Source organism: Aythya marila, assembly GCF_965140915.1.
Source record: "Aythya marila genome assembly, chromosome: 17".
NCBI lineage: Eukaryota > Metazoa > Chordata > Aves > Anseriformes > Anatidae > Aythya > Aythya marila.
This window is the reverse complement of record NC_139058.1, coordinates 2028391-2149513: the sequence shown is the minus strand read 5'-3', so window position 1 is coordinate 2149513 and position 121123 is coordinate 2028391. Positions and strand designations below refer to the sequence as shown.

At 48.6% G+C, this 121123-nt stretch overlaps 9 protein-coding genes across 11 annotated transcripts; 5 read left to right on the top strand and 4 right to left on the bottom strand.

Moving 5' to 3' along the window:
• Positions 1-6612: 6612 nt before the first annotated feature.
• Positions 6613-19896, bottom strand: BRAP (BRCA1 associated protein). The gene is made up of 12 exons (XM_082774526.1): positions 19762-19896; positions 19534-19680; positions 18769-18970; positions 17838-18027; positions 16547-16660; positions 15915-16063; positions 13802-13877; positions 13053-13191; positions 12444-12553; positions 10658-10747; positions 8664-8767; positions 6613-7420 (listed from the first exon to the last, which is right to left on the bottom strand). Exons 1-12 carry the CDS (start codon positions 19841-19843, stop codon positions 7060-7062), a joined length of 1764 nt encoding a protein of 587 aa, XP_082630652.1. The 5' UTR covers positions 19844-19896; the 3' UTR covers positions 6613-7059.
• ACAD10 (acyl-CoA dehydrogenase family member 10) lies at positions 19842-32235 on the top strand (the record flags this gene model as incomplete). The annotated part of the gene is given in 16 exon segments (XM_082774525.1): positions 19842-20081; positions 21137-21308; positions 21843-21991; positions 22772-22966; positions 23407-23565; positions 24146-24305; positions 24744-24885; positions 25235-25303; positions 25888-26069; positions 26644-26794; positions 27604-27749; positions 28254-28427; positions 29020-29327; positions 29329-29376; positions 31195-31261; positions 31540-32235. Coding segments are annotated over 15 exon segments (2358 nt in total). The 3' UTR covers positions 31258-31261; positions 31540-32235.
• A 774-nt stretch (positions 32236-33009) lies between these two features.
• Positions 33010-41845, top strand: ALDH2 (aldehyde dehydrogenase 2 family member). The gene is made up of 13 exons (XM_082773716.1): positions 33010-33168; positions 33888-33992; positions 34962-35102; positions 35305-35384; positions 35896-36007; positions 36855-36983; positions 37518-37631; positions 37998-38100; positions 38775-38959; positions 39311-39475; positions 39802-39959; positions 40495-40609; positions 41453-41845. The coding sequence occupies exons 1-13, from the start codon at positions 33037-33039 to the stop codon at positions 41483-41485; spliced, it is 1572 nt and encodes a 523-aa protein (XP_082629842.1). The 5' UTR covers positions 33010-33036; the 3' UTR covers positions 41486-41845.
• A 362-nt stretch (positions 41846-42207) lies between these two features.
• On the top strand, positions 42208-64883 carry MAPKAPK5 (MAPK activated protein kinase 5). Of its 3 annotated transcripts, XR_014318684.1 has the most exons (16): positions 42208-42663; positions 45376-45449; positions 46611-46686; positions 47756-47853; positions 49313-49421; positions 52044-52133; positions 52758-52853; positions 54070-54150; positions 55609-55796; positions 58018-58138; positions 58809-58939; positions 59591-59712; positions 60091-60195; positions 60921-61389; positions 64427-64588; positions 64727-64883. XR_014318684.1 is itself a non-coding variant. In XM_082774044.1 (14 exons), exons 1-14 carry the CDS (start codon positions 42628-42630, stop codon positions 61013-61015), a joined length of 1416 nt encoding a protein of 471 aa, XP_082630170.1. In that variant the 5' UTR covers positions 42208-42627; the 3' UTR covers positions 61016-62113. The 3 variants fall into 3 exon arrangements, 2 of the variants coding, with proteins under 2 accessions (XP_082630170.1, XP_082630169.1); XM_082774044.1 differs by lacking the exons at positions 64427-64588; positions 64727-64883 and having other exon boundaries at positions 59591-59706; positions 60921-62113; XM_082774043.1 differs by lacking the exons at positions 64427-64588; positions 64727-64883 and having other exon boundaries at positions 60921-62113.
• Positions 64884-65516: 633 nt separating this feature from the next.
• LOC309884764 (disintegrin and metalloproteinase domain-containing protein 9-like) lies at positions 65517-68474 on the top strand. The gene has a single exon (XM_082774041.1). It carries the CDS (start codon positions 65576-65578, stop codon positions 67784-67786), a length of 2211 nt encoding a protein of 736 aa, XP_082630167.1. The 5' UTR covers positions 65517-65575; the 3' UTR covers positions 67787-68474.
• Positions 68475-68580: 106 nt separating this feature from the next.
• On the top strand, positions 68581-71227 carry LOC309884765 (disintegrin and metalloproteinase domain-containing protein 20-like). The gene has a single exon (XM_082774042.1). It carries the CDS (start codon positions 68698-68700, stop codon positions 70801-70803), a length of 2106 nt encoding a protein of 701 aa, XP_082630168.1. The 5' UTR covers positions 68581-68697; the 3' UTR covers positions 70804-71227.
• Positions 71228-71414: 187 nt separating this feature from the next.
• On the bottom strand, positions 71415-83295 carry TMEM116 (transmembrane protein 116). The gene is made up of 11 exons (XM_082774045.1): positions 82874-83295; positions 82678-82724; positions 82486-82549; positions 79321-79452; positions 75678-75782; positions 74152-74201; positions 73657-73740; positions 73435-73573; positions 72749-72893; positions 72561-72634; positions 71415-72016 (listed from the first exon to the last, which is right to left on the bottom strand). Exons 1-11 carry the CDS (start codon positions 82919-82921, stop codon positions 71816-71818), a joined length of 1089 nt encoding a protein of 362 aa, XP_082630171.1. The 5' UTR covers positions 82922-83295; the 3' UTR covers positions 71415-71815.
• Positions 83296-83304: 9 nt separating this feature from the next.
• Positions 83305-88442, bottom strand: ERP29 (endoplasmic reticulum protein 29). Its single transcript, XM_082774046.1, has 3 exons — positions 88285-88442; positions 86373-86511; positions 83305-85210 (listed from the first exon to the last, which is right to left on the bottom strand). The coding sequence occupies exons 1-3, from the start codon at positions 88405-88407 to the stop codon at positions 84708-84710; spliced, it is 765 nt and encodes a 254-aa protein (XP_082630172.1). The 5' UTR covers positions 88408-88442; the 3' UTR covers positions 83305-84707.
• Positions 88443-88632: 190 nt separating this feature from the next.
• NAA25 (N-alpha-acetyltransferase 25, NatB auxiliary subunit) lies at positions 88633-118152 on the bottom strand. The gene is made up of 24 exons (XM_082774040.1): positions 118010-118152; positions 115182-115267; positions 114137-114275; positions 112627-112745; positions 110313-110387; positions 109436-109543; positions 108928-109006; positions 108377-108488; positions 107651-107740; positions 107124-107293; positions 106243-106355; positions 104287-104494; positions 103390-103479; positions 102437-102617; positions 101717-101816; positions 97269-97420; positions 96859-96984; positions 96326-96569; positions 95980-96103; positions 95547-95612; positions 94978-95075; positions 94644-94754; positions 94051-94197; positions 88633-92185 (listed from the first exon to the last, which is right to left on the bottom strand). The coding sequence occupies exons 1-24, from the start codon at positions 118065-118067 to the stop codon at positions 92063-92065; spliced, it is 2919 nt and encodes a 972-aa protein (XP_082630166.1). The 5' UTR covers positions 118068-118152; the 3' UTR covers positions 88633-92062.
• Positions 118153-121123: the final 2971 nt, after the last annotated feature.

Genomic DNA, 121123 nt, shown 5'->3' with positions numbered 1-121123 from the left:
CAAGATCTGGTGCTCGTGGAGCATAAACAACCTTCGCCTCGCAGCCTCGTCGAGCTGTGCCTCCACATTTCCCGAGCGCTGCTGCGCAGACCCTTCAGTACCCGTCCTCTCCCTATCCCTTTGCTGAGACAGGCATGCCAACAAGAAAGCCAGTTGCCATGGCATTTTTTCCCCCTACAGACAGATGTCCATTAAAAACCAAGTCAGCCTCAGGTTTGCTTCACAGAGCAGCTTTCCGTTGTTATTACCAGCGTGCGAGGAATTTCCTCCGTGCCCCCTCACCTCAGATGTTTCGGTGCACTTTGCTTTTAATCCCCAGTGATTAGAAGGAAACCACTCCAGAGCAGGCACAGGTACGTTTGAAGGACAAACCTCGGCTTAGGATCTTGGTTGTCATTTTTTGGCACACGAGCGGCTTTGGAAAGGGCTGGATTCGCTACCTCTGGCGTTCCCCCTCCTGACCTCCAGAACTCCCTGCTAAAACCATCAGAAATATCCAAGCTGTGCAACTTTTCCCCTCGCACCTGAGGCTCAGATCGGTGATTTTGGCTCGGGATGAACCCTGGGAGCATCGGCAGCAGCTCCACCGGTGGAGAAAAACCTCCCACCCCTCTGTGCAGCAACCCCCGGGGCCCAGCCTCCGCCGGCAGCGCCGAGCGCTTCCAGCGAGTGTGCGCGTGTCGAGGAGGGGTGTCTTCTTGGTTCCGAGGCCACATTTTTGTTTAAGGTTGGAAAAAAGCTTAATGGATTCCATACTCCCCCTCAGCCCAGCCTGCCTGCGGTCGCGGCCAAGGGCTCGGCAGCGGTGGCCCCAGGGGAGAGCAGGGGGCGTCCTGCCGAGCCCCAGCACCGCCCCAGCAGCATCTCAGCAGGGCCAAGCCGCAGAGGGAACCTCCAGGTGGTTTTTTCTTGGGGTGGCGAAGCCCTGAGCGCACGGGAACCTGAGGCCGAAGCTTGGCCGTGTGTAGGAATGCAGGGAAATCAGTTTTCCCCGCTGAAGCGCCGAGACAACGTGGACGACGGCAGCGGGACTGCTGAGGAAATCCTCGTGCTGACAGCCGGGGAGGGTCTCCCTTCTCGTTGCAACCCAGCGCGCTTCCCAAGGCGTTCTCCGTTTCATTTGGGGCACTCGGGAGCCGTCGACCTTTCTGCGTGGGAGCTGACATTTTGGAGGCAGGACTGCAGCTCGGAGCCCTGCATCCGGGCTGGCTCGCACCACGTTTTCCACAAGAGCCTGGGCTTTCTAAGGCGGCCAGACGGCACAATTTCAGCCACGGCCCCGCAGGAACCGCGAATACGCGCGGCTCCGTGCGAGAGCCGGGGCTGAGAACATACCCAGATGCGGGGTCCCGGGGGAGAATTCCCTTCCAGCCCCACGGAGTCACTTCCCAAGATGAAGCGCTTGGATTTCTCCTCTCGGTTACAGCTAGCGCAGCTGCGAACACGATCAGGAATACCTAATCCTCTTAAACCGCTTCTGCAGCACGACCGAGCGCTGCGGAGGAAAGCGCCTGCGGTGCCACCCGGCTGCAACAAACCTCGGCAGCCCCGCAGCGGCTCCATCCCCCCGCGGACCCCTGGGGACCCCGAGCTGGGTCTCCCTTGCCGTGAAGCCGCAGGGGCAGGATGGTGAGGGGGAGGCCGGGAGCTCCTGGGCTTTCCGCTTCTCCCTTGTGAAGCTGGAGAAAAATGGGAAGTATTTGGCAAGGAGAATTGGCTGGGGAAGGCTCCCTCTGCTCCTGGCGCGTTCCCTGTGCTTGTGGAGCGAAGCAGGCAGGATGGGAGCAGCCAGGTCCTCACCATCGGGGTCCCCATCTCCCTCTCGGCCCTCAAGGGTGGTTTTCCAGCTGGGGCTCCAGGCAGGCCGTGGATGTGCGCCAACAGCACTGGGATTCCTCCCAGCGTTAATTCTGCTTGGACCGAGCTTAGCGGTGGAGCAGAGGAATTGTTCCCAAAGACCTGAGCACGTTTTACACCCCAAGCAGATCCGCTGTGGTTTTAGGTGTAGAGCTCGGAGGCGAGCGCCGTGAGTTTTCTTGGAACCTCAGCCACTCCTGCGGGGGTCTCCCCTGTCCCCAGAGAGAGGGGGAGCACCGAGGTGGGTTTGTTTCGTGTGCCCCTGTGCTCACAGGGCATTTCTTCACCTAACGGAGAGACCCAGCAACAGATGCCAAGAATGATCACATAAAGCCACCTGTAAGCAGAGGGGAGAAGGAAGAGAGAGGCAGAGAGGTGCAGACAGCTGGCAGGAACATCACCAGCTTCACACCCCAAAAACCAAGCCACGTCCCACACTGACTTTGCCCCCCAGGAGCATGGGGACGCTGAAAACAGGAAAGGAAAGCAGCCGAGTTGTAAACTACCTCCAGGAAAGCACTCCCCAAGCACATAAAGGAGCTGACTGCTCGGCCTGGGGCAGCCAGGTGGCTTTTGCAGATTTTTGCACCCTCTCCACCTGCTCTAGGGGCAGCTCAGCCAGGTGCCACCTTCGGCACCAGCACCCGCGGGGATCTCAGGCTGGGAGCAAGGCGCAGAGAGCAGGAGCCAGCAGACGGCTCCTCCTCGCCTCTCTCCCCCTGCCCTGGAGCCCACAAACCCCGTTAACATCCACGACCACAAAACCATCGCGTGGCTACACCTGCACAAAGGCCCACATCCCCACCTCCTGGCGTGCTGGCACCAGGGAGCCCCAAAACCTTCACCTGCTGCCCAAACCCTGAGCCAGCTCCAGCGAGGCTGCAGAGCTCCCCAGGAGCTTTATAGGAGCTGCCGGCCCCAAAATAGGCTCAAGTGGGACCGATTTCCTGGCGGGGAAGGAAACATTGGTTTCTCTTGATGTTTCTAACATATTTAGGAGGAGCGCGACCCCCCCCTCCCGCTCGCTGCTCGAAGGTGGCAGGAAAGCACGTGAGCGTCTCGAGGTTTTGTTGTCTCACGCAATTAACCAATTACTTCCAGGTCAAGAGGGGGCAAAGTGATAAACGCTGCCTGCTGCCCTAAAAGCGTTTGTTCAGGGGTGGTGCAGGAGTAGGAAGGGTTTGGCGCAGGGCCGTGACTCGGACCTTAAAGAAAGCGAACGTCCAGAAACGCCTCCTGCTCCTCGGGGAGCTGTGGCAGCGTGGACCCGGACCCTGGGTGCTGCCGGAGGGGTCACGGAGCAGGGAAGGCTGGGAGCAGCAGATAGTTTTACTAAAAAAGCTGGGATCTGCACGGATTGCTGCGTCCCAAAAGGGCCCAGGCTCACGAGTTTCCCCAGAGTTTTGTAGCTCAGGTTTTCCTGATTCTCATAACCCGTGCAGGGCTTAACCTGGAGGAGACACAAATGGCCTCAAGCGCAGCAGACAGGAGCGGGGCCCCTTTGGAGAGCGCCGTGGGCTGGGTGGGTTTGCCCTCAGCCCCTGTTATCCGAGCCCGCTGCCCGCTCGCTTGAGAAGAGGGGGGGAAAAAAGCGTAGGAGAGATCCCAGCGCCACTTCCTCGGCGCTCCGACGAGAACGGACACGCCGGGCGGCGCGGATCAAGGCAGGAATTTTCCACGGGGCCTTGGGGAATTCGGCTCTGATGGAAAGATAAACGCGGCGCGGAGCGATGCCGCTACCCCGGCCCCTCTATGGGGCACGGGGAGCACGGTGTCTGTCAGGCTTGGACAGACAGACGGACACCCGCGGGGTTCCTCCGTGTCTGCCCTGCCAGTGTGGGGCTTTTCCAGGGCACGAACCACGGGGGTGGCACCTCACCTGGGTCCTCAGCTCCTAAACCAGCAGAGCTGGCATCACTGAGGGCATTAATTGGCGTTAAGGGACGCGTTCCCAAGGGGCAAACGGGCCCACTGAAATATTATCGAGTCCCTGGCCCCGCAGTCCGAAGGGATGACGAGGATCCGCGTCAACTCGCCGCCCCATTTAAGCGCCTCTCCCCGGGAGCTGGGCCGAATCCTGGCGGCGTCCTCAAAGCCAGGGGGACGCTGCCAAGCTGGGTGCAACTTCTGGCTCCTGCTCCTCTCCATCTGGGTTTCTCCCTGGCCGTTTTAGATCCCGCAGCATTTCCTACAGTCCCCGGTGACCTGCAGCAGATGGGTGCTCTCACCCCAGGGTGATGCTGGACACTCACCAAGGGTGATGCTGGATGCTCTGGAGCTGCCTTGGCCATTTTTGCTGCCCTGTCCGCAGCACAGAGCTCCTCCATTCGCTGCCCCTGCTGGAACATCTCCCCCCTTTTCCACTATGTGTAGTGCCAAGGCACCCCAGGTGTTTCAGCACCGCTCCAGGCACCCAGCACGGCACCAGGGGAAGCAGCACGACCCCTTCGCCGTTCAGCAGGGGGAGTTTTCCTTCATGGTTTTAGAACTCTTTATATAAAATCTATTTTAAGGCTCCTAATCACAGCAGGAGCTTGGCCGCCCTCGGCCGTCCAGCGCTCGGGGGAAGCTTTGTGCTGCTGCAACCTTTTGCTGTGGCGATCCTGAGTCACCGGCCACAAATCTGACCAGATGTTGGAGCGGACCGCAGGCGGGAGAGGTCCGAGCCCCGCTGCTTTTTCCAGGCACTTGGGTGTCCAGAGGAGGGGCGAGGAAGCCCTGGAGCAGCCTCTGCCTTTCACCACGGGCCCTGTGTGGCCTCAGCCCACAGCAGCGCTGCCTCTACCCCGCGGCACGGTCCCACAGGGGGCCATAAGCCTGGGGGAACCCCGCTCATCTGCAGCAGTAAGCAGCCAGATGGACAGCCCAGGTTGCCTTGCCACCCAGCACGATTTTAGGAGGTGAAGGGGACTCCTCGAGGATGGGGTAAATTGATTTAACACAAGTATTCAACCAGCCTTGCTTTTCCTGCATGAGCTTCCCACTTCTGAGCTGGAGATACCTACCCTGCCTTATCTCCTACCAGCTCAACTGAATGAAGCTTCCCCCCAACCCAAACATCACAAAAAGCTCATCGGGGCAGCTCTGCCTTCAAGTCAGGACTTTAAAATGAACTGGCCACACGTTTTGCCCTTTTCCCTGCCATCTCCTCCCTCCCCGGCCAGTTAGCACACACAGACACGCTGCACGCCCTTTTAATTTTCAGTCACGTTTTTTGAAAATGAAGTCCAAGATACAGTACAGCATCTTAGTGTTCTACACAAAGCAAGCTTCCAGCGAAAGGTTGGAGGATCTTCAGGTGGTGTAAAAATATATCTTAAATAAAATAGCTTCTATAGGAGAGCAAGCTGTGTTGTACATCGCTAGGTCCTTAGAATAATTTACAGAAGGCAGAGGCTGTACAATCCACATGCTAGAAAAGAGTTCGTGTACGTTCATGCTACAAAGTTAGAAAAGGTGGAAGTTCCAGGTGATGGGGGCAGATCTTCGAACCAAAGCAGTGGATGCAACGAGTGCACGAACAAACACGAGGAAGTTTAACACCTCCAGTGGGTAACGTCAGGAAGCAGATTATGCACTCACCTTCTGAGAGTCATTCTATGTATTGTAACTCGTTCCTTTTGCTTAGCCAAAAAGAACAACGATCAGTAAAGGACTCGCTGTCTTACTTACTAGCTCCAAACTGGAACAAAGAAGTCAGATCTCCATTTTCAGTGTTACAGACTAAAGATCGAGGCTGTTCCTGCACTTCCAACCAGGGAAGAGGATCGTGCTGTGGTCTGAAGAGACAACTGCACGACTCCCCAAACATTTTTAAACAAGAATTAGCATTTAAACACTCAGGCTGCTGAGCACAACACAGCAAACAGAAAGTCGCCCCTCTGATCGTGATAAAACTGCGCCTAACCAGAGCATCGAGTCTGGTACATACTTTTAGTGGAAAGAGGAAGAAAAAAAAAAAAGGATTTGTCCTCAGATTTCCCTTGGGGGGTTGGCATACTTTTTGGGCAAGTAACAGAAAAGTTTTGCCAGCCAGGATTTTGGACAGAGCCACGTTCCAGAGCAGCAGAGGCAGCGTGAGGCTCCCAGTAACTGGATACAACAGCTGCATCTAGTGGTGAGGGTCTGGTCGCAGGGCAGCGCGCTCAGCTCTGCGGGGCAAACCCGAGCACGGCAGCCCCAGGGGTGGGCTGGGGGCTGGCAGCAGCGCGAGGGCTGAGTGCAGGCATGTAGGAATGGGGCTGCAAAAACGCTGCGTTGGTTATTTTCCTCACCTCCTTCTGAGGATAGCGTTGGAGCTCATGCCAACACGCTCCGAGTGTGGCTAAGAAAGGGAAAGCGTACGCACACCACTCCGGGAGGATCGGGACACTCTGGCAGCTCCTGGCCCACACCACGGGCCCATTTTCACAAAGACAGCTCTGATTAATTCGTAGAAATGCCTGTAAAATAACCACGTTAAACAATTTCCAAAATAAAAAGCCCTTGATACCTTCTGCACCAAAGGCAGCGACCGCCGGGCTGTCAAAGGCCACCCCTAAAATGAAGAAACAGATCGTAGCAGAGTCCTTAAAGTGTTTAATATCCTACATTACAAGCCGTGAGGACTCGTTCAGTTTCTTACACCGCTGAGATGGTTTCGTTTCCACACCTCGCTCCTTTTTATTTCCAAACTACAGCTCTACTCCTGCGCCAACTGTTCTGCAGTGTCTGGTCTGCACAGACTACAAGGAGATGCATATAATCTAATTTACATCGTTTCTTAAATAAAAAATCATTTATTAATCGAGAATACTTTTAAATCCAGGAGTGGGGAGAAGAACTCAAGAAGCCTTACACGCTGGGCCTTAGCCTACCCCACAGCACCCCTGAGGGCACGCGGTGTCGAACTCTCCACACCCACCCCAGAACAGAATACTCTCCAAGAAGAAAGTCAAACGCACGACAGGAGGGGGCTCTGAAAAGGTAGGAAGGCAAAACGGTCATTAAGATCTGCCTAAAAACAGCTAAATAGTGCAGTGAAATGCTTTTAAATACCACAGACACCTCCAGTGACTGGCAGCCAGTTTTATGAGAAGCTCTGAAGACGATTTCTAGCGGAGCTTTACTGAACTGGGCGTTCCCAGCCGGAATTCCCAAGAGGAGGGCCTGGCCTACCACCAGCAGGGCCAGATTCAGTTTGGGAGCAGCGTGTTCTGATCTTCATTTGCCCCTCTTGCCGCGGCCTCTCCTGGAAGAAGGTTTGCCTGAGCCCCCCGTGGAGGAGCTGGCTGAAGATGCCACCGCAATGTTGATCTGTCCTTCCTGAATCTCCTGCCGGGTCTCAGCTGGGAGGTGATTGATTTTCTGTTGTGTCTCTAAGTAGAACATGACATCTCGCAACTGCTCCTGGATCTCCGAGATCTGCAGGTCCTTCTGCTCGCACGTTTCCTTCAGCACTCTCTCCTCTTCCTTGAGCTTGTTCTGGAGCATGGCTTGATTCGCTCGCAAGCACTTATTCAGTTCTTGTTCCTCCTTCAGCTCGTTGGAAAGTTTAGCCACTTTGTTATTCAGCTGAGAACACCTTGCAAATAGAAGCACAGGTCAGGAAAAGCAGTGTATTGCACTAAATTAACCATCACTGCATCCTTTTTATTTCCAGTCCTTAGGGAAACCGTCTCCCCAACTGTCCCCAGCCCCACCAAGACCACCCAGAACTTGGTTTTGGCCTTTTGACCAGGGAAGGCAACACAAAAGGACTGAACCCCACAGGTTTTTTTCTACTCAGTTTAAAGCTTGCTAACACCCGCTTGCCTGCACGCCGCTACCTGCACAGAAACCAGGATGCTGTGGGAGCAGAACCACACCTTTGACCCTCAAACTGCATAACCCAGGACGGTCTTTTCCCTTGCAAGTTGGGCAATTCCACCTCGTACCAAAGAGCAACCAGTGCAGGCAACAGACAGGATGTGGGGGGGAGCACGGGACTGTAACCTTGAACGTGTATCTGCAATTTCAAGAACGGGTGCCAGAAAGGGCACAGGAATTACATGTGGTCCTGACAGCTACGGGCAGTCAGGGACTGGAGATACTGGCTCCCACCAAACTATAAGTTCAAGACCCTGAAGATCAAAAGACCCCTTCACTCAAAAGTGAGATGCTCCCACACAAATATCAGTACCTTCCTGCTCTTAACAACTCAGCTTTTCCCAAAAAAGTTTGCTGGCTTCACACAGACCCTGCTTTCCACTCCTCAAGGTGAGGTGCACAAACCACTCACTAGTTTGAGTCCCTGCTCCCTCCAGGGCTGCAGAGAGGCAGCAATGCCAGGAGCCTGGTGGGCTGGGAAGAACAGACCACGCAGCCCCACCTAGGGAGCTGGAACACGCTGATCTGCACCCTCTCCATGCCTGACATCTTTTATCTAAGCACTTCCTAAGATCTACACTTTTCTCTGTGCCGGGTGAGATGCCTCTGTCGGGCTGCCTTCTTCTCCTCTTTGGAGGTATCTGCCGACTGCAAAACAGACTGGTGTCTGCTTCGGAGCAGGCAGAGGAAGGATTACTGGAAGCTAAATATGCAGACCATGTAAAAAGAGCCACGGGCCCAAAAGCTGCGTTCCACTCAGGCACTTTCAAGTTGGGAACACCTACAGAAATGAGAGCTTTTTATAAATGAGCGGGGTTCTCAGTAAACCGGTTTAAATAGCTCAAAGTTGCCCAAGAATAGCAAGATTCTTTTTTTTTTTTTTTTTTTTTCCTCTTTTTGGATGTCAGCGTGCAGAGCTTTAATGGCTGCATGGAACTAAACCTGGCAGCGGTACCCACTTCCTTTCGACAGACTGCTTTTCTTTGAGCAAGTCATTCAGCCTCTGTTCCAGACTGTCACACTTCTCAATGGTCTCTTTAAATTTGGTCTTCATGTTGTTAATCTGTAAAAACAAACACACAGGCATTTCAAACAGATCAAAGTCCTGTGCACTTTCATTATGACATTCATTTTTCTGGTGTGGTTTCTAGACTTTGACCAATTACTATACCCAGGTAAGCAAAAGATTTGTGGCAAGAAAAGGCTTAAATTTGATTAAGACCCTCTGCGTTACACTTCGCAGAGCCCGACAAGGAACCACGTTGCCGTGGAAGTTGCTCCTACAGAACAGCAACTCTGGCTGCAGAGCTGTGCCAGCGAACCCCATTCAACAACGGCAACAAAACCCACCACCTATATCAGCTCCTTAACTTCTTAGTGCCTGCAGTTCAGCATTTCTATAGATACAAAAAGCATCTGAGAGAATGGCTAGCAGTAAACTTAAATTTCCATCTGAGAGCTTTACAATGCGGAGCTTTTGCTCATTTTAAACTAAACGTCAAATAAATATGGTCAAAGTCTGAAAACAAACGTGCTACTCCACTCAGCACTGACTCAGCAGCGCGCTGTCATAAGACAGTGACCTACTGACATGAATATCCTGCTCATGTCAAAGGCAAATGGAAACACACGTACGTTGGATTCTTCTCCTCTACTTCAAAACTAGAGACCACTGCTGCGGAAAAAAAACATGCTCCCATTGTCTAGGCACTTCACAGAACACATCTAAACTTTTAAAGATATGATTTAGAAGAGATCTATAGACAGAAATACTTGTTTCCCCATTTTAAGGATGCTTGCATGTGCTGGAGAGAGGAATTTAAAGGAAAAATGCTTTCCTGGAGGAGCAATCTGGATAAATGTCAGTGTCAGCACACATGCTGTCTTCGCTGGTGCCAGAGTCAGTACAGAGCAGGTTTTAAGCCTTCCGGCCTTAATCACTGAATGTTTATGCAGCTGATGGTTAATTTGGGGAAGTAGCGTGAGCACTGATACTGGAATACACTGCAGAGTGGCACTGATCCAGGCACGACTTACCCGGCATGAGTGCCATGAATAAAATCGTAAGGATCTTTAAACACAAAGCCACATTTAAGGTGTATATTGTAGTTGTTTCACTTCGCAGTTGCTTTGTGGATCACGTTTCCTGGTCACATACAATTTTTGCTACACCTTTTCTTTTTCTGGGGATGTCCGTGAGATTTCTGGGTCTGTTCTTTAGACCAAAGTCGCTGACCACTATTTCAATGGCCCTAATTTCTGCATTTAGGATGCTGCATGTACTGCACGTGGTTAATTAGAAGTCATGCAGAAAGTTCAAATGAGGACTCAGCCCTAAATCCCGACTCGCTTTAAACCTAGCTGAAAGGATCTACGTGGAGTGAAAAGCATTAAAATATTCTCTCCGGATTTTTGCTCCTGACATTTTGAAGCAGCCCTGCCTACAGAATGCTTTATGGGAGGAGACTCTGAACTTCTCCCACTGGGTGATGGGGAAAGGTAGGGGATCACAAAGAAAGGGCAAATCAATATGCATTTGGAGCAGAAAGACAGCCGAGCAAATTAAAGTCATACTGTCTATGCTACGCTAACCTTCCCCAGAGAAAAACGTCAGCGTGAGACTGATGGCATCAGCGAGCAGGGATCCTGCAGCAGCGCAGACTTGCTTCCACCACTGCTGCAGTTTCCCGAGCAGCACATTTAAATCAACCTTAAATCTAGGTGGCAATCTACCTACTTCTGCATCACTGAGCAGCAAATTGCTAGATGTGAGCGCCGAGATAAGGGATCCATCTCGGAGCCAATTTTCTCAGCTGGTAGTGAAACAGGCTACGCGAGGTCACGTCACGCGACGCGCAGCCTGTGAGAGGCACCGAGCAGCTCCGCTTCCCATCCGCCTTCCCAGCACCTTTTGATCCTGCAGAGCTCCAAACATCCCCAGAGCAGGGCTCACCTCTTCAGCCGTGTCCTTTTCTATCCGGACGATCTTGTTTTCCCAATAGATTCGCTGTGATTCCAGCTGGCTCGTTAGCAAATAGGAGTACTACAAACACAGAAGCGTGCGCAGAGCGGTCAGCTTTTCCTAAGGGTGGCTACCCCGATGAAGAAGCCCAAAAGGCTCCGATGTAAAAATCGATTTAATCGAGTGAAATTGAGCACAGAGGGCAGTCTGAATGTACGTGTAAACTGCAGATCCAGCAGATGCACGTTTCACCAATTTGATTTCAGAATTCAATCACTTGATTCCAGAAAATCATGTGAAGTCCTTAGAGCACAACAGCAAGGACCAGGTGAAAGTGCCACCAAGCTGTACCCACTATCACACCAAATAGTTTTTTAAAGAGAGAGATTTTTTTTTCACCATAGGAGCAACAGGGCTCCAAATCTTACACTCCACAGGAAAATGAAGCATCAATCATCTCTGTCATGAGTCTGAGATCCCAAAGGCCAAGTTCCCCATTTCTAGCCCAAAACCTAAGGGGGAAGGGTAAATGCACACATCTAGCTTCACTGTAAGAGCATCTCTGGCAAAGCATCCCCAGCTGTGTATAGCTATTCACATTTACTGTTCTCCAACAAGTACAGCCCATTCCAATGTTATTTTGGCATGGGAACAAGGATATGTGCCTTACATCCCCTCTTCTCCCCTCTGGTTCTGCAAATGAGTTATGAGAAGGTTGGAAAACGTGAGCGTTTCTTACCATCAGGCTAAGAAGCAGAGCATTAGGCATTCACTGTGGAATTAAACATGTGCAAAAAGCCTTGAATACTCTCAGTAGTATCAGGGAGCCAAAACACACTGCCAAATTCATTCTCTCTGCAAACATTTAGATCGCATAATCCAGACAGAGAGGTCTTTGACATACTTTAAGCACTGACCTCCTGGTAATAAGGGTTAAAAAATAGCTGGGTTTGCATCTAAATGTTACACAGAAAATTCAGGGGGAAAAAAAAAAAACAAATATTTATTTGAGCAATAAGCTTACAAAGGCCGGTCTCTACAGGCTTCTCCTCTACAGATAACCTTGTGTCTAATGCGACTGAAATCCTGCTGCAGTATATCTGCTCACTGAAGCAGTAATTTGAGTTTCCCTTTAAAATAGATCACTGGCAAGGGAAAACTTGCATGAACCTTTGTTTTACCCTTCTAGTTAGTGTGGGAGAAGCCGGCCAGCAGGCACAAAAAATCATTGTCTGTTGAAGGGACGGGAGCAGAACAGGGCTGGTATCAGACAGGGCTGTCAGCTTTCTTTGATAGCCACAGTAGGCATGCAGCTATGGATTCCTACTCACTCGGTGTACAAATCAAACTAATCAAATTGACGGTTCTATACCCATTCTGGGCCATCCTGGGTTGTTACACCACGTCACAGTTCCACTAGGAAGGGTCTGGTGAGCGAGTCCGGGCATTCGGACCCATTTCTCTTTGCAATGACCTCAGTGTTTGTAGCAGCATAAGCAGCTAATCTCCAATCTAGTGGTGAACACAGGACGAGACTGCAGCCAGCTTACTCTCAGCTGCATTGGCTCTGCAGAGCCAAAAGGAGGTTTTTTTTTGTTTTTGTTTTTGTTTTAAACAAATAAAAGTAAAAATATCCTGTTCCTGTCTGAAGATGATTGCCTACATGCAGGGAGCAGGTCTGCTGCATAAGCTGATGTCATTTTCTTGTATTCGTATCTGATTTGAAACATTTCCACACAGCAGCACAAAGCAGAGCCCAACGAGCCACAATATTTACCTCTAATTGTAAGGCATCAATTTTCTCCTCCTGACACATATCTCCCTCGCACTCATACTGAACTATCTTCCCATCAGTTTTACTTGCAACCAGCCGGTGGACGTAGTTATCTGAAGAGAGAAAATTCAACCAAAGGGAGTTTTTGCTTAAGAACACCCAGGTTGACACCAGTGGAAATACTTTATGCAGCACAATTAACCACGCAGACTGCTGCAACAGCACATTAGCACGGCAGCAAGCCAACACCAGATGTATTTGTTATTTAGCAGGCTTTGCATAGACACCTTGCAGGGTATTTATTACCACAGCCCATTGTCATACCTCAGGGCAAATTGATGGAAAGGGAGTAACAAACACATTCCAGGGAGGCTACAGGACCACTCCAGTTCGTTATGGAATCGTGTTCTCCCTCTCCCATCTGCTACAGACCCACGAAAACTGCTCTTAGAGAGGAGATGGATGTTCCCAGAAGAGGAAGGATTAGTACGGATGCAAACCCCTTAAGCTCCAAGCAAACTATCACTAGTGTTCTTCCTAACACTTCTGGTGTCCCAGAAGCTGTTTTTACAACCAAGGTCATCCTGCAAGGGGGGAAGACACGGCGCTCACCTCCAGCGTAGTCCCAGACTCTGTGGTTGGTCAGCTGCATCGCGTAGGTGTGCTGGGTCTCCTCGAAGTGTTTGTAAGCGTGTCGGCTCACGTAGCGGCCGCAGCCGATGTGCCCACATATCAAACAGATCCAGAGGTTCTGCCGAGAGAACGGGAAAGCTCTGTCCTCACAACACCATCAAACAGCGGCACCGGCGCCTTGAGAAAGCACCAGCTGACACCAACGGCCTGCTGACGCTGCGTACAGCCAGGCAATTCCTTAAAATGTGAACAGTTTGCTTTTTCCCCCCTCTCCAGGAAACCTCGTTCAGGTGGAAGAGTAAGGAGAAGGAGCCTGCAGATGCCAGGCACCTTGACAGACTACCACAGGCACGGATGGAAGAACGGCCTTGATTAACCAAAGTGGCAGCTTGACAGAACCACAAAAACAAGCTCTGAGGAGCACAGACTAGAAGGGAGCACCGAGTTCAGCGTTAGTTTGGCCCCCTGCTATCACACACATCTTATCACAGGCACCGATCAGTTTACGCATTAACACTCTCTAAGAAATGGAAACATTTGTCAGAGCAGGAACCCTGGGAGATAGCATCCCTTCCCAGTACCGATTCCAGCTCAAAAGGAAAGCAGATGCACCACTGACTGGTAAAATGAACCCAAAAGGAGCCACAGAATCAACCTCAAAAGCAACTAGAGCAGCTGTGCAGTCAGATCTAGTCTAGATCTCACTCACCATCCACCCACCTACTTACTTCTTGAACTCCACACTCAAAACACTTGTTCTCTTCCACTGGCTCGGGCGTTTGGCAGTATCTGCAGACAGGACACCTAGAGGGCAACAAGCAGCATGATTAGACACACGGTGCTCCAACTGAGTATTAAGGTAATTAAAAGCAGAGCCAAAGAGCTCCGAGTGAATGCCTCATGCTGTGGGACACTCCCTATGCACACGCATCTTTCAGCTCCCATTTAGCCCTCGCAAACTTGCCTCCATTCCACAAAAGGCTTTTAAGCCAGTAAGCGACAGAGGAACAAATCAGTTTTTCCATTTTGGTCTCAAGTCGGTGCTGTAGCGATGTGAGCGATACGCACAGAGCAACCTTCAGGTCCCAGAAGGGCTCTTCCATACCCTTCTCATACAGCGAAGGCAGTTTGATCTTTTTTTTTTTTAGACTTCTCTTCTCGTTGGCACTTTATTTCTTGGACATTCTCCATTATTGCAGAGGTTTCCGTGCAGCAGCTACACGCTGCTGTGGAAGGATGCTGTAACTACAGAGCGCTGAGGAGAGCTGCTCAACAGCGAGGTGCCTGCACTTTGCAACATCGCTTAGTGCTGAGACATCCCTAGGGACACGGTGGGGGGCTGCTGCCTCGATTTCAGCCCAACCAAAGGGATTCAGGCTCAGCCCTTCTGGAAGAACGTCTAACTCTACCCTAGAAGAATCCACAGCAGGCATCCTGCTATCGTTTCTTCTAAAACATCACCGCTGTGCTGCCAGAAAGACAGAACCAGGACCAGAAAGAACGTTTGCCCAGGCCTTAACCACTACAAGCTCAGCTGGGGAGCTGGGTAACTCAGGCTCGGGATCCTGCTGCCAGGACTGGTTACATGTCCTTCATTAGCTGCTGGATAAGCTACAGAAATAGTCAAGGGAGGAGAGCACGGGATTGCAGCAAGCTTTCTATACAAATTCAGGCACTTACAGCCTCTGAGGTGCCTAAACAAAGAGGACAGGGATTCTCCTCTACTGTTCTCCTAGATCAGGAGCAGAAGTTCTGCTTAAATTGTACATGAGATATGAGTGCTATTCTGGATCTCGATTCTATACTGGCTAAGCTCTACTGCTTCAAATTTAAACTGGTTTTGATTTATGGGGCAAAGCAGCCAATCAGCCTTAATAGCTACAAATCTGATTAATGCCACCGAAGTTCATTTACTTTGCCTCACAAATGATTTCCTTGGCCTACGTTTTCCCTCGTACTGTCACAGAATCAGGCAGTCAGCGGTACCAGGATGAGAGAAGAAATCACAGTGAGGAGGAGCAGCCTTCTGCTGCAGTACCTGTGACAGCCTGACGTGCAGTAAAGCAGCAGTGGCCAGAAGAATGCAAGATGTGCACGACTGATAACGTCTGGGTGCCAATCAGGGGCTCAGCCACGCTGAAATCCTACCTCTGGTGATGGGAAGGACAGCAGGAGCAAAACCAGGAACAGGGTAGCAGCTAAAAGAGGAGGTGTTCTAAGGACAGACACAGCTCCAAGCCCAGCACTGGCCTGTGCTGGGAGCGTGGCCCTGAGCCTCCTGATTCAGTGATCTTGTCGTTATTCTTTCCTCCCTGCCTCCATTTGTCTGGCTTTCCAGCCCTGTCCCAGCCCAGCTTTCCTTCACCCTCTGAGCATCCAGAAGTGAGAGAGCCGAGGCTGCTGCCCTGCACGTTCCCAAAAGTTCCCAAAAGGATTCCAGGCTGCAGCAAGCAGTGCTTGTCTGTGTGTGCTGCAGCCTCAGCTACGCCAAGGAAACCAACACCCAAACAGACACAGGGGGCTGCACGAAACAGGGCTGTGTGCGTGCAGTGCTGTTTGTCCCCCTATTTTTATCCTACAACGTTTTAAAAACAATCTGCATCACTTTACAGCTGCCTCGTTGCCTCAGCAGTGAGGCTCACAGGAAACATCGCTCAATTACTTTTGGCTGGGAGATTTCTCCCTGGGAGTCCCTTAATGGGAAGGAAAAGAGCATCAGAACTCGCAGCGATTCCAGCCCCCACACTTCGATGAGAGGAACCGGTCTTGTCAGCACGGAGCCACCACAATCGGAGCAGGGTTTTAGATGTGGAAATAAAAAAAAAAAAAAAAGCCTCTTACGTGGTGTCCTCCCACCGCTGCAGACACTGGCTGTGAAAGCTGTGGTTACACAGCGTGGTGAGGATCCCGTTCACGGACTCGTCCATCCTCTCCAGGCACACCGTGCATTTTGGCAGCTCGGTCAGATCCATCACGGGCAGGCTGGCCCCCTTCGAAAGAACAAGGGGAGACAAATTGCTCAGCACCCTCCCGTCACCATAAACGAAGCACCCACACAGGAAGAGTCAAACGTCTCTCACTACTGCTGGCACTGGGGTACAAAAACAGAACCAAGCGATCCTCTGAGTCTCTAAAGCAGTTAGAAATTTACCAGAAAAGAAGGCAATTCAGCTCTCCACAGAGCACAGCCTCACGGCAGCGCAGGATCAGTGCGGCTGCTGCTGTCCCACCACGTTTTCTGGATCCACCAGACCACTGCACCTGGCAGGGTTAGGTCAGAGACGCTGCAGAAGCGAGGCACGGAGCCTACAGAGCCACCAAACAAACTCTCCCAAGCAGGAACAGCACTGGAATGTGAAACGAGCTCTGGATTGAAGCAGTGAAGCGCTTCTTGCAGCGTTCTGTCCAGCATAAATAATTCCGTTAAGCCTCCAAAGTTCAGGGGAAAAGAAAGGAAAGCAAAAAAAACTTACATCTTCGGACTTGAAGACCTCTGCACGCTCCACGTACACCAGCTGGCACACGTCCTCCTCGATGGAGTTGAACTGCCGACCGTTGCACGCCATGTAGAAGCTGTCTGCATCAGCCTGGGCACACAAGGGAAGGCGTTAAAAAGAGAAGGGTTGCAGCTGAGACAGCCAAGGGAGAGGAGAAATCTGCTGCGTCCTCTGCTCTCCCCTCCACCAGGCCTCAGGGAATCAGTTCAGCCCGGGGCTGGGCTCAGCGCTGCCACCCGAGGACGCGACGCGGAGCCGTGAAGGCAGCTCCAGCATCTGAGCACTCAGCAGGAATAACGGATTTCCCTTCAGCATGTTTCGCTCCCTGTCAGCGGTTTCAGTGCATTTGCAAAGCAAATTTGGTCTCTTTGTAAGAATTTCAGAGGGCCACGCTGCAGGACACCGATACTTGGGTCAGGGAAAGGAAGAGGCTGAGTGAGGGCAGGGATCCATTCACTCGTAGCAGCTCCAGCAGGCTCTGAGCCACCTGCAAAGAGGCAGAACCAAACCCAACCCCACCAAATGTCACCCATTTTCAGGGGGTAACCTCCCCAAACTCTTTGCCTTGCAGTCAATCACAAACGGTGAGAGCTGAACGCCACATTCCCTTGCTCTTTGTCACGTGAGGCAGATAACTAAAAGCCCAGGAGATTTGCTTTTGCTACCTGCAGACAGCCGTTAGGGGTCACTGGGGAACACGGCTGAGGGAATTCTTCTTAGCAGGGATTTCAGGGTGATTTGTTTATGGTTTTGAGGCTGTTCAGTGCTAGATATTTGAAATTGGATAGAGAGACACACAAAATGCATCTTCACAGTGACTGCAGGTAGCACAGCTTGCACACAAATACTGCATCCCCGAGGCCCTCAGTTTTGGGGTCAGACCATCCTTTTCCTGCTGCACAGCCCCTCAGCAGACCAAATTTTTCCTAGAACAGAAACGAAACCCCACTGGCTGGGGTCTTTCTGCTCAGCACAGCACAATGCACCACCCTGAATGTGCTCTGGTGGCAGAGAACAGGGCGTCTAGGTAACGCCTAACAGCTTTTAAATCCCCTGCTGACAAGAAATAGGCTGGACAGACCGTGCAGACACTTCCCTGTGGGTCAGGGAGTGGGAAGAACCTCAGCCAGCAACCCCAGGGAGGTGCTGGGCTTTAGGACAGAGCTGTTTCACCGAGGATAAAGCACGAGGTTGGCTAGGAGCTGGCCAGCAAAGCCACCCAGCAGCTGTAGAGCCCTCCTGAGGCACAGGGGCCTCCAGCTCTTACCTGGGAGCTGAACTTGATCAGCACCATGTACTGGTTGGGAGTGGAGTCCCGGATGATTTTCATGTGCTCGATGACGTCGTAGAAGGAAGCCACAAACTTCATCAGGTCGTGGCTGGTCATGGTGGCGGGGACCGTGAGGATGCAGAGCATGGCGCTGCGCCGGACGTCCTCCTTCAGGGAGGTCATCTTGCTGCGAAGGGAACGGTTACACGGCCTCACGTCACTCCAGGGGGGGCAAAGGCACAGCTTTTACCACCCCTCCCACAGCAGGGGCTGCTAGGATAGTTCTGTTGTCACTCTGAACGCTCTTTTGCAGGTTTGTAAACAGTTACAAAGAAGCAAGGGGCTGTTGGGAGTCCTAAATAGCCACACGGAACTCTCACTTCTTAGCAAAGGATTAAAACAGCAGCTCCAATAAATAATGGCTGCTTCAGGAATAACCTGTCAGCTGTTTTTGAGATAAACAGTTGAAGCTGACAAGCCACAGACGCTCAGAACTACTCATAGAACAAACGAGCAATGTTTGTTCCCATTTCAAATGCTCATTTTGCACCTCCTGACAGCTCTCAGGAAGATCTGAAATGGAATTTCTCGTGTGATTGCCAGGAAAGGGAGTGGCATTATAAGCCCTGAAACACAGGACGAAGCCTCCTGCTTCAGGGAGCTCCTCAGGCCTGCCGCCAAGACCCTGCAGACCACAATTCAACTGCAGGATCCCTTGAGAAACTGCCTTTTTCCCCCCTTTTTTAGGAACCCCATTTTTTACAGCCAGCCCTGAGCCAACCCACAGCTCCAGCACCACCCCAGGCCCGTGGGTTTGGGTCACCCTTCCTGCCTGCCACAGCCCGGGGCGACCGACCCGCCCTTCCTGCTGGCCTCACGGCTCAGGAGCGCGGCTCCCAGGGAGCTGCCATGAGTCAGGCATCCTTACTTTGTTTTGTACAGGTGCATGATGCCGTGAACGATTTCAACTGATGGATTCCCGCTGAAGAAGGAGATCTGGTCAGGGAGCTGCTTGGAAGGCGAGTCCGGAGCAGCCTCACGCTCTTTGCTCTGCTCCTCGGGGTTGGTTTTGTCCTCAGCAGATGCAGCCTCCGAAGATTTCCTTCCTTCCACGGCACCTTTTGGTTCATCTTTTACAAACCAGAAGCTTTCAGATTACTAACCACACACCAGAAATGCTCACTGCTCTCTGAGCACAGCCTGCGGGAACGCAACCAGACTGAGAAGTCAAACTGTGCCCCTGGAAGGTGGCGGAACAAGACCCAGCTCAGCTTTTTGGTTCTGGGGGAAACTTGGGAGCTGCCAAAAGTCCAGTGAGAGTCCGTAGCAGGACCCTGGCGCGCAAGTTCTGACCTGTGCCGGGTTAAACCCTGACAGGCGGGGTTTGCTCAGTGCCAGGTTAAATCCTGCCAGCTGCCATTACCAACACAGAGCAACCTGCATGGGTTTGCCAAGCACAAGCAAGGCGACCACCATGGTGTCAGCTCCTCCTGCGCTGCTCTGGGGGCATTAGGGACACCGCCACGACCCAGACACTACCGTAACTGGGCACTCCTGCCCTTAAACCCCTCCAAAACCCAACCAACCCCCTGCAGCCCCCCCTCTAAATACCAGGCCCCACTGGGGAGCACCCCACGGGCAGCAGCAGGCTCCTACCAGCACCGGGCACCCCCCCACCCCCCCCTCCCCGTACCTGCCCGCGGCCGGATGGTCTCGATGATGACATCGGTGAGCTCCCTGCGGCCCAGGTGCTGGTGCAGGATGGCCGCCCGCTCTCCGGGGCCCTTCCCTTGCAGGCAGGCCGGGGCCGCGCCGCTGCTGTCCGCCGCCATGTCGGGAGCTGTGAGGGGGGGAGGGGGGGAGAGGAGGCGTCAAGGCCTAGCTCCCGGTACAGGCCCTACCGGGAGCAGGCCGCACTCACCGGCCGCGCTGTAGGCGAAGCCGGCGGGCAGCGGCGAGTGCTCGCCCAGCTCGAGGCGGATCACCACCAGCGACACGCTCATGGGTGGGCCCGGCACGGCCCCGCCCGGCCCCGCCGCCGCCGCCTCCTCCTCCTCCTCTTCTTCCTCCGCCTCCGCCGCCGCCACCGGGAGCTCTGAGGCGCCGCTTCCGCCTCGCGCACCTCTCCCCTCTGACCCCGCCGGGTCACGCCGGCGTGATGACGTCACGAGTGGGCGGGGCCGGATGGTGAGAGAGGGGCTCGCCGCGAGGGGGTTGGCGTGGTTCTCGCGAGGTTTGGCGGTGAGTTCTCGCGAGAGGTGGCGCGGGGGTGAAGCCAGAGCCGGGGACTGGCAATGCCCGGCCTATGGGGGGGGTGGGGGGGGGGTGAGGGGCGGCGGTTCTCGCCCCCCGGTTCTCGGCCCTGGGTCTGTGCGAGCACCGGGGAGGTGGGGATTTGGGGAGGATTTGGGGATTGGGGGGGTGTTGGCTGCTTGCTGTGAGAGGTTGGGGCTGTTAATCCTGCCCGCCCCGCAGCCACAGGCCGCGGTAGGCCGCAGGGCTGGGCCTCGTCACCCAAAGTGCTTTAAAATGGCTCCAAAACAGCCACAAAACACCACAAAGTGTCCCCAAAATGGCCCCAACGTACCCCCAAAACAACATGAAGTGTCTCAAAATGGCCTCAAAGCTCCCAAACGCCACAAAGTGCCCCAAAATGGCCCCCAAAACACCATAGAGTGTCTCAAAATGGCCCCAAAGCCCCCAAACGCTACAAAATGCCTCAAAAAGGCCCACAGTGCCCCCCAAACCACCACAAGGTGCCCCAAAACGGCCCAAAATGCCCCCAAAACACCACAAGGTGCTCCAAAATGGCCCTAAACGCCTCTAAAAAGCTCCCAAACACCATGAAATACCTCAAAATGGCCTAAAATGGCCCTAAAATGGCCCCCAAACACCACAAAACAGCCCAATGGGTCCCCAAACACCTCAAAATGCCCCTAAAATGCCCCCAAATGCCTCAAAATGCCCCTAAAACACCCCAAACCACCACAAAACGGACCAAACTGCTTCCAAACGCCTCAAAATTCCCCTAAAATGCCCCGAAGCCCCACCAAACGCCCCCAAACATCTCAAAATGCCCCTAAAACGCCCCCAAACACCACAAAACGGCCCCAAAATGTCCCAAAGCACCCCCGAAACGCCCCGAAACACCTCCAAACACCCCCAAATGCCTCAATCCTTTCCCCTCCTGCCTGCCCTTTAGCACCCTGCAGCTCAGCCCCGCTTCCCCCTCAGCGCCCCGCTGGGTGTCAGGCGCTGCCCCGGCCGTCGCTGTGACCCCCTTGATGTTTCCACAGGGCCAGGACATGTTCCTGAGGCATGCTGCCCGCGTCCCCTGCCCACGTTGGGCCGTGGCCCCGCCACACGCTGCCTCAGCCCGGTGGATGCGATGTGGCCGGAGCCCTTACAGAGCCGTGGTCTTGGACGCGAGCGGGGTGCTCCTCCCGGCCCCGCACAGGACGGCCGCGGGTGCGTGCTCTCATTTCTCATCCAGTCTTCTCGTTCCCCTGCGTGTGGGTAAAATCCACTTCACATGGCGCTGGCGGTCGGCTCTGCAGCGGGTGAGATGTTGGAGAAGCTGCAGAGGCTGTGGTGGTCACCGCTCGCTGTGCAGCGTTCCCGATTGCGCCATCAGAAGTGCTAGAACTGGCAGCAGCTGGCAACCGTGTTGACATCTCCAGGCCAGGGCCAGGCCACTTCTGGTGATAAATCGGCCCTGTAATGGCACTGGTTGATAGCACCTAACGTTGGCACTGCCCTGCAGGACACAAAGAGCTGTGTTTTCACCCCAAGGGTACCACGCCAAAAATAAAGACGGGGTGCTTTGGCTGGGGAAATGCTAAACCTCTTATCTCTGTGTCTAGGTAAATTATCTCAGCCCATCACATCAGTTCTCATTAGTCTTATCTGTCAGGTTTCAGGGTTGCAGAGGGATTTGAAGCGAGTTTCCCAGTTCTGATGATGCCATATGTGATCTTTCCTGGCTTTCTTTTCTTTACATAGACTGGGAGGCCCAGGATTGTATTCCAGCTGGCACCATCCAACAAGCTGTAACCTCTGGAGGGGAAAACAGTCCCTCTCTCAAGTACTCAAGAGGAGAGCTGACGACTGTGGAGTTCTTGCAGGAGCTGGGACAGCAGTGCTTTGAGATTGTAAGCCAGCTACCCCTTCCTCTCTTTGTGCTTCCTGACTGCAGGGAAATGGGGTTCTGCAACGTGGGAACCTGGTGGTTCAGAAAGGAAAGGGGAGCTTTTAAAATAAATCCTTCAAGGAAGGGTTTGGATTCACCACCTGGGAAGCATTGCTGTCTGATCAGGGCAGGCTTCTCACTGCCGTTATCGTTCTGCTACCCAGGCAGGATGGTGAGCAGAACTTGCCTTCACTTCCACCAGCCTCCTCCTCCATATTTCATAGCTTGCTGATCTGAAGACACCTCTGGGATCATCTAAGATGAGAAATCAGAGAATCAAAGACCAGCTGAAAGGCTTCTGCTGCTAGTTCATGCATGAACATGCTGACAGATGGAGACAGTGGTCTCTGAGTAGGGTTCTTAAGATCAGTAGAAGCCTGATGAGGGCTTTTTGAAACATCTGAGTCTGAAATGCAGATTCCTTTCCCTCCTGTTGAACGGTAATCCAGTATTTATCTCTAACCTGCCTTGATTCCATGACAGGATCAGTCTTAGCCTATTCCTCTTTGCCAAACTCAGCTCTTTAGCTCTGCTGCTTCTGTAGAATTAGTAATCTGAGAACCAGATTTGGTCTAAGCAATTTATCTGGGAGATTCACTGTCTACCTTCTGCTGCCAGAGGAAGCGGGGCAGCAAGATAAGATGATCGGGCAATCTACCTACCCAACCGCTCTCATTTCCCTTCCTGCTCAAAACCCATTTATGGCTAATTATCATTCTTGGGGGTTCCTCTGGTTTCCTAGGCAAACGTCTGTGTTCCAGTGGACTCTTTTCTCTCCAACTTAATCAGACGTGAGATGATAAAACAGCTCCCCACAATGGCAGAAGCAGTACAGTGTATCCGTGCTGAAGGCCTTAAGACAGCTCTTCTGAGCAACAGCTTCCGTCTGTCAAACGGGGAGAGCTTTCTGCCCCTAGACCAGCAGCACTTCGATGTGGTAAGCCTGGGTGGGTTACAAGATGCATTGCTGAAGCTAGGTCTGTAGAGAGCAGCAACTGAAATTCTTTACCTTTGCAGGTAGCAAGGGAAAGGCTTCCAGCAGCACCAATTAGCAGAGGTTCAATTAGCAGTCAGTGCAGACGTGTCCTGGCACAGCTTGCTCTAGTGCCTGGGCCCTGAGGAGGGTCTGAGTGAGGGGCAGGTGCTGGTGCACCTGAAAATTCATTGCTTAATGCCCACAAAACCCCACGTATATATGTAAGAATATTTTGTGTGTATGTAAGAGTATTTTCTGGATCCAAATTTGGGCAGCTGATGATGGTCAATAACCTTCCCACCGTGAAGATCGCTGCGGTGTGGTTGGTAGCTGTCCTCCTGACCTCCACAGACGTTGTGGTCACAGCAGGCGCGTGTACAACCCGTTGTTTGTCACCACAGGTAGTCGAAGCTCATCAGGAAGGGAAGTGCAAGCCAGATCCTCGTGTCTACAAGCTGTGCCTGGAGCGCTTGGACGTTCAGCCTCAGGAATCCATCTTCCTCGACAGCAGCAGCCAGAGCCTCCAAGCAGCAGCCCAGCTTGGCATCAAAACAGTGAAGGTACAAAGCAGTGGAACCAGGTCGAGCTGTGGGCACGGTTTCTAAGCCCAGCAGCTGTGTTTGACTGGAGTGGCCCAGGATTTCCAAATGGAAAAGTGGCAGACTCATGTTGCCAAGCCTTTTGTTTCAGCCTGTCCTTATTCTTCCTGGATGATTTATTAAATAATACACTTCTGGAAACTGAGGCTTCAAGAATCTGTCACCTGGGCAATGGTTAATGCTCAGGCTTTGGAGATAGAGAGCACAGGGGTTTTACTTGGGTGAGGGGACCACTGGGACAAGGGAAGTGGGACTGGTGGGAAGAGCTCCCCAGGATACATGGGGAATTCCAGCTTGTATCCCAGCCCAAGCTCACAGTGCCAATGTCACTGCAAAAGGTACATTGTGGGGACAGAGAGCAAGGTGGGAGGCTCAGCGAGTGCTGGTAAAGGCACTTGGTGCTGGCTGAGGCTGACCACTGAATTCCTGTGTGTCTTAGTGAATCAGAGCCATGGGCTCACAGGTAAATGCATCACAAGCATGCAGAGCTCCTTCTTTCCTAGGCAATTTTATCTTCTAACTCCCTCCCTCCTGCTTGCAGGTCGATGATCTAGAAGCAGCACTCAAAGAGCTGGAAACCCATCTGGGCTTTCCTTTACAAGGCTTTGTGCCATATACTTGTTCAGTGAGACCAAGCACGGAGATTCCAAAAGATCGTCTGCAAAAGTACCTTGAAAATGTCTTCAGCGACCAGGCAACAGGTAGTGCAGCACTTCTTGCTCTTCAGCCTGAACGCTCACATTTCCTGGAGCCTTTGGCTCTTTCTGTCCCATGGCAGATGGATTGAAAATAATATTAAGGAAAGGCTCCTGAACTCCAAGCAGGCATTGCAGCTACTCAGGTTTCAGTCATCCGTCACTGCTGGGCTGGGAAGCAACATTTTAGGACTTCGTTATTTGGGAGGTGCTGAGGGCAAGTTGCCAAAGAGATGCCAGGAATATTCCTGACCTGTGTCCATCTGTGAGCTGCTGCTGTGCTCTGCAGATGTCTGTGGCTGAGGAGCAAAGTGTAGGTTCCTGATTGCTGCAAATGAGTTTCCAGAGCCAAGCATGGGAAGGGAAAGTAAAACCTGGAGAAGTGGCGAGAAATAATCCCAGATATTGCTTCTGTCTGCTGCCCCTCTGCTCTGATCTCTCCAGGTCCTCTGGTGTTACGGCAGTTTGGCCGTGGCCGGGCTGCCCGGACCTTTTACGTCAGGTTTGGAGGTCGCTCGCTGGTGCTGAAGAAGGAGCTCCCCGACGGCCAGCTTCCCCCAGGCCCTGCTGTCAGCAGAGAATACAGGTGAGAAGGCAGCTCTGCTCCTCCTGCCAGCTGACTGGCACAGACTGCAGTCCCAAACCAGCTTGCTGTGCCAGAGATCTCTGCCTCGGCAGCAGAGCAGCAGCACTCTTGGAGGTCTGTGGCAATATTCCTGTGATTTCCCAGAGTGTATTGGATTGGTCTCGAGGTGCTGAGCCAAAGATTTTGGCGTGCTTCTCTCCCCCACCTCGAGTCACCTTACTTTAGTGTATGTAACACTGAGCACAGGACGTTTTTTAATATTGTGCATCTGCCTAACAACAGTGCCGTTGGAGTATTGATTCCCTAATGCCTTTCTGTGCTGAATCAGCTCTCTGACTTGCCCTGGCAGGGTTCTGAAGGCACTCTCTGAGGCTGGTGTTCCTGTTCCCACTGTACTTGCTCTCTGTGAGGACAGCAGGTAATCTTGTCCCTCAGCTTTCCCTCCCCACTTGACAGCTTCAGCCGGATTCCTCCAAGAAGAGGGGAGCTTTCCCGTGGCTGTGCTGGTGTTTGCCGTGCTCAGCTCTGTGGTAGCATCACTGCCTGCTGCTAACCAGCTGCTGGGATCTGACCTGGTTGCTTCTGTGTCTCCCAGCCCCAACTTCTAAATTGCACTGATCTAATCAGTGTTTGCCCAATCTCGGCTTGTTTTAGGCGCATCCTTATTTTAGCAATTAATCAAAATACTCTCTTCCTCTGTAAAAATGCTGTAGTGCTTCCCACTGACTCAGTGTGCTCGGGTAAGGAGGTGATTTTTCTAACTGCCAGCTTCTGGGGGCTGGAGGGGCTGCACTGATCGTGCCACAGCCACGTGCCACCAGGCAGCACGAGTTGGGCTTGAGCCCAGGCCAGAGTTGGGCACAGGGAGCAGTGCTCTTGAGGCTGCTCCTCCCCTCAGAGTGCAGGTAAGGCCTGGGGGCTTCTTCCTGGTGCAGGTGAGACCTGCAGGTGGTAGGTAGCGGGATTAACCTCGGACACACCAGTTCCACTTTGCTTCCCCAGCACCCTTGGGGCACCTTTCTACCTGATGGAGCACTGCGCCGGCCACATCTACAGCGACGCCTCCCTGCCAGCGCTGCTGCCCAGCCAGCGGGGGGCTGCCTACGCTGCCATGAGCCGAGTCCTCGCCAAAATCCACAGCGTAGACCTCGGAGCAGCCCGGCTGCAGGACGACGGGGAGCGTGGTGAGAGAAGGCTTTGTGTCCCTGTCACTGTTTTCTCTTCCTGGGTAGCAGCATTTCAAGGGACAGGCTCAAGTACAGGACTTGGACCAAACCCAGGGGAAGTAAAGGTGTGCAGAAGAGTGTCTGAATCCCCAGGCCTCTTGGGGGGTGTGTGGAAAGCTGCTTTAAATTCTCCAGGTCTGTGTTTCCTGTTCATATCCCCCAGAGCTTCCTGCCACCAGCAAGAGCTGCAAAAGCTGTAGGAGTGACTTGTTTGCTGCCATCTCTGAGCACACAAAACTCTGCTCAGCTCCTCCAGGCTGCCTGCAGGGCTACCTCAGCTTCTCAGAGTTGGTGGAGAAGTTAAATTTTGGCCAGGATTTGATTATTTCTACCAGAATATCAAATCCAGTGCCCAGTTATGAATGTATGGAACCCCTGGGAATCACAATTAAACTCTTGAAGCTTCTCTCAGAGTGCTAGACTGAGACCTTCTTAGCTGTTGGACTGTTTCAGCACATTTCTTTTATATATCTCTTCTGAAAGCTCCTTGTACACGTTCTTTTCCCTGAGAGCCTTCGTTCCCTCGTTACAGGTAATTACATTCAGCAGCAAGTTGATACCTGGACAAAGCAGTATCGAGCTGTGGAAACTCATGTCATTCCAGCCATGGAGAGGCTCATCAAGTGGCTGCCTCTGCATTTTCCTGACTCTCAGGAGGTGACAGTTGTGCACGGTGACTTCAGGTACTCCTTGGCTGACGGCATTTCTGTGGAACACCTCCTAGGTGGCAGAGGGGGAGCAAAAGTGCTCCCGTATTTTCCCCCTGCTGATCCTCTCCCAGGAGAACTGGGGACAGAAACTGACAGCACAAACGCTGCTCGAATGCTGGGGAATCACAAACTGTGCCTGCAATCTTCAGAACTCAGTGCTGGTGCAGGTAGCAATGCTGTTTGGTGTTTGTAGACTTTGTGAGGCTGCTGGGGTGTCACAGGAGGTACAGCAAAACCTGCCTGCTGCCAGTCTTAGACATCAAGTCATCCAGGAGCGGTGTGGCTGGGGTCAGAGGTGCTCTCTGCACCCTGGCAGGATTACTGATGACTGATTTTGTCCTCAGTGGGCTGCTGCCCTCTCCTGGGGGTCAAATTGTTGAAGGCTGTCCTACACACAAACTGCAGGACACGACAGGGGAGGGCCTCGAGTTACCACGTGCCCTTAAAGTGCCCAGAAGATCTCCCTGGACGGGGACTTGCCAGCTTTGCTTTTTGGCCAGCCTGTCCTGGAACATGTTCATGATCCAAGGCCCCACATAGCTGGGTTTCGTTCTTCAAAGTGCAGTTCAGTTCACCATTAACCAGGGAGCTCACTGTTGAGTAATCTCTGTCCTCCCTGACCTGTGCTTGCAGAAATTGTATTTCATTGCATAACCTCTCAGAGGACTCAGCAATTTTTGCACAGAGCGAAGAGCACTGGAAGGTACATACTGCTGCTGAGCCCTGGGATTTTTTTTTCTCCCTCTTGAGACTTTTCTGATCTCTTTTTCCCTCTGATGCAGGGTGGACAACCTGGTCTTTCACCCAGACAGGCCAGAAGTCCTTGCTGTCCTTGGCTGGAAGCTTTCAACTCTAGGAGATCCCATCTCCGATTTGGCGAATAACTGTATGGCCTTCTTCCTGCCACCTCACTTTAACACACCGAGAGGTACAGAGAGGGGCAAAGGCACATTTGACACACACAGAGAGGAACCAGAGTTCTGAAACAGATTAGCTCCTGCCCTTAGAGAGCTCAGCTGACAGTTGGCTCATTGCAGTTCAGAAGCGCTGTGGATCTTGTACCACATTCCCTGCTCTGCCCTTTCTCCGAAGACCCCTACATTCCTCCAGGGCAGAGCATTTTTCTGCACATGCAGATCCCTGTGCCACGATCACCCTGTCCCCAGCTTGTCTCCTCCCTGCTGCCCGTGTGCTGAGGAAATGCCCCTGGTGTGAGCCCTGCTGCTCACTCCACAAATCCTGCGTGGTGCTGGCCCCGTGGTCCTGCACGCAGAGCGTTGTCAGGGAGCAGAACCGTGTTCAAAACTCAGTCTGGATACTTCTCCCTCTCACTGCAGCCCCTGCAGGGCTCTGCCACAAGGCTCCTGGTTCCCCTAGGAAGCGGCGAGCTGCCCGCTGCCTGCTGACTCGTTTTGCCCCTCGTGTCTTCCAGGCTCGGCGCGGTGGGATCGGGGGCACCTGGGGGTCCCCACTGCAGAGGAGTACTGCCAGATGTACTGCGGCCACAGGGGAGTGGAGCTGCCCGTGAACTTTCATTTCTACATGGCCTTTGCCTTCTTCCGACTGGCTGCAGTGCTGCAGGGACGCTATAAAAGTTCTCTGGCAGGTGAAGAGCCCAACCACACGGCCCAGTTCTGCACAGGTCTCTGAAATTTCGGGCAGTAAAGCAAAGCCTGGTGTCCCTGGGAGGTTGCTGGGTCAGCAGGAGAGCAAGGCAGCCTTGTGCTTTGAGGATAGCACGTTTGGTGGTCCAGTCGTGTCCTGCAAACATTAAAAAGGTCCAAAGGGGAGCACACAGAGGGCGCTTCCCCTGCTGCAGCTTTTTTTGGTGGATGCAAGGTCTGTGTTTGCTTTTTGTGCTGATCAGAGGTTGTTGGGTGCTCGCTTCTTTCTTGCGAGGACTGAGCAGAGGCCGGAGCTCAGGGACGTGTCCTACAGGTGGAGCTCTCAGACTTCTGAAGGAAGCCCCAGCCTTAAAGCAACTGGGAAGCAGGGAGGTGGTGGGGGCTCTCGGTGCTGTTTATCTGCATACCTCAGGTCTGGCCTGGGGAGTTTTTATCAGAGAAAAAGATGCTATTTTCAAATTCCTTGGAGAAGAATCTCCCTGAGTCCTTCTGTGCTGTCCTGGACGAGGACACATGGCTCTGTTTGGGATGTGGCCGTGTCACACGGGTGTCTTATTCTTCTCCTGTCCCCAGGGAGGCCAGCCCCAGGTGAAAGCCGCCCGGAGCATGCAGAGTTCGTGGCAGACCTGGCCTGGGACTTTGCCATCAAAGAAGGATTCCGTGTGTTCGAGAGCCTCCCTGCTGCAAAGCCTTCTGCACGGCGCTACAGCACCTGGGCCAGGCAGGGGCCGTTCCTCAGCAGGAGCTGTGGCACCTGGCTGTGTCCTGGGGCTGCCTCCGTGCTCCAAATCCCCCCCATTGCTTCCCTCAGCGGCCTCTTGGGGATAGCCCAGGGTCTTTACTGCAAGCTGGAAAGGATCTTGGAAGGCCAGTGGAGTTTTGCTGATTTCCCAGCTCAGGTGGACTCTGCGACCTCTTCTAGACCTGAAGGTGAGGCATCTTCCTTCATACAGCAGCTTTGCTCCCTTACACCAGGGTCGTGGCATGCCTCTGCCTTTGCATTCCTAATCACATCAGACACTTGGCGCTCAGAGTCCTGTGGCTTGGAGAAATTGCTTGGCACGGAGTTCATATCCTAGGAAACAGCAGTTCCAGAAGCTGGCACTCCCTTCCCAGATGAGCAGGTTCTTGCCAGGCCAGCTGCAGTCAATGGGGCTGCTCCCCCAAAAGCACTGCCACCGATGCTGCTGGAGGCCCAGAAATTGGGACTTCTCAGTCCTGTGCTGCCAGCCCAGTGCTTGTTCACTCCCTTCTCCTGGCAGAGCTGTCTCTGGAAGGGAAAGGCCGAGTTAACACTGAGTTAATGCTCTTTGTAACAGTTCCTCCCGGTGCACTGGCTGGGGATGACCCTTGGGTAGGGCAGGGAGCTGCTGGCATGCTCCACATTTCCTCGTTTTTGTTCTCTTAGCCTGCTCTCCCGGCAGGGGCTGTCCCTGCAGGCTCCCTGTCAGCAAACAACTTATCCCTGCAGGCTCCCTGTCAGCAAACAACTTATCCCTGCTCGGAGATAAGCGTGTGATCAGACAGAGCAGGCTCTGGGATGCTGCTTGGACTTTGGCCCTGAGCTCTCCCGAACGTAGCGGGTGCTGCTGCAGCCCTGAGTCCTCAGAACGGAGGGACCTTGGTTCTTTCTGGTGTGGTGGTGAGGAGGCAGAAAGCAGCTACCAAAAAACGTGCAAAAGCCCAGCTGCCCGGGCTCTGCTAACTGATTTCTCTGTGCTGCCACTTCCCAGTGCTGCTGGTGGACGCAGGGTGGCTCAGTGTGCCTGTGGCTCTGGGCTGGCTCGTGTTCCAAACAGATTTGCTGGGAGTGGTGTCGTAAGTAATCATTCCCTGAGCGTGTCATGAAAGCAAACATCGCTCTCCTCGAGTTGCTGCCCAGATTGGGCTCTTAGCATACTCCGGTGACATTATTGAATGCGAGTGGGTTACTTAACTGCCTTGTAACTGCCAAAAAAACACAATCCGCCTGCTGCTGAGCCTTTCAGAAATGTTTCCTTGTGCTCACGCAGCAAAAACCAGCGTGTCAGGGTGCTTAGCAGCTAATCCCCGAGAAGACGGAGGAGAGGAAGCAGGCTGCAGGTGGTTTGGAAGTGCTGAGAGGAGCACATCTCCTCGCCCTTCCTCCAGACACTCATCGTCACACCTGGGGGAGAGTTCCCAGGTCTTCAAGCCCCAGGGCTGCTGCTCTGTCCCTCCTCAAGCCCTGGGCTTGTGGTGGAGCCCCCCTCGTCCCTCTCATCTCTGCCTTCTCCCTGTCCATCCCACTGCTTTTTCCCTTGGCATCACCCTTACCCTGTCAGCTGTGGAAGGACATTTTAAAGGCTGGGGGAGGAGGCCAGGGGTGGGGTGCTGCTGCCTGCAGAGGAAAGATAACAGCAGTGGGGCCTTAAACAGCTGAGCAGGCCTGGCCAAGGGCTGTCAGAGCACTCCCAGGCTGGGCAAGGGCCAAGGGAAAGGGCCAGCTGGCACTGCGGGGCAGGGTTTGTCCCTGCGAGATGAAATTCGGCAGTGCCTGGGCTGATCCTGCCATGCCCTGCATGGGAACGCTCAGGTCCCAGAGGCTGCCCATGCTCCCAGTTCCCCAGGGAGAGCTTCTGGAGGGGAGCACAGCAAAGCCCAGCCTCTCTCTGAGCAAACATGAGTGTGTGTGGCCGAAACAGCCGGCCTGTGGCTGCACTGTCACGGCTGGGGAAGAGCCAGGGGAGGACGGAGAAGGATGTAATGTGTCTCGTCCTCTTCCAGCAGGCAGAGTGCCAGAGCCAGAGCCATGTCTCCGATGCTGACTGGGCAGGCTGTGGATCAGGCTAGCCAGGTGAGCAGGCACGTACACCTCTCAGCTGATCCTCCTGTGGCCCAGATAAAGCAGCAGGGGGACACCCGCCTTTTGGGGACAAGAGGACCACAGCAGGAATGTCACACAGGCATTGCAGCCTGGGGCCAAAGAGCCTAAGGGGTGGTTTGTCCTGTTTGCTCTGGGATCCCCAACGAGGATAGGGCGTTTGGAAGGAGCTGGGGCATTTGCTGCTGTGCTTCCCTGCTCCTGCAGCTCCTTCCTTGCCCTGCATGGGCATGGATTTCACTCTCACACAGGTCTCTGGAGCAGAACATCGCAGCCCAGGCCCGAGCCCCACGTCCAGCTGAAGGTCCCACATCTTGCTGAAGGTCCCATGTGCCCCGCAGGACAGCACGCTCCAAAACAGAGCTGAGACAGCGCTGGGGAACCTTGGATGTGAGACCAAACCGGCCCCTCTGGCGTGGGAGGGGTCGTGTTATCTGCAGCCTGGGAGCTTTTGAATTTCAGAGGCATTTCTGTTATCTGGCTCAGTGCCTTTATTGCCATGGGCTCAATAGCTGTGGGGCAAATTCCATCCCTGGGTCATGAGGCTGCAGGCACGGAGCCTTGCAGTGGGGAGAGCGGGGCCAGGGGTGCGAGTGCTGGGTTTGGGAATGAAGATGGAGCAATGGAGCAGAGCCTCTCTCCTTCAGCACATCTCCAGCAGCCCGTGGGTGCTGGGGCTCCAGTGGTGGGGAACTCCTGGAGGACTCTGGCTTCTGGGGAGGCCCTGGAGCTGGGAGGAACGGGGAGGACTCCATGGCCCCAGGGCTGTGGTGGATCTCTCTGGGTTTTCCTGAGGATCAGGGGTGACGTAGACCAGTGGGGGCTTCCAGTGCTCCACATGGACCAGCAGCAGGGAGGACTGGGGGCTTGTGATCGTGGTAATTCCTGGGCTCTTTTCGTGTTCTCTGGGATGAATTCAATATTCAAGTGCTGGACATAATTCTTGGAATTCACCAGATTAAAAAGTTCAACTCTTGGGTATCCTCTGCCTGTTTTGCTCCGGTTGGAAACTCTGCTGGGGACAGCGGGTTGTGTGCTTGCAGCTTCTGCCACCTCTGAGCTGCCCGCTGGCCTGGCAGTGCCCTTGCACTGACGCGTGGGTGGCGATTCCTGCTGCTGGCTCCTCCAGCATGGGCGCACTCCCACAGCCCGATTCCACAAAACCAATATATTTCAGCGTCCCTGCTGCCAGGGGAACAAGGGGAGCAGCAGGAGAGCACCAAGACCATGCGGCTGCAGGGGAGCCTTTGCAACCTGAGCTGCGCCTGCTGGAGCCGCAGGATGAAACCCGACCACAGCTGGGCTGTGAAGGGAGACTCGGGGAGCCTGCAGCTGCCTTTACGCCTCCCGCCGCCTCATCCTGCAGCGAGCGGGGTCCCAGCCCGAGCCTCGGAGCCTGCGGCTCCCCGGGGACGTCCCCTCAGTGCGAAACCCACGAACGGGGCTGGGCTGGAGCCGCCGGGACCCGGTGGGGGGGAGCGCCCGGAGCGGCCACAACCTCGGGGCGGCCGCGCCGCGTGCCACGCGCTGCACGTGCGGGGGGGCGGGGCGAGGCGAGAGGGCGTGTTATGATTGGCGGGGGCGTGGTGATGAATGGAGGGGGCGTGGTGATGAACAAAGGGGGCGTGGTTATGAATGAAAGGGGGCGCGGTTATGAATGGAAAGGGGCGTGGTGATGAACGGGAGGGGGGCATGGCTACGCAAAGGGGGCGTGGCGCGTGGCGTACGCGGTGCTGGCGGTGGCGGCGATGCTGCGGCTGTTGCTGCGCTCCTCCCGGCTCTGCCGGGGCCCGGCCCGCCCGGGGGCTCCGCTCTCGGCCGCCGCCGCCGCCTCGCCCATCCCCGCGCCCAACCCGCGCCCCGAGATCGCCTACAACAAGGTAGGGCCGGCCCGGGGGGGCGGGCAGGCTTGGGGGAAGGTGGGGGGCTGTCACGACAAGGCTGGGGGTGTTCCGATAACAGTGGGTGTCTCGTATGGCTGGGGGGGTGTCCCGACATAGGGGGGTGTCCTGATGCGGCTGGGGGTGTCTCGATATAGGGGGGTGTCCCTATGTGGCTGGGCCGGCGTCCCGACACAGATGGGTGGGTGTCCCGATATAGGTGGGTGTCCCGATATGGGTGGTTGTCCCGATATAGGTGGGTGTCGCGACACGGGCTGGGCTCTCCTTCCCCGCGGCCGTGGCTCGGAGCTCGGCGAGAACAGGCCCGCCCCAGGCCGACCCCGCTGCCCCGGGCCCGGCCGTGCCCGAGCAAAGTCCCCGCAGCTCCCCGGGCTGCCCGGCACCGGCTGCTGGGGGCGATGCAGCCCCGGTGCCGCGGGTGAAACGGGCTCAGTGCCGCTGCCCGAGGCTCCCCAGGGCTTTGGAAGGACCCGGTGAGAGGGGAACTGCCGCGGTGTGGATCCTTTTTGTTGGCTGGCAGCTGCTGTTCCGTCTGGGCCAGAACATCGCCTCCAGATCCGTGTGGTTTTGGAGCCCCCGCAAGCTGAGCCCCTTGAATTAAGCAGCCTGCTGAGAAGCCAGCAAACAAATAAAAGCTCCCAGCGATTCCCCTCGGTTTGCCTCCGAGGCATGACCCTGCTTTGCTGCCTTCCTTCCAGATTTTCATAAATAACGAGTGGCACGATGCAGTCAGTAAGAAAACCTTCCCAACTATCAACCCTGCGACAGGAGAAGTTATCTGCCAGGTTGCCGAGGGCGATAAGGTAAATATTCCCTCTGAGATCTGTTTGTTTGCAGCACGCAGGGATCGCGGAGCGGCTGACCTGCACCGATGCCACGTGCAGGGCTGCTGCTGTCCTTCCCCAGCACGGCTCTCACAAAACCCTCTGGCTTTGCCTCTTCCCAGTGGCAAGCTGGGACTGGAAAGGGTGGGGAGGAGCAGACAGAGCGGAGTGGAGCCTGGGCTGTGGAGGAGCAGCCGTGGGTGGGAGCTGCTGGGCCAGGCAGGGGTGAACGCTGAGCCCCTTGCTGTGGTGGGAGCGTGACCCAGAGTCACGGCAGGAGAGGAGGCAGAAGGGCAGTGGTGCCTGAACGGCCTCCCCGTGCTGCACACGTGGAGTGGGAGACTGTCCCCAGCCCGGGGGAGTTAAGAAATGAAAGAGAAAGGGCTGGGAGCAGCCGTATAATTGCCCTGTGCTCTATGCAAGGCCCTCCTGGGAGTCTGTGGCAGAGCAAGGTTTTGTTTCCCAGCAATTTGGGGCTCATCCTCCAGGCTGGAAACTCGTCTGTATTCCCCAGGGGAGGGGTGAGTGAGGGAACCCTTTGTTGTTTGCTCGCCCATGGCACAGCGGCTTGTCTTGGCGAGACCATTACAGCAAGCCAGAACAGAAGAACAACTAAAACCAAATTAATGTCCCGACTGGACAAAATGAGGGATTAGAGACACTTGATCAAGGAAAAAAGTGCTTTAGACTGTGCTGGTGAAGTCAAACCCTGAAAGAGAGTCAAAGCAGACTTCTAGAGCTCTTTCCTTGCCTCGTTCTACGATGAAAATATTAACCCAGCAGAGGATATTGCAGGAATAACGTCAATATTTGCACTCCACATAGCTGAAATAAGAGGCGCAGGTGGTGTTTCCTCCTGGAGCCCAGGGAGGACATCAGCTGTGCTGGGAGAGGGAGGCAGGAGCTGGTTGCTCCTTCCTCACCCGCCTTTCCTGGGCTCCTCTACAGGCCGATGTGGACAAGGCTGTTAAGGCAGCCAGGGCAGCTTTCCAGCTGGGCTCGCCCTGGAGGAGGATGGATGCTTCTCACCGCGGGAAGCTGCTGAATCGCCTGGCTGACCTGATTGAGAGGGACCGGGCTTACCTGGCGGTGCGTATCGCGCTCCGTGGGCCCTCAGCCGGGGCAGAGATGGGTGGTGGGCACCCATCGGTGCAGCGAGGACGTCAGCCACAGCTGCAGGGGACAGGGAGGTGGTCTTGGGAGGTAGTCTTGGGTCTTGAGAATCAAATCGAAATCTGGACGTGATTTTTTTCCCATCCCCTGCTTCAGGCAATCTCAATGTCTTTTGTAGGCGCTGGAAACTCTGGATAATGGCAAACCTTACTCCATCTCCTACCTGGTGGATCTGGACATGGTGGTCAAATGTCTCAGGTAGGCACAGAGGCTGTGGTGACAGCGTGGTCGCTTTGTGCCCCACGCTCCTGCTCGGCTGCCTGTGGAAGCTGAGCCTCTGATGCCTCTGATTCAGGCTGGTTCCGACCCCTTGGTATTATCTGGCCCTTTCAGTCTCTGTTTCCATCTCTTTCTTACCTTTTTTTTTTTTTGGTTAAGTACAAACAAAAGGAATTTTCTTCCTGAGATTTTTTCCAAAGGGCTCTTGTTCTGCGTCTGTTGCTCTCTGACCACATGCAGAACTTACACAAATGGAGTAAGCTTTGGTTGGGTGCAGGACTGACACACCAGATGCCATACAAATCGCTGGCAAACATGCGAGACGAAAGTTTGCACTTACTGTCCACTCTTAAAATCACCTTCCTGGGAAATACCTGCATTAGTGTGTGCTGTATGAAGTGACAGAAGAAGGGAGGAAAGCAAACAGCTGGGGGGAATCTTTCTTGTTTTCTGTTTTTCAATTCAGTGAGCAAAACTTTCTTGTTGCCAGGTACTTTGCAGGCTGGGCTGATAAATTCCACGGCAAAACCATCCCTTTAGACGGGGACTTCTTCTGCTACACGAGACATGAGCCAGTGGGAGTCTGTGGACAGATAATCCCGGTCAGTAAAATGTATCAATAGGTCCTGAAAAATGTCAGGAACTGAGTGTTACAACGAGGAGGTATCTTAAAATGCAAGGCTGTTTGAAGCGCTGCTTCCTTCCAATGCTAAAAATAAAGTGATCCTCGCTCCAGCTGGGAGGGCTGCTACTTTGCTCTGGCAGCACAGACCTACTTGTTGATTTCATGGGGTATGGGTAAGATTTATTTTGCATCAGCTGCAAAAATAAATAAATAAAAATTAGCCCCTTCATTAGCTCAGAGCCACAGTTAAGTTTAAACTTCTGTTTTTAATGCTAGGTGGTAGTTTGTGTGATGAGGAAAGAGAGAACTAGCATGCAAAGCTCAGTTTTATGTAACTGGTCTTGTTTCTGGAACTGGCAGCAAGCAGGGCAACGAGGTTTGGCAACAGCAAGGCTCCGTGGATGCAACGATCCATGGAGGGTGATACCTGCTTGTAGGAGCAGCCACGTTCTGGTTGTTGCACGCTGTGTTTGCACGGGTTTTGTGTCTGCATTGCACAAGAGCTGAATGGAAATGCCTCGCCGGTCTGCGAGCGCTGCCCTGGCATTACAAAGGGTTTCTTTCAAAACATGGAAAAAAAAAAAATGGCTAAATGGAGGGTAAAGGATTAATTCCAAAAAAGCTGTGGTTTCGCAGTGGTACTGAGAGGCTTCACACGTCAGTACAGTTTCCCTGGGCAAGCAGAAGACAGTGCCTGAAAAGGAGCCAAAAACCGCAGCTAGGGAAGGCTCAGAGGCTGCTTCCATAGGTGCTGCACCTACAGATTTGAATAAAGCTCGGTAATTGGAACCTGCAAGCTCAGCAAATTTCTTCTTCTTTTCCAGTGGAACTTCCCGCTGTTGATGCAGGCGTGGAAACTGGGGCCTGCCCTGGCTACCGGGAACGTGATCGTGATGAAAGTGGCCGAGCAAACCCCCCTGAGTGCCCTCTACGTAGCAAACCTGATCAAGGAGGTGAGGGAAGGGCTGGGTTTCCATCAGCCGACTCGCCAGAACTGCTGGAGTTGGGGGTAATGTGACAGGAACAGAAGAGGGCTGTCTTCTGGTCTGGAGAAATGCCAGATTGCCTTGGATATCTTAGGGTTTGGGTATCTTAGAGTTTGGGTCAGTAAAAAAAAAAACCCACAGCATTCAAACACCTTCATCTTCATAAATGCACATGCAGAGAACGTCCTTGTTGATTTAGGGAGGGACTCCGAGGTTCAGTTAAATAAACTTCAGGGTGATTAGAAAGCTCAAATATGTGCTAAAATAAAAGCTGAAATAATATAGAGCTCCCAGCCATGTTTAGGATGCAGGGTGGGGTGAGGAATTGTCCTGCTTCTTGGAAATTAAGCGTTAAACCTGAAGACCTGGGAGAAGAAATGAGCTAGGAAAGGCTCTGTTCTTTGTGGGAGGCATATCAGAGCGTTACCGACAGCTGAATGTGGGTGAAATCCTTGATTTACGGAAGGAATAACGTTGCCCTCTCCTGCTGTGAACCTGCAGGCCGGATTCCCCCCAGGCGTGGTGAACATCATCCCCGGCTACGGGCCCACTGCGGGGGCTGCCATCTCTTCCCACATGGACGTAGATAAAGTGGCCTTCACGGGCTCCACAGAGGTAAGGGGGGACCTTTACCTTTAAGCCCTTGGGACATAAAGATCAACATAAAGATCATCTCATTCCTGTATGGCTTCTTTTGTACGAATACCGGAGGTGTGTTGCCTTCTACAACTTCCTTCAAGAAATGCAGCTGCCTTTACAGCGTGACGTTGAATTTTCCTTTTCAGGTGCTTTCTTTAGAGTATTTCCTATTGTCTTCCTCGATCTGCTTTGTGCTGGAGGTGAAACTCTAGGCGGACTTCCCGTAAAGCCCTGACCATGAAGGGATTACTGCTAAACTGCTGACTGGGACCTAAAACCAGCCGCCCTGCCGGGTGTTATGCGGGCTGGGGGCAGTCCCTAACGCCTCTTGTCCTGCTGCAGGTTGGGCACCTGATCCAGAAGGCTGCAGCAGAGAGTAACCTGAAGCGGGTGACGCTGGAGCTCGGAGGGAAGAGTCCAAACATCATCATGTCTGATGCCGACAGTAAGCACCTGCTGGCGGAGCGTTTGGTCTGTTCGTTTCGTGCTGGCTTTCTGCAAGCAGAGCTGGAGGGAGAAAGAAAACTCTCCTCCATCGTGTGTCCCCAGCTCTGACACCACCTGGCTGGTTTCTCTCCGTGAAGTCTCTGTGCCTCCTGCTGCAGCTGCCGTGTTTGTGTAGCAGGACTTCTTCACTCCCACTTCTTTCCCAGGACTGGGGAGAAGCTCAGTTATCAGCAAATGAGAATTGTTTCTGTATCATCCTTCAGCTTTTTCCGTTTTGTTTTACTTCTCTTAGTGCTTACCTCCCCTTTTTTATTGTTATGCAGTTCTGGTTCTCTCACCTCTTGCATATAAGTTCATTTTTGATCTGGATGAACCAAATGCCTTAGTAAGGAAGGAAATTCTGCTAGATCCAAACTAACTCATCTTTAATATCTGTTAATTTCAAATAAGAACTAGAATCCACCTCAGATCAGATTTTTTTTGTCCATTATGGGATACTCTAATGGGTCTTTATGCTGATTAAATCTGTGTCTAACTACCAAAGCATAGAAAATGCCATCAGCTGAAAGGACCTTGTGTCACCGATGCTCCAGTAGCTGGCATGATAATAGTTTAAAAGAAGTCACTTACTGATTTGGGCTGGTTTTGTTTCTCTCTTCTCTCCCATCTTAGTGGACTGGGCTGTGGATCAAGCCCACTTTGCCCTCTTCTTCAACCAAGGGCAGTGTTGCTGTGCCGGATCCCGAACATACGTCCAGGAAGATATATATCAAGAGTTTGTGGAGAGGAGCGTTGAGAAGGCCAAGTCCAGGGTGGTTGGAAACCCGTTTGACTTTAAAACGGAGCAGGGGCCTCAGGTGAGAGCAGGAGATGTCTGGAACTGTTATCTCATTAAATTATCCTGATTTTGAGTCACTGGGCATCAGTAGATCAGGGCGAGAGGTATTGTCTAGTCTCCCAGTTCATCTCCTTTGAACTGTGCCCATTACCGCCAGGAGGGAGAAGCTAATTAATGTTCTGATTATTCCAAAACCTCCCCTTGAAACTGGCACTTAAAAATCCTCATCTCCCTTTGAAGCTGGCTTGGCAGCCTAGTGAAATGGAGAACTGCAAGAGCCCAGCTGCGTGCCGGAGGGGCTGCAGTTGAACCCTTTTTTTTTTACCCCCAGCAAACACTGAGCTGATCTGTCTGTCCCGATGGCTCTTAGGTGGACGAAGAGCAGTATAAGAAGATCCTTGGCTACATCAGTGCCGGGCAGCGGGAAGGAGCCAAGCTGCTGTGTGGTGGCAGCCCTGCTGCAGACAGAGGCTACTTCATCCAGCCAACTGTCTTCGGAGAGGTGCAGGACAACATGACGATCGCCAGGGAAGAGGTGAGACCTGCAGCACCTTCCTGCCCTCAGCTTCACACTTCTTTGTCCCTTTGCACCCGCTGGTGGAGAAAAAAACAGGTCTGAAAGCACGGGACGTTCAGGAAATGAGAATAGAAAGAGAAACTTGGGGCTTTTTAGGAAGTTAGCGCAGCAAAATTCCCTCCAAATTACATGCTGGGTGCTTCATGATATGGGAGGTGACACACTGATACTTTGAATGTAGTGTCCTGTGCAACTTCCAACATACGCACACAGCTCCAGCATCAACCACAGCCTCTCCTGGGACCACTTCACACTTTTTCACTTGCTCTGTTTGGGTCTTGCAGATATTTGGGCCTGTCATGCAGATTCTGAAGTTCAAAACAATTGAGGAAGTAATTGAGAGAGCAAACGACTCCAAGTATGGTCTGGCAGCAGCAGTCTTTACAAAGGACCTTGACAAAGCTAACTATGTGTCTCAGGCCCTGCGAGCTGGGACAGTTTGGTGAGCCTTGACGCTTTTTTTTTCCCTCCCTAAAGTGCTGGCAGCTTTCTTGTGGGCTGTGATTTCTTGTTACACTTGCTCTCTGATAGCCTGTCTGTGCTTTGGATCAAATTGGATCAAATTTGGATACAAGTACCTCACCGAATGTAACATCAGACCTTCAACTGCAGTGCTATTTTGGGTGAAATTTAGGAATATTAAGCTTCCACGCTCTCATTGTGAATTAGTGAATGGGACGGGGGAGCAGAACTGAAGCACTGCAGTTGGCAATGACAGCAGCTCCCGCAAGGCTCTGGGCTTGTGTGGTGCAAGACACGAATTAATTTCATGGTGTTCTGCTTCCTGGCTGATAAAGATGAGGTTCCGGTATTGATTAATACTGATGATTGAGATAGCTAACAAGTGGGGAAATCATGTCTAGAAATTCATCCGTCCCTCTGCTGTAAACAGCTGGGATGTCCATTTGCTGTGGAAAAAGCTCTTCAGTTACCCAGTTCTGAAACTGCAGCTGCTTAACTTGTGCTTTCCTTTTCAGGGTGAACTGCTATGATGTGTTTGGTGCACAAGCCCCATTTGGTGGCTACAAAGCATCTGGGAACGGGCGAGAGCTGGGAGAATATGGTCTGGAGGCATATGTAGAGGTGAAAAATGTGAGTATCCCCCTATGTGAGTACTTCCCAGCCCTCTGCTGTAGCTCCAAATTGTCTCTGTGCCTGCTGGTGTGGGCCTGGGAGTCACAGTTCTTTCTAATGCTTGAACCAAACTTGGAGCTGCACTTTTGAAGTAACACAAACAAAACTCCGTGTAACCATTTAAAACAGAAAGCTAGTCTTGTTTTGTACAGCTTTAGAAAGCAAGGGTACGTGATCTGACTGACAGATTACCAATTGCCTGCACCACTTGGCACAGTTTAGCTGTCTCTCACTGTCAGGAGTGGAAGCGTGCTGGCTTCTCTGCCAGCTTATTTTGTGGAGACCAGAGAGAGAGAACCTGTGCTGGGGGTGTGTCAGTGGGGTGGAAGCTTTTGTGTGTATAAACTTGCAGATGAAAACTGGGCACTTAGTGCTCAGGAGGGGGAATTTGGGCAGTGACCCCCAGCCCTTAATGCCGCTCTCAAGCAGCACTGCTGGTGTTGGGCAATCCGCAGGCTGAATAACTTCCTGAAAGGCGAGGCAGAAGGGCTGGTGCTTGGTCTGCTCGCAGCTTAGTGTCTGAAGGGTGATGGAGCTCGTGGGCTGAGGTGGTTTGCCTGCAGCTCGTGATCCAGCACGAGGTCTGGAATGGGTCAGGGCCTCCAGCATGTGCCTGGCAGGGAGCTCGCATGGCTCCTGGTGAGCAGGGGAACCTCTGGAGAGGTGCAGGGACCACTTCTGAGCTATCCCTGCCTCTTAGGACAGCTCTCCTGACCCCGTCAGTGACCACCACCGGGGACACACTGGCATCTGTCTCTGTGGGTGCTGCAGGAAGGTGACCCGTGGCTTTGTTTTCTGCAGGTAACCATCAAAATCCCCCAGAAAAACTCCTAAAGGACAACAGCCTCCGCCACGTGTGGAGGACACCTATGCAGCTTTGTGAGGAATAAAGCAAAGGAAGCCTCTGTCACACGCCAAGCTTAGGTGGCAGCCGTGTAACTCTGCATTAAGAAATTACATGTAATGCTTCGGAAGGTACCCGGAGGAGCTCTGCCTTCAGCCTACTGCAGCCATGTGGTAACGGGGCCGTGCTCCTGTTGCAGCTGATGAATGTTTTGGGTTGATTCCCCCAGAAAATCATTTATTTGCTTGTTTGCGATAGCTTTGTAAGCGCTTCACGGCGCCCCCCCCCCGTGCTGCGTGAGGGGTGCTCCCTTTTTGTACCTGCGCACAATAAAGAGTTTTGTCACTAAAGCTGCCCCTGCCTTCTGCTGGAGCACGGGGGGGTGTCAGCAAGCTGAGGCAGGACTCGGATATAGGGAGAAATGTGCGATTTATTGGATTTATTCGCTTTTATTTGTGCTTTTCACTCCCGGGGCGGGGCCCAGCCCCGCCTCCCCTCACGGCTTCGCCTCAGAGCCGCGGGCGGTGCCACCGCAACTCTCGCGAGACTTCGCCTCGGAGCGGGAGGGGGGCGGGCGGGAGGATATGGGGGCGTGGCCTCACCCAGATGGGCGGGGCCTCAATGCACATTAGCGCCGCCCCCTCTCTTCATCAGCCCGTCTCCTCGCGTGACGTCATCAGTCGGAGCCTGGCTCCGGTCAGGCCCCCGGGGCCCTCCTCACCCCCTGGGCGCTTCCAGAGGCGCCCTCCCCGACCGCCTTCCCTTCCCCTTCCCGCTTCTCCATCACCCCAAAAAATCCCCAAACGGCCCTGAGCGGCGAGCGGAGCCCTCTCCCCATCCCCTTTCGCCGCGTTTGACGGCGGGGAGAGCCTCACCGAGGCGCCGCGCCGCCAGGCGGGGCTGCCCGGCCGAGGTGCCGGCGATGCCTGGCTCCCGGGCGGCGGCTCCGGGGCTGAGCGGCGGCGCTGGGCCCGCCCGCGGCCTCCCTGAGGCGCTGCCGGCCCCCGGCCCTCCCGGCCGGGGATGAGGCGCTGCGGAGCTCGGCCGGGGCTGCCCGTGGCCTAGCGAGGCCCTCCGGTAGCCGGTGGTGCCCGGTCCCCGGTGCCCGTCCCCTGCTGGGCCCCGCGGGAGGATGTCGGGGGAGCACGACATGGACAGGACGATCAAGGTACGGGGGAGGGGGGTGCGGGGTCCCTGTGTATCGGTTTTGGGGTTAGGGGGAGGTCCCCGTGGGGCTCCGGTGCCTTCCCCCGGGGTCCCGGCCCTGCCCCCGGGGGAGCCCTGAGGTAAAATAAAGCGAGGAGCGAGGCGCTGGGGGCTCCGCGGGGGCTCCTGGCTTTGTGTGAGGCGTTTGCTGGCACGCAGGGTCCAGGAGCCTCCATAAACGCAAATAGAGTCGATAATAAGACGGGTTTCAGAAAGATATACACAAAAACTTCCCGTATGCTGTTATCTGTCACCTTTCCCTGCTCCCTGCCTTTATCTTCACGGAAATAACCAGCCCCAAACCCAGTGCTGGGTGCCCTGAGCTTAACAAGAAGGAGTTGAGCTGTTGAAAAGAGCTCAGCCCTTTTTGCTCCCATTAATTTTTTTCGTAATTGAGCATATTTCCAATTAGTTTACTCCTTTTGCCTGCTGGAAATGAACATGAGGGGTGATCTTAGCGTGCGGCCCGAGGTGTAAAGCTCCTTTCCACCTGCGCCCTAAAGGAGACGGCGAGGCGTTTAGGCTTGCCAGATGAAATAAACGTTGACATTTTTAGAAAGCATCTTTTAATCCATACATTTGAAATATTTCACGCAGTTTGAATGTTGTGAAGCCGTGCTGATAGAGTCCTGATGCGGGATTTGGAGCTCTTGCCCCTGAGGGAGGAGGAGATGTAAGCGAGTCCCTGCACCGATGAGCAGCACAGTTCTCAAATGCTGCATTTCACATCGTTAGCAATGCTGAGCAGCGTTTCTTCATTACCAGATCATTCGTTTTTACTGCCAAATTCTAAAGCTACTTCTGAGTGAAGGTTGGAATCCTGATAAAAATGCAGGGGGGGAAAAAAAAAGTTGGCTTTTTATTTAAAACAACGCTGAGTGCCCAGAACGTGAAAGAGGAAATAAATTATCCTGTATTAAAAATTAACGGATCTGTGGTAATTGAACTTGTCCCTCAGGAGCTGAGAACTGCCCAGCCGTATTCTCACGTCACTTGGCTTGTAGAGCACACGCTTCCCAATTCCTGATCAAATTCCTTGTTCTGCCTCGCTGAAATGGATAAAACGGGGTCTTTGCTGTCGCAGAAGGGGCACGAGGCAGTAGAAAAAGTTTTGTCCAGGTTGGGTTTGTGTGTGGGGACAGATCTCTTCTTAATCCAACCTGTGCAGCTGAAAAGTAGATATGGTTTGGGACAGGCAGTTTCAAAGCTCTTCTTGGGTTTTGGAACAGGAGCAGCAGAATTCAGAGCTCTGCTATAAAAACCTAACTGGTTGTGCTCCAGAGCACTTCAGCGTTTGGTTCACCTGTTCTGGAAGCTGGCTGGCTTCAAAAATTAAATGAGCCTGAGCTTGAAAACATACTATGTTGAGAAAATACTTCACACGTCAGAAGAGCCCTTTCTCAGCTCAGGATGCTTTTCTGAAACTGAGTTTTTGTTCAAACCGTGGTGCCTTCAGTTCTGTGTCTGAATAGTGGGAAAGTTAAATTGGCTTTTCCCTTACGTTCCTCTCACAAGTTGGTGAAATTTGTGGTAATTAAATTGATAAGAGAAAGTTTTTGTGGTTCTACTTGGAAACAGCAAACTGCGTATAATCCGCTCTTCCTTTTCTTCCCCTTTCTTTTAAAACCCTTCCCAAAGTCTCCCGTTAGAAGCTAACCTTAACTTTTTTCTTTCCACCTCTCCCGCTGGTCACTTACGATTTATGCAGTGCCCGCTCCGGACTGCATCAAAAATGAATTTTCCCATTCCTCTCTGCCTTTACCCTCTGAAATCCCTTCAGATATTGCCTTAAACACCACCTTTCCCCCAAAGGGCTGCAGGTTGTGAAGGAAAGCTGAGGGAAGGGGGACGCTGACCTGCAGGACGTTGCTTTGCGGGTGGGCAACTTCGTTTTTTTCCCTGTGCGTCTGGTGCCAGCTCTTGTTTCCACCTCCTCCTGGTGGGATTTACCAGGCAGCTTTCTGGAAGCCGATTCTCAACGCCCGTAGCAGCGCTGATGGAAGCCCAGAAGTGGAGTTTTGTGGCGTGTGTTACAGTTTGTGCCGCCGCCGTCACGGCCCGCGCGGGGACGTGTTGGAGCGTGGCAGCGCCCGGGCTGTGTCGTAACAAAGCCAAAAGGATTTGGACAAAAGGATTACAAACAGGAGCTGGGTTCATTATCAGACAAGCCAAAACTAGTCACGCGGCGTTTAATATGCAGGAGGGTGATGCCAAAGGTTTGCTAACCTGAAGAAAGCAGAAAAGTGACTTTATTTCACTGTCTGACCCAAAAGTACATAAAAATGATGAAATTGGGCATTGGCATTAACTTGCAACTGCTCGCTTATAGGCAGAAAGCTGGTTTTTCCCTTCCCAACTCTTGAAGTGCCCTTTGTGTTAAGGCCACAAGATGCCACTTGCTGCTCTCAGTGATCCTGCTTCAAAGTGCTGGGCTGAGCAGTGCCCGCAGCACGGAGCCCGTTGTGTGCCGAGATAACGCTGCGTTATTTTGTGAGCATTTGCACTTGTGCCTAATTCCCCGTGGGGAAGCAAAACTCTGGAGCAGGCTCTTTCTGCGCTCTGCTCTCTTGCAAATCAGGTCTGCTGAGCTGTGTTTTTGGATGGGACATACATAAAAAAAATTTATGTATTTTTTTTCATTCTCTTCCCCCTCCCCCTGCTCCTTCTCGCACAGGAAACGTCCATTTTGGAGGAGTACAACATAAACTGGACGCAGAAGCTGGGAGCTGGGATCAGCGGTCCCGTTAGGTAAGGCGCCGCGGGGCTCTGTGCTCTCAGCAGGGTGCTGTGATGGTGCTGAAGGCTCCTTCTGAGCAGATAAACGTCCGTGTGCTCCACGTGGGTCGTGCTGGGTGTGTGAGCAAGGCGTTGGCTTTTACTGGGTATGGCTGAGGAACGAATTTGTCTTGCTCCCGTCTCGCTGCTGTGCTCCTGAAGCAAGGCGCCAACGGGAATCGGCTGCGAGAGGACAGCACCAGCAAACGCTGCTCCAACACCTTTGTCCTCCTGATGCCCCTGCCAGGGCGGTGCAAAGGTCGGCCCCGGTGTCGTCACTCGGGGCAGCAGCTATTTTTACCAGCTGGTTTTTCAGATCATCTCACGAGGCTCAAGCAGATAATGCCACCAGCTCCACGCCCAGCACCGGGCCTGCCTGCCCCGGGCTTCTAACCACGGCAGGAGCCGGGTGCTCCCTGTAAAACAAAACAAATTCCCTTTTTGATGAGCTCGCTGCCTTTTGGGAGCAGAAATTTGTGCACAAGCTCCGGGAAACAAACGCCTGGGTGCTCGGCAGGGCGATTGTCTGCTGCCACCATTCGTCTTCCTGTCGAGGCAGTTGGTTTCTCCTCATCCATTTTGTGCTGCACTGCCTCTGATCCCGATGAAAATGCCCCTTTGTTCTCGGTGCCGCTCGCTGCCCGTTAACGTGTGGGCCCTCCCCACTGACGCAGCTCAATTGTTGGTGTTAAATGGGGGAAAGAGGGGAAAAAACGCGGGTGGCTCTGTTGGTGGCCCTGCCAAAACGAGGATTTCCATTCAGAAACGCTTTATTTATCGCAGGTTGCATCCTCTGCTGGGGATGCTCAGGCTGCCAGTGTGGGGTTTGGGTTTTTTTTTTAATCACAAGTTACTCCTCATGTTGAGGGGACAGAGTGCCTTCAGCTCGCCTGCTGTTGCCCGGTTCTCTTTTTGTGCTGAGCTTTGTGTCAGGCATAACGTGTCTGATTGCATGGAGGGTTGAAAGCTGAAGCTTTCAGGCTGGGACATGGTAGCAGGTGCCCTGTACGCTGCAGGCTGTGGGTATCCCTGTTAAATCCCGTGCACAGAGCCAGCCTGTAACTACAAATCAATTGCATGAAGTGTCTCGTTAACACCCCTGCTGACTGAATGATTTTATTGCTGTGATACCAGAGTCTGCGTGAAAAAATCCTCTCAGGAGCGCTTTGCACTGAAAATCCTTCTCGATCGTCCAAAAGCTAGAAACGAGGTACGGTTCCTGTTTGTGCTGCCTGCCTTCTGACACGCCACACAGGCTCTCCCCTCGGGGAAACGGCTGCAGTGGCTCAAAAACCTGCATTGTGTGGATCCCGCTGCGCAGGATTCCTCCCCTTTGGTCCTCCAGGCTCGCTGTGCTCGATCCCTGGAGCACGAGGTGGTGGGTGAAACACAGGGGGGGATTTCTGGCCCTGAATTTGCCCCAGGTGTGATCTGTTTGCACAAAATGCCCACACAGAGCCACGTTTCTAAGCTAGCGTTCTCCGCGTCCCGTGCAACGTAACACGAACAGTTTAGAAGAAATTCTGTTTCCATACATCGCTCTCGGATGCCATTACCGTAAGAATTGCCCAAAATGCCTCAAGTTGCACTCTAAATTGGGCGGGTTTGGCTGCGTGTGAGAAAATAACTAAGCTCCCCGCTACTCTTTGTGACTTTCTGAGGCTGACGTGCCAAGGTGTCAGCTGTCGGTCCATTCAGAATGACAGGCTTCAGTTCAAGTTTTCATAAAAGTGGGAAAAAAATGGTAACTATCCTCAAAGCTTAAACAATTTCCACTTCCTGATAGGGAGCAAATTCTCATTTAAAATTCCCATGGGAAAAAAGTTGGTATACAAAGAACATCAGACCTGGCTGTCCGGGTAGCTCTAAATGGGGTGGAATTCCTCAGGTCCCTGCTTCAGCGAGTCTGAACAGATGAGGCTCCATGTGTCATGAGTGCTGAACTACTCCACTTGGCCATAAAAGCAGTTGGATTATGGAATTTCAGGTTTTATTCTTGATTTTCCAGATATTTGTCAGTTAAAATCATGTTTTTATTGCAACTTCAAGGCTACTTCTACCTTGAAATGTCCTTCCTAGTCTGAGCAGTGTAATGGCTGCTGGTCACCTGTATAAATCCTTTAGGTGTTGCTTATTTTTTGGATAATAGAAGGGCAGTTTTAAACTGTGTGCAAGTGGTGCTGAGCCCCAAACGAGCTCCTGAGTGCTGGGCAGAGGGGGGCAGAGCTGGCCGGGCGTGTGTCGCTGCGTACAGTAACATTTCTTCCCTTCTCTTCAAGGTACGTCTGCACATGATGTGTGCAACACATCCCAATATTGTTCAAATTATTGAAGTTTATGCTAACAGTGTGCAGTTCCCACATGAATCCAGCCCAAGGTAAGATTGCATAGGGTGATCCACTCCCACAGCTTGCTTTCCATGTTTAGGCCAAGGTATAGTGGAGTTTGCTTTTTTTTTTTTTTTTTCCCTCCTTTTTCCCCTAATCATAGTGTAATCAAAATAAACATTTATGGAGGGTTCCAGACATGATATTTGACTTCAGGCTACAAAACTCTTATTACCCACCACCACCCTTCCCCCTCAATGCCCAAACCTTTGCATATTGAAATGAATTTGCATCCTTCAGTACTGGTTTTGAATGTATCCTCATTTCTGAGGTCTTCCATTGATTCAGTCTGTGATACCTGCATTGTCTGAGAGGATAAAATAGCTTCCAGCTTCTGTCCTGCTTCAATACTACTTTAGTAGCATGAATTGAATTGTCTGTAACCTTTCAGGGTCCTTCTGCTTTCAAAGCACTGTCAAAGCAGGATTGGAGTGGCAACTTTTGTCGCTGCCTAGAATCCTCAGGGAGATCCTTCTATATGATGGTGATGACTGTGAGACAGTGGAAAACAGTGCCAGTCTTCCTTTAAAAACAAAACAAAGAAAGAATCGTTTCTAAAAATACCAGGTCCTGTCCTGTAAACCTAATACATTGTCCTGCTTGAAAAACGTGAGCCAGACATGTAATTTTTCAAACGTTAATATGGCTTGGGTTAAAAAAAAGTCTTAATATTGGTTGTTAGTTGAGGCGGGGGGGATAGCTGGGAGAAATAAAGACCTGGGACTTGTCTTAGTCTGATGATTTTGCTGTGTGGTGAGAACTAGAGGTTAGTTTCTTGAGGATCACCACACTTCCTATTCCTTGACCTTCACAATGATGGCAGTAGAGCTGCCAATTGAAGTCAGGAGGTGCAGGAGAGTATCCAGACTCGAAAGCACTGAGGACTGCTCTCGACCTCCTGCTTCTCAGTTGCCATGAGCGCCGTTAGCACCTAGGCAGCGAGGGAGGCGAGCTGGTGCCTCTGCGAGGATGGGTGCAGGCCGTGCTCTCAGCCAGCCCAGGTTTGGAAGCTTTTTGGTGTGTTTAATGCAAGACTCTGCCTGCCCTAGTATTGTTTGAGGGCAGATGACACACCGATGTGTCTAGCTGGCTTCCAGGCCCAGACTGGCTCGCTGGTGGAAGGCCTGAGAGGAGGCTGAATGCATCCACGTAGACGTCCTCGGTGTCTGCGCCAGCTGGAGGTGGGAGCCCAGCTCGGAGAGCAAACTGCAGGCTCCTGGCTGACCATCAGTGAGTCACGTTGTGCTGGGAGCCAGAAAGTCCTGCAGCTTGCGTGGTGAAAGTCAAAATTATTGCCCCAAAACGGCTAGAGCGACTGTCGAAGCAGCAAGTCTATGTGTCTCTTTTGGCCTGCATTAGTAGATAAGAAGTGTGCATTATTAGCTTAGCAATTATGTTCTTTTTTTTTTGATTATTTTTAATGTAACAACATGAAATGCTTTTAAACAGGGCTCGGCTCCTAATTGTAATGGAGATGATGGAAGGGGGAGAGCTATTTCACAGAATCAGCCAGCACCGGCACTTTACTGAGAAGCAAGCAAGCCAAGTAACAAAGCAGGCAAGTCACAATCCGTGTATAAGCAAATCCATGAATGATAATGGCTAAAGTATTTAACAATTTCCTGGGGCGGGGGGAGTGGGGAAAAAGGAAGCTAAAATAATCCTCCGTTCTGATCCAATGATCATTGCCTGCTTTGTTATAACCTGACAATGCCAAAGTTTTGATAGAAGCAAAGAATCCGAAGGTGTGGGCTAGCTCTGCTGGGTTGGGACCCTGATGTCTCTGCTGTTCTTAGCATTACTTTTTCTAACGTGGTCTACAGGACGAAGAGAACTCTTTTCCCTCACGATTTTCCTGCTGTTTGGCTCGCTGTTGTTCTCAAAGCGTTGCCTCCGATCCTCCCCAGGCTCTCAGCAGATAATGTGTGGCTCCTGAGCTCTGGTTTGGGAATGGCTCTTGGCCTCGCCAAAGTCTGAGCGTTTTGCTTGCCCCTCAGGTGGGGCAGTGCAGGCAGAAACACTCGTGTGCCCTGGGCTGGTGGTTTGGAACCTGGGTGCTGTGTTTGGTTTTGTGGGTTGGTTTTTGCCTGTCACATCAGGTCCCAGGAGGATCCTATAACTATAGCTCATGTTTTCTGTGCTATTTGTTCTGTTTTCCTTCTTCCTTCTCCGTTTCTTTAGGCGGCTCATTTCTGAACGCTGTGTTTTTAGAGGCTCCACGATATTTACTGGGTGTCCACAGGCTGTTTGTGGCTTAGCAGTGTGTTGGCTGTGAGTAGCTTACGCTGCTAGAGCAGGCAGAAAGGGCTCTGGGGGGCTCAGTGCGGTGGTTCAGTGTCAGTTTATCTCAGTTCCAGGTGGGCTTGTTCCCTCTCCCAGCTTTTGGGTGACTCGTGGTGGCCAGCCAGGGAGCCTGAGTTAGTGGGAAGGCTGCAGGAGAGGCGGTGTGGGTGCGTGCTGGGATGTCCTTTCCAGGGAGCCACGGCAGGGGAGCAGCTTGTGCCTGCAAGGAGCCACGAGGCATAAAGACGTTGCTCTCAGAATGGCTGAGCCCTTTCTTCTGCACGGGAATTGGCACCACAGCATGAACAGAGGGCCCGAGTTGCCTTCGTCTGCTTCTTGCAGAGGTGGTAGTGACGTTCCTAAATAGAGATTTACAAACTGTAGGTGAGACATTGCAGATACAAGGCCGTGAATAGCCTGTTCCCTCACCGGTGGGAATGAATAAAATGAAGGAAAGAGAACCTGAAAGGAGATCTCACAGCATTTGATGTAAATTGACAGGATTGTGTATGAACATAGCCCTGTCCTGATCTCCTGCCTCCCTCTGAGCTGGGGAGATGTCTGGTACAGAGCCAAAATAGAGGGGCCCAGCATTTCATCTCAATTTTCTGTCTTGTGCTTTGAGTTTTCTAATGAAATGCTAATTGTGCTGTTACCTCTTCGGCTTCATCCAGCAAAGAAATTAGGAGGAATTACAGAATTCTTGACAGCTTATTGTCATGTCTTTTGAGGGATTTGATTTTGGCAGTGCAAGGCAGTTTCTACGATTAACCTGTTGGAAAAATCGTTTAGGGCTATGTGAAAAGATGAGATCTGAATTGAATGCTGATTTTGTGTGCACTTAGGTATTGATGTGCCAAGTAACTCCTTGCATTACTGTTTATATAAATTTATTTTGGTAGCGACATTAAAGCCTTATTCTTTTACCTGGTGATTGTTCGTGACTGTCTTAACTACAGATCTTAGCTCCTTGTACCCAGTAATAGTTAAAACCTTGTGAAGCTACCTCATTTTATCTGAGAATGTGCTCATGTTTGTTCCTGAGCTGCGTTTCTGCTGAATTTCTGCATCCTGAGCTGAAGTTCTTGTATCAGAAATTTGCAGTGTTGCGAGGGCTCAGCACCTTGCCCAGGGTGCTGTGTGTGGGTACGATGCCCCAGCAGGAATACCTCCAAATAAGAGTCATGGGGCTTTGCCTTTCTTTTCCTTCAGTAATGCTATTTAGGTATTTATGCTGTGTTTTTCTTTAAATGGGTTGCACTTTCAGATGTACAATCTGTAGAGCTTTCACGACCAGGTTACAGACTTCTAACCCATGGCAGTGTAAGCAGTTGTCCTTGAAAGAACCAAGGAATGCATTTCTGTGTCATACTGCATGAAAGGAATAAACTGCAGGCACTACCTTCCAGAATTAAAGGACAATGTTGGCTGAGTGTTGGCTCTTAAGTCAGTAACAAATGCAATAAAATATTTGTAGAAATATTGAAGCAAGAACTCAATCAGAGTGTTGTCTTTGGAGGGCTTGCAGGCACATTTAGTGGCCCTGTGGGCCTGACACAGCTTATAAGGGGACACTTGTGATCCATTGCACTTCTGGGGGTTGTAGTAAAGCCTGAGTTGGTCAAACTAAAGAGGCTGGGAAGCTGAATATAACTTTGCTTTTATTTTCTGCTTGCTTTGAGTGAAATGTGAACTGTGTAGCTCGGTTGGTTTCATTTCCCAGTCCTCACACTTTCCTGCACGATTGCTCTGTGTGGCTGGGGTTGTCTTCTCTGAGAATCCCACCCAAGTGGAATTAAAAAGGTTGGGGCCTAAACAATGTCCTTTTTCAAACTAAAATAACTCTCCTGAAGCAGGAGTTCTGTAATTGTAGTTGATTTATTGTGCCCTTTTTCAGATAGCTTTGGCTTTGCAGCATTGCCACTCACTAAACATTGCACATAGAGACCTCAAGCCTGAGAATCTCCTCTTCAAGGATAACTCTTTGGTAAGATTAAGACTTGATATTCTTTTTGTACTGCCGAATTCTGTAAAATGGCTCAATGTTGATTTTCAGAACAGCTTAAAAATGTAAACTGTCAGTAATGCATTGTTTTGGTGACAAAAAGGAATGATTTCTTTGGCTTCGTGCTTTTCCGTACTCTGATCTGCCTGAAGGACAGATCTGAGAACAGTGCCTCTGGTGCTCAGCATGGGCCAGGTTCTCCACCTCAGCACAGAATCCTGCTGGGATGAGGGGAAAATTCTCTGCCCACTTCCCCTGGTGTCATCAGGGTGTTTTATACGTGCAGCGTAGGTGCTTTGACTGAAGCATGCTACCATGCTGCCTGTTTCTTTCCTCTCTTGCTCGTAACCACCCTGCATACACAGCAACCTCCCTACAATGCATTTAGTGCTCTCCAAAGCTGAGAGGGGGCTGCTTTGACCCAGAGCTCCCAGGAAGACAAAAATGATTGCAAAGATCAGTTTAACATATTTTAGCTGCTTTGTGGCATGATAAGGGTATAAATATAAAAGAGGAATACATGTGGCAAAGGGAAGATGAGTAGGAAGCGATAAGGATGTAATAGAAAAGCTGATTTTATGCTGAAACCTCTCCTCCTTGTTTTAGGACGCACCTGTTAAATTGTGTGACTTTGGATTTGCCAAAGTAGACCAAGGTGACTTGATGACACCACAGTTCACTCCATATTACGTAGCACCTCAGGTAATGAACGATTACAGTTCTAGGTTATAGGGGAATGATGATCTTTATTGCCCGTGTCTTCAAAACCGTATAATTTATAAAGCCTTTGCTGTCTTGTTGAAGGCTTCTGAGTGCAGGAATCTTCAGTAGATGTGTAGGAGCCACCTTTCGAGGTTGAGTGCTACAGTGATGAGATCATGAGGCACATTTCAGACTGAGTTCTCAGTGCTGGCTTACTGCTGATGCCTCTTGACTCTCCCAGTCCTGACTCCTACCAGTGAGATTGCTCCGGTATTTTGAAAACTGGCCTTTTTGTGTTAAAGGAATTGGTTCAGAAAAGTTCCCTGCTCCTCAGTCCTTCTCCTAGCTGAGGCTCATACAAGGTTATGAGTTTCAAAATGACCGTGCTGAGACAATAAGGTTCTGTAAAGGCAATTGCTTAGAAGGGGGGCAGCATCAGAGGGTTATCCTTTGATTGTCCCCCTTGTCATTATGCATTAGGACATAATTTATAGTTACAGACAGGCTGGTTTTTGTAGTGCTGCTTTACCCACTTTTTCTTTTTGTGCTTTGTGTTGGAATCCTGAAGGAATTATAAGAAAACTGCAGATAAATACTTAATTATGGTACAGAGCATGTCGGCAGCCTTAATGACTAGGAAGAGCAGCTGCACAGATCAGACCATGCAGCCACAGCTGAGTGCCCTGAACGCTTCCTCAGCTGGAGCTTTGTGGTGAAGGGCATGTGCTCTACAGATAGGGCTTTTAAAAAGAAGTCAGCTACCAAACGCACATAAAGTTTTTCCTAAGTATATTTAAACTGTAAATTTTTGTAGAAACTCACAGTTTTGATCAGGGAGGGACAAATTTGACTTGATTTGTTCATGGGGGAGGCACAAAGGGACATCTCTGGAGCTAGGCTTACTCTCCAAACACTTTAAACTCCAGTTCCAAAGCATGGAGGTGTTAGAACTTCTTGGACAAAACAGGTGTGAGCAATTGCTTTAATTCAGGCACAACTGGGGGTTTCATCTAAAGGAGCAAAATATTTTAGGTGGAATTTTCCCCCATGTAGTAAGTTTCAGTCTTTCTTAGAACAGTTTGAGTTTGGTAGAATCTTCAGCAGCCAGAATAAATCCACCAGTGGGAAATTTATGAGACATCTGCCATAGGCGTTGCTGTTTGTGGTATCTGTAAATGAGGTGTGTTTTGCAATTTTTTTCCTCTCATTGCAACAGGTATTGGAGGCACAAAGACGACACCAGAAAGAAAAATCTGGTATTATCCCCACCTCACCGACACCTTACACTTACAACAAGGTAAACTGTGGAACAGTCTACATGTCAAGGTCTTTAAAGCATATTGTTTTGGCTTTTTTTTTCCTCCACAGGTGTGTCTGCTGTAAATGTAGTTTATAGACACGGTGTGTCACCTGAGACAATCAACTTTGTCATCAAATTTCACAGTTATGACCAGGAGCAATAAAGTTTGGATCTCTATGACACAGATGCATTAAGGATACATTAATATCCTCTGTGTAAACCAATCGCAGAACCTGTCCAGCCCCTCAGCTCCCCAAATCTGCCCTTGGGCAGCTTTCCACCGTCACCTGAACCTGGAGTTCAGGACTCTTCTCGCACTTGGCTGTGTGTTCTTGCCCCTCCTTGCACTGGCATAAGCCAGCAGGATTCCCCTGGAGGACTGATAGGGCTGGAACCCAAGCCAGTAGAGGAGGAAAGATCAGCTGCACAAATGCTGGCGTTGGCAGGAAAGAAATCCTGCGGCTGCATGAGCAGGGTCAGAGCAAGGCCTTCCAGCCCCAGCCTGCACCGTGCCAAAACCAAGTGGTGACAGAGCTGAAGGATGGGGCCCGATCGAAGCTTGAGTTGAAGTCCAGGCTGCTACAGCTCTCTTCAGTCACGTTGGTGTTGCATGAACACAGAGATCCAGATGGGGATAGATCTGGCTTTCAACTTCTTTTCTGAGGTGCTTTTTGGCTGGATCCACTCCTGGCTGGGCTCGTTCTGTACCTCACCCACAGTAACTGGTGCAGGGCAGGGAGGGGAGCATGGAGGGCGGTTGGGAGCACGGCGTCAGCAGCTGTGAAATCCTGTGAAGCTCCAGGCCTTCTGGAGCTTCTTCAGCTCTGTTTTTTGCTGCAGATCTCTCTGAACAAGTATTTCTGGCAGCTCGGTTGTTTGATGCTGTTTGGTTATTTTAGTCTCACATTCTTAAAAAAAGTGACTGTCTAGTATCCTGATTCACGTTCTGACGGTCAGAGACAAGGGTTCAGATACCCCGAGAGATGCAGTGAGCGTGCAGCTGGCTTGTGCCTGTTTCCATGCAATTCACTGCTGCATAGCAGAGAGTTACAGGAGTGTGCTCTGTAAACAAGAGAGCTTGGGTGCTGGAACAAGTTTGGTTTGGCAGCATCTTGTGCTTATATATCTGCCAGAAACATACTTTAAAATACACTTTTAAAGCAAACTACCAGGTAGAAATAGTGAACTGGTACGTTTCTCTTAAAGGGAAGGATAGAACATAAAGCAGCTAATGGGGAGAAAAATACTTAGTAAATGTTATTTCTGATGTGATTTTGACTTTATGAGAGAGGAGGAGCAAATCTGTAAAGGTGTTTGGATGGGTCTTTAGGAGGAGGCTGAGCTGCGCTTCTGCTTTTGTAGGGAATTGTGTAAAGCTTTTAACATAGGTTAAAAGTTTTTTAACCACTGCTTGCTGCGAATTGCACCCCAAAGTGATCGTTTCCTTGCTTTCAGAGCTGTGACTTGTGGTCCCTGGGGGTCATTATTTACGTGATGCTGTGTGGGTACCCTCCGTTCTACTCCAAACACCACAGTCGGACAATTCCCAAGGACATGCGGAAAAAGATCATGACAGGGAGTTTTGAATTTCCAGAGGAAGAGTGGAGCCAGATCTCAGAGATGGCGAAAGACATCGTGCGAAAGTGAGTCGGTTGAGGAGAATGTGGTATTGCTCTTTGCTTGTATTCAGAAATTGGAAAATCACATGAAAGTGCATTGTCACAAAGGGATTACTTTTCCAAAGGCGGGGTAAATTGTCTGCAGGACATACAGCTGAAAAAGTTTCTGTGTTCAACGCAAAAGAAGTTTGGTAAATTTTTTTCCCCTCTCTTCTTTTCTCCCTAACTATTGTGTGCAAATTTTGATGTTTCCTGTGTCTGAAGTTGCTAGAGCACTGTGCATGTAGTCTGTGGAGGGAGTGGGTACGCTGCCTTGCCTCAGAAGAATATGGACAGCAGGCTGGCACGTCTGCAAGCGCTCCCTAGGTGGGCATCTCCTGTGGTAGTGTCTAAACTCCCATTAAAATCCAGGCCTAATAGAAACTGGATGACTAAGTACAGTAGATCTGTCCCTTAGAACTGTGCACACACTACACAGCCTAAAAGGAGTCGAGAGGGAAGAATGAGAAGGGAGGTTAAGATCTGTCACAAGGTGTCAGACTATGAGACGAGGTTTTCCACTGATATTCTATTCTAAAAGCTTCTGGGAGCTGTTTATCATGCAATACATGTCTCTCAACTGCAAATATTTCACACGTTGTGATCCAGGGATCCTGTTTGAAAGCAATGTCCTGACCTCACTTCTTTTTTTTTTTTTTAAAAGCAAGAGGGACTTACTGCCTTTGTTTACATCACCAGAGGAACTGGGAGGATAAAAGCAATATAAATAGAAAAAAAAAATCAATCTGTTAAACAATTTGAAACTGTTGCTGTCTTTTCTGATGTAATGTAAAGCCTCCAAGGACTTAGCACAGTTTGGGAAGGGTGCTGAGACCTGTTTATAGCAGTGCAGGAGAGCCCGCAATCTTTCAACGCATAAACTGCAGGTTATGCTGCAGTGAAAATTCTGTTTAAACCAAGGTCAACAGTCAAAAGATGTAATTATGTTTTAAAATGGCCATGAAACTCAGCTCATAGAATGTTGTCACTTGTATTCAGCTAACTCAATTCTCTGAATAATGCTGTCAGGGCTCCCTTTCCTGCCTGTCTTCTCCATCCAGAGCCTGGATTCGAGCTTGTAGTGCAGGAAAATGTTGAGAATTTTGGAGGATTCTCCGTGTTATTTATGTATGCAGCTATTCAACTGGAGTCTTGCTTTTGGAGGTCACATTTTGCATTCAAGTGACCACTTCCTTTCAGGCGTGTCTGGTTGATTTCTGACCTCAAGCACTTGAGGATAGATTAGGACTTTGAAAACCGATGGAGAAGGAACGCATCTATCTTGGGTCTTGGATTAATTCTCAACCGACGACCTGTTTGGCAGCGTGGCCTTGCCAGTGAAATTTATGAGCTAGCCTGTGGTCCTGCTGACATTTTGTAAAAGTTATTTCCACTTTCTTGGTGCATTAAACAATTCTGCTCTGCAGCCAGGAAGCTGATTTAGAGCATTGTCAGAGAAAGCAGGACAAAGTCATCAAGTCATTCTGTTTCTAATTTAGACACTTGGAACAACTTCTCAGTGTTCTGTGCAAACTATTGCTTATTTTTACTAAACAGTTACTATTATCATGAGAATGTGAGGTTATCCAGAAAAGCTCTTTCCAGGGTCTCGTTCCAGACAAATTTAACTCAGTGGGCTTTTCAGAGGTTTCAGAATAATGTCGCTTTTTATTTCAAGTTGCTGTAGCTTGTCAAAGCATCTGTTACTTGAGGCTTTTACAGAGGAAAAAAGCCAAGGGGTTGGTGGAAGCAGCTAACTCAGAGAACAGGTTTCCAGCTTTGAAACTTCGCCCAGCCCAGAGTCCTTGGTTTGCATATAGACATGCAGATGAGCTCTAGATGTGCATTTCCAGAGCGTGTTGTTTCCAGTCTATCTGGAAGGTAATTTCCCACGTGGGAGGATGTTAATACAGAGTTCAGCTGAACACAGTGTTTCCAAAATGGTCTGCAGTGCCTGTCTTTACGCTGAGTTGCTGAATACAACCTAGTGAGCTGTGAGAGCCTTACAGGATCAGCTGCAGCGAGGGGCAGTCAGGCTGACAAAGTCAGACTGCCTCGGGGCCAGCTTCGTGTTTTAGTTATTAGGGGTGGTTTCTTTTTTGGTCTCTCTAATGTTTAGAGATTGCTAAGTGCTCTGATCCCAGACGGAGCAGCCCATTGTAAATCAATCACGACTGCTTTATGGACTGATTGATTCCTCTCCCAGGCTGCTGAAGGTCAAACCTGAGGAACGGCTGACCATTGAAGGTGTGCTGGACCATCCCTGGCTCAACTCCACCGAGGCACTTGATAACATCCTACCCTCTGCCCAGCTGATGATGGACAAGGTCTAAACAATGTTTTGTTTTTATCAGGAATGTTGCACGGAGGAGCTGGCTAGCTCCCGGGTGGTTTGAGTGTTTTCTTTCACATAGTGCTCTGCAGACAAAGAGCTTCCCTTCTGCTTTAATGAGAGCCAGAGATATTTTTAAGAAAATGGAAACAGTTTGGTTTGAGGTTCAGGCTAGGAGGAGAAGCTCCAGGACTGTCAGTGCTAACAAGTAGAGAACAGAGTACGGCAGTAAAAATGACTGAGGACTCTTCTGTAGGTCTTTGCTGGTTTTTCCCCATGTTTTATATCTGACTGCAGCTACGACCTCGTTAATTAGAAGCAAATGAATACCCCTCACTTTTTTTTTCTTTTTTTTTAATGCTGCACAAATAGGGGTACAGTCAGCTCTCATAAGCATATGAACATGAGATGTAGGGATGATTCTTCATCCTGATCAGCCCCTGTGAGGCTGGAGTATATTTTCCTAAAGACAATGATGGCAGTTCTAAACACGTCTTGTGTAATGCAAGCCTAATTTTTGTTACATATCTCTGGAATGGATAGGACAAGTGAATAGGATTTTGATGCCTTTTTTCTTTCTGTCCATGGCTAACATTGTCCATATGTTGTCCTTTAATTCCCAAAGGAGCTAATTAAAACATCAAGCACAACTCTTCTCGTTCCAGGCGATGGTTGCAGGGATACAACAGGCTCATGCAGAACAACTTGCGAACATGAGAATCCAAGACCTCAAAGTCAGTCTCAAACCCCTTCACTCCGTCAACAACCCCATCCTGCGCAAAAGGAAATTGCTGGGGTAACTCTCTAAAGCTTTTTCTGAAAGATCAAGATGTAGGCAGCTGCGATGCCTGGAGAGTGACTTAGAGCGTGTTACAGGTTCATTCAATTGTAACCACGCTCCTAAATTTCTGATTTGGTTTACATACTCTTCATGCTGAAGTGGATTGTTGGATTCAAGTGATACTAGAATAATACAGTGCCTCTTTCAAGATCTGCCAGTGCAGGCAGGAAGGAGGTGGAGTAGTGTTATTATATTATACAGGCACTCGAACAGATCTGTTATGAGAAGATGAGGCACATGTTGAGTAGGGAAAGGCAAACTGGGAGAAAGAATTAAAGAATTCCAAGACTTTTTTCAGATCCTGATGTTTATATACAAAAAAAAAAAAAAAAGAAAGTCAAGTAATCTCTCTTTGGGTTACCTACCTGAAAAATAGAATAATGTATTTTAGGATTACCCTTCAATTAATTTGAATTAACATTTATTTTTCTTCATATTTGAAGTGGTCTCATAATGCAGCACATTGTCATAATTAATGCTGAATCTGTCTCCCTCTCACAGCTCTCCAGACAGTGAAAGAGAGAGCTGTACTGGTACAGTTATGCAATGTGTAGCAGACTCGAGTTGCATTCCAATTGTAATTGTTTCCTCCTTGTTCTTCTGCAGCACGAAGCCGAAGGATGGTGTTTACATCCATGACCCGGAGAATGGAAGTAACGATTCCAATGTGGCTCTGGAAAAGCTCAGAGATGTGATTGCGCAGTGCATTCTACCGCAGGCTGGTAAAGGTTGCCACTTTTAAGAAAGTTACATTCCTAAATATGCAAGGCACTGACTTTGTGCTGTGCCTCACGATCAGTCTGGATTTGCAGTGAAGAAGGACAGACGAGCTGTCTTCTTCAAAAAGAAGACAAAGCTCCTGTCCTAGTCTGTGTTTCTGTGTTTCTGTGGACACTAGTTTTAGTGCATGTATAATAGTTAATGCCAACAGTAACATGTGGAGCTGTTGAAATAACTTTGAGACAGGAGTGTCTGTTTTCAAGCCAATTTCTTAGTTTGCATGAAGCGAGGGGGAATAACTGTACGTGTTGTTGTTTACTGAAGCTCTGAGTGTTGCTGAGAGGCGGAATGACAAACCTCCCGTTCATCTTTGTTCTCCTAAACAGGAGAGAATGAAGATGAGAAGCTGAATGAAGTGATGCAGGAGGCGTGGAAATATAATCGGGAGTGTAAGTTGCTGAGAGACACTCTTCAGAGCTTCAGCTGGAATGGTGAGGAACTCCTCTTTCCTGCAGGGTGGTGCTAGCACAGGGTGAAGGAGAGAGAGCAGGGACCATATTGTATGGAAATAAAAACAAACTTGAGTTTGTGCCACACTGATTGAGGTTCCCACGCTGTTTCAGCCCTTCTCCAACATGGATATTTTAGAAATGAGTTTTAAAGTTCTGCTTTAAAATTCCTCTTTGAGGTTCAGGGTAGAGTTTTCAAAGGCACCAAGTCATTTGGGAACTTAATAGCACAGATGGATCATCACTTTAGAAACTGCTTTAGCTGATCCGAGCTGGTTTCCTTCCAGCTGTTTATTATCCTCTTTCTGGAGGCTGCTGCCCTTATCTATGTCAGCACAACATCTCTTCTATTCAATTTAGAGAGGAAATGGAATTAAACTAGGCCAGCTGCTTTTGGGAGTGTTTGATGGCTCCGTGACAAACCAGGGCAGTGGCACCAGCCAGGTTCACAAGGCTTGGCCAAGTCTCTTCCTTATTTTTTTTTCTTTTTGTTTTTAATTTAAGTTTTTAAGTTCCCTCTCTTTTTTTTTTTCTTTCTTTTTTTTTTTTTTTTTTAATGGAATTAGAGATCTTAACTGATTTGGTGGCCTTGCAAAAGTTGTCCTAAATGTCTCTGTACTTAGTATTCAGCCAGCGTATGATGCCAGCCATAATTACTTTCCTCCTCCTTCCCAGCACCTGCTGACTACCTCTTTTTTTCCTTTCAGGCAGAGGATTCACAGATAAAGTGGATCGACTAAAACTGGCAGAAATAGTAAAACAAGTTATTGAAGAGCAGACAAACTCCCATGACTCTCAATAGCTGGAGCTTCTTAATCTTATTTTTTTTACCATTTAAGATTTATTCTTTAACTGTAAAAAGTATTTTTATGTAAATTAATAAATCATAATTATTTCATGAAATTTCCATACTGCTTGAAAATGCTGTATAGTTGTAGATACAAAAAATCATTGGTACTGTAATATTTTTTTAAAACTCAGTTCCTTGAGGTATATATGATCACTTACATACTGTTAATCATGAGTCCCCCCAGATGGGGCAAATTATATTGTTAAAGACCATTCTTTTTCTTAATAACCAGTTGCAGAAGCTGCCTTCCATCTGCTATACATACAGCCAGCTGCAGTGACTATATATGTGAACAAGACAGCCACAGTTTCTCAACACCCTGCTCAGTAAGTACTTGAAGCAAGTGCTGTGAAATACAAACTTCATAGCTATCCTTTGCACCGAAATTCTGAGTCTTTATGTAGAGGCAACAAAATAGCCTTCTGTTTCGCTAGATGACCCAAGAGCCGTGCTTGGCCTTGCCAAGGGCACCTGAGTCCAAACGCTTGCTGCATTTTTCAGTTCTGATCAGTAGCCCTCTTTCTTTCTTCTGTAACCCATCTTCCCTGGACCTACTTTAAGGCTTAATGGCCACTCAGCATAAAGCTCCTCTTTTTATCATACCGTTCAACAGCAGAATCAAAGAATGTTCTAGTTCCTTATGTACGAGGTATTTTTCTTTTCATGATGGGATCTTCTGTAGACAACAGTAAGCGCGGGGTCTATTTGTTTTGTCCCCAGATCAGACGTTCTGTTTCCACCTTATTTTTTCCACTCTAGAAGATCCAACTTTTGTTTTCAAACTTGTCCTCTCGTTTGAAAGAGATCATCCTGGCAAGGGTCATAGTGCTGCTGTGTGAGTCCACCAGTGATCCTTCTCTTGTGTCACCCTCTGGAGTCCAAGCTCCCCGTCTCTTTGATGCCTTCGAGCTCCTCCTGGCGGAGCAACAGATGCAGGGCTGCTCCTTGACACATGTCCTTATGCTGCCTGGACCATGAGGCTGCCCAGGGCAGATTCTTACACTAGTCTGGAACATTGGCTCCAAAAGCTGCTTTTTTATTTTAATGAAACAAACAAATGAAAAGAATCTGTACATATTTCTAGTTTTCTACCTTCTGACACTTTTCTTTCTTTTGAGACTGGTCGAAGGCTTTTTATAGAGATATTTTGGTACTAAACCTGTGCAGACACTGAATGAGTTTGGTCTGCAGACTGAAGTGCCAATTCAGGGCTATTAGTAACGACTCTTGAACATTATTGTTATATTTCATAGCTCGTTAATTTTGGGTTTACATTTACAAACCTGAGCCATGAATCTCCCAATCTACTCTTACGGCAGTCCAGCCTTGTTCTTTTTTGTCTTTTTTCTATAACAGACTTCCTTGTAACCTTTAGCTTGGATGGCAAACCAGTGTCTGACTCTTTCTATGAAATTTTTTAAGCAGTAACTTAGTTTTTCTACATGAAGGAGATGCTTCATTTCCCATTCTTCGTCAGCACCTTGTCAGCTTTCTTTTAATCCTGTTGAGAGTTTTCCAGTGCTTGATTTATTCCACAGTAAGAACCACAGTCCCTATTTAACCGTCACTTTCTCAGATGGAAATGGGGAGTTTTTGCATAAGCCAGAATTGTACTTCTGACACTACATGGAATATTTGTGTACTGACATGCATTGATGACAACTGTAGAGAATTAGCAGGTGACAAGAGTATTTGTTGTTTCTTGGTAGTATCAGCAAGTTTGCAGGCCCTATGTGCATTTCTCTCCTTGCCCTAAATTCCAGGTCATGTCAACATCCACACAATCTTGAAATGTATAGATCATTTCCTTTTAAACTTGAAATCTGTGTGGTGGTTTTTTTGTTTTTCCACTGGGAAATCTCAGTGTATGGGAACTTTTAAGTATGGAAAAATAGAGAAATAAGCAAGGAATTCTCCTGTGTTTGAACGGGAGTGCAGGAAACTCCCTACAAAAGCACTTTTGCAGCTCTACCCTCTGAGGAGGAAGATACTCTGGCAGTTTCTGGAGAGCCAGAACTTCTGAGCAGAAAAATGGATCAGGTTGTAGCTACTCTCATTGTTAACACAGTGGGTTCAGCAGGCTACTGCCACGCCGCAGTCTGCTGAGATCCAAGCAGCTTGTGAGCACCGCAGAGCGTAACACACTGGGACTTCTGTTTTCTCTGGCAGGTTGCTCTGGTGTTAAAGATGACAGTAGCAAGGCTTGTACGCTGAGGTGTAATGGTCTTTAGGACATGGCTTCAGCCTACTTCTGCAGTACCATGAGAGGTTTGTGCAGTGGGGAGCACCTTGGAGGGAGAGCAGCTGCTGCTCGCTGCCATCCAAGGCGGCTTAGAAATAAGCAGAGAAAACAGGATCTGATTGCTTCAGAGAGTGCCTCCTCTCCTGATGCTCTCCTCACGTACACAACAGGGTCATTTCAAGCAGTTACTGATAGTGAGGTGGGTACACTTGTGATTGACTGTGAAGTGTGTTGGTGTCTGGAGGGAAGTCACATTTCTAAGGGCTTTTGTGATGAGGAACTGCGTTTTATGGGTTTACTGTTGATTTTAGTGTCTGTGAGAAGTAAGAATGGCCTGATCTGAAATGGAGGTAGGGAAGGACAGATTTAAGAAAATGCAATTTGAAAATTCTAGGTCAAATGGTTTTATTTCTATAAGAAAGTTGATTATTTTACTCTTGAAAACAAGTTGTTTTGGATTTCAAAATTAAATAGACTAATTGGCTTATTTTAAACTTAGATTTTACTTTCTTCTTCCTGGGTTTCTTATTTTTTGGTTGACATAAATGCAAGATACCTTGTCTTGATTATGTAACATTTGAGTTGGTAATAAATCTACTGATCCTTTACAGCAGACTGTGAATATTGTACATATCTTGAGATGGAAGAGTTGTGTGGGAACAAAGAAGACGTTCTTTGTAAAAACACTAAAAGGATGTGGGAAAGCTATGTAGTTTTTTTTTTTTTCTTAGAGTTTTATTTAAGACAAGAATCTCAGAAATCATTTGACCTTTTCAAAATTTTATGTATATCTGACTGCTCCTGTGACTTGATTATTTTAAGGTATATATGTTGAAAGGTTAGGAGAATTGACTAGGAGAAAGAGTTTTTGATTGGAAATAGCAACATGTCAAAGTTTTGCTGTCATTACTTCAGGTTTTTCTTTAGGAAATCTGAATCTGTCATCATCTGCCACGTTTAACTTCTGTGTATTAAAATGTTTGCATTTCTCCTTTCCAGTGTTACCTGTACCATGTTAGTTTATTTCGGATCAGTATTATATTGTAAATATTACGCATCAATGTATATAAATGATTTTACTAAACTTAAAAGTTACTGGCTTCTTTTTTTTGGTCCCCAAGTCTCTTTAGCACAGAAGGGGAGAGGATGGTGGTGCCCAGAGCCCCGGAGCTGTGCTGCTGTGCTCCCTGCTGCCTCAGCACTGTGAGAAACCGCTGCTGGTAGGCGTTTGCTTCTGTAACACAACTCTTTGAGGTGAATGAGCAGCCAACAAGATAGGCTGGGTAAAGCCCTAGGAATTTGTGTGCTCTTCCTGCTGACAGAGCCTGAAAAGCGCCTCTAAATGCCATTAGATGGCAGCAGGACATCCCCACTGCTGCAAGTTAACTCCTGAAGATCAATTTTTTATTTTTTTTTTGTAGCTACAGCTTCCAGGGAAGGGACGGATGAATTGTTCTGTGCAGCTCGAGTAGCACTTAGTGTTTATGACATTCCCCCTGTTGAGTCTAACAACTCCTCCATTCTGCCAAGAGCGTTCCTGGTGTCTGTAGGAGAGGAGGACGACTGGCAGGGCACTGTGGAAGGACTGGCAGCCGGTGAGAAACTGGTAGGTGAGAAGTAGGTTGGCCTTTGTTCAGGCTGGTGGGAAGGGGAGTGAGAGAACAATTTCCAAGCATCCCAAGTGTATTTAAGACAGCCAAATGCTCTGTAAGTGTAGAAGAAAAGACTCTTCTGTACTCACAGAAGAAGGATGCCTGGCCCAATGTATGCCTCTCCCTTTCCAGCAAGGAAACTTCCCTGAACAGTTAAAACATTTGGTGACAGGCACTCAGCTGAGTGATGTGCCCTGCAAGGAAATCTGTCAACAGCTACTGCAGGCTCTCACCCTGTGCCGAACCCATTAGCAACCAAATCCTCATTGTTTTCCTGGTAATCTTCTGCTGCTTTCCACTTAGGAAGGCTTAATCCCCTTTTAAACAAATTGCTGTAGCAGCACTGGCTCGTTGTGCTCTCAGCAAACAGGGTCAGCCCAAGCAGGGCACAGCAGGCTCTTAGTGGTGGGATGGGATGGTATTTAATGGGATGCTGCTCCTGCTGGTGCCTGGAGCTCCTGTCCTCCCCGTGGAATGTTTGTGTTCAAAGTGGAGCTGGGGAAACGGCCTCTCCTCGGGCCCTTCCGTTCCAGCTGGATGCCAGCCCCAGGAGCAGCTCTGCTTCACCTCCTGCCCCGTGCCGGTGACCGTGGCTCCAGCCGGACACAGCCGTGGGTCATGCCAAGGTGTTTCCTGATGGGGAATGGGATTCTCCTCACGCTGGGCTGCTTCTTGCTCCTGGGGCTCCTGCTGCCCTGTGCAGACTGCAGCCCCCAGCCCACCTGGGGCAGCGCAGCCTACGAGATAGTCATTCCAAGGAAACTTGGCCCCACGGCAGGGAAAGCCAGCCGGGACAGCATGTCCTACGTCATCAGCATTCAGAGGGTAAATTACACCATTCACCTCAGGCAGAAGACAGACTTTATAATAAAAAACCTCCCTATATTCACTCGTGACTCTCAAGGGAAAATCATGATCGAACAGCCCCGTGTGCTAGCAGATTGCTATTACCGCGGCTACGTGGAAGGCATCCCAGACTCCATGGTGACTCTGACTACCTGCTCTGGGCTCAGAGGACTGCTGCAGATTGGAAACTTGAGCTACAGCATCGAGCCCCTGGCAGCTTCCTCTGCATCTGAGCATCTTCTATTGCAGAGGGAGGTGGCGGTTCCTGGAACGGTGATCTACAAAACACCCCAGAGAGGCAGGCAATTTCCAGGGCATGGTACAGCAAAAGGGCAGTTAAAGGACCGGGGGCACATGCGGTATCTGGAACTCCTCGTCGTGGTGGACAAGGAAGGGTTTGACGCTTTCGGTGGACGCATAACTAATGTGACGTTGGAAGTTATTGAAATAATCAATCTGGTGGACGGGCTGTTTTCTTCTTTCCGCCTTCGCGTGTTATTAGCTGTGCTAGAGATTTGGACAGAGAAGAACCCTATCAGTATTACCAAAAACATTTCTGAGGTCCTTCACAATTTTAATCTTTGGCAGATCCAGCAAAGCCCTACGCATGTTGCGCATGATGTGGGGTGTCTCTTTGCCTCGTTGGACTTTGGTCACAGCACGAGAGCATTGTACAGGAGCGGCAAATCGAACTTCGCCAGTGCCTGTGATAGAAAACGTGCTTCTGCTGTTGTTTCGTTTGCCAAGCGGACTTACATAGACACTGCTGTCTACGTCGCCCACGAGTTAGGGTACGTCCTCGGCATTGATCATGATGACAAGTACTGCAGGTGTGGAAACGCCTCTAAATGCATCATGAACACACAGAGCACAGTGAGCTATGAATTCAGCAACTGCAGCACAAGGTACTATTTTGACTTTATAGCGTCAGGGCGAGGACACTGTCTGAATAACATCCCAGAATCAGTAACGATGTTTGTACCGCAGCGCTGTGGGAACGGCATCCTGGAGCTCGGGGAGGAGTGTGACTGTGGCTCAGAAGCACAGTGTGAATTGGACCCTTGCTGTGATAACAGCTGCCAAAAGAAAGAAGGAGCCATTTGCACTTCTGGGCTCTGCTGCAAGAATTGCAAGCCTCTCCCAGAAGGAGAAGTGTGCAGGGAGAGCACCAACCCCTGTGACCTGCCTGAATATTGCAATGGGATATCTGAGCATTGCCCAGCAGATGTGGCCAAGCAAGATGGGACGGTGTGCGCTGAGGACGGCTACTGTTACGCAGGCAAATGCAAATCACGCATGTTACAGTGTAGGAACATCTTTGGCGAGAAAGCAGAGCCTGCTCCACTAAAATGTTACAGGGAGCTGAACATGAAAGGGGATCGGTTTGGCAATTGCCAGGGAGATGGGCTAGAGACCAACTTTCAGAAATGTAAGCCCGAAAATGTCCTGTGTGGGAGGGTGCAGTGTATCAATGTTTGGCATCTACCTTGGCTGGAGGAGCACTCAACCATCATTCAAACCCCAGTGGACGATACCTTGTGCTGGGGCACAGACTACCACTTGGGCATGGAAACCTTGGATACTGGAGCCATTGAGGATGGCACGCAGTGCGGGGCAAAGAAGATCTGCATTAATCAGACGTGCATCCTCAGGGAGAAGCACTTGGCACCCAGCTGCTCTGCCCAGAGCACGTGCAGAGGAAGAGGCGTTTGCAACAACAAAGGCAACTGCCACTGCAACAGTGGCTGGGCACCTCCCAACTGCCAGTTTGTTGGCTTTGGGGGAAGCATCGACAGTGGGCCTACGCCAGTCACTAAAAAGGGGCTTCTGAATTTCATCATCAGGATGACCGTGCTAACCGTTACCAGTGTGGTGCTCGCAGCTCTTGTCATGGACCGTGTGAGAAAGCTCAGAGCACCCCGAGCGTTAAGCAGGGTGGTCAGATGCTTTCAGGCTAGAGAACGGGCTCCTGAAGGGATGTGAAGGACTAGGTGGAAGAGGACAGGGCTAAACCAGCTGAGAGGCAAAACTGCCCTGCATAGGACCTCATGTGGCAACAGTGGAAAGCAGGACTTGGCTTCAGCCTCGCAGCTTCAGTGGACTTAATTTTAAATTGATCTAGATTCAAGTGTAGAGGTAGAATATCTGTAGAATAGCAAAAAGAAATTGTTTTCATACACCTCAGTAGGAAAAAAAAAAAAAAAAAAAAAAAAAGACTGAAATGACAGAGGGGCTCAGGTTAGTTTGAAATGCTCCTGCACGTTTGCACTGGTGGACACAGCCACGACTGAGACAGGCGTCAGCTGCTGTGGAGGGACGGGTGCTGCACTGTGAGGAGTGCTGGTGTGGTTAAATCTCAAAAACTGCGCTTCGCAGGCGATCTTTGGGCAGGGATTTCCCTTTTGGGAGGAGGTGGAGGGGGTATTAAGGACACCCAGCTCCTCAAATCTCACGGAGCAGCGAGGGAAGAGCGGCTCAGCTCCCCGGCTGCCTCAGCCCTCAGAGCGCCCCAGAGAGCAAAGTGCAGCAGGGCCACCTGGCCTTCATCCCTGTCACCTCAAGGCCTTTCTGGAACCTTCTTGAGCAGTGCTGAGGGGATCAGCTGCAGGGCACCGGCTCTGCCACGGCCACCAACGGAGCACCTGAAGGGAGATAGGCTCGAGATGGCCATGCGAGGGTTGGCAGAGCCCTCACGGAGGTGTCTGGCCTCCATTTTGAAGGCTGTGGTGGTGAGGTGGCTCCAGGCAGGTCATGGCGGCCAGGCCAAAGCCCTGCTCCTCAGGCTGGGCATTTGGGCAGTGCTGGCGGCTCCTCTCCTCCCCGGGGCAGGCAGCCATCGGCTGCCACCCGGCTACGCTGTGCATGAGATAATCCGGCCAAAAAAGCTGTCCCCCATGGTAGGCCGGGCAGCGTTGGGAGAGGTGTCCTATGTCATCAGGGTGGAGGGTGAGAACCGCGTCGTCCACCTCACGCAGACGAGGGGGCTCGTGGTGAAAAACCTGCCGGTCATCACCTACAGCCCCCGAGGGAGGAGGGTGGTGGAGCAGCCCCACGTCCCCGAGGAGTGCTACTACCTGGGCTACGTGGAGGGCAGCCCCGGCTCCCTTGTGGCGCTGAGCACCTGCTCGGGTCTGAGGGGACGGCTGAAAATCGGGAACCTGAGCTACGGCATCGAACCCGTGCCGGGGTCCCTGACCTTCCAGCACCTTCTCTATCGACGGAAGATGACCCAGGACAAGCCTTCGACATGTGGATTGACCGATGAAGTGATCCAAAAGCAACCAGGCTTGATGGGTTTTAAAATACCCTCAGCGAAGCAAGACTTGTCTCAGAGACTGATGCGCACCAGGTATGTTGAGATCTTTATTGTGGTGGACCACCAGCTGTTTTCTTACCAAGGGAGCAACGAAACCTCTGTGATGGCTCTGGTTACAGATACAATCAATTTATCAGAAACGTACTATTATCCTCTGAAGATTCGCATCTGCCTGATTGGGCTGGAGATGTGGACACATGGCAACATAATCAAGAACAGCCTGGATATACAAGAAGTTCTTACAAATTTTAATAGCTGGGTAAATACAGACCTTTCCAGCAGGATGAAGTATGACATTGCACATTTATTCACTTACACAGACTTCGGATTCATCGTTGGGCTGGCCTACGTAGGTAGCATCTGCTACCCTGGTTATCAGTCAGGTATTGTGTCTCACATACGAAGGGATTTCATAACCTTTTCAATTATTTTCACTCACGAGCTGGGCCACAATCTGGGGATGGAGCATGACAAAAAAGAGTGCGTGTGTGGAAAAGCCACCAAGTGCTACATGACGGGAGAGTCGCTCAACGGCGCCTCGGCTTTCAGCAACTGCAGCCTTCAGAGCTTTGTAGACCTGCTCAGCAGAGGGGACGGCGAATGCTTAAACAACATCCCCGAGCCCAACAGATTTTTCTATTTTAAGCATTGTGGCAACAAGGTGATAGATGAGGGAGAGCAGTGTGACTGCGGGGGGCCGCAGCACTGCCAAGGTAACCCCTGCTGCTACCAAGACTGCAGGCTGAAGCCGGGGGCTGTCTGCTCCGTTGGGCAGTGCTGTCAGAAATGCCGCTTCCGTGCTGCGGGATACAAGTGCAGGCCAGAGGTGGATGAGTGTGACTTACCCGAGTACTGCAACGGGACTTCGGAGTGGTGCCCAGAGGATCTGTACATCCATGACGGGACGCAATGCAGCGACGATGGCTACTGCTACCGTGGGAAATGCGCAACCTATGACAAGCAGTGCAGAAAAGTTTTCGGGAACGAAGCTCGGGGTGCTCCAGAAAGTTGCTTCAAAGAGCAGAACACGAAAGGGGATCGATTTGGCAACTGTGGTGGTGATGGGACTGAAGTTGCTTTTGTGGCATGTGAACCCCAAAATGCTCTGTGCGGAAGGCTGCAGTGTGTGAACGTGAGGAGGATACCCTTCCTGGAGGGGTCTGAAACCATCATTCAGATGCCAGGGTCTGAGGGGTGGTGCTGGGGCACAGCCTACCGTGCTGGCGTAGATATACCTGATATAGGAGGAGGACTCGATGGCACCAAATGTGGTCAGGGTAAGATCTGCATTAACAAGACGTGCACAGACGCTGTGGTCAAAACAAAGTGTGATGCAAACGTTTTGTGCCAGGAGAAAGGGGTTTGCAACAACCTTGAGCACTGCCACTGCAAAGCTGGCTGGGCCCCCCCTTACTGCCAGTTCCACGGCCTGGGAGGGAGCGTGGACAGTGGCCCCCCGCCACACTTAAGAATCTCCACGGCAGAGGCTGTCCAAAATAAAGCTTTTGGGACTGCACTAGGGATCGCTGTTCCCATTGCCATCGTTCTGATCGCTCTCCTCATTGCTGCAATCAGATACATCAACGTAATCGCCGCGTTCTTCACTACACGTTCATGCACAGAGGCATCAGAGACTCCTGAAGATGAGGAGCAGAACACAGAAGAAGATGATGACGATGTTTAAAAGCATGAAAGCAGTGGGAGAGCCATCAGCTGAGCTTTGGAAAGGACTGCAGGCCCCATGGGTACCTCTGAAACCAGACCGCTATTCCCAAGAGATTTGTACAAAGTATTTTACACAGTGTAACTATGTAAACTGTATAAAAGTTACTTACACAAAACTTGAGTATTTCCTCTTCTTGTCCTACCAACTACGTAAATAAATTTGGGTTGGACCCGAAAAGTGAAGCTATGAGAATTTAAAGAGCATAAAAGTTATAGGGTTGTTTTCCTCCCAATGTAGCTAAAAACCTGTTTTATTTTCTATAGAATGGTGGGGCATTAGTAGGTAATTCACTTGAGCATCTAGACCAGCACAGATTCATGCAAAGTCCTGTTCTGGTTCACGAGAGATGCTCCACTGGGTTGAAGAAGCTTATTTTTCTGAGTATTGCAGCTGAGCAGAAGTTGGCCTGAAGACCAAAAGGGAGATGTGGGGAAAGTCATGGAAGTGAGTCCTGTTTCTTTTCTGCTACAGCTTTCCATTCCATGCAGTTGGCTATCAGCAGGGTACGTGTTCTTATTTTTATGTTGAATCAAAAGTCAGAGATTTAAAAATATTCACCTTTGCTTTAATGATAACTTGTAATGGCAAATACCTGACAAACAGTTAAAAAAAATTAAAACATCCTTTGAGCATCTGCCCTCAAAGGAGCTGCACTAGGTCTCTGAGCTGTTGTACATAATTCAATGCATTTCTAGAGATATTTCCCTAAGGAGAAAGTCTGTAGTACTAAAGAAGATTTACCATGTTTAAAGAATCCCTTTAAAGTCCATACAAGTCTGTAAAATAAATAACTACCTTCACTGAAAGTGCTTCTCTGACAGATCTGCTCAGGCTCTTCCAGCACAGCAGTTACCTGTGCTGCTGACAACAGTGCACACCGAGACATCTGCTACCAGCTCTAGCTGGCACTGCTGAATGAGATGAGGCCCTGCTGGCACGCTGCCTGTTCTCCTTTCGCTGCAGGGACGCATCAGAGCAGGTTGGACGTGGACACCTCTGCGTCTGGAGGGCTGGCGGGGAGCGTGCTGTCGTAGAACTTCTTCTGGGAGCGCAGGAGAGGAGTCTGAGTGTCAACGTCGCGGCAGGCGTTGCGTTTGAGAGAGAGGAAGACGTGCTGCGTCCAGCCATACACGATGCAGTTCAGAAGGCCCTGGGAAGCTGCTGTCAGCGCCTGGGAGAGACAGCAGCAGAGATCAGGGCTGGCTCGTCAGTCAGCGCTGCACAGCACTCGGAAGCTCCCTCCCAGGCTGCCAAACCTGGCACATTTCGTCAGGCCTCCCACTTCCAGCACGATTTTATCTATCTGCATCCCCACACGATACAGGAATCTCACGGTTATTTTAATAAGCTTTGCGAAATGCTGCCTCAGGCACATCAGGCAGCTGGACAAGTGCTGGGAAGGAATTACATTTAGAGACTTTCACAGAAACTGAAAAACCTAACTGAATTCTGAGGACCCCTTCCAGTCCTGTTTGCTATGATCTCCACGATGCTGTGATTTTGGTTACTGAGGCCTTTTTAAGCCTGTGAAAAACAGAGCAACTAACAAAGATCTTTGCCAACCAGAAGTATAAATCTGACTTAAGCTCATAGAGCAGTCGTATTTGTAGCTAGAAAAAAGGTTTTTAGGCAGAGATTAGAAACAGGCAGGCACTAAGAGACAATAGTTCAAGTAGAGAAAGCAAAACAAAGGAGGTTGCAGATGAAGACTTTACCTGTAGAATGAGGAGAGCCATGTAGATTTTGCTGCTTGTTGAAACCACCAGCTTCAGAATTCCGAGTAGGACAGCTGCAAAAAGGGAGTGTCAAAAGGGTCTTGCTTTAACCCCACCTCTTTTGAGTTTCCTTGCCAGGCTCTATGCCTTACGAGGATATGGTGACAGTAACTCAGTGCTCTGCTAACCTGGGGCCCAACAGCAGAAGAATGCGATGGGGTAGAAAACCACTCGTTGTTCTACCACCTTAATCATGGCCCACTGCTGGTCTCCCAGGAATCCTGTGGAGTTTACAAACCTCTTGTACAAACCTCGGGCTCGAACGAGTACAACCTAAAAAGAATAAGCATATATCACTGCTTGAATTTTGGACATGTGCTCTGATCTGGCTTGTTTAGCTAGGACAGAGTTATCCCGTGTTTTTTAGCTAAATCCTCATTTCAATCTATGAAATCTTTTCACACTGTGCGACAGGGTACGCCCCGGGGCGGAGCAGTTGCTTTGCACGTGATCTTTTCTGAACTGAGGACACTTAATTCATTTGCTCTCTTGCACAGGAGCTCACCTGTGCACTAGGTGATCCCTGCTGCCATTCTCTGAGCCTCCTCTACCTGCCAAATCCTTTTTGAGGTGGGCTGACAGAACACGGGGCTGCAGATGGATCTATACGGTGGCACAATGAAATTATCCCTTCCAAAAGGAAAAAGCACCACACAGTTCATCCCCTGATGCTGTCTGGCCGCTGGCACCATCCAAGCAAACCTGGGAGACCGATGAGCATGCACACAAAGTGACCTCTCACTCGTGTAAAGACGAAAAGGGGCAAAACTTCTCATCTTTCACACCGCTAGCGTGCAAGGACCACGTTTCTTACCAGAATGGCTACGAAGCTGATCAGAAAGGAAACGAGGAAGACCCCCACACCGTAGAAATGCATCACACGGCAAACGGAGCCGTTCAGCGTCAGTGGCTCGCTGGTGGGCACAGCTGCCTCTGTGTGCATCAGGAGACATCTGCGGGGGGAAAGGAAACGCACGGAGCTCTTGTCGTGCCTCAGAAGTGGTGAGGCTCTTGCAGAGAGAGGCGTGAAGCTTACCCGTGCTTCTGACTGAAGTTCTGGTAGCAATTGCTGTTGTTGCCCAGGCAAAACACAGGCACCATGAGAAGAAAAGGGACCAGGCTGGGAGGAGAGAGGATGACAGCACAGTTACTGCATTGCAATTCTCCTGCCCCCCTTCAAACACTCCTTCTTCTGTCTCCTGTCACCACAGAGGACTTGGAAATTGTTTTTATTGTGCTGCTCTGGAGGAGTATTTTACCAGCGTGGCTAACTTCCACACTTCATTCATACAGGCAATGAGTAAAGGGAGCACTTTCTGAAAAGGAACCTGTATGTCGTTCATCCAGCTATAACTAACTTGGCTGGAGAAAGGCCCTTACATCCCAAGACTCTTGCTCAGAGCTTAGGTCACTGCTGCCATTGATGACAAACACGGGTTTTAGTAAAATTTGCTCCAAAACAAGCCGGAAGCAGGGATCAGGACGCTGCAGTTTACCAAACCCACAGCATTTGGCCAGAAACGAATCTTACCTGGACAAGATCGTTGCTGCTCGGCCAATGCAGCTCACGTAATCTACAACCTGCAAAGTCCAAAGAGCTTAATTAAATGGTTGTTTCCATACAGCCAGTGGCTCCCAGGAACCAGCTCCCAGGGAGTGCTTCAGCAGCTCTGGATCCTCCAGATGCTGGTTAATCCCCAGACCAATACAAATGCTGCTTCCCACTTTGCTCTGAATGAACACCGCCAGGCTCAGTGCGTGCTGATGTGCCAGAGGAACAACACTTCCCCCAGCTCACTGACGTGTTCTCCTTCAAAGCCAGGACTGAGAACACTTTAAACCAGACAAGCAGCAGACACTTGGTGAGCTCCCTGGTGTAACTTACTCCTTCTTTGTACTGCTCATTCATTCAACCCAACCCTGTTCCTCAAAAATTTCATGTTCTGATGAAGAAATGCAGGCAGCTTGGAGTGTCCCGGCCTCAGGTCATGAGGAAATGTACTCTGGCAGCTGGCATCCACGCACCAGCTGTGAGAATTAAACACAGGCACAGCTGTGGTGTTGGGAAACTTGTTGTAGGTGCTGCGTTTTGAATGGGAGCCCAGGAAGGAAACCAACCCTACAAGCGGATCCAAACCCTACAGACAAGAGCCCTTGAAACAGAGCGATCTGCACAGACAGGTGGAGTGTCTGAGACGTGGTTTGCTGCCCACAGCAAAGGTCTGGGGAAGAGAAAAGCTGTTTAAAGATGTGTTCAGTGGGAAGAGCTGCATAAGGAGCCTGCTCTCTTGCAGTACCACGGCAGGAGGACCTGCAGTTAGAGCAGTGCTGGTGCCTCACTGTTTAGCCAGGTGTGAGAACCAAACGACTGCAGGCAGAGATGCAGATCACATGGCAAGTGAAGTGTTTGTTTAGCCTGCAACTCAACAAGTATTTTTTGAGCACCACGTCCTTGTTCCTCGGTTCCCAGCGATCGCACTGGCTCCCAGATGGGTTTTCATAAAGGTCAGCGACCACGAAGGCAGGACCGCCCGTTGTTCAGGGAGCCAACCCCTCCTTTTATCACTAGCTCCCTCCCGTCACACCTCCCATCTCAAGCTCTTACAAAACACTGCTGATGCTCTCAAAGCCTGTACGACACCTGGGGAGGCCAGAAATTACCAGTTCTCAGTTCCAGACTGCCCAGGCTGCCCCTGCTTTCCTGTCCCCTGGAGTCATTGCTCTGCCAGGAGGCAGTGACAGCAACAAAGCAGCTACTCGACTGATGCAAACTGGTCTTCTGTGGGAGAACTTCACCGATCCTGAGCTTTCTCTGCTCTGAGACGTGCACTGCCATTTGCTTTTGCCTGTTTTGGCCTTGCAAGCCCAATCCTTCACTGAGATCCTACAGCACCCTGAGCTGTAACTCGTGCCACAGCAAGATACGCGAATTCATCCAGAGGACCTTCAAAGCCCCTGTGGCAGGGTCTGCTGCCTTGTATGAGCCTCCCAAACCCCACCAGAACCCCCCAGGTAGGTCTCGGTCCCCAGCGGCTGCTGTATATCGGTCCTACTCACCGTGGGGGGCATCCTGTTAAGGCTCTGGTTGTATTTCACCTTCAGGTCCCTGTACAGATGCCAGGTGTAGTTGACAGTGTACAGAAAAGAGGCCACGTAGAACACCTGAGGAACACAAAGAGCCAGGATTTCGGACAAGAGCTCCTGCAGCAGCTTTGGTTCACGGCCGATGAGCCACGGGCCAAAGGTAGGGTATTAAACAGCGTGGGGGACTGCCCCCACAGCCCTCCTGAGCCCCTGTGCTCATCTGCTGGGCTGCAGAAGGACACAACCTGGGAAGAGCCAGGCTGAGGAGGGGTCTCGCCTTGTCCTGCACAAAGGGGGCTTCAATTTGGCCCCAAATCAGGGCCGGAGGACTCTTACAAATACAAATCTTTGTGACTCAGCTCATTTTTTGGCCCAACTTCTGACAATGCAAAAAGGTTTAAAGGCGCTTCCAGCTTCTCTGTGCTGCATCCGCTGGAAAACACAACACAGACACAGCAATGAAATTTTTTTCTCCTCATGCGGCGAGCTCACTGCCCGGTGAATTCACGGAAATGGGAAACAATAGCATACATGGAGAGGAAAGCGGGGGCAGAGACTACAACAATTGCACCGGGAGCCAGATTTAGCATGCTAAGAATCCTGTTCCCTCCATGGAAAAAAAAAAAAAAAAAAAAAGAGGAAAGAAGAGCTACAAAACACCGCTTCCCACAATGAGTTTCCCAGCCCTTGATTGCAGCTTGAGGTAAAACCAAATACCGAAAATCTCCTGTATAAAGAACAAATCTTCCTTGCACTTTTTCTGGATCCCCAGCCACGGTTGCTTGAGGCAGCCGAGTCCAAACAGAGCTGCCTGCCCTTACTATATATACGCGTGTGCTGGGCTTGTTACAGGAAACACATGCTTCAGTGGCAAAGGCAAAGAGGAAGGGCTGGACAAGTGAATTTTTTTCTGTGGATTTGCCACCCTCTGCCAAAGAAGCACAGGTTTGTCAGCCCAGTATCACCAAAGTCCAGGAATAAGTCACTAAATAAACCCGGGCTCCTTCACTGAGGGTGCAAATGCTCTTGGCTGGCCCTCAAGAGGCTGGGTCCGAGGGGCTGCTACACTGCAGCGGGAACGTTACAGTGACTTCCCAGCTCATTAGAGGAGGTTTAATGAGGGTTTGTTGCCCTTCTTCAATTACTTCCAGAGCAGGTCATCGAAGCAGCCCGCAAAGATAATTCTCTTGCACTGCAAACCGCCTCGGAGAGCTCACAAAGCGCCAGCGCTGCCTTCTTTGGGAGAGGGAACCCAAAACTTGTGGAGCTGCCTGAAGGCAGGAGGAGCAGGGAGTTCTGCTCCCCTCAGCCCCACCTCGGGGGCTGCAGGCGGTCCCGCAGCGCTCACCCGGAGGAGCTCAAGGGAGAGCCGAGAGCCCCCTCATTACAACACTTCTGTGGCTCCCCATTGTGCTCAGCGGCCTGAGCGGAGCTTGCCAGGACATTATTAGGCCACTGGAACTGAACTGGAAGAATGTGGGGGAACTGTGCAATTAGAACCACGATCTCTGTTCTGGGCTTCAGCGCTGCGGTGCAAAGGCAAAGCAGGGAGAAGGAAAGAGCAAAGGGGTGGCAGAAGGGAGCACTGTTTACATCTAATAGTGTGAGTTCAACCACGAGCCTGGGGCTGAAACAGGAAAAGTCCATGAAACAAAGCCACCTCCTGCTTTAGGACACGGTGCGGATGCTAGGGGAGTTCCCCTGGCAGTAGCTTCAGCCCCTGGTGATGACGTGATGGTCAACAGCTTGCAGAAGCCAGAACTCTGCCCTGATCCTACGGCGATCCCCTGAGACCACCAAACCACACGGAGTGCGCTGTGGGTCTGCAAACACCGCTGCTGAGCCTGTCCCACCCCTGCCTTTTTACAGCTTTTAGGTGTGCAAAGCAGCCAGGTGGATTTACGAGACACCCAGGAACGCAACCCTTGCAAGACTTCTCCTCCGCGCAGAGGACGGGGCCGGGAGCCGTTTGTTCCTTTCCTTCGGTCACAGATCACTTACATTCTGCAGAAGGCGCCGGTCAAACCTGTTGCTGGCTCCTACTTACGCACGAGATGTCCCCACCGCGCACACGGGGCACTGCTGGGGTTGAGCAAGGAGGTGTCCTGCGCCCCGTCACGTGCGCCGCGCGGGCGCTGTTGCTATGGCAAGTGCTCCGTTTGTTTTAATTTCTCCCAGAGCAAACAGCAGCCAGAGCTCCTGCCAGACCCAAGCCGGCTCGGCTGTCCCCGTGGCTGAGCCCGGGATGGGGCAGGCACCCCGCACAGCACCCCAAAAGCAAGAGCAGGAAGGAGCCAGAAGTGCACGAGCTCACAGAGTGCTCTCCGTGTCCGCACTGAGAATTGATGCTGTGTTGTCTGTACCCAAGCTGCTTCTCCTCCAGCACTGCAGTCTGTCTTCTCCAGGCCTTAAGAAGCTCACCCCAGCACCCAACTTCAAGAGCTGTCCCCCAGGCAAAGCTGCGAGGGAAACATCTCTACAACCCCTCTGCAACCCCCTCGGTCCTGCCAGCTCCTTCTGCCTTCGGGCTCTGAAAAGCCTCCCCTGAGCTGTTCTCGCTTTCCCCTGTAGCATCATCTAAAAGACATCTTTGATACCGTTCTGCTTCGTTCCCAGATAACCAAACCACGCTGCGGTGAACATATTGCGCTGTTTCTCCAGCAGCACAGCTTGGGAAAGCAGAGAGAAGCCAGGAGTGGAGCAGCTGCTCTCTAAGCTCTGCTCTCCATCACAATACAACTTCACCCAGACACAGCTGTGAAATAACACCAGGCTGCAGGCTCCCGTCCCCACACACACGGTGTGAGCACCTCCACAGCCCCTTGCTCTTCCCCGCCACGTTTTTGTGGGCGCTTCAGAAGGAAACTCTCAAGCCCAGAGGTCGCCGCTCACAAACCACCGCCCTGGCCCCGGCTGAGCTGTGCCCCGCAGCTTTTCAAGAGCAGTGATTTGCAGGGCCTAACGTCCAAGTGGGAAGTTGGTGAGACACGAGCAAACCGTCAGGAAAACAGCATTTCCTTCATTCCACTCCAATTAGTCTCAGAAATCATCCCGGAGCGCTGGAAAGCAGCCGAAATCGCCGGGGCATGGGGCTGAGGTTGAACAGAGAGCAGCCCCCAAGCATCCTCAGGACTTGAGAGAGCACAGGGCTGGGTCAGCGAGCTCAGGAAGGGCACGGCTCTGAGAAATGTGTTAAGTCTGAGCCCAAATGAATGGCAGAACGCATCTGCTCCTGCCCTGGGTGGAGGAAGCACGAAGAGGAATAGGAAAGCTGCAGCATGGGAGGCACAGAGATAATCTTTGGCGCGGGACCAACAGGAAATAGATAAAGCCCCATCTACTCGCTTTGCAGAAGTAACCCGAACGCTGCAACCACAAAATCCCATGCTCTCTTTGCCTTCCTTATTGCCTCTCGCAAAGCAGCTGTACCTAAAACCAAGCACCGTTATCTCTGGCCTACAATCGAGGCGAAGAGATCTGATAAGTCAAGTTTGCACAGGGAGCCTCTGCCAAAGCCGGTCTAGGAACAGTTCCCCACGGCCACGCTCTGATCACCGGCGAGGCTAATTACAGTAACGGGCTCAAAATGATGAATCGTGATGCCAAGGCTACTCACTTGTCCCGTAGCTTGCAGGTTGTAGCAGATGAGATCGTGTTTGGAGGTCGGTGTGCTGTAGAGCAGCGCCCCGGTGAGCCAGCACATGCCCAGGAGCAGGTCGGAGAGGCTCAGGTAGAAAAGAGGGCGAACCTGGGGAAATGAAATCAGTCAGCAGGTCCGGGTGGTGCTCACAACAGCCCCGCGACCACCGCCAGCAGCAGCTTGTTCCCCTTGCCTTTGTATCTGCTTCTATGCCATCACCCTGCCCTAATCAGCAGCAATGTCCCCAGATAAAAGAGCAGCATCAAACCTTACAAACCTTACAAACCAGTAGATCACACCGTGATCTGCAGCTTGGCAGAATGAGGCAGGTGTGCAGGGAGAAGCAACCAACGAAATCAATTGATAGAGAAACTTCTGGGAAACACAAACCCTTCTTAGGTCTGAAATACCCTGAAACGGGCATTTTTCCCCTGTGTTTCATGGCATTTCAGCTGGTGACTAAGGCTGAACCTATTTTATATGCCAGGTTAATGCAGCAAGGATGCTTTTCAGGAGCCTCGATTTTGAGATTTTTTTCCAGGAACTGAGCCTTTGGGTGAAATTTGCCCCAGTATTGTCCTTTAAGTCAACGCCTGCCACCCATCGTGTCATGTTATGCTTCTCTTGTCCCTGTGAGTAAACAGAAAGAGCTTGGGAAGACTGAGGAGCATCAAGGCACATCTGGTTGAACCCGAGCTGTCCCGAATGGCAGTTTTTGCTGAGATCTGCCTGGTGTCTTTCGGACCCCACAGCAGGCCCTCTGCCTCCTGCAGGGTTTCTCCTCAAACAGCCTTGCCTCTCCAGGTCTGAGGTTGTCCCAGCTCACCCAGCAGATCGAGCCTGGACATAGTTGTGCTTATCAACGTCTCTCTGAGCAGCGATAAATCCAGGCTTCTCCTCGCTGGTGCAGAGCTGAAGCACCAGCAGGCAGGGGCACGCCAGGCTGGGGACACTTCCAGGTTGTGAGCACGGCAAAGCAGCTCTCAAATAAGCAAAGCAGCAACTTTTGCCCCCAAAACACGAGACCTCTTTCTCCAGCACCACGTGTCCTCGGAGGGAAGCATCACTGCAGGCTGAGGAGCCCTTTTGGCATGGCCCTAAGTGAAGTAGGTGGCCCAGTCGTAAGAGAAAGGCAGCACGGTTCTTACTTGCAGAAGGGAAAAGAAGAAACAAACGGTATTTATAAAATAGAGGAAGGGACTGTAAAGACGTAATCATTCAGAGGAGCTGCCCGGCTGGAGCTGCCAGGCTGGAGCACAGATGTTGATCTTGCTAAGCCTGGTCATCGCCCGCGGACATCTGCCTGCAGAGAACCTGTTGACATGACAGAGGAAATTCCGTGTTCATCGCTTGCCATCATGAATGATTCAGCTCATGCTGAACTTTTATTGACTCCGTAGAGGCTGAAAGCAAGTTTCAAGAACGCAATATTTGATTTCCTCAGCTGGGGGTAGGAGGGGGAAGTGTTTATAATATTTTTCTCCTCCCAGCCTCTAGAGCTGTTTATTTCTTACTCTGGAGTCTCATGACACAGGGAATAAACTACTTGTGGCGAGCTTTGATATGGATTTCTTCCAACCCCTTTGTTTACAAACTTGCCCACAGGACCAGAAATGTGGGGACAAGAGAATGGGGAAGTTACTGAAGATTTTGCTGCTTTTGAAACGCCAGCAATGGATCCGGCTGGCAGCAGCACAGCCTGGAAGCCCGACGCCAACGGGTCACTCTGGCTGGGATCCATCCTTCCGAGCCGGATTTGCAATAATCTGAGCAGAAACATCTGGAGTCCCTCGAGCAGGAACGCTCCATCTGCGGCTGGGAGCCATGTGCAACCCGAAAACAGCAAGAGTGCAGCTCCCGGGCCGCAGCCACATCATATGACTGATAGCACAAGGGCTCCCGAGCGATGCGGGCTGGTAGCCATGGAAGGCAACGGGCTGAGGCTGCTGAGTCACAGCAGGACCCCTGCCAGGCCCAGCTCCATGGCACAGAAGATGGGAGGACCCCAGGAGAGAACCACGGCTGGTGCTGTGCAGGTGATATGTGGATCTTGAGAGGGTTCTTGATCACTTTTGATAAGTGTCTTGTGCAGCACGAGCTCAGGAAGGCGTCCATCCCAGCAGCAAGGTGAAGTCCCAGCTTTCCTTCCTCCCTGGGAATGCACCGAGATCTCCGCAGCTTGTTCTGGATGTGTTTTTTCCATGAAGCTCTGGCTACCCGGGAGCAAGACTGCCCTGCACGCTGCAAGCAGTGCAAATTTGCCCTGAAAACCTGGACGCAGGTTCTCCAACCCACCCTGCTTCATCCAGCGATGTCTGCATGCACGACTTCCTTCTCTGAGGATAATTTACTGCATTCCCTGGTCTGTGGGCTGCAGATTGAACCCACGATGTATGATGAACATCGAAGACAAGGGAAGTACAAAGACAGCTTTGTTACGACTTCGCTGCCAGCTTCACCATCCTCCTGCTCTTAGCAGTAACCTGTTATCTGCGTGGTCCACACACCGGGCTGCCAGATACCTGCAAATCCCAAAGAACTGCAGCTTCACACAGCTCCGTGCGCTGCCTCCGATAATCCTGGACAGACAGACGGGCTGTGCATGGACAGCAAAAGCCCTGCAAGCTTGGGCTGGAGGTCCGTGATTACCAGCACGGCCGATGCATCCCAGATGTGCTGGATTCCCTGCACGGATGATCTGCACGTGTGAAGTGTTTGGGATGTGCCAGGCACTGCTGCATGAACAACGTGCATGGCCAAGGAGGATTTTTAGGGCCTCCCTGGCGAGCTCAGCACAACAAACTGCTCTGCTTTTGCCTGAACCTCGCAGCACCTCTGCTAACACCCCTTTTAGCTGCCTGTTTAAAGCCTCAGCCATACCCCAGGACCTTTGCACGCATTGGGGAATCCCCACACAGCTCCCCAGCCCCAAAACCAAACCCATGGGACGCCGGCAGGAGCTGCAAGGACAGCGCTGAGGGACCTGCTCCTCCCCGCGCAGGTACAGCCCAAGGTCAGCCCCACACGTGTGGCAGCACGGCCACAGGCTCTTGGCCAGCCCTTGGCCTCCTCCTGGCTCTAATAAACAAGGTTTAATTAACCCCAGCGCCCACGGCCCATGCAGCCCAGCTCAGTCCTTACCTCGGGGGACCTCACCGCGTTCTGGAAGACGGCGTAGGCAATGATTGAGCTGGAACCTGTAACACTGACAAAACAAAGCCTGCGTTGGCACGGGGGGCTCGCTGGGACGAGCAGTTTTCTTTTTTTTTTTTTTTTTTCGTTTTTTTTCCCAAAAAAGACGTCATGCCACCACCACCTCCGTCCAGCCGGTACCTGAGCATGGCCATGGTGAACTGGATCCACTGCAGAGCCGAGTACACCTGGGGGACACGGAGGGACACGGGGCGCTGTCAGGGACCTCCTGCGGCCCCCCCACGGCCCCACGGAGCCCACGGGGAGCCCACGGGGGGCCGGGACCGAGCCCACGGGAGCCGGCAGGGAGGGGACAGAGGGGACAGAGCTCGCTCACCTCCTGCCAGCCCCCGTCCAGCCGGGACGATGTCGCCGGGAGGGCCATGGGCACCCACGGGGCACCCACCGGGGACCCACCGGGCACCCACCGCAGCCGCCGCCTCGCCGCTCCCGGGGCTCCGCGCACCGCCCGCGCCCCGCCCCGGGGCCACACCGAGCCCGGCCCGCCCCGGGGCCAGCCCCCAGCGCTCGGGGCCGGCTGAAGGGGAGCGAGCCGGGGGCGGTGGCGGCGGAGCCCCCGCGGGAGCTTCGGCTTCGGTCCCCGGTAACGCCGCGGGGCTCCCGGGGAGACAAGCGGTGTTGGCGGAGTCACCCCTCCAGCAGCCGACCCGAGGCGACCCTGCTTAGCTTCGCCACGCCGCCGCGCCGCGCAGCGCCACCGGCGGGCGCCGGAGGGCGGGAACGGCTGAGGGGCCGGGGGCGGCCGCCGCGGTCTCCTCAGGAGCCTCCCCCCCGCTCAGCCTTTGCCTTCTCCCTGACCTCCAAAACCAGCAGCGGTTTCTTTAGAAAGCAGTTCAAGCGTCAGCTATTAATTGGAACCTGTTTATTTTTATTATTATTATTATTATTACAGCATTTTTAATACACTTCACCTTGCAGCAATGTCTGCTCCTTGAGATTCAAAAGGCAGCAAAGCTCCCTCAGAAATGAGTTTTGCCGAGCTTGGAAGCGGAGCCTTGAGGCAGAAGGCGCAGCAGGTGTTCCTCTCAGCCTGGGGCCCTGATCAGCAGCTCCACACAGCAAGGACAGCACCCAGAGCACCTGCTTGCCTGATCCCTGGGCCAGGTACCTCCATTAAAGCAGGTGGAGCTTTTAAGGAATTAATACTTTTGCTTCCCGTCACAAGACCTCGTTTTCAAACACTTAAAACTCTGCCAAACGCTGTTGAAGCTTTAGTTTGAGTGCCATTCACTTCTGAAGACCAGGTTGGAGAAGGTATTTCATTCACGTTGACTACTGTTTGCAACTTTTCAATGTATTTGTTTCCCTTTCTTCCAAACTGGGGAGATGAAGACTGGTCAGGAAGAACAGGCAAAAAGCACAGGCGCTGATATCCTTTTCATGGGGAAGCTCACCTGAATTTACCTCATCAGCCTCTGAAAAAGCACGTTTTTGCGCTGGCGAGTCTCCTTGTAATAGCACCTCGAGGTGATCTGCCCTTGCACTGTGCTCACTCAGCCCAAATATCGTGACAGGGCTCGGGAGGACGCTTGCTGACAGGAGACGCAGGGTGAGTTTGGAGGGCAGAGAACCTGGCTTCACCTCGCCTGGGGGCTGCCCAAGGCAACCAGAGACAGGAGCCGCTGGAGGAGAAGGCAGAAAGAAGAAACTGCGGGTCTCTCAGTCAACAGCAGGTAAGAAAAGCAAGACTGGGATAAGAAGCCCTACTGGGAAGGCAAAAGGTAGGATGAGGGGGAAAGGGAATAAAACCCAAGGGTACTAAAACCAGGGGAAGGCAGGGACAGGGGCGTCAAGTCTGTACCTTTTAAAGCATGTAAGATAGAACGTGGGACTGAATTTTGTTATTTGTTTGCCAGGGAACACCTGTAAAAACCACCAGGAATGTGCCTCAGGCCAATCTAGTTTTTTTTTTTTTGGTCTACTTTAACACTATTGTTTAATAATATTACACAATACTGGGAGCTTGCTTTAAGGTGATTTTCCCAACATTTAGAATACTGTATTTTTAAGGAATGGCTCGATTTTATAGCTGACAATATCAGAAGGAAATCTGCTGCTCTCTTGAAGACAGCGGGAAGTTTTCTTGCATAAGGAGAACTGGTTAGGACTCTCGACAGTGTTTCACAGCTTGTACAAAGTTATCCAACATATTAGAGCTCATCTTTTTCGTTATTCTTCTTCAGGAAAGAAGCAAGGATATTGAGGCTTTTCTGGAGCTCCTCCTTTTTTCCATCACTCATTTTGTTCTTCTCAATCAGTTTCGTGATTCGGACGACTTCATTAGCAGCAAACTCTTCTCCCTGCTCCAGTATCTTGCTCATAATTTTCAAGTATTGCTCAGCTGACTTCTTCTCAGTTTCTTTTGCTTTTTCTAAGCTTTGTTGCCCCTTTTTCAGGAGGGACTGCCGCTCTGACTTTTCGGTGGTACTCACAAACTTGCTGGCCAGCATGTCATACTCCTTCAGGCAGCCTGGCATCCCCAGATAGATACCACTACTCTTCAGCCAGCGCTGAATAGCCCCGGCTTTGATTTGGCCAGTGTAAGGTAAAGGATTGTCAAAGTCACCATCCCGAAACAAGTAAAAAATAGGGAACTTTTCCTTATCCATCTTGTACTTTTCGCCCAGGTCAGTGTTCAGTTTATCACCGTAATCTGTCAAGAGAAAACAAAACACAGAAAAACAGTATATTAAGCTAATGAAATAAAATATTTTAGGATCCTCTCATATTACAAACTGACAAATATTTGTCTCCAGAGTTTCAACAATTCCTAATAACCTCTTTGCCAGGAAATGCCATACACTGAAACAAAAACACTCCAGAAAATCATTTGGGCAAGGCAAGCCATCGTTAAGTTTTCCCAAGAAAAATATGAGATTCTAATGATGCTTTTCTTTGACTGTTAGCACAAAAGCTCTAGGAACAAACCCAGTTATCATTATGGGAAATTGTGTTTGTTTTTTTTTTTTTCCTCCTTGTTTTGTTCTATGCTTTGATATTACAGTTAGATGGATTCTTTTTTCCTGGTCTACGTGCAGAGAGCACACCCTTGTGTTTTAGTTCTGACAGCATTCCAAGCAACGGGATGTTTTTACTTCTCACATAAATTCCATTTATTCTTGAGGACAAAAACCATAACTCAAGGGATGTCAACCATGCTGCCTGGGTAAATCAACGTGTGCTTAGCAATGTCAGTGTGGTTCAACTTTCCAGTTAGGCAATTTCTGTGGGCTTAAATCCTTAATTCTACCTGCAAAGCAAGAACAAGTAAGGTGGCAGTGAGCCATTCCTCATTGCTTTCCCACTGAAGTCAACAACAAAACGCCAGCTTATGCCAGCCACAGTGCAACAACCGTTTTCTGAGCCTTATCAGCAGCAAATAGAGGGTTTGCTACAATTAATTAATCATATCGCTTTGATTTGTTTGACCAGGCTGATGGCTAAAACCCAGTTCTTGTGGGGTCTGTTCCCTGAAAACGGATGAAAAGGTTTATTTCAGGAACAAAAAAAAAAAAAAGGAAGGAAGAAAAGTGCTGTGAAGGAGGAGGGTGGCACCCACTGGAGCCGTGGGCTGCCTTGCTTCATTAACCAGCCGACAGCAGAGTGCAGCACTCCCACGCTCGCTGCAGGAGGTGACAGCGGAGCTCTGCTACCAGCCAGGGCAGGGCCACTCCATGTTTCGATCTGACAGCACCATGTCAATCTCGTCTCCCACTACCAGAATTACCTCAGAGCCTATTTTGAGCAGAAACTGCAGCGGGTTTGACTTTCTCGCCACCAACCTGTAGTGTACGAATCTGTTCAGAGCTCCTCACCTGATATCCCCACTTCAGCCACCAGAAGATCTTCACTGGAGCCTGAGCTCTCTGCCAGCTTTTTGAACTCATCTTGTTTCTCACCGTAAGGATATTGTGTATCAAATTTCACCAGGACAAACTTATGCTTCGGAATTACCTAAAATAATAAGAAAAAAAAAAAAAAAAGACAGAACTTAAAATTTCAGGTTTGAGCAATCTACAAGCCACCTAAGGTTGTTTTAGCTCTTTCATATTTTCCTGCACAACGAGTAGGTGCAGAGGGAGATGGAAATTTTTTAATTATAGCCTTTGAAAAGTGACTCACTGCATCGTGAGCGAAAACTGCATGTACGTATCCCTATAGCAGATGATAGCGACGGTACACGATCGGTTCGGGGGGATTTGATAACGACTTTAATTATACGTGATTTGCTTATTGTAAACCTGATCAGCACCTTGGAAGCAAGTCAGTGAAAAGACTTGCAGGGGGATGTTAGGAGGTTGGAGGACAAATCTAAGGCTGTTCTGAAGCGTCCCAGCACGAGAGCCGCAGCTCAGAGCAGAGGTATGGGCAGCAGCGGAAACGCTGCTCTGGTTCAGTACACAGCGTTGGTGTTTAATCGATTCCTCTCCACTTCTGCCTTTGCTTTTGAATTTAGCTCTGCTAAATGAGCTCGGGCGTGAATCTGCCACCTGCTTTGGGCTCTGTTCTCCCCCCAGGAGAAGACCTTGCAACATCTTTTTTTTCTAGTGAGCGCAACCGGCTCGCAGCGCAGGTCCCCGCCTACACAGCGCCCTGCGAGTGCTGCTCAAGCAGGGACGCAGCAGCTGCTTGCACCACTTCACGAGCCTCCAGCTCAGGGCCTGTTGATCTCACAGCTTATTTACTGTCCTTGTATGAAGCGAACGCAGCATGTGTTACAGCTCTGACATTTCTGCTGGTCTCTTCAAGCTCCTCTTGCAGCACGCTGCCAATTACTTCAACTTCTCCTCCTAAGGAGCTAAGGGCTGTAGAACGCAGTAGCCTTAAAACACCAAAAAGGGTTTGTCACAGCAGAAAAACCAGGAGGGGGCTGGCGTGTGGCAAGAGCTATTTGCTCATGTCAGGGCAGTTTGTTCAGGGCAGACGCTTTTTTAACCAGCTCAGCTGATCCTTGTCTCTCCTGCCCGTGTTGCTAAAGTGCCCGCACTGATCCTGCAATTCGATGGCTCCCTTTCGACAGGCTCCTCTCTGCCTCCCTACCACCCAGCTGTGCCATCCTTCCCAGCACTGGTCACTGCTGAATTAAAAACCCCTCCAGGCTCTTGGAAGACGCTTTCAAAGCGATTTTTTTGGGAAAAAAAAAATAAAGAATAAGGACAAAACCCCCAACCAAGCATGCAAGCCTGACAGCAGCCATCTGCTCCGTCTGACCCTTCTGCTCCATCCACACAAACCCCAGGGACATGGCTCAGAGCGGGGAACACCCGAGGATCGCTTCGCCGTGCACGGGGGGCGCAGGGCAGGGACCGGGAGGCGGCGGCGCCGCTCCGCCCGCAGGGAGCCGAACCCCGCCGGGCCCCGAGCCCCGCACGGAGCCGCCGGCCGCGCTGAGCCCCCCGCGGCCCCGGCTCCACTTGGAGCGCGCCTATTGGCTGCCCACCTCCCCTGCCGCTCTCCCATTGGCTGCTCACCGCCACTGCCGCTCTCCCATTGGCTGATCCCGGATCCTCGGCCATCCCGCGAGCCCCGCGCCGCGCCGGCTCTACCCCGGCTGCCCCCTCTCCGCGCCCCCCGGTCCCCCACACCCCAACCCCGGCTCCTTCCCCCGGGCCCCCTACGGCAGCCCCGCGGTGCTCAGGGCAGGAGCGCGGCTCTCCCTGCACGGCCGCGCCCCCCGCATCCCCCCCGAGCTCCCCTCCTGCGGGCCCAGCAGCCCCCCGGCGGTACCTTGTAGAAGGTGAGCGAGTCGAGGGGCACGGAGCCCTTGGTGTGCAGGGCGCGGCTGCCGGGCAGCGCCAGGCCCAGCAGGCAGCCGAGGAGCAGGGAGCCGGCGGCGGCCGCCGCAGCCATGGCGGAGAGCGGAGGGAGTGGGGCGACGGTCACGTGGCCGTGCGGAGCGCCCGCCGCCGCCGCCGCCACCGGGGCCCGGCCCCCCCCCGCCCCGGGCTGCGGGCGGCCGGAGGGGAGCAGGGACACCGGGGGGGTTCAGGTGCATGCAGGCGGCTCTGAGCATCCCCGGGGGTCACAGCGCTTTGAGGGGAGCTCTAGGGCTTTCCTGTGCCCTCACCGAGAGGCAGGACATAAAGCAGAAAAAGCCTGAGCAGCAGCGACAGAGGAGCATGGCAAAGAGGAACCATGAAGACAAAGAGCCATCACCCCCCTCCCTCGAGCAGGCAGCGCTTCGAACCCCGACCACATGCAGAAAGCTGCGTTTTTCTCCCCCTGCTTTCTCTTTCTTCAGCCTAGGTAACTTGATTTTCCCCTTGCCCAGCACCAGAACATCTGGCTTCACCAAGAAGCTGACCGTGGAAAAGAGCATAGACAAGCACTATGGTTACATCCCGAGCATCCAGATGGAAAAATGAAAGAGGCAGCAAGACTGATTCGTAACGAAACTGACTTTTATATAAATTATAAACCCATCCAGTTTAAAGCAGATCGTTTGCAGTTGTGTCACTGAAGTCCGTAGAAGGCTGAGGCATACGTATCTTCTACAGTCATAAATTACAATGAATAATCAAGGAAGAGAAAGTTCAGATAAGGCTGCAGATACAACAAAAAAAAATCCCATTTGAGATTACTAACGGTTAAAATAACACCATGATTATCAATGATTGCAAAATATAAATGCAACTCTCGAACAGTTAAAATTGGTAAAAAGTACAAAAATGAGGGGGAACACAAACAGGCATTGTACATTTTCTTCCGTATGTAGACAAAGCAGGGTAAGAGATTTCTGACCTTCATCTACATTAGATACCAACTTAAAGCAAAGAGGTGAGGAAATCTGTAAAAGGATCGTGGCTCATGATCCCAGTAGTATAAAAGCAGTATTTTTTTCAGTCTGTAAACAGTAGTCTTGGTAGCTTTTTCTAAGTATGTTTTTCAATTCATCATCAAAACCAAACCAAAACAAACAAAAAACAAACCCCAAGAGTGGAAAAGGGTGAACAGCAGCAATGGTTGATAGCTTGAACTTCTTACCAAGTCCCAGGGGGACACATTCTGGAAGGGAAATGCTCTTTTGTAAGAAATATATAATATATTTAACTGTACACAATTTATAAGGAGAGAGAAATTCTCCCTCTCCCTCAAGCAAGCCCCCAAATAATCGGTACACAGTCATTTTTGCACCCTCACTGACTCCTCCCAGAGAGGAGTTACAGCTCGTGACGAGATGGCGTCTGGTTTATAAAACACTGAGTGACCCAAGTTGTATTTGACAAGTTTATCATTCACCTGTGGCCAGACCTGGAAATGGAACAGCAGGCAACGCACACAGTCAGCATTCCCCCCGTGCTGGTTGTGGATGGGCTGAGGGAGCAGCCACCAGAGCTGAGCCCTGCTGTCATCTCTTCTCAGGCTTCACTTCAGACAATGCACATCCCCTCCCTCACCTCCCCCCAGCAATTTCAATTCTGCTTTTAAGGGAACTGATGCAGAAAACTTTTTTTTTTTTTTTTTTTAACCAAGTTCTGCTTTCTGGCCCACAGGGTTTTAAAAGCTTGGTTTTATTAACCCTGCCTCACTTTTGTCGCTGTTCTTATTGGTACAACTGGTCGAGTTCAGCCTGTCGCAGCAGCAGTGCAAGGAAACTCCAGCAGAAGTCAGCCCCTGGACAAGGATGCTGTGTCAACTCTGCATTCAGTGCTGGTGTTTGCATGAAGCCCTACCTACGTTTGCACTGCCACGGGGAGGGGATGGGACAGGAACATCAGCAGTGGCAATTTGTCTCCTTTAACAAAAACGGGCAGTGCAGATTTCTGGCTCAGTGCTTCTCTGTGAATTGCATAATCTCAGCACGTACCCTACACATTTCAAAGCATCAGTGTCAGTCATCAGTCTTGCTTTAATTTAAGGAACACACCCTTCTTTCAAAAATGGTATTTCTATACAACGTATAAGACAGTTCAGTTTGTTCAGGAAAAGGATTACTCTAAAACAGACTTTAACACGTTTTGGTATTCCTCCAGCCCAGAGCACTTACCAGACATCGCAGTTAAACCATTAGGACATCCCTTACAATTTAGACAACCTGCAGACAGCCTTCTTTCCCTTTCAGGATGGGGCAAAAGCAAAACTAAATCCAGCAAGAGCAGCAATGTGATTTTTTTTTTTTTTTTTACACAGGGGATTTATTTTAAAAAAATACTCTCATCAACATTCTAGCATTTCTAACAAAACATATTCGGAAGAGATGACAAAAGTAGGATTGTCAGCTCTCTTAGAACTTTAAATATAGGCTTCAGTTACTAGCTGCTTTAGATCAGAAGATGAGGAATCTGTTGAAGTCCGACCTGTCCCTCGGATTGTAGGTGCAACGTGTACTTTTTTGCCTACCAGTTTTAGGCTGCATTGCTCCTTTAGAATGAAAAAAACAAAACAAAACAAAACAGCAGAAATGCAGATTCAGAAGGAGCAGATGATGCAATTGCACTTTCTAACAGAACGCCTAACGAGCTAGTACTTGAATAATCAAAGATCAACTGCAAAAAGCAAGCATACAGTTATAAAAAGTATTCTCAGCCTCATACCACAGCGGAAGCAAAAGTTACCTCTGCCAACTTAAAACCAAAGCCAACAGGATTTAATTTCTATGAAAATATTTAAGTCTTAAAGTTTTGGTAATCTAAATACACTTCTTTAGAAGTCATGATGATTGCTGCTTTACATTAAATTGACATGAAATTAGAACGCAGTGTCAGACTTCACTGCAGCTATTATATACATGGTCTCTGGTTTTGTCTTTTTTTTTTTTTCCTGAAACACTAATTCCCATCTCTTTCGAGAACTTAATGGCCAAGTTTGCTCCTCATCAGCTCTGCAGTTTTTCTGAACACAAAACCACCCCTTTTCTCCAGCAGCTGGCTCCACACTCAGCCCTTAGCACAACGACGCACAGCTCGCTCCCACCCTACAACGGAAGGCTGGGCAATGCGGGAAGGCTGCGTGCAGGGGGGGTTCCCCCAGCACAGCCTTGCACCCCCCTGCTGGACCAACCCCCGAATTCGGTAGGACCAGGTGGCTTGTGGACAAAATAGGCAGCTCCAAAACTGGCTCGTTTCATCGGGTGGCTGAATGCGGGCATCTACGATTTCTGCATTTCTAAGGCAAGGACCATACAAAAATTATAAACACTGTATGGTGATGAAAATACAACTCCTTTGAGATATATACTTTACACTGGATTTCTATTGCTGCTTCTAAAGACCATCTCCAGTTGTTTCTAGAGATCAAAAGGGAAGAAAGTTAAATTTTCTCCTGTTGCAATATACTTATGAACATGTATAAAAAGTGGTCAAACCCCGAGAAGGGTCCCTGCTTCTTGTTTATATACAATAATTTAAGTCAGCTGAATACATCTGTAATACCTAGAAAAACTGTTTTATGATTTTAAGTCCTTCATGCATTATGAGGAAGTTCTGGATTAAAGTGATGGTATATCGGATGTTGCTTCTGTCTGGGACTCTGGTGTCACTCCCCTGTGGAGTCTGTCAAAGATTTCTCAAATCTTTAGTTTTTTAATAGTGTCAAGTCTCTTTTTCAGCAGCTCTCCAATTTCCTGAACTGAGTGATGGTAACTGCTCTGGACCTTTCCTTGCACAGTCTTTGTAAACTTTTTTTCTTCCTGCAAAATGCAAAAGAGAAACCATTCACTCAATAGCAATTGTTTGAATTCTACGATCAAACATCCCATACCATCTCAGCAAACACCAAGAATTTCATTAGGATCATAGTAAGTTTACCAAGGGAATATCATCAGGAAAGAGTAAGCAGCACCTGGTCAGCACCAGTAATTCCTGCACATACTGGGATTCCCCAGACAGCTCTGGTAACGTTATCATTTCTTCAACAGCTCTGCAAACTCTCTCATGTGAAATTTATGGCTGAAACTGAGGGTGCATGTAGCACTTTGAGTCAAAATTTATTAAAGTAGAGAATTCCTTATATGGAGAGCTGAACTCAGACAGCAAATGAATGCTGACCACCTAACGATCTTACACCAAATTCCAGAAGCATGGTGAGTCGCATTGGATTCACTATCACCCATTCAGCAGCACTGGTGTACCCTGTCCTTCCCAAAGGAATTCAATTCCCTTCCACATGCAGTTTTCTATTACCCCGAACTAAGGGGCTTTTGAGAGGATCACCATCATGAGACATTGTCTGCATCGAAGGGCAGCAGCCAAAACCACTGTCCTGTCAAGAGGTGACTTGCTACCAGGATGTCTTTTGCAGACCCTTTTATAGATGTTAATCGGGAAAGCCCAAGTGCCTTCTAATGCAGGAAAAGTCTCACATCAGCAGTAAGTTTTGGCAGGCACATCGCCAGTAACGCTCCATTCCTGAATCACAGCAGAATTTTCACTAACACTTGAACCCAAGTACTTTTTGAAAGCACTTTTCAGTTCTAAACACACCAGGCTGCAAACACAGTCCTGGCTCTGAGAAGAGCTACACATATTGCCTGGACCTGGGTTTACTGCAACATCAAAAACCAAATGGAACAGGAACCATGAACAGGAATAGAAACCATGAATAAACACAGGAAAAGTCAGACTCCCACAGGTGCTTCTGCTCAACTCTATGTGAATCTCATCTGTGGATTTTGTGAGTCTGCCTTGTGCAGCAATTTGATGCCTTGCATGAGGGAGGGAATATGGAGGAATTTGCTGACTCAAGGAGCCAGAATAATCACAAAGATCTCAACAATTACCTGAAAACAACTTAGCCCTCTAAAGCTGAAACTTTTGATATTAAGATCATGTACTTTTAATTTTTATTCACATTTACAAGTACAGTCTAAGGAATTCCCTTGCTTTATCAGCTCTCTTTTTATTTAAGTACATATATTTTATATTTTTATATATACTTACGATCCTTCTACATCAGTCTGTAACAAGACAAGGGAAATCATCTTAAGAAGTCAATCTTCCTCACTGGGCCTATGTTTCACATGTTTAAATTTGGCATGAGGCTTGGCACGCACACTGCCTATTTCTCCTGCTTTTGGTTTTCCCTACACAGCCAAGAGTGGGGAAAAAAAGTTGCCACTCATTTTTCCATAAAGGTCAACTAAATGTTACCAGGGAAGTGACTAATCTGCAGTATGAGAATCTCAAAAGTTTTCCCAGAATAAGTATTTTGCATCCCTTATGGCATACTAAGAGACAGATGAACAGAATAAGTCACATCACAGACAAAAAATAATGTTAAAATCTTATGATTTTCTTTGCTATCATATAAAATGAAACTAATTAAAAATCCCTGTGTTTAAATCCCATTTGTTAAGATTATTCTGCATAGGGAGCAAGAATTGATCAGCTGAGGAACAGTCACTTAGCCAGATGACAAACTATAAAAAACTAATTTACCACTCCAAAACTCAATGTGGTTCCTCATACCTGGTTAACACTGATTAAGTCAATCCTAACAGGTTTCTGTCTGTCACAAAAGTATACAGAGCACTCAAAGAGCAAGGCAAGTTCTTACCTGTAGAAGCAGAGTGTCCTTGAGGGACAACTCTTCAAGTTTTAGTGCAGTCAGAATTATTTCAAGCCCTTTGATGTGATCTATTACATTGGAAGTTAACGTCTGTAGTTCGGTAACATAGTCCAGGAAGTGTGTAAAAACAGGTGGCTATAAAAACAAACACATACTTTTAATTTATAAATACATGTTAATGCCTCTTCAAATGACTATTCTGTATTACAACTCACTTCATAACACCTATCATTGCTAAACACCTCCTCCCCCACAGCATTGCTAAACTTAAACCTACCTACCCAGGGAAACACTATCAGTTAACTACCTTACTGTAGCACATTCAGGCAAGGAAGGCCTGTGATAATTTAAGATGTTATTTCTCATTAAAAAGCTCTCATGATAGCAAGTGCGCCACATCTCTGACATGTGATTTTAAACAGAAAAGGAATTAAAAAAAATCAGTAAACTGAACTCTAATCTACATCAGACTCTACAAGAGAAAAAGTTTATGCAAAACTGTTGTCTATCCTGATTTTTCTTTCAGTGTAAAGAACTGGATTGAGGGATGGGAGTAGAAGAGAAAAAGGTATATTGTCTACCATAGCTACACTGCTTTCTTTTTTTTTCTTCTTCTTTTTTTGCAGGTTGGATTTAAAAGGTCGGAGGACACTGTCACAGTAACTTGATACCCACAGGGTGATGGAGATCGTCTGGAAAAAGAGGTACAAGTGTGTTACAAGTTGCATTTACTTTACAAAGTGGCTCCTAAACTTATTTTACTGTACCTAGTGAAAAGACTCAGAGTAGTTAGAATATGCAAAAGCTCCACTTTCATAACTGACTGAGATCGAAGAATTTTCAGTGTGTTTTAGTCCCAACATTCCCACTCTAAAGTACTCCAAAATTTCCATTTTCCAACAAAGAAAATAATACCTCAACAAAGAAGACTAAGTTTTCTAACAGGTTTGGCTGAGTTTTCAAGGTGCCATCTCTGACTTCAATCAAGTCACCTTTACATTTATTGAACAAGTCTGAAAAGAAAAAAAAGAGAAGCCTTATTTAGGACATGCAGATCAACTTAAATGCTCATTTTCTGTGCACCACACATCTCAGTGTCATCATCAGACCTCTGATAGCTTTGCATCCTAAGTTGTTTGGGATAAATTTGGCCAAAGCCTCTCAAGAAGGTCTAGCTGTAAAGTTTCCTCTAAACTGTATTTCATTACAAATGGTATCTCCACACCACGCTTGGACCAAATATCAGGGAGACAACTGTTGCCAAGACTAAGCTGTAAGGTAATGAAATGACAGAGCATAAAGACATCTGTGGCATGCAACCACTTCATGATCAAACAAGCCGAAGGGATGCTCAGCCTTGCTTTCAAGCACATTTCAAAAGGGTCTGCAGATGCATTAATGCATTTTTATGTATTTGCAGCACACTCAGGACCTTTTAACATGAAGCAGTAACTACCGCTACTTATTCTTGGGTTACTACTTACCTGTTAGTCGTTCTATTAAAGACTTGAAACTATTCCCTATCCTCTCCTGGATTTCTGCTGAATCTTCTGAAAAGAAAATAAAAACAAGTGAATAAAAGTAGTTCTAAACTACAAGTTCTGCATTTTCTGCTTTCAGAAAACCAAGAGGCATTTAAATGTAATTTAGTGTTAGCAATGAAAAGCCAATGCAACTGCTTTCAAAGACTATCTTGTATTATATCAACATACACAGCACAAAAACGAAGAGTCCGATAAAACACTAAATTAAAGTGTCATCTCCAAGACAAGCATCATTCAAAAATTAACACACAAGTAACAGTTTGGGTCCACATGATCCAATGCCTAGCAGTTTTCAGACTAAGTGGAGACATATCACACCCTCCCACCACACATCGTGACAATCTGGTTACACCCCTGCCCCTCAAACACTTACCTAAGCCATTGGTATCTAGTTCATAAATATCACTAACAAGATAAAACAAGCTAGTCTGGCATTGACAGCTGCCATTACTGAAGAAGCCAGCCATTCGGGTAGGAGGAGGGCCAAGGACAGGATACTAGGCAAGAAGCAAAGAAAAAGATAAAGGTGTTGCAGCTTTTCCTTATCCAGAACACAGTGTTTGCCTCTGGCACATCTCTCAGTCAGATTCATACACTACAAACTCAGGGTCAGTTAAGTGCATTCTGCAGCCTGCTGGACGTTACCAGATGCATTCAGTTTCTCTGCTTGCATTCACGTTCATTTAATATTTGAGGATAGCTTTTTCCTTAATGGGTACCTGAATTTTTTGTTCTAGAAACTTCTTCCCTGAATCCACTGCCGCTTCCAGCTGCTGAAGCAGAGATCGAATCGTATCAATCTTGGATGAGACGCCGTTCTCTGCAGTCTTTTCAGAGTTCTTTGGTTGAATAGTGTGACTAAGAGTTGGGAGTCCGCTTACTAGCCTTAAAGTTAAAGACCGGATTCGCAACCACACGGTTTCTTCTTCCAGTGAGAGTTTCCTATGTTCTTCAGAAATGTCCCTAGAGAAAGGCACCAAACGTTTTCAGGAAAATGCAAAGTTTGCACTCGGGTACAAAAGCCTATCCCAAAATTATTGAATAACGCATTAAGAGGAAGAAGTGGTCAGAAATTCAGAAAATTGTATTAATATGTAAAAAGGCAGCACTGCTGGAAGTGATGAATGAATGTTAAGTTTGCAGTTAGCCAGCCCAGAGAACATTTAAGTATGGGTTTTGGCCTGAAAAGATCTCCTTCACCATATGCTATAGAAAAAGGTGCAAGACTGCAGCTGAGAATATTTCTACTCACCTGTCTTTTGGATCCCAGTTAAACAGGACTGTCAGGTCTCTGTTGTCACGCAAATCTTTCCACGGAATGTCATCCTCTTCTGGACTCAGACTCATGGACTTTATACTTTCTTCTAAACTGGTTGATCTGTACGGAAAGGGCAAGTAACATGTAATCACACATCTGAGCACTGGAAACAAAAATAACAGCTAACTAACAGACCACATTCTCTCAACTCTTCAGATGTCAGCAGCGTTACACACAGTACAAAGATGTTGAAGGAGACAGCAACGAAGAGAGCAGCTTTCACTTTCTGCCAAACGGCCACAAGTGCAACTTACTAAGGTATCATTTAGCCACTGTTTACTTATGCATAAGTCTTCATTTTTTCCCTGTGCAAGGTATTACACACTCACTGCTGCTGTACTTACATATTTGCTTCAAGTAAGAGGTCTAACAACATCCGTTCTGTGCGAACTTGCGCAAAGTGAAGGGAAGAATTCAGCCGGTTTCTAAATGCAATGAATTCCGGGATCTTCTCAAACGCGCCGTACTTGTAGGCTTGAATGATATATTCTGAGGTCTACAAGAAAACACACACCAGCTCTGTATTAGTTACTTCTATAAATTCAAGACAAGAGTTTAACAAAGGTCACTGCCAAGAAATTGCATTCCTGTGGCTTTCATTAACCCAGAGGTACAGAATCAGGCAGATACTCAGACCCTGGGAGAAGCCTGTAGCTTTGCTGCTTTAATTTAATAATGCTCAGCCACTCCACTAGGTAGTGTTATTTGGTAACCAGACCAACACTGAACAAGATCACGTTCCTGTTGCCACAAACTGAAAGATACTTATAGATGGAGAGAGATGATTTTAGAAGGTTCTTTTATTTATTTATTTTAAAGAAAGATTCATTTTTCAAATCATTATTTCATTTTAAGAAATACTTTCAGACAAAATAAATACATCCCAGGTTTCCTGGAATTGACTTGGATGTGCATCACATATTACCACAACACAGATTAAAAAAATTACTCACACATTTTTTTGTTTCTTTTTTTATTAGATTTTTAATACAGGATCACAAAATAACATCACAAAGCACATACATATTACAATACAGGCTAAGCACCAAAGGAAACTATCAGGGTCCATAAGACAGATTGCTTCCCTTCTGATGAAATGCAGCTATACAAGGCACGCAACTAATATTTCCCCTAAGTCCAAGCAATCTCCAGGAGGAGATTTATGTGATGAAGGAGCCCCAAACAAGCACCATATTTCAACAAGAATTCCTAACTGCATAGACGGAGTGAACAATTTGTGCTCCCAGTCAAGACAGATGGCTGTCTTTTTAAATCAGAATCACTCCACGAGTGAGAAATTCTGGCAAATCAAATATTTTCTTCTGAATATGACTATGGAATGCACTGAAGATGAGAGGCACCAAAAAGACCCCTGGGCAATGGAAATCTGCACTGTATGAGCAGACTCAACCTGCTGGGAAGGCTCACAGACTGCAAGCTAGCACTCACAAATAAAAGCCACTTTTTTTTTTTTCCTCCCTCCAAAATACAAAATGTCCTCTAGGTAGCTCTGTCTTTCTCCTAAGCAATTTGGTTATTTGTACTGTATGAAAAAAATATGCCAAATATTCAGCAACATACCCTCTGATATACAGCCTTGCAGAGTTCATTGTCAGGCTACGGGATTGCGCTATGGTAGCTAATTCAACTGCATCGACGTGGTTTTTATATCCCCATAGGACACGTTGGTGCTCTGTTTGCCTGCAGTATCTGGAGAAATTAAAGACGGACGGACACAAGAAAATTAGAGAGATTACTTGTGATTCTGCATATTTAAAGGAGGACTATCTTGAGAAGGATGAAATTGCCTTTTTAGCATTGGCCAAATATAGCAATACCGTCTTCTCTCTCCTCCCTGTCCTTGGCATCCTCTCCCAGAGCAGAAATATTATGTCAGGATTGCACAGCAGCTTAGATGGCTGCTACTTATGGGACCCACTCTTAAACTGGATTCACTTCAGACCGTTAAGTTCACCAAGTCAGAAGGAAAATCTACTTATCCAAAGCAATCCCTTTCAATCAGTAGCTTTATTTTCTATACCAGATTTGCTCACACCCCATACTTCCTGCCCTAAGCAGAGCCCATGCACAGAACACACGGGACATGTTCTCTATGTTGTAGCAGACATTCCAGCTAGCATCAACATCACCCTAAAGGGGCAGGCAGCAGCTGAAATCAGGTAGGAGGGTAACCTTGAAAGGACAGTCCTCCGTTAACACTGCAGTTAGATACTGTTATGGGACTTGAATGGGAAGCTGATTATCAGGACCCTCAGCATGAAGTGGCAACCCCAGCAGAACCACTGGAGCATGGACACTGGTGCCATATTCTGACCTCATGTTACTGGAGGTATCTTATGGTACAGACCCTGTTTTTTCCCCTCTCTTCTTGACACGCCACGATCTCAGATGGGCAGTGCCCCACACTGAAAATTCTCCTCCTTCAATTTGTACCTCAGGGTTATTTTATGGACCCTTGCTATTTGCAAACTAACATGGCTTTTGATGAGTTTCCCACTAAAAAGAGGATTCTGAATTCTGGAATCATCCAGAACACGAGAGATTTGGCTCCTCAAGAACAACAATGGCTCACAGCCCTCCAGTTGCAATACTGTCTCCAAGAAGAGACATGACATGAGTGGATTCCAGAGACGCATCCTTGTCTTGTAGCATGAAGCATTATATGACACTTATTGCATCATTTTCCCTGCTCTTGCAATTTCAGCCTTTTAAGGTGTGGTAGTGAGGCAGGTCGAACAACTCAGGCACCTCTTTTTCAGCATTTCTCAGTTGTTTGTTGAGTAGCATTTTCCTGGCAACAGCACTTGGCACGTGGCTCAGTGGCTCTTTCAGTGGATGAGTGCTGAGCTACTGTAGACAGTCAGCTTGTGCTCTTCTAGCATCTTTATTATTCATGCCAAAAAGAATAACCTTCTTCTGCTTCACTCAGTGTTTTCCCTGGAGAGATGATTTCTTGCTGCTTTACAACACAGCGCTCCCAAGCAGACAAATCACATCTGGTAGTTTTTTCAGTTCACTTTTTTCACCTGGCACACTGCAGTGAAACATTTTATTTGGACAGTTGGTTCCAGGTACGCTTTTCATTAAAAAGTCACTCGGTGGATGTTAAACGAGACTGAACAAGTCACTCCTCATTTTAAAAAAAAAAAAAAAAGCCACAACTACCAAGAACAGACATTTAGGAGAAAGCTGGCTGGATCCAGAGCTTCACTCCAGCACAACACATCCCACCCAGGAACCCACAGGATCTTAGCAAGTAGAATCAGTGCTTAAACAATCAGCAAGTGAGGGAAGCAGATGAGAGCAAGCTCCAACCTCATGATCCATGTGCATCTCTGTGCATCCCCCTCCCTACAGGGAAATTTATGTCGGACACGGGTCACAGTAATTCAGCAACTACCTTTCTGGAACAGGTAAATGGCAACTGGTAACTTGTACCTAGGAATAACCCGGGCTGCAGCAGCACAAGGATACTGTTTGAGGGATTACTGTCTAAGCATCCTTACTATTCAGTACAGGCAGCTCTTGGATGTTATCTACTACTGGGATGGTGCAAAATCGAGTTGTATGACCACTGGCTAAGCTGCCTGCCAAGGCTCTAAGTAAAGAGTTGCAATTGGATCCCACCTTTGTTTCTTACAACGTAAAGTGAGTATTTTCTTCACCTACCTCTCATAGGAGATCAAACTGTGTAACATAAATACAGGGACATATTCCCACTACTCAGAATGGGACTGCCTTGCACGGTTTAGGGAGGTGGACTAGCACTATGCATGTAGTTCCCTACCACTGTTCTGGACTACAGCTGGTTCTATTTGCCCAGTGCATTTCCATCAAGATTTCAAAAATGAGTCATTTTGTTGTTCCCCTACCCAGCCCATTTTTCATGATTCTACGGGAATGCTGAAACAGAATTGATTTTTCCCGTGAATGTAGCTCACGGTGTTCTTCTCAAGTAAGACTAATGACAAGCACAGCTACTAAGCAGCAAGCTACGAGTATGACAGATGTCTAGCTCATGGCACGCATCTTAGGAAGCACCTGATCTCCTGGAGAAAAATTCAGCTACTCTCCTCCCTTGTCTCCTCCATTCCAGTACCAAGGTTCTCATTTAAGACCACTTTCTTTTAATCCACACCACTTTCTGGGGGCAAACTGAACAAAGCAGGTCGCTCCCATTAGTACAAGACCAGGCTTTTGATTCTATCACTTGAAAATAATGCAGTTAGAGTTGTGGGTTCAAAAGTCCGTTCTTCCCCTCTGAAATTCTCCTACCTTGTTCCTTGCACTTTCATTACCACTGATGACAATGTGTTTTCCCCACACTGTGTGCCCACAACAGTCATCCCTAAGACACGCTGCTTCCATGAGCGTGATACAAAGGACTCTGATGCATGCCATCGACATCCTGACCCACCATCCCCAGGGCTGCTGCACGACTTTCCAAAGTCCTGCTGTCATATAACTTTCAGTACTTAGTTACCACATTTCACTTACTTTCTTAAATCACAATCCATTCATTTAGAAGTAATCATACCTTTTTTTTTTTTTGAGAAGTATTCGAATTGGTTTGTATAAATAGAAAGCTAAAGAAAAACTCCATCAAACAGTAAATTACAAATTGTTGTATAAACACAAAGTTGCACAAACTATTCCTGTGTTACTACCCACTACAGTTCCGTAAGCCCTCACACAGGACACAGGACTGCTGTTAAGGCATTCTCAACATAGCTGCTCTGTTACAAGGATGTAGAAGTTTCATTCAACTTACATCTTTCTGGTTGGAGTGGAAAAACCTGAGTGCAAAATTGCAGGATTGGGATGCAGCAGCGTAATGGCCCAGTGACTCTGCATAGCGTGTCAGAAGATAGCTGCAACACAACACAAGGCAAGTCAAACATCAGCACACATGCTGGGGAATCCTTAATTTCAAATCCAGCTCTGAACAGGGACCTGCAGCCTACTTCAGCTTTACTGAAGACTCTGGAGACTTAACAGGGGAGCATTCACAACATTCGTGTTAGGATTTAAATTTTTAACAGTAAAGAAAGGAATTTATTTTTTTCCTAACACAAACAAAAAAAAAAAAGGCTTCCTCCACCCAGCTTAAGTGAGCACGAACTTTACTTATTTAGATAGCCACAAGGCGAGGACATTTGGTGTGTTTGCTTTAACTAGCACTCCCAAACTTTGCAATGACATAAGCAGGAACACCTAGCTACAACTGACATCAAGATACACACATTTCACAAGTTTCAAATTTAGTTAATATTCTCAAGATCCAGAACTGATCAAAATCACCCAGGAAAGATACTCCACTGGTGTGCAGAGCACACCATAGCAGATGTGTCTCACAGAATTCCAGAATATTTTTACAGAACACTGTGACAGTCTGACAATCTGCTGACTTCCAGTAGCAAAGACAACGGAAGATATCTCAGGACTGGTTACTGGAGACGACCACCAATTATTCTCAGTATATACTACCCACCCGATGGTGTCGTGCTGTATGTGTTTTGCATCAAGGCTGGAGTAGAGCTCCGCAACAGGTTCAAATGCACCAAGCCTGCAGTAGATTCGAATTAGCAGCAATTTAAACTGAGCATTAGAAGGACTATGAGATAACCCTTCTTCTAAGAAAGTGAGGCACTGCCACACAGCTGTTTCTTCACCTGGGGACAAAGATAAAAACACATGCAGGTATGATCAGGGAGGAACACTTCACACTTACAGCACAATTCACCTTGGCATCAAAGCCTCCCTCCTTATTTTACACTTCTCTCAACATTTAAATGTGGGGATGACATCTATCAGTCACGTTGCTGCCCTTAAAACATAGCACCCACCCCAGCATCATAGCTTTCTCTGAAGGAAAGGTGGAGAAGTAACTCTGCACAGGGAATATCCAGCTCAAATCTGCAGAGCACAACCCTCACACGCTGGGGACAGACTCTGGAATTGGGAGACTAATGGGCAGAGCTGATGTGGCAGATAGGAATGCTGAAGACAGAGCAGCACATCTCAGCAAATGTCTAGAAGCCAGGGATCCAGAAGACAAAGTATGTCAGGGAGGGAAAGAAATACTCTCAAAATCTCTCTGGAATCAGAAAGGAGTTGTCAGCATAACTTGTGCAAAGGGACAGAAAAAAAACAGTATCTACGTGGGAAACTTGGAACAAACTCCTGGGGACAGCGCTGAGCTGCAGCAGTCAGCAGCAAAACTCTGCCAGGACCTACACAAATGAATTAAAAAATTCCTTTAGAGGTCAGTGATATTAAGCTCAAATGCCAGCTGAACAAAGAAGCTCCTGAAATACCTCACAGTGAAAAAAAATACAGAAAGCTACGGCACAAACAAGGCACGTCAGGTACACACTGGCCACAGGGACCCAATCTCCCTACCCCAACCATCCCAGGAAGCATTAAGCAATTTTACAAACATACCTTCCTCTAGCCACAGATCAAGCAGCAGGTGAACTGCAAGCAGACAGTAATAATCTGAAAACTGCAACTCAGTTTTCAAACACGTTTTCCCTAAAAAGAAAAACAGAGTTGCCCTGAGTTGCATAGTTAAAATATTTGTCACTACAGCGCTGTCAGCTGTTTCTCACCTTGCCAGCATTATCAAGTGACACAGCCATCTGGCAGATGATTAACCACTGCTTAATTTCTAAAGGAAACTCTGGATTTTATAACTGAAACAACTGTGCATGTGCTATATCTCTTCATACATTTTTTTTTTCTAATTCATTCTGCTTGAAATGCAAAAGCAGCATGTTTTTTTGTCTCAGATTATAGCTCTTTTTTTCTTGGATTCAAACTCCAGATAGAAGCACTGAAAGAAAGCAGCTCTTTAAACAAATTCTATTATTTTTCTGGTAATGACGAAATTTCTGCTCATGACTTTGAAAAAATTTTCTGGCCACCTCGTACTTTGACACTTGATGAAATGATAAAACACTTCTACAGTTGCAAGATTTAAAAATAAGTATTAACGCCTATATTTTTGTCCTACATACACCAGTGATACAGCCTGGCTTTGCTTAAAGGCACGAGCAACTTTGCAAGCATAGAAATGTGCCACCTGAGCTGCACAGGAATGCCTCATTTATTTTAAGACGATTGAAAAGAACGAAAACTAAAAGGAAATAGATTAATTCAGATACACCCAAGGATGTAGCCACAAAGGAGAGAGCACAGTTATCTAGCTGCTCGACGGCTGCTATACACCAGCGATGCAGGCCAGAGCTTGTGTAGTTCTGTTCCCCTGGAAAAACTGAATTTTTACTCACAAAGAGTTGCAAGCAAACCGCAACCACTACTTGCAAGATTTTTCCTCACCGAACTCCAATCCATGGCGGTATCTTAACATCAACTCTCGGACCGCAGTCAGCTTTTCCTTCTTATCCATGGCGTGGTAAATCCCGAGCAACCTGGTGAGCTGCACCACGCACAAGTGCTGCTGGAGGGCTTTGATATCAGCTGGCAGCGCAACTTCGCTCTCTGCTGCCGCTGACAGGGGGATTACTTCCAGCAACTGACTGATGAACTGGAAGAGAAACACCGTTGTTAAATTCTGCAGGGCCTCCGGGACTGCATGAACAGAGACATCATTTCCTCCCTCAAACCAAGAAAAGAAATGAGGTGGAAGTGTCAGAATAAACCTTGACATCACACTGACATTAGTGGATTTCTGGGGGGCTGCGGGGAGAAGGTGACGAGCACAAGTTATCATTTTGCTTAACAGCCTAGTGAGTTTAATCAAGCAGAGGGGAAAAAATATGTCAGGAAAGTTTCCAAAACATTGACACACAGGGATTTCAAGCACTTGTTAACACTCACACTAATAACCTATGCAATTAAAATAATTAGTTACCAAAAGGCCTTACAGCACGCTTAAAGGAAATGGTGGTTTTGTACTAGCTGTTATATTTTCTCTCAACTCTGAAGCAATGCAGCGCGCCCAGTGAGGTCATCATCTTTGATTAATGACTTTTTAAAATTAAGTTGTAAGAAAAGCAGCCGCTTGTTTACAATTTTTTTTAATGGGTGACAGCAGACTTCTCACAACGAGAAGTGAACATTTATTTTTTTTCCTTGCTTTAAAATTCAGTAGTGTTTACAGACTTAAAAATGAGTTAAAGCCAATTAATTCAGCTTTACTACTTTTGGTCTTGAAACACAAGAACTGCAAACACGTGCTCTGGGCAAAACAAAAATAAAACAAAACATTCATGACATCTAGGTAAAAGGAACAGATGACCAAGCACAAAAATTCTAGTTTTCCCATAGATTTTGATGAAGATTTTGTTGAAAATATTTTCAGTTTGAAATTTTACTGAGGTGCAAATCACTACACTGCATACTTCAGTTTATGCCTCTAGAAATACAAGACTGGTATTACAACAATTATTTTTGAAGTATCTGCATATTGGCCCAGCAGGATCACCACAATCTCAGCTACTGAACTGTAACTTTATTAAGAACTCTTAAAAAAGCAAGCAACACTTGTTCAAAGCTTCCAGACTCACAGGTTACCTTGCAATGGTACCCCCACTTCCAGAACTGTGAGTTAAGTACACTACTGACCACATCTGTTGCCAGTGGGGCAAGAACACACCTTCTGACTCAAAACATCAGCAGTAATGACTACCTGCCAAGGCCACCTTTCTCCTTACTAATAAGGCTGTAGGACAAGCTTGTATTACCAGTCAAAAAATATTTTAATAAGCTATGAAAACCAACAACACTCTCTGCACTTTGTTTACAAACATTTTATCAACAGCTGTCTAGCCTTAGCCAGCACTGCATTTTATACAACGGCTTAGGGAAACAATGGGATGAGTGACGGGATTCCCAGCTGCTGAAGTCATTCAACGAGCTGCTCCTGACTCTGCACAAACGGGCCTTTCAATTAAAGGGAGCTTGTTTCAGAAAGATTCTGGAAAAGTTACAGTAGGTCCCTTGGTCTCCCCGTGATCAGCATCAGCATGCAGATTGTTCAGCGCTGCAGTAGAGCCAAGCAAGACACCCCAGTAGCACCCTACCTGCATCAATAAGAAATTGGATCTTTCCAATTCAATATACAACTTTAACAGGAAAAGCATGGCATTAGTGGGAAGGGAAAGGCGAAGGATGCTTTGTGTAACAGCAAGCAGCAAATACATCTCTATTCACTATTCCAAACACTCAACTTCAGCTTTTTCTCTCTTAGTATAACCCAGAGGTGTCTTAAGAGAAAGGTACAAGGTGCAAACAAGCGCTGCAGTTCCTGCCACCATCTTACCCTTCACTTACTTTTGTGTATTGGCTGGATGGGAGGAGATCCACAAATACTTTGAGATCAGTAAAACAGCAGGGTTTGTCCCCAAATTTTTTGAAGTATTGGAACATGAGTTCTTCTGGATCACCTAGGAAAAAGGCCAGTTCATCCTTTTAATATGCTCCATTAAAAGCTGAACCTATGAAATCACTGTGAGAAATCTTTAACTCATTTTTTCTTTGAGATCACAGACTGAGTTACAGAACAAATAGCTGCACTACTGTAGATTTTAATCAGAAGCTCAATGTCTTTGATAACCAAGGAGAAAGAGACACACAAAATCCTAAGAGCTTCATTCGAGCTACTTTGGCAGATAAGAGCTCAGCATGACGGGCATGCATACAGAGTCTCTGCTTATCTAGTTAGTTATTTTTGGATGGAAATACAAAAGGAACCAGTAAGCACAGGTATTGCTGTAATCATATCCTCTCCTTCACTGACTCCCTAACTATAATTTTTAAATGCAAGTTGTTAAGAAAACAAATCCTGGTGTTATTGGGGAAAAAAAAAAAAAAAAAAAAGAACACCCAGAGATTATTACAGCTAAACAGAAGGACTTTCTACAAAAGCAGTGCATCAGGAATGCACTTTTCATCAAAATGTAATGGATCATATGCTCTTAAAGTCCAGTAAGTCCTTTTAAATGTTTCCTGATTGCTTTTACAAGTCTGGAGTAGCCTGAACTATCTTCCTTTCCTCAAGCTTCATCTTCTAATGATTTCAAAATCCTTTACATACTGAAATCAGCACAGAGATTTTAATACCACATTGCTGAATTAAATTCACACTGAACACGAAGAGCTTGTTTTGAGTTCTCCCCCAACGATTCATTTATCATCCAGTTAGTGGCTCTTACCTAGTTTATATTCATCATTACAACCTCTGCAACGCAAACGTCTAATCAGCTCCAGTTTAGCTAAATATGGTCCCCGAAGTGGCCGAGCGCTCTTAGATTCTTCTGTTATCCTCTCTTCTATAAATTTCACAGCTTGCTCAATAGAATAGTGTACCTCTCCTTCCAAAGACCTGTGCAGTTACAGAAACAGACGACTCCTTGATTTTTTCCCCCATTCCTAGGACACTGAAAACACGCGCTCAGCATATTCCCAGAACACTCTTAAGGAAACCTGGCATGATGGCTTCTCTAATTCAATCACCATGAAAAATACAAACTGGAAGAGCTCTACTGTGTACAAACCACTTTACTAAACGATTTCCAACAGACTATTGCCAGCCTCCAAAATAAAACAGGGAGAAGACAACATTTGGGGCCTGATGCCAGGAAGTCACCCACCCAAAGACAGGGACAATACTATACATGAAGGCAAGAAGTTCTCTGCATCACAAAGGAGAAAGAAATCCAATGCAGAACTGTTAACTTACTGTTCTTCTTCCAGCGGAGGTGTCCAGGATTCATCTATGAGTTGGAACACTGAATCAAAGTAAGTTATATAGAACTGCCAATCATCTGAGCTGAAACAAAAAGCAGGCACAGAACAAGAAGTTTAGGGAATTGCCAAAACAGTAATTCACTTCTAAAACTGCATTCCTTGCAAAAACTGAATTTAAGGAATATCATATTAACATTACAAAACACACAAGTGTACTAAGAATCATTTCTCCTTTAAAAGGTCTCACATCTGAGAGATGCTCTCTTCTGATGCATCTGTTCAAAGCATTGCATGTGTTTCCCAGGATAAAGTCTGGCCAAGTGAGAGAAATGAAGTTCCAGAAAATTAGACATAAATGCAGTTGTTCTCCTCTCCCACCATAAAAAAAAAGAAAGAGCTGGACAGCCAGCACAGCCTTCAGAAGTAAGGGAAACACAAGTTTATTGCATGAACATGTAGCTGAACTCAGCCTTCAAAATCAAAGAGAAGCAACTATGCTACTGACAGACTCTCCCTGTGACCTTCACCATTGTCCTTTAGTGTTCACTTTTGTTGCCTTCCTCCTCAGCCTTTGGAGTGCAAATGTTTAGAAATGCTTTGAGAACCTGATATTCTTCTGCTTTAACAACCACTTTTAAGAACCACTACACAATGCAATTCACGACCAGCCAGGATTTTTCCTTCAGCTCTCAGTAGGATTGCAGAATCATCATCTCACTTTTTCAGCAGCAGCCTTCTCGACAGCGCGTTGCACTCTGGCCACCTACACAGCTTCTTGTACATTGCCATACACTTGTTCTCACGGCTTTGCAGCTCACTTGTTAACTTCTCTAAATTAAAAACAGAAGGGCAAATTTGATTAATCAATGCATTTCCTTCTCTGCTTTCTGAATAAAGCATCTTCTTACAGCCAAGGATGCAAAGCAGTAATGCAACAGAAAAAAGGCCCTCAGAGAAAGGCCAGATCTCCTACAGAAATCTTCACATCCCAATTCCTTAAAACTGCAAAAGCATTTTAATCACCAGAAAGAAGAGTCCATAGAAATGTAGGATAAAATTTGTCACTGAATATAACGCTTAAGTACCATGAACAGTTCGGTAAAAGCAAACTGCACAAGATCACTTCCAGAATTTGCTTCAACGTTTGAAACTGATGCTAAGAGTCAGGCTTGCTTACAGCTCTTTTTGTAGCCAGTTGACAAACCCAAAGCAAAAGAGAACTGCTGTTCCACCACACAACTGTGATTATTAATTGACAGAAAATGTTACCTCCTAGTTTTCCTCTCACAACATCTAAGGCTTCCTGATATTTCTCCAAACGTTCCAGAATCATGTAGTAAAGTTCGACCTTAAAAGAAAGCAATGAAATTTGCTAGTGAAACAAATACAGGTATGCCAAGAAATAAAGTGACTCTTGTTACTGTCATTAGGAGATAGCAAGGACTGCAAAGCTATCTTTAGCATCCCAGAGGGTGGAGCACTGAGGAATTTAGGTCTTTTTTCCATTCTCAGTCCTAAAGTTTCTCTTGGGGCCTCCCAGGGAGCAAAAACAAGTACTTCATCTGTCAAATCAAATGCCAAATAAATTCCTTGGCCACACTCTCACGCATCTCTCCCAGATCTCTGCTCTGTTTTCCTTCTGTCCTACTACATTCACATTACTTCCAGAACACTGATTATTATCTCAGAAAATCGTTAAAATAATCAGCTTCCTTTAACGCTGCATTCCTTGTCTCAATAACATTCAAGTCAAGCTGAAAATATCTGCACGTCTTACTTCAGCCTCAGCTTCGATCTTATCTTCTTTCACCATTTTTTCCACCATTCTTTCAGCTAGTGGCAAAAACATTGTCTTGGAGAGGTTTTCATCCTGTGCTGAAATAGACTAAAGGGAGGAAGAATTACTGGAACAGTTCAACTGCCCCACTAGAAGAGGAAAAAAAGTAAATCGGATGCTTTAACCCCATATCCCCAACCCACACGTTCAGAACTACCATCTACAACATGAAGAGAGCAACCCTGCTCTCTCTGCCTTAAATAAGCATCCTGGAAACACTCTTGATTACGTTGTATAGAGACCCTAGACATGCAAAACCCCCAGCAAATAACATGTAGCAAGAACATGCTTGTATTCTCCATGCTATGGTATTTTAGAGAATGTAACTAACGCCTCTCTGCTTATTTTTTCTTGCTTGGCCAACACTTGGTCAGCAGATTCAGTAGCAGCTGAACAACCTAACAGCAGCACAGCTGAGCTGCTGTTACTGCATGCTTTCTGCAGCCTGAAAGATGTGCTAAGTCCAGAACTCCTAGAACCTCTACAGCCTACTAACAGAACACTTCTGTCTAACGGGGTACAGATGCTATTCGTTACCTTTCTAACTTGAGAGACAGTAAGGTACTAGTCCAGATAAGAGAAGAAATCAAATTGTGTAAGTGTGGTAAAGCAGACCAGTTAAGCTGCACTGAAAACCACTGCATTTGTTTCCAACCATTTCAGTAATGTGGTTTCGGGAGGGTTCCATCCTCCCAGCATCATACAGAATTGGTTCAAACAGACATTTTACTTCAAATATCTGTTTTCACTCAAAACATTTCTAGGTTTGCACTATACCTGCAGTGAAAGTCAAACTCATTTGCAACACTGTACACACCTGCATGATCAAGCTCATCACGGACCAAAAGTAGTAAGGATTTTTGGGTACAATCTTATAAAGTGCCATTCCAGCCTGAAAAATAGAAGACGGAATAATTAATCCTAAACCATATCTGTTTATGAACTCATGGCAGACAACACAAGTTAAACAACAATGATGGCAAGAAATAACTCAGAATTAGCAGCTAGAGCAGAGGATTTTTAGTAATCCATAAGCCCTTCCGATACCTAGCTTACTTCTAAAGAAGAAGAAAGAAGGTGAAACCATTTCAAAGATCAAATACTTTGTGCTAGTCTGACAAGGAACAGCAGTGAGCATGTGCATGTCTGACTGCCTGAACAGATGAAGCTTTAATTAGAAATGGTAACTGCAGCAGGAAGCCGAAGACTTATTCTTTAAGAGCAAGGGAGGTGTTTCCAGTGTGGATTTTCACTAGCATGCTCGGTTAGGGCTAAAAGGCCTTCCTCGGGTAAGCAACTGCCCTTCACTCATTTCAGACACACTGAGATACCGGAGAGACGAGGGCACCTGTACATGCAGAGCATCTCCTACACAAAGGTCAAGCTGAAAGCCTGGCTGCATCAAAGCAGAACTGAAGTATTCAAGATTTTCTAGCCTAGCACAGAAACAGTGCAGTGTTTCTCTCACAGATTTCCAACGTCTGTATAGAAGGACAGACAACACTTTTTCCCTAGCAAAATTAATTATAAGGAACCATAAATAATAGACTACTACTCCTTCCATAGGACTTCTCTGCTCATTTTCTGACTGTATTCTCAGTTTGCACTTCCCATTATTTTCAGCTGAAATACCCCAGGACACAGGCAACCAAAGGTTATTTTCACTCTCCAATCAGTTAGCATCCCTGTGCTACATCCCTTACTACAGCTAAAGCAAGCCTCTGGTGCTATTCAGTTTTATACAGCCTAATGCTGATATATCTGTGAGCTCAGGTTCCTAGGAGATTCTGAACCTTAAAATATAAAGAAAGTAGAGTGATGTTCCACTTGAAGCTGATAAAGCCTTTAGAACAATATATGGACAGGAATACCTAGAATTAGTTTTTAATCAGAAAAAAATCATGGTATAATTTGCTCAGATTTTTGGAAACACTCCCCAAACACACACAAAACACATTATTAGTATTAGGTTTGCTATGACCAATATATATAAAGTTCTTATTTGAGATACCATAACTCAGGTTGATCAGTAAAGGAGTATTTAAAGCCTACACATAGTAACAAAATGAAACAAGCAAAGAATTGAGACCAAAACAAACTTCATACAGGCATTTATCACAGCATCTCTGAAAACTTCTGGTTGCGAATAAGTGGACTATCAGATATAACATAGCTCCACTTGAAGAGGAGCTAGAATACGGCTTAAATTAACCTTGACTTTTTGGATATTCAGCTACACAATATATATCAAGCAGGAAGAACCTTGGCAAATTCCACATATATCAATAACTTTGTCCCTGTCTATAGTTTGATCTCAAGCAGCACTCTTAGAAAGGAGAACACTACAGCTCAGTATGTCCTTCTAGGCATTTAAGCCACTCTTGTACAAAATTTCAAGTCACCTTAACACAGTGGGAGCAACAGGGAGTTTAGGAGTCATTTACTTGGCTCTGTGCTTTTTTATACAGAAGAGTGAGCGCACATGCTCTGAAAAGAATCTTCCATTTATAGGCATTCTCCAGGCACCTAATTTGGAAGGGCTGAAAACAAAGCTAACCAGTACGACAATGTTCTGCCAGCTGAGGCAGTGTACTTAAAGAAAGCACGTTTAAGTTTCTCTTCACTGAATTATGACCTATACAAGTCTACTTTTATGTTAGATTCCGGAGGCAAAAGCATGGGCAAGATAGCTTTCTGTAAACAGGGCAGCAAATTAAAGAAGAAATCAAGTTTGAAAACATGGATCAGGCTATCCCGCTGTATCATCTTGTACCTACTCCCTAACTCCTTCATAATACACCGCCTCATAGGTAACTACCATACTGTGCAACCCGAATTGACAAAAACCTCCCATCCCCAAATCACCAGGATATCCTATCAGTTCAGATATGCATGCAGAAGGCACAATCATCACGCCTCTTGAGAGGAAAAGGAAGCATTTGCCTTCACAGAACCTTTCCCCTAAGATAACGGCTTTCTCAGCCCTTCCGTACGAACCAGCAGACTAAATACTACGCTAGCTCAGCCTTAGCTTTCTGGACAATTACATGTGACTTGAAAAGGCCTTACCAGTATGATAAAGAGTTCAAGTGACACCTCAGAACAACCAGAACACAAGTCGTTGATCGTACCTGTTGCATCTTCTTGTATTCTCCAACCCTGGCATAGGCCATGAAGAGATGAGAGTGATACTCTTCGCTGTTGGGGACCTTCTTCACAGCTGCCTCGTAAAGCTTAGTTACCAGCTCCGCTAAACCAAAACCACAGGCTTGAGTTGAGACACATTCAGGATTAAATTTAAAGCATGGCTACCTAAAATTAGCATCAGTGATACTCTGAAGGGTAATCTAATTATGCTCATCGACCACAGAAATTGCACTCTCCGCCAGAAGACCCCATGCACTACAAACAGGGGAAGTACTCAAAAAAAAAAATAAAAATTAACAGCAACAACTGATCAGAAATACTTCTAAGTCTTACCTTAAGCAAGTTTATCTACTTTGGACCATTAAAACTAAATCAAGACTTCTAGTCCTGGCGGAATGATGCCTCCACATAAATTATGTATCAAAACACAAAGCATTTTCAGAGCCTAATATCCAATTATTTACTCTTCTCGCAGGTTTGTCCATGTTAGTCATATCCTGTTCCTTCTCAATTGCCTGCTTTAGTACCCTTAACAAGTGAAATACTTCACACCATACTTCTTAACAATAGGCCTATCATGACACAATACTTATGATACCATGACATGTTAAAACTTTAAGAAAAAAACAGAAGGATGAAAACCAATCACATCTCAGTGTAGTATTAATCACCAAAATATAGTTTGTATTTCAGTTTTCACATATTTTACATATGTACAACAATTATATCTAATTTCAGTTTTCTTCCACTTCTGGTCATGTAAGTAGTTAACAACCACTTTTTCCTTTCTGAGTTATAAACCTCGAAGTTAAAGACCTGAGCTTAATGTTTAAGCGAGCTGCTTACAATCCCAGGAAGGCTTTTGACATTCTCTAGGGTTTGTTTATTTTGTAGTCACAACACACAGAAGTTTCGTAGTGTTTAGGAAGTAACACTTTAACTACATATATGTATGTGTGTACATCACAGAAAGAAAGAGATTAGAGGGGCATAAGCAGTTGCTATGCATCAAAAAATGGTTGCAGATTGATACAACACATCTATTTCTACAACAGTTGTTTCACCCCATTGTTATTTGCTCCAGTGATTCAACAGTAAACATTGCTACCACCACCAAGACCCACAAGAAGCTGCCAGAAACAACAACTGTTTAGAGATGCAGATAAGCACCATGTGAGCTCTGGCTTCTTTCAGAAGAGGGCATGCAGTTTCACTCAGTCATTCACAATTTAGTATTTTAAGATAACATCCTGCTGTGAGGATCCACATTCAAAAAGGTAACAGTCAAATGAGAGGCCAGGATTTCCCTCCTGTTACACAGCTTCTCAGGGCCCGAACCCCTCAACTACAGCCTCTTAAAAATACACCCATACTTCAACTCTGGACTCTGTACATTTCTCAAAAAAAAAAAAAAAAAAAAAAAAAAGGGTCCCACATACTTTAGAAGAATGTAAATAACTATGATTTCTAAGAGAGGCAAAGGAAAAAGCTTACGTCTATGCATCTCCCGGTAAAGAATAGTTAGTGCTTGCAAGGAATTGTCATCTGTGGGCTCAAGTGCTGCTACTTCTTGTGCCAGAGCATACGCTTCATCCTGCTTGCCAGTTCTCTGCAAGCCAATTGCCTTTAGAACCTATTGATACAACACAGAGACAGCTGTTAGGAACACAGTTGGCAGCTACCAGTGAAAGTCCTCTCATTCCTCGTGAGGAGAGGGTTTGCCCAAGCACCTAATTATTTCTACAGAACTCAAGTTTTTATGGAGCTTCTAATCCATATGGCGGCAGAGGAAAATTTCCAAATGCAAGCTGCACCAAACAGTGTGGCTTTGCATTTCTTAACACGCATGCAGGCCACTAAGGCATCCGCTGCAGCTCAGATTTTTCTACCTGCAGGCTGAAAACTGACCAATTTTCATTTTTTTTTTTCTTTTAATAACTGGCCAGAGAGAAGTGACAGAAATGAGATTCGGGTCAAAGACACTCACTTCAGCTTGGGAAGTTTCCAAAATGTAGAAGTGGTATGAACTGCAGAGGAAAATCCATAGGGAAAAGAGAACCGTAGAAAGACACTCAAATGTTCAGGAAAGTGAGGAACAAAACTCCTTTCCCTTCCACAGGGGCACAAGGAGGGCAGCAGAAGAGCAGATGCCTCAGAAACCTCCTGGTTCAGTTTCAGTAAGGAACACTCCTTCCAAGTGAAAGCTTTGCTCCGAACTATTACAAAGTACCTCAACCTAATGTCTAAAGGAGACATTTTAAGGCACAGCTCATCTGCACTGGTTGCTTGCAGTGGCTCTGGCAGGGCTCTAGACAATCAGCACAGGTGTAGCCACATACACCAGTCATCAGAGGCACCTCCCTAGGAGGATCTGTATGATTTTTCAAACACAAAATTGTGAGAATTCTACATTTCAGAGGGTTTAGAACCCACTGTGATCTCTAGAAGCTCGCAGGCACTGGTGGAAAAGCCCAGTGAAATGCTCCAGGTCTCAAACCACACTCAGCAAACGAGCTCAGCGAACAGCTACCCCACTTACCTTTGCGCAGTGAAGATCCTTGTGTTTTTTGAGCAGTTTATCTGCTTGCTGGATTGCCATTTTATTATTGCCATTATCAAGATAATCTGCGTAAGAAGAACATACACAGAATTACAACAGGCTGCCAGACCATTCGGGAAGCCTACCTCTACCTTCATTGCAGAGTTCCGTGCTGTTAGGCTGGTAGTGCAAAGCCCATTTTCCTTGCACAATTACTACTAAGCCAAACATTCAGGAAACATGTCACTTTGTAGCCCGAGTATTCATCTCTAGTCATTCACACAAACAAGCTTTTGTAATTACTCCCCGTAGCTCATTACACCAACAAAAGAGCTGTACAATAGAGCGAGTCCTGCTGCAATAGCTCTTCACTATGCTCTTTGCTCCAGTAAAAGTAGAAATTAATTTGGTGTGCCTTTGGGAGACTCTGAATGACTTTTAACACACAGCAGGTTAGGAATCATAAACTCCCAATCCATCAAACTGCTGCGAGAAGACCTACTTGTCCACACGGTCTGTATTTCAAGCAGAACGAGCCCGTCCCCTAACAGAGCATCACCAAGCTTTAACCAGAGAAGTTTCAAAGCCAAAAAAGTGGAGTGAGGACATCCCACTACCCGTAACACTTCAGCTGTAGAACAGCTCTGCCTCAAGACCACTTCTCTCAGCTTTGTGTTATGAATTTCAGCTCCATCTACAGCATGTTACCATGTTTCAGACAATGACAAACCAGCAATTTTAGATGAGAGCACGGGCCCTCCGTGCTTCCCCTCCTTCCAAAATTCAAACCTACTAACCTGAACCTTCAGAAAAGCTGGGCTGCACCTGACATGCCAACAGGGACAGGTCTGCTCACGCTGTTCTGACCTCTCCCCTGCCAGGTTATGAGCAGAGATAATGCTGGACCATTGAAATTACATTACACACCTTTTTTCTTTGAGACTGTGGCTCTCATGAAAAGAGCTCTAAGAGGTGATCTTTAGTAAAATGAGGTGATCTTTACTGCAAAACGTGCATCTGCACCAGTGAGATTTACATCTCCAGCAGCTTTCACATTTGCTTCCATAGCCAAGTGGTACAAATTTGGAGTAGGGCTAATTGGACTCCTGAGACCATACAGACAAAACCTCAAATGAGGCAACCTGCCCACACTAACCAAAACGAAATGTTGCTGTATAAAATATACAGATGGCTTGAAACCCTAATATTCTGCCTTCACACAGGTTAGTTGGCCATTTTACCTTACTGCAGCCTGTACATCACCTTTTAACATTAAAACTTAAGCACAAACTTCTTGGTGAAGAAGAGGTTTTAAAAACTCTGCAACAGAGCATCCTGGTGATCCCTCCATACACAGGCAGAGATGTCCTGATTTAAGGATCTGTGTTGCATGGCTCACTTACAGATTACCCACCGGTCTTGGAGTTATCTAACAACGAGCTGCACTGATAAGATCTCTGCTTTAGGTCTTCTGAAGTAAGTCAAATAAACCACAAACCTCTCTAAGCTGCAGCAGAATAAAAAGACGGTGTTTTGCTAACAACAATTAAGTTTGTTGGAAGCCAAAGGAGCTGGCAACTTCCAAAGAAATTCAAAGGGAAGGAAAATATTTAAGTCCACGTTGGTTGCGGGTCTGTAGGTGGATACGTTCAATGGTTGCAAACGCAACCCATGAACCTCCAGGTGAAGGCAGACAAATTAAGATGAAAGATAAACAGATCTGTCAAGGAACCCCAAGCAATCAAGGCACAAGGCGCAAACTTAAAAGTGCTTTTTCAAGTAAAGAAACAGACTTTTAACCTCATGCTGTATATCTCCATTTTATGACTTTTGTGAAATCAGGTAACACTTTCCAGACCTGGGAGAAAGCACTTCTAAAGCTCTCTCAGTAAAAGCCACGCTCTGTGAAGTCAGTACAGCGAAACACATCTCAACATCATCTGCTTTAATCTGTTACATTTACCACATTTTTGTTTTAAGAACATTTCAGACATTGCCCTATTTATTCACGTGCAACTATTTGTGTAATCACGGCACATACAAGAAAATTAAGGGAAGGAGTTAAGTAAACTGCACAAATACAATCATAAATGGAGAAAAAAAATTGTTAAATACACTGCACAACCGCAATCACAATTATGCGGCAAACTTTAAAATAACAATACAAGTGCAATCACACAGCCTTCCTTGATTTCAGTGGGACCCAAGAGAGATGCAAATCTATAAACTGAAAGGTCCTGACCCTGAGGGCAGTGCTGGGCTGCAAGGGCCGTTCCCAAGGCGCGCTCACCCCAAATTCAGGGCTGCTCTCCGCGCGTTCACAGGGAGAGTTTTTTCTCTGTATTTTTGAAGGAACGCCACCGTAGCCTGGGGAATTGTTTTTCTTTTCTTCCCCTGCATTTGCATAGACAGAAACTTGCCCACAATTTCTTGAGCAAGCCCAGGAGCAGGCGGCAACCCCGGGAACATCCAGGGACAGCTCAGCACAGGGGGTGCCCAACAATACCATCTCCTTGCAGCCACCTCACCCTTACATTTAAACCAATTTCTGTAGCAACACAAACAGCCGCTACACCCCAACACACCACCCTAACGAGCCTGCCCGGCTGCGCTTTAATAATTACTAATAATTAACTAATTCCCAGCTGCTAAAACAGCCCGAAACACCAACACGGCGCTCGGGCCGCGTTCTCCTCCTGCTCCCCTACAGCAGGCGGCGAAACGACCGAAGGGGCAGCGCTCCCTTAAAAATCAGAGATACCCAAAAAGCGACGAAATCCCAAAAAGCGGAAACCCCAACCCCCCCCCAAGCCCCGCGGGGCCCGTACCGTAGATGGGCCGCAGGCGCCGGTCGTTGGGGTCCTGCACATGGCCCCGCGCCGCCATGATGAGAGCGCAGAACCGCACTGCGCAGCCGCGCCGGGGGCGGGGGGAAGGGGCCGGGCCGGGCCCTGAGGGCTCCCCTCACGCAGCGCCGCCACACGGGGAGGGGGGTCCCGAGCTTCTGGGGGTGCCCCGAGCTTCTGGGGGTGTCTCGTGCTTCTCTTCCTTTCTACCCCCTTCTATTTTGTTCACTTCTTTGCAGTCAGCAGCCCTGGGTCCGTGTAGGTGGCTCCGTCGGAGCGCCCTGGTGTGCCCGCCTGTAGCCGCCCGTGCCCTGCTGCCTATGGGTTTGGCCATGCTTTGGGGGTTTTTCCGTCGCGAAATTGCCGCCTTGTGTGGTTTTGGGGGCTCTCGGGTGTGGAGGTGGGGATGACGAGCCCGCCTGGTAAGGTGTGTGAAAATTCAGCTCAACTGCGCCGAACTGAGAGCCTCTATAGGAGCGGGGGGTCAGGCTTAGAGTTTGTTTAGTTCATTTTATTTAGTTCACTTTATTTACTTCGTTTTATTTAGTTCATTTTATTTAGTTCATGTGCCCTGACTGGTCCAGCTGCACTCAGCAGTGCTTGCCTTGCACTCCCTGCACACCTCACGGCTTCACGCTGCTCCCTGCCAGGCCAAACGCTGCTGGATAAGCTGAGAACAAGCAGCACGTGTGGCCTTTGTGAGCTGCGCTCGGCCACGCTGTGCACAGACCGTAGCACGCATCTTGGCAAGAAGTCAGCAATTCATAAGATAGCAGGCATACTTTGCCTTTAGTAGGAACCTATGGGAATAAATTAATGCTGTATTGCAGGATGTGTCTAACTAGAGCTTGAAGAGGAGTGATAGATACTGACTGGACCTCAGAAACCTGTAAAACATTGTGTAAGTTGAGTTATAATTTGGCTTTATAACTTAAACTGTCCATGGTATTTCCATCTGATTGACTGTATTAGTCATTACTCATCTTCTATCTGCCTGCATCTTGAATGTGGTAAAGACAAAGTACGTGTTCTTTCACTTAGGGAGAAAGGAGTGTAAAGATGGATGTCATCCTCTAGGTAATCTTTTTTTCCCTTACCTATTATAAGTTTGACTGACAGCTGAGAACAAATACTGAATTAGATAAACTCTCTGTGCTCATTAGGTAGTATTTGTGGATGCAAAAAAAAAAAAAAAAAATGGTTAGCTCTGTGTGAGCACCCATTTCGTGATGGACACAGTGACAGTGTATACAAGTGGAACTACTGTCAGGAGTTGTTGTTCTGTTCAATTTAATGTTCAATCCCTAGTTTCTTGGGAAACTCATTTTGTAATTTTTACTTGATATAATTATAATTTCTCTGAAAAAATTATATAGTGACTATTTGCTTCTTTTTCGTACTTTTGTAGAAACTGTGCCTGTAGATTGCAAAACTCGCTTTTGCAGAGACCTTTTCCAGCACAGATCACCAACTCCCTTTCTTCCTGCTGTTACTCACAGAAACTCAGCTCCATTCTTTTCTGAGCTCAGGCTTGTGTTTGCTTTAGGTTTTAGAAAAGGCAAAGTGAGGCATTACTCAGGGAGCAATGCCTGATCCTGGCTGGGTTATTAACGTGATTAACTTGCATCTGCTTGTCAGTGCTGAAATCTGTGCCATCCGCAGCTGCGTGCCGCACCCTGCCAGCACGTCCCATGTCCCTGAACAAAGAGCCTGAGGGGCTGCGCTCTCCTGATGGCCCCTGCCAGGTTCTCGGAAGAGCCTGGCACAGACATGGTTTACCTGCAAGACAGTGCCAAAACTGATGCTTTTTGTTTTTCTTCAAGTTTTAAGGTTTTAAGAACACTGGCACATCTCGAGACCATAGTAAAGGTGTTAGACTTTTTCCTTTGTAAATATGGGAGGTAATTTTTTTGAAACCAGAAAGTCAGTTTCACAGAGGAGTCCAACTTTACCACCAAGGGGAACATGATGTGGGAGATTAGGATGCTCTGAGTGTTACCAACATTCTTTCATGGTAAATTTTAATGGAATTAATGGAGAAATTCACCATTTAATGAATAGACTAGTAATAGGAAGTCAAACATTCACAGTCAAGCCATAGGAATGACACTGTGAGAAACTCATCCACTCTGGGGAATTCTGGTAGAGTCCCTGATGTGGAGTTGCTTAGTTCAATGCATTTTTCAGAAAACAGATGTTTTACTTGGGGAAGAAAAAACAATACACAGAAATCTTCACAAGCCAGTTCCTTTATTTCAAGGGCTTATAACGCCTCAGTGACCTTTTGTTCTCAAGATAGTGCCTCTTCAGATGAGGGCTGCAAGCAGGAGCAAGGAAGTTTGTCAGTGGTTGCAGTTGTTTCGAGAAGTTGGATTCCTTTTAGATGATTACACAATTAGCAGCACTTGCTAGCAAGCATTTTTAAGTTAAAGCTGGGTTTGACCAGAGGTTGTTTCACTTCCCTATTGAAGACAAGTCTTGCAGGGGATTAACTTGTGCTGGCGGGGTGGCTCCCGTGGTGCTTTCCCCCAGGCACCCATCCACAAGATCCTTTCCTGGCCTCCCAAAACCTTGTGCCCGCAAAGTTCAGCGGCGTGCGTACCCTGCAGACATCGCACCTTGTGTGCTGTGTGGGAGAGGGATTTTCCTCGAGAACTTCATGTGGAAAAAAACCCTTCTAGATGCCTTCTAACAAAATGCGGAACTTCAACGCCCAGACGTGTGAGGTGTTCGCGTGGTCTGCTCATCTCTTCCTTGTGCCTTGAGACAGAGGCATTGGTTTGCTTCAGGATGTGCTTTGAAAACACTCTCTTGATGCATCTTAAATGCAGTTAGCTTCTCTCCTGAGGTATAGATTCTCTCCCAAGCCCAGTACAGGAGGGAATAGAATCAAAAACTGAGAAAATACATTATTACGGTTTACTGGCACCTAAAAAGGCATCAAAGTGAAAAATCGGGGCTTCAAAGTAATGAAGGTTATGAATTTTATAGCGTAGCCTTTTTCAAAATTGTCACTTCACCCTTTTAAGTGCTGTGCTGTATTCTGCTCTGTAGCCTGTTACACGGTCATGCTTGGTTACCTGCAATCTTCTTGAA

Coding starts and splice junctions, on each gene's coding strand:
- BRAP (XM_082774526.1), bottom strand. CDS start 19,843: ATGAGCGTGTCGCTGGTGGTGATCCGCCTCGAGCTGGGCGAGCACTCG. Junction 18,028..18,768: donor ATGCACCTGTACAAAACAAA/GTAAGGATGCCT, acceptor TTCCCTTCGCAG/CAAGATGACCTCCCTGAAGG. Junction 13,878..15,914: donor CAGCGGTGGGAGGACACCAC/GTAAGAGGCTTT, acceptor GTTGCCCTCTAG/GTGTCCTGTCTGCAGATACT.
- ALDH2 (XM_082773716.1), top strand. CDS start 33,037: ATGCTGCGGCTGTTGCTGCGCTCCTCCCGGCTCTGCCGGGGCCCGGCC. Junction 36,008..36,854: donor TCTGTGGACAGATAATCCCG/GTCAGTAAAATG, acceptor CTTCTTTTCCAG/TGGAACTTCCCGCTGTTGAT. Junction 36,984..37,517: donor TAGCAAACCTGATCAAGGAG/GTGAGGGAAGGG, acceptor GTGAACCTGCAG/GCCGGATTCCCCCCAGGCGT.
- MAPKAPK5 (XM_082774043.1), top strand. CDS start 42,628: ATGTCGGGGGAGCACGACATGGACAGGACGATCAAG. Junction 54,151..55,608: donor CACCTTACACTTACAACAAG/GTAAACTGTGGA, acceptor CCTTGCTTTCAG/AGCTGTGACTTGTGGTCCCT. Junction 55,797..58,017: donor GCGAAAGACATCGTGCGAAA/GTGAGTCGGTTG, acceptor TTCCTCTCCCAG/GCTGCTGAAGGTCAAACCTG.
- LOC309884764 (XM_082774041.1), top strand. CDS start 65,576: ATGCCAAGGTGTTTCCTGATGGGGAATGGGATTCTCCTCACGCTGGGC.
- LOC309884765 (XM_082774042.1), top strand. CDS start 68,698: ATGGTAGGCCGGGCAGCGTTGGGAGAGGTGTCCTATGTCATCAGGGTG.
- TMEM116 (XM_082774045.1), bottom strand. CDS start 82,921: ATGGCCCTCCCGGCGACATCGTCCCGGCTGGACGGGGGCTGGCAGGAG. Junction 82,725..82,873: donor TGGACGGGGGCTGGCAGGAG/GTGAGCGAGCTC, acceptor CGTGTCCCCCAG/GTGTACTCGGCTCTGCAGTG. Junction 72,894..73,434: donor TCAGCTTCGTAGCCATTCTG/GTAAGAAACGTG, acceptor TATTCTTTTTAG/GTTGTACTCGTTCGAGCCCG.
- ERP29 (XM_082774046.1), bottom strand. CDS start 88,407: ATGGCTGCGGCGGCCGCCGCCGGCTCCCTGCTCCTCGGCTGCCTGCTG. Junction 86,512..88,284: donor ACTCGCTCACCTTCTACAAG/GTACCGCCGGGG, acceptor TTATTATTTTAG/GTAATTCCGAAGCATAAGTT. Junction 85,211..86,372: donor GGCTGAAGTGGGGATATCAG/GTGAGGAGCTCT, acceptor TTCTCTTGACAG/ATTACGGTGATAAACTGAAC.
- NAA25 (XM_082774040.1), bottom strand. CDS start 118,067: ATGGCGGCGCGGGGCCATGTGCAGGACCCCAACGACCGGCGCCTGCGG. Junction 106,356..107,123: donor TAATGATGAATATAAACTAG/GTAAGAGCCACT, acceptor CCTTTTTCCTAG/GTGATCCAGAAGAACTCATG. Junction 104,495..106,242: donor CATCCAGCCAATACACAAAA/GTAAGTGAAGGG, acceptor TTTCTCTTCCAG/TTCATCAGTCAGTTGCTGGA.